Here is a 144,179-nt window from a genome sequence, read left to right on the forward strand (position 1 = left end):
ACACTGATCATAACATACTGATCCCAACATACTGATCCTACCACACAGAAGCCAACACACTGAACTCAACACACTGAACTCAACACACTGATCCCAACACACTGAACCCAACACACTGATCCCAACACACTGATCCCAACACACTGATCCCAATACACTGAACTCAACACACTGAACTCAACACATTGATCCCAACACACTGATCCCAACACACTGATCCCAACACACTTAACCCAACACACTGATCCCAACACACTGAACTCAACACATTGATCCCAACACACTGAATCCAACACACTGATCCCAACACACTGATCCCAACACACTGATCCTAATACACTGAACCCAACACACTGATCCCAACACAGTGATCCCAACACACTGATCCTAATACACTGAACCCAACACACTGATCCCAACACAGTGATCCCAACACACTGATCCTAATACACTGAACCCAACACACTGATCCCAACACAGTGATCCCAACACACTGATCCTAATACACTGAACCCAACACACTGATCCCAACACAGTGATCCCAACACACTGATCCTAATACACTGAACCCAACACACTGATCCCAATACACTTTCCAATTACAGGGATACCCCAGTTACAGTTTTACAGAAACATCATGCTAGTCTGCATCACCTGATGGCTATTGGGATGAGTCATGGAGAATTAGTCATCTTCTCTCTGGGAAATGAATGGGAATGCCACAGCCAAATGAAGCCACTTTTCACCTTTTTATACCTCTATGACTCACTTCTCTGAGTCTCTTTCTGTGAAAATTTTCTGAAATCCTTTATGTCCCTCATCTGAGGTGTTGAAGTTGCTACAGGAGGCATCTAACAGACTTCCTGGTCCACCTAGGCCAACCCTCAGGATAGGAGAGCTATGATTATGTACCATGATGAGCAATAAAGAAAAGTATGGGCTTCAGGAAGGGAGCAAGGTCAGGGTCTCTTGGGCTCAGTTTCCAGAGCTGTGATGTCAGACCATCCTTTGATGTTTGAAAGTTTTAGACACCAGCTTCCCTGCAAGCCTCTACGTGTAGGTTGAACTCACAGAGAAAAGTTCATGTCTACCTTGGGCCCCCACTTGGCTATAGCACTAGATGGACCTTCAGCAGAGGAAAGGAAGGCAGTTCGCTAGTCTGACAAACTAGGGGGCAGATGAGACTGGGCATCTAGCTAAAGTGTGAGTGGGCTTCCCTACGTAGAAGAGGAGGAATGATGTTTATGAATGGAAGAGGAACATCTCTAGTACAAAACAGTAGAATGCATATGTACAGGTGATTGCACCTTCAGCTGTGTAGAGGCTGCTCTGAAGCTTGTTGGAGGCAGAACCTGGAAGGAATTTTAAAAGAGGGAAGAGAGAGGTTGGAGTAGAACTTTTAAATTATCATTTTTTTTTCAGAATTTTTTATTTTTAAGGACTGGAAGGACAGTGTCTTCTGGTGGAGTACCTTCCTGGTTTATATAAAGCCCTGGGTCTGACCTCAACATAGTAAAACAAAACAAAAACCGTTTTGCTTCTAGGGAAATTGTTCAGAACACTGCAAAAAGGTGAAAGAAGAAGCTGGATGGCGGTGACGCATGTCTTTAGTCCCAGCACTCGGGAGATAAGGGCAGGCAGATTTCTAAGTTTGAGGCCAGCCTGGCCTTCATCTTCAGAATGAGTTCCGGGAGAGCCAGGGCTGTGTAAACAAACCCTGAATCAAAACCAACCAGCCAACAAGGAAGGGAGGGAGGGAAGGAGGGAGGGAGGGAGGGAGGAAGGAAGGAAGGAAAAAATGAAAGAAGATAAACAGGAAGCCAGTGTGAGATGCTGCTGCAGTTCCCTGGGCGTTTTGCCGGCTAGGACTTAGAGCTGAGGTGTTAGCGATGTTAGAAGCCCTTGTGGATTGTTGATTTATTAACTGGTGTGAACTTTAAAGGGAGAGAAATCTCAAATCACGTCAAACTGAAGAGGCTGGGAGATATTTAAAAGTACAGATTTTTTTTTTCCCCCAAGATGAGCTTGCTTTGGGACATGTTGACCTGCCATAATGTCAGGAAATTCAAATGGAAATGCCCAGCTGTTGGTGAGACACCTCGTGACTGCACTGTCACTTGCTCCAGGTTAGCCTGTCACAGGCTCGCCTAACAGGCTGTCCCTAGGGAAGACAGCTTCCTGTTACCTCCACTAAAGCTTTCCATGTCTTATCGTGAATGTGACCTTTCCCTTAGTTTATAATATGTACTCTGGACTCTTTCATTATGGTAGTATCCATTTTCTTCTCTCGTAGCAGGAAGAAAGTCGGGGCAGCACACATTTATTTGTTCACCAGATGTTTATCAAGCACCATTTTTGTGCCAGGCACTGAGTTAGGGCTGGATGCTCAAGAATGAATACAGCAAATGTGATCACTATACATGGTGGGGCAGACAAATGACAAAGAAGGGTGACAGGCGTGAAAGAGGGAGGGCAGGATTCTTAGCTGTACAACAAGAAGCCCGAGCTCTCAAAGGTATAATAATATGCTCTGTGGTCAGGTCTTGCAGGAATTTGTGAGTAGGGTCAGAATTGATTCTGCCCCCATTCAGACTGAGCTCATAAGGCATTAATAAATACATATCCACTTATCTGTTTGTTAATTTTCATGCAAAATCTGAGCATCTGTCGCGAGGATCAAGGATTGACAGGCTAGAGGTGCTGACTCATGCTAAGTAAACTCCCAAGGCATAAATATATGCAAGCCAGCATGCCGGTTTGCTAATTTTCTATGAGAAGCAGAGTCTGTCTGTCAAGCCGACCTGAGATTGACAGCCTGCCCTCTCTCTGTATAGAGCCTCCCTGGGAAGCTTAATTATCCTAGTGCTTCGTGGTGAGCCTGGAATCAGAGTCAAGAACAAATAGTTACATGACCTGCAGATTTATGGACCTCAGCCTCTGTGTCAGATGGGGACAGGCTCAGTGGGCTTGTCACAAAAAGAAACACTATGGGAGGACAGGGCAACACCCACTTCTATGCCACAGAGCTCATTAACCCTCCTGATTCTTCCGAGGCTTAATGTGCTTATGAGATAATTTTGTAAAATCGACAGTGTGTCGATTTAGGAGTTTGGTCCTATTATCCATGTTCTTCTGCGGCATTCCTGCTGACTTTATGCCTCCTCATACCTATAAGCTAATTTGAAACCTTAGTGTTGGGGTTCCGCAAAGCTCATATACTTTTAGTCTCCAACACAATAGTGTTGAGGAGTGTATCCACACGTAACCAGGAAAAAGCTCAGAGTCACCCTGGGATGTCATTTAAGGCACCTTCAGACTTCCTGCTCCTCTCTGCTAAGGCTGTTAGGGCCTGGCTACACCCCTGCCCCAGGCTCTCCCTTCTGTGCACTCAGTCCTGCTCAGTCTCATGTTGAGTGTGTGTGTGTAGGATGAAGACCTTTGCCTTAGTCCGTTTTGTGTTGCTATAGCAAAAAACCGCAGACTAGATCGGTCATAAACACTTCAAGTTTGTTCATTTTGTGGTCCTAGGGCAGTGGTTCTCAATCTTCCTAATGGGGTGACCCTTAAATACGGTTCTTCATGTTCTGGTGACCCCCAACCGCAAAATTATTTTCGTTGCTACTTCATAACTGCCATTTTGCTACTGTTGTGAATTATAATGTAGGTACATGATTTGCCGGACATCTGATATGCGACCCCTGTGAATAGTTTGTTCAACCCCCCAAAGGGGTGGCCACTCACAGGTTGAGAGCCACTGTTCTTGAGGTCAGGACATTTAGGAGCTAGAGGCCACATCCAGTCCTGTCGCCTTTCTTGCCACATCCTAATGTGGCAAAAGGCATCACACGGTGACAGAGTACATGTGCTGAAGAGCGCCCAATCCCTGCGATTATAATGAGTCCCAAATTGACAGCACCAAGAACCAACTAGGGGACAACCTTGGATTGTGTCTGGATTAGGTTAACTGAAGTAGAAAGACTCGTCCTAAGTGTGACTGCAACCATTCCACAGGTTGGAGCCACGCCCCGCTGCTCCCCTGTCCCCCCCCCCCCCGCTCCTCCCCCCCCCCCCCCCCCCGCGACCCTTCTGGTGAATAAAAAGATGAAGTGATCTGGACACCAGGGCCCATCATTCTCTGCTTCCTGACTGAGAACACGATGTGACTAGCTGCCACATGCTAGTCCCCATGCTTCTCTGCAATGGTCAACTCCAAGCTTAAACTGTGAGCCCAAACCAACTCCTCTCTCCTTTAGTGGCCTTTGTTGGGTTTCTTATCATAGCAGCAAGGAAAGTAATGCATCTCCTAAACTCTTTTATTCAAGAGTACCAACCTCCCCTTGAATCATCAACTAATTACCTCCAAAGATGACGCCATCACACTGGCCATTTACCTTACAGGATGATGAATTTTGGAGGAACCATTCAAGCCATCACACCACCCCCAAAACATGCACACTGTAACCTACAAATGTGATCTTACCTCATAAAAAAAAACCCTTGCAGATGTGATAGAGTTAAGACATCTTGAGTAGGGGAGAGAACTGTGCATTATCTGGACCCAGCATAATCACTATGGCCCATATAATAGGAAAGGAGCGATAATAGGAAAGCCAAGGGTATGAAAACACAAGTCAGAGGTTTAAAGATGCTATTCTGCTGGCTCTGATGATGCACAAAGGGGCCAGGAAGTGTGACAGAATTTAGAAGCCATAAAAGGCAAGAAAAGATTTCATCTGGGAGCCTATGGGAGAAACACAACCCTATTTATGTCTTGATTTTAGAGCATGTAACACAGACCTGTCAGGTGATACATTTGTATTGCCTTATAGCAATGATTGGGGTTGTTAGGACTGAACTGGAGGAAATAGGGACTGTTAGCCTCTCACAGTTAACTTCCAAGACCTACACGCCACTGTCCCCTCCTCCTTCCAGCATTCTGATCACCGTACACATTAGAGGTCCTGTTGGTGGGAGGTAAGTCCTCAGTGTTTGTTCAGGACAGTCTTAGGTCTCAGCGTTAAATCCCTGGTTCACTACCTGTGCGTAAATGGTGACTCCTGTGCCCTGGACCAAAAATACAGTGTAGCCACCTGTGTCTGATCCGAGCCTCCTGGAGTGCTGATGGCGATCTGGGCTTCCTTTGAAGTTGCTGTTCAGATCAGCTCGATGGGGGGCCTCAAGCAAGATGCGAAGTAGGTCCAAGATTCTCATCACGATGCAGGTTTCATATCAAAATGCACAGTCAACTGACTGGAACAGGAAATAATTAATCAGGACATTACAAAGTAGTTAAGTATAATTAATTCATACAAAGGAATCTGAGTGTGTGCAGTTTTAGCTGCCAGGGTGATTTTATTTCCATGCAAATTTAACTCACGATAAACAAACATCAGAATAATCTTATCAAAAAATTCATGACTCACAGACTATTACTTCCTTTTTAGCTACCTAAAATATTAGCAAACTCATACACAAACACCTTGAGGTTGGTCATATATTGCAAGAACAGCTGTCTATTCTTGGTATGAAAAGCTAACTATGTGAGAAAAAAACACTTTTTTCTTATATTAATGTCGTGTGTGTGTGTGTGTGTGTGTGTGTGTGTGTGTGTGTTGGAAGGAAACTAAGCTGTGGGCGTTGAAAAAAACCTGGAGGGAAGTTTTTATTTCTGCCCAAACAACTTAAAATCTGAGCACAATGCATAAAAAATTTATGCTGTGAAAACACCATCTGAGAAAGTGACTTGATCCCAAGGGTAAACTTACTGATATTGTGTGGATTTTCCCTCGCTCTTATCTTTGTTTTTTTTCCCCCTTCCCTAGAGCTGGGAGCTCTTTATAAGGGAAGAGGCAGAAAATACGTATGGTACCCTGAGTTGGCTGCAGCAGCAGTATTATTGGTCTTCCACCCGCTGCTCCTGTCACAATAGGGACCCAAGAAGCCAAAATGTCATGCCCCGTGCAGAGGGTTTTATGTAGAGGTGGAAAATTCATCATACAGGAGTACTGGAGGAGATATTTCCTCCCTGTTGTGGCTTCAGAGAGCACAGTGTGCTCTGCCGAGCTGGACAAATAGAAGCGGGTCAGTGTGATGCACGGTTACAGTTTGGAAATACAGAGCCGTCAAGACCACAATAGGAAAGTCAGGGTTCAGGTAGCTTGCAGTGCTCCAGTGGGTACCTCTCTCCCCGATGGTTGTCTGTAGGGTCTCAATTTACTTCCCAGATTCATGGGATCACAAAATGTATATAAAGGGCTTCTCTGATTGCCTGGGTCAGACAGGGGTGTCCTGTCATGTGGCAAATACAGTGGTGTTCCAGTTTCTGACCTCACCCACAGTGCCACCATGTTCATTTATTTCCAGGCTTATTCCTTGCAGCTGGGATCTGTGTGGTACCCAAGAACTTTGCTTTCATGTCTTCCGTCTCTACCTTCACTGTAGGATATGCCTTTCAAGATGAAAGCTACGACCCACCTGTGCGTTTTAAAATACATTTAGTGGGTCACAACCAGCATTTTTATTTTTTTATTTTTTGTACAAAGAAGTAGAACAGAAAAGAAAGTGCCAGAATATGTCACACCTAGCATAGAGTTTAAGACCTGCGTTGCAAAGAAAACATGTGTGTTTCTCTCTATCTAGGCTCCCTTATATACATTCCCTTACACGGATACTGGTTGCATTTACATAACTAGAACTAATTAGTGGTACGACAAACATCAGACATCAGAAAGCTTCTGCTGTGTGTGTCCATAGGCCTACATATCTCCTGCAGGACTATGTGGACCAAGTGTAGTGAAATTCATCTCTAACTAGGAGGAAATAATGGATACAGATGAAAAGACAGGGACATTCAGAGGCGCACTCATCGCAGCTACTCTGGGCTTGCGGAGGTTTCTCTCTCTGCCCCCAGACACGGTTCTCTCCCTGACTGCCTAGAACAAGCCTTTTATGCTTTTCACTATACATGTGTATTGCATGTGTGAGTGTTCATGTGCCAAATGGGATGTCACTGGTAAGCTAGGGGTATGTACAAAGTCTCTTAAAGTGAACGCGGAAGCAGATTGTGCGGGGAGAAGGAAGAGCCTGGTGCTTCAGTACCACAACTCCTTCATTGTGCTAAAAGTAACGTAAGCCTGGAAGATGTGCTACGTAAGCAACGGCCTCGAGAACGGCTGCTGAATGGGAGCCCCTTGCAGTCCTGAGCTGCCTGCTTGTTCTATTGGCTTAGGTGTTTGTCTTGTGCCCTCAGAACTACAAGCAAGGGTTTTGTTATAGCCCGTCTTGTGGTCTCCACCTCCCCTGTGTTTCTGGTTAGCTGAAACAATGCTTTGTGTAGTTTGGGTGTGGTTCTGTGGGGCCTTACGTCACTGCAGAACACACTGAGGTGTGAACAGAGAGCACTATTCTTCCTTGTAATTGAAGGCTGACTGGGAGGCACAGCTCCTGTTCTCAGCCTCGCCATTTTGTAAGGGTTGGAATGTGGGGCAGTGATATCAAAAGTGCTGGTTATGATGGAATCTAAGATATCATCAATAAACAGCCAATAAGAACTAGAGACAACCAGGCATTACATACCTCCTGACAGATGTACCTCCCCCCCCAAAAAAAAATTAGCCACACATATCTTTACAGTAGCCGATACCCATGTATAGGAACTGTGGGAGAAAAGGACCCATATTAAACAATGTTGTATAGACCCCATCCACAAAGTGAAGCCACAATGTGGGACTCTCCCCTCACCCCGAGACCTGTTTATTTAACAACAAGAAACAGGGAAAAGGACACGGGCTTCATTTGGATCTTGAGAAACATAACCTCAAAAGGGAAGAATGACAGAGGTTATTAATAGGAGACTAAGGGAAATGAAGTATTGTGATGATGCTATTGAGGGATTTGTTAATATTAATTTTAGGTAACTGCGATGACTTTAGGGTGGTGTGCTAATGCAGTCATTTTTTAAGTATTACTTGTCTTTTTACAGATACATATCCAAACATTTGCTGATAAGCCCTGACTTCTGGGATTTACTTCAGAATTCATCTGGAGCAGAGAAGGTGTGGGTAGGGGACAGAGGAGAGAAGACAGCCCATGCGCTGAAAAGACTGGAGCTGCACAAGGCATGCATTGCATTCGTCAGAACCTGCTTGACAGTTTTCCTAATGAAAACCTTCAGAGTCTATTTTCCTGAGGTGTTTGTTCTTCTAACAAGCATACTTTGGAATCATATGGCACACCAGGTATTGGTGTTCTGGTCAGACATTGCTTCAGTCTCTCTTTCTAAGATGTCATTGATCTTTAGGATATACAATTATTTTAATTGAAGCTTTTAAATTCTCCTGACTTGAAGATCAATAACTCTTCCTGGAGGAAAAGAGATAGGAAGAGAGAGAGAGAGATGGGGCAGGCGGAGGAAGAAACTCCTACCACATTAAAACTATGTACTGATTTTTTAATACATTTTTATTAATTTATACATATTACATCTCAGTTGTTAGCCCATCCCATGTATCCTCCCATCCCTCCCTTCCTCCCACTTCCCCCCCCCACTCCCCTCCCCTATGTCTGTGTCTGAGGGGGACCTCCTCCCCCTGAATATGCTCATACGGTATCAAGTCTCTCCTTGGTGACCTATTATCTTTCCTCTGAGTGCCACCAGGCATCTCCATCCAAGGGACATGATCAAATATGGGGCACCAGAGTTTGTGTGAGAGTTAGATCTCCTTCTCCACTCAACAGTGGAGAATGTCCATCGGCTAGTCCGGGTAGGGGTTCAAGGTTTTTACTGCCTATTTTTTCCTTGGCTGTTGCCACAGTTTGCGGAGGACCCCAGGGCCCAGACTCTCCTGTAGTTTTCCAGGACCCACTGGATCCTTCCATTTCCTCTTTCTCCCAGGCTTCTCACACCTAAAGTTTCAATAGGATGTCCTCCCCTCTTACCCATTATTCTGGTAGGTACAGTTTTTCATGGGGACGTACACCTTGGACTAGTGTCTCGATATAAGTGAGGGTGTGGAGAAAGAGGAACACTCCTGCATTGTTGGTGGGAATGCAAACTAGTACAACCACTTTGGAAAGCTATCTGGTGCTTTCTCAGAAAAATGGGAATAGGGCTTCCTCAAGACCCAGCTATTCCACTCCTTGGAATATACCCAGAGGATGTACTACCACACAACAGGGACATATGCTCAACCATGTTCATAGCTGCCTTATTCATAATAGCCAGAACTTGGAAACAACCTACGTGTCCCTCAACAGAAGAATGGATAAAGAAACTGTGGTACATTTACACTATGGAATACTACTCAGCTATTAAAAACAAGGAATTTCCAAAATTTGTGGACAAATGGATTGAACTAGAAATTGTCATAATGAGTGAGTTCACACAGAAGCAAAAAGAGCTAAATGGTATATACTCACTTATATGTACTGATTTTTAAGAGGCATCCTGGGTACAGATTATCCATACTATGTATCTTAGAATCAAAACAGAGTGGGGATTCCCCCCCCCCATTTTGGCTCTATAGTAAGTTTCACTGTTTATGCATTCATTTTTAAACGTGTCAGAATGTAGCCACCACGTTGAAATAGGTCAACGTGCTCTTACTGCCACCAGGCCTGTCAGTCATCTGGAGGCTGTGGCTGCAGGAAGTCACTCCAGTACATTCTTCAGGAAGACAGCTGTAGAAACCATGTTTGCAGCTGCTGTAAGCTGCTTCCTAGAAGTCAGCGGAGATTCAAATGTCTAAAACCCAAGGAGCCTTCCTTGGCACCGTGGAGAACAGAGTGGGGCTTGGAGTCAGACAAACTGACTTGAGACTTGCCAGTGTCTATTATCAACAGGGTGACCTTGGATATTATTTTTTTCCTCCAAATCCGTGTGGCTCCTTGATAAAAGGTGTCTGAAAGACCCTGTCACAGACTGTTACAGGATCGAAAGGAGTGAGAACAAATCCAAGGTAACTGAATAGAGTGCTGGGACTTAAGTTGTTATCACAAATTACTTCCTGGAACCTGGAGTGAGCTTCCGTCAGCCTATACTCTGGATAGAGGTTTTTATGCCAGATTTCTAAAGGACACTTTTGCTGACTGGTCATTCTACAGAGCTATCACTTGGTGAAATCACAGCCAGAGAATGCCTGTGGGTCATATCTTATCCCAGGATGCTGCATTGCTGTCCTGTAGACTAGGTAGAGACTGAAGGTAGCTTGAAGTACAAACATTTGTTTCTCAGCTCTGAATGTTGGGAAGACACAGGTCCGGCAGGTTTTGTGTCCAGTCAATCCCTCTTCCTGGCCACTGACAGAAAGGCCCCACCCTTATGAACGCAATCGAATTATGTATCCCAAAGACCTCATGCCCAGTATTGTCACTGCCCTTATGAATGCAATTGAATTATGCAGCCCAAAGTTCGCATGCCCAGTATCATCACAGTGGCCATTATGCTTTCAGCCTGAGTTTGGAGGAGGAACACAAATTTCAGTTGCTAGTAGGCCATTTCCATCCTGACTTGAAACTGTAGGTACGGAAACCTAGGGATTTTCTCCTGGTAGGATTCACACACAACAATGAGTCATCTGTGGCCTGCGTGGTCATAGACAGGGATGACAGGGACACTGCATTGGTCTCAGGACCTAACACACAGTAGGCACTTGTCAAATAGGCCCAGTCACTAGGACTGATGAGAAGATTCTCAGAGTTCAAAGCTTGGCCCAGACTTTATTCCTAAGAATAACAACTGTATGGGCTTTTCTTTTTTCCCCGAGGATGGTCTGTACACAATTAGCCTCTTATGCCCAGGAGATGCTCTAGATCACAGACAGTACAAAATCATATATGAGTTTCCTTTTTATTGAAACACACCTATGATAAAGTTTATAAACTAGGCACAGTAAGAGACTAATAGATAGTATTAGTCCGACTATGACAATTACTACAATAAAAGTTATATAATTATTCTCTCTCTTTGAATACTTTTGACAGTCGTCATGTCCTTTGTGATGCTGAGATACATTGCTTACATGAGATGGGGAAGAACGGAGAATATAATTCATAAGTGAGGCTACCCTCATAAAGATTAATTGAACACAGCACTGCTGTACCACAGCAGTTAATCTGACAACTCAGGTGGCTACTAAGTAACAAGGAGGTGATATATATAGCTTGGAAACACTGGACAAAGATAGTAATTCACATTGTGGGCAGGACCGCTGCATGATTTCATTATGCTACTCAGAATACTATGCAATTTTAATCCTTTGAATTTTTGGTATTTTTGGAGCTTCCCACAGAGCACTTTCAGACAAGGGTTGCCCACAGGTAATTGAAATCATGGAACGTGAGACCACAGATGGCAGCGGACAGGAGCTACTGTATACCCTCCGTGTGTCATGATTTAAGTCACACCGCAGCTCTAGAATGTGTATCCATTTCCTTTCCCAGACCTTTCTGCTGGGATCCAGGCAGCACTGTGGAGCCAGAAGCAGAAAAGGAAGGTGGCTTCTAATTGTCCTTGTTCCCAAGCAGCTGGGGTTCTCAGGACTCCAGGACTTGGTTTTCATGGCCAGGCTCTTTCGGCAGAGACCATCTTATCTGGCTGCAGGCACCTGGCTGCTCTCTCTGTGGTGCTCCATCTGCTTGATGGGGTGACGGGGAAGGGTCTGGGAAGATCTAGCAGGCTTAGAACTGGAGGGCTAGGATGCACACGTATTGCAGGCATCCTGAGAGACTAGGGAAGGGAGCCATGGGAAAATCTCCTTGTCCTTTCCAGGAAATGAAGCAAGGACAAGTTCATGTCTAGACCAGCTGATGTTCCATTTCCACCCTTTGGACAAGTTGTTTGCCTGTCTGAGCCTGTGTTTCCTTATGCCTATGAATGATGGCAGAGACAGAAATAGAAATTCATGCTCTTAACATTCCAAGCAAACAAGCTAAAGGTTAGCTTCCCAAATCCTACCCCTCTGAAGACTGAAGGATAAGATTTGCTAAGTTTGCTGCAGGCAATGAAACAAGCAAGGAGCGAAGACTATAGACCTCCTGCCACAGTGGTGCTACAGTAATCCCGCCAGGACTTGAGGAGGAGGAGGAGGAGGAAGGGCTTGGAAGAGCAGTTGCAGACTGTCTGCTCATTTCCACTTTCCAACTTTCCCAGAGAGACACAACGAAACCAGTAGAAGCGGACTAGGTATGTGAATGAGCCCGGGGTGCCAGGGGTTTGTGCGGTAAGCGTCAACATTATTCCTTGCTTCCAAAAAGATGCCTTTTCCACTTGCTGGGAAAGGCCCTGTGGGTATATGTTTTGCATTCTCAGATTTTGTAAATTCAGAGGCACAGAGAAATACTTCTGTACTCACAATAATCGTAACACTGAAGTACATGCTCAAATACCAACCGTGGAAGAAGCTGTGAGAATTGGAGAGCCTCACTCCCAGCAAAGGATCAAGGCTGTGCAACTCCAGCTGAGCACAGAGAAAGGGCCAGGTCCCATACAGCCACGTCATAATTACTATCATGAGCACCATCACCACCTTCTCCTCCTCCACTTCCTCCTCCTCTTCCACTTCCTCCTCCACTTCCTCCTCCTCTTCCACTTCCTCCTCCTCTTCCTCCTCTTTTTCTTCTTCCTCCTCCTTTTTGTTTTTTTTTTTTTTTTGCATAGAAGCTGGAAATTAGGGATTTTTAAATGCTTTTTTTTAAAACTTCACTTCTTTTAGTAAACTTTAAAAAATAAATAAATCGAACAAACCCTGGCTGCCTGTGGCCCATTTGCATGTCATCTCGTACACAACTCTCTGCACGATGAAGGGTCTTTGCTGAATTTTTATGAAGGTACCCTGAGCCTCCTTAAGCTGGTCCTAAGTGACCAGGAAGACATACCTTTGAGCTTGACTTAGGCCTGGTTTCCTCAGGAGATGTCATGGAGCTAAAGCCGGCTGGGTGGAGGGGATATTTGTTTTTCTTGCCAGGTTTTCCTTTCTGGTGTCTTTGTGTCAACTGAGGTAGGAGATGGGACTCTGGTTTCTTTTGTAAGTGACTCCTGACTTCTACCTAGGTTCAAGACAAGTGAAGACATGGAGTCCAAGAGTGCTGGGCACATGCCAGAGGTGACTGATGTGTAGAATTGGATAAGGCAGTGATGTAGCATCTGGGCCAGACCCTCATGTTACCCAGGCATAGGCTAGGATACAGGACAGCCTGGCAGCTCATCAACTACAGTGATGGAATGAGATTGACTGCGACATCATGTGGCCCCTGCCAGTACCATGTGTATTCAGGGGCTCCCAGCCTTCCCTGGGGTTTACTCAATAGTCAAGCAGAACAAAGAACTAAACTTTAGAGCTGAAGTTGGGAGAACTGCATTACAACCAGGGGAAGATCTGAGGTGAGTGGTGAGTGGTGGTGGAGTTCAACAGGGAGTTAACGAGAATTGTTTACTTTTCAATCTATCAAAAAAAAAATCCGTTCCTGGTTTTGTCTGTTGTGAACAACATGTGCCCACGCTGCCTATGGGACCTGAGGGCCTTGGTCTGGGCCTGGCCTGGGCATGACTTTGCGTGTCTACCAGCTTGCATAAAGTGACTATTAATTGTAGCAAGGAAAGAAAGCCATTTCTGGGAATCTGGGGGTGTAGATTCCACTTCCCAAGGCCTTACCCTCTGTTGGCTCTGTTTATTAACAATTAAACTTTATTATACAACCCAATTAGCACACACAAGAAGGAAAAAAAGGTTAAAGGGACAGAAGAGTGAACCTCCGGTATCCGTTCCACAGGACGGGTCCTTAGGTGTTTCTCCGTCCAGCTTGCTGGTCCTCTCCGCACGCTCTCCTCCTCTCAACCTGTTGTTTTGTCTTCTCACCACCTTCCCAGTCACATGCAAAGGGCGGTCTCCTTCTTTCTTCGAGGGTCAATTAGGAAAACAATAGCCACAGTGGGGTTCCCAGGTAGGCTTCCTGAATTCCAAGCCCAGGAAGGCTCCAAACAGTCTCTCACAAGGTATTCATGGTGTGCCCCAAGGGTAAAGCCCGCCAAGACTGCTTCCACCTGTGACAAAGCTTAATCTTTCCCCACAACCCTCCTTCTTAGAACCTAGAGACTTTTGGGTTCTAGGACTTGGGCAGCCATTGCTCACTGCTAATGCTGGGCTCACCCACGAAAGCTGCCGTTGAACTCATGGTAGTGAAAGGGAAAATTTTTAATTAGCATTAAAGCAACCAGAACAGCAGAGCTCTCTAACTCATAAGTGCAGGTCGACAGGTATGCTAGCCCAAGGTCCCAGATGATAAGTCACAAAGAATGCAGAGATAGGAGACAAAGGCCTATTGAATGTTCCAGGGACCGGCTGGCCGTAAAAGATAGGGAGGATACACAAAGACAAATTCCTGAGAGAAACAGGTACCGGACATGGTCGAGTGAGTAATGAGCCAAGACCCCTCATCCGATCTTATGGTGTCTGCTTAATCCCCCCCTTGAGGCCCACACACAATGTTCCAGGTTTGATTTTAACCAGATGTGTCGTTAGCTCAGATAAACATCTACCCTCGGGTTCCAAGAAAGACAGGAACCAAGGACTGTACCCATGTGATTAAGTCTAAGCTTACCCCAGATCTGCCTATGCAATTTGCTGATGTTCAAATGTTTAAAACAACCAATCGTGTGTGGCCGCGCCAAAACTTCCCACTCCCCCCCGACCCTTGCCCATATAAACCCCTAACCCCTGGGCTTCTGGGTCGACCCCTCTGTCTCCTGCGTGAGATACGTGTCGACCCGGAGCTCCACCAATAAACTGCCTCATGTGTTTACAGCAAGACGGTCGTTTGTGTGTCTTTGGGTATGCGCCATCCTGAGGCTTGAGTGAGGGTCTCCCTTCGGGGGTCTTTCAGTAGTTCTCTGATTTCTTGACTGTGAATAAAATAGCTCATCTGCTTGTTTTTAATATTAAAAAGTTCAACTTCTATCCGACACCACTATTAAAATAATTAAGAAATGGGAAGGGCTGCAGAGATGGTGGCTCAGCATTTAAGAGCTTCTGTTGTTGTTGCAGAGGACCTGGGTTTGCTTCCCAACACCCACACTGTGGGCTCACAGGCATCTGTAACTTTAGTTCCAGAAGAGCTAATGCCCTCCTTTAATTTTCTGAGGGCACCAGGCATGCACATGTTGCACATACATGCATGCATTTGAAAACACTCATACACATGAAATACAAGTAAGTACAAAAATTTTTTTAAAAATGGAAGAATGTACGGTTATAATTTTTTCCTTGTTATTTGTGAGTGGTAGGGGAAATAAGTAAAATTTGTCGAGTTTCTCATTATATCTCATTAGGTGCTCTTATGTGTACACAAATTACCTGAAGTGCAATAAAACCATACAGTTAGTTCATTTGAATAGGGAGCAGTTTATGAACTGGGGAGTCCTGGAGTGAAAGGGGTTTAGTGTTTTGATAAGTTATCAGAGGCAAGAATGTACCAGGAAAGTTAGAAGTGGAACAAAGAAATCATTGGATTGGCTGTATCCAAAATTCCCTTTTCCACTTTCCCGGCTGGAAACTCCCTAGCCACACCATCCTGTATCAGCTGCCATGACTGGGTGGGTGAGGCTGTATTTTGTATCCACCTGACATGTCTAAGTGATGACTAACAATTACCCAAGTGAAGTGTTGTTTCTTTTTGCAGTTTAACTAAGAGTAAAGATATTTTCAAGGCCTAATTGTGTTTGCTCAAGACTTTTCTAAGCCTTGTTTATGTTTCATTTTTGCCATAACCATGTCTTATAAAGCTCAAAGTACAACGACAAAAGGAAAAAGAATGCTATTCTTTTATTTATATTTTTTATATGTAAAAAAACAAGAGGTCAGTGTACACAGAAGGTATGAAAGCCACTGAATTTTTGTACTCTGTCTTAGAAGAACTCTGATTCTGCCTGTGTTTTCAGTGTCGTGTGTCGTATCTACAGGCATGATGGCTGAGAACGTCATTTCCAGGGTGAGTGAGTGAGCCACTGAACGGTACCTTCTCAGAAGTGGAGGAAGGGAGTGTGTGGGATAAAGCAGGCAGGAATGAAGCCGACACAATTAACAGTGACATAAGAAATGACATTGATTTATGTATCGTCCCATCTTTCTTCCTGGGATTTTACGGCGTTTGACACCCTGTCTCACCTGTCTATTCACCAATCCAGGAACTGTTCCTGAAACGTGAGAAGAAACGCACAGGGAATGGTTTGGCACGGGATGACCGTGAGGCTCTCTAAGGCGCGGTAGAGTCATCTCCAACTCCTGGTTTTGTCTCTTACCCCTGAGCTTTCTTAGGACTGAGGGAGCGGGGGGGGGGGGGGGGGTGGGGGGGTGGGGGGTGGGGGGTGGGGGGGGAGTGGGGGGGTGGGTTGGAGAGGTCTGTCTCCCTCCTCCCTCCTCCCTCCTCCCACCACCTACTCACCTTTCTGCTGTTACATTTAGCACAGATCAACTCAGGTATCAAGCCTGGGTGCTTAAGTTCACGAGAGAGATAGAAAGGAAACAAAGTAGAAAATGAATTACGCTAAGGCATTTAGACAAAGTGGTCGTGATCAAATCCCGATGCCTGGCCCACAATGCGTACTGCAGTGCTGAGAGTCTCACAAAACTGTAGACAGAAACAGAGGTATCAAGTGACTTCTCTGTCTGCTGGGCATTCCTGTGGTGTGTCTATTGCCAGAAAAATAACATACTCATGATTTTAGCAGTGGATTTGTTTTTCTGAGCTCAAAATGGTGTGAGGTTTTTTTTTTTTCCATCATAGCCTGAAAGTTACGGAGGAAGTAGCTTAATTTTTTGTTTCTCTTGGTGTGTTTATGTGCATATGTGTGTGTGTGTGTGTGTGTGTGTGTGTGTGTGTGTGTGTGTGTGTGTGTGTAGAGGTATATGTTGAGGCTGGAAAGCAAAGTCTATCTTCCTCTGTAGCATTCCAGTTTTACTGGTTTTGAGGGAGCCTCTCACCAACACAGACTCCACCAGTTGGCAAGACTGGCTTGTCAGTGAGCTCCTAGAACCCCGCTGTCCTCACATGCCTGTCTCTATGTCCCCTCCACCCCAAGAGTTAGGGCTGCCAATCATACCCCGCTTTTATGTGGTTGCTGGGGATAAGACTCAGGCCCTCATGGTTGCACGGTAAGCACTTTGCTAATGGAGCCACCTCCTCGTACCAGAAATAGCTTCAGAGTTCCAGCTCCACATAGTTGTGTCCTGAATGGAGACCTACCAACCTGAGCCGTGAAAGGCAGCGGAAGTTGGAAGCTGGCTCTAGCCGCACTACCATCCATCTCAAGAGAGCGAAATGCAGAATTCTTGATTAAATGCAGATGACAAGATGTCCTGAGTTGATTTTTTTTCCTCATTTAGCATTAGACTGTCCTGATTTAAACAGCTCAGTACGAAGTATTACATACTTCAGACTCACTTTAAATTATGCCTATGGATGCCGCTCATGTTCTAACTCCAGTGTGAGATAGTGCTTAATTTTCATTAATGCTGTTGACTTCTATGTTCCCATAGAACATTCTTGTTAATGTTGCTTGGCTGTAGTTGGTTGTTCTGTTTATCTAGATGGTTCTGTCGTTACTCCACTGTAGAACAAATGATTTTACAGTCTTCACTAATGGGCACATCCCTCTCCCTGTGAATTGACTGATAAAGCCATGACTCACAGTTGCACGTTTATTTCTGGGAGGAAAGGAATGAGAGATGGGTTCGGAGCAAAACCTGGGACAGAAATGTGTGTAACGCTCCCTTCATTTCATTGCAGTAGTAATGTACTGCAATGCTCCCAGTGGAAGGCAAACGTAGCTACCCTTTGATATGATTATGGGGCTGTAATTGGCTCTCTACAACACTTTCTGTTCCTCAGGGACAGATGACAGGATAAGGGAGGACCCTAGAAGAGTGACTCATTTGCAAACATCAACCAAACACAAACACCCAAAATACTCCCCCCCCTAAAGCATCTTTTAGTGAACCATGAGCTACTGAGTCTTCATAAGACCTTGTCCAAATGCGAAGTCAGGAGCTAAACACTAACACAGGACACTTCAGCCTCCTCTCAAAGGACATGTCAGTCACAGTATTGCAAGCCTTGAGAGTTTAACAGAAAACCACGCTGCACATGTAATTTGGGTCTATCTGTCTGGCATCTTCTAAAACAAGTTTCTGTGCTATCCTTGAAGGACTCTGCTACTTCGCCCACACGATGCTTTAGTCCTCCTTGAACCGAGCACCATCTCTAGCCATAGGAGTGGGCAGAGGAACAGTCACTAGATGCCACTTCAATTCACAGCACCTTGTCAGCTGCCTTTCTGGGCTTCCAGCAGCTTCCGAGAGGGCAGAGGAGCAAGGATGTCAGTCATTTTTGGAAAAGGGAGTGGGCTGATTACAGTATAACCCGAGACTCAGCAAAACGTCTAGCCATAAACGCTTCCATTTGTGACGCAGCATTAATGAGGCTGCAATTTCTCCAATACGTAGCTCCACTCCCATATACTTTGATTTGCTTTCTGCTCGTTATTAGGCTAAGACAGCTCCATGTTCTCAATCACATCCTGTCCAGCATGATTGGAGGGTCCGCTCTTAATGTATTTCTCAGAAGTCTTGAGGATCAGTCACTGGTGCGGAGGAATAAATTCGATTGACAACTGCTGGTGAAAGTGGAGCCCCAAGCACCCTCCATGTCCTGCAGAGACGGCTTCTCCTCAGTTCTTTCTTGCATTCAAGTAGAAGGAGAATTATCTGCTGCCGCGTGCCCCTTTCTGTCTTCCGGTTTCACTAACGGGAATGCTGTGGCCGAGGCTGGTGTTTCGGTTTAGTCACTCTGGTTGTTTATACTTCAGTCTTCATGGTCCTCTTTGGTCCTTTGGCAATCACAGCGCAGGACAATACAGACTTCAGTGTGCGCATGCTCTTTACTGGATTCTGCCATGCCGGATGAGCAAGAAGAGGAAAACGGGAGAACTTCCTGGGTGTTTTACACGGAGACTGGCACTGGGTCAGCCATACTGCTTCTCACTGAGCTGTATATTCAGTCTTCATTTGGAGAAGCTAACAGTGCAAGGTGACATGGGGGGGGGGCGGGGGCCAAGGACCAGGAACCATAACTGTGTGCATTGTCCCACTTACACTGCAAGGTCTCCCATTCGATGCTAAAACACTAGGAACAGAAGAACCTTCCCTCTTCCATAGATGAAAAAAAAACTGATTACTGGGAGACACTGAAACTGCCGTGTGGCCTGTTTCCAAGGGCAATAACACACGTGATGACCTGCTCTTCACGGCACTAACACTGCGCTCTGAGCATCACTGCAGCTATTACTGTTTTCAGTATGACACTTGGCCAGGTCTTTCTCTTCTTCACTTTCAGGCTAAAAATTAGACTTAAATCCCTGACAGGACTCCAAACATCACCACAGGGAGTTCTACATTTCCTCACTATTGCTTACAAAGATCTCATTTTTAAAAGACCCTTTGAAATTATAAGTTATGCTCAGCAATAGCTTTTTAAAAATCTGTTATCTTACTGAGTCTTTTGAAAAGCCCATGCAGCTCTCTCCCTCTTTGCCTAGAGAGACCATCCCTTCTTTTTAATCTCCAGCTGGAAGAATTAAAATGCCCAGGAGGATCAGGGTGGATTGATTCTAGACAGCATCTATGGCCCTAGAAAAATGTGAATTCAGGAATCTTGTCCTCATTTCATTACAAAACAAATTTGTTTCCTATATAGAGTGAAATTGTGGTGGCTTTGTTTCCCAGGGGAAACATGACAAACAACTGTTTGTTAGAACTTAATCTCTCAACCTCTGTCTCGGTTGCGTGGATCAGAGCTGGAGAAGCCTTTGCATAGAGGTGTTTGCCTGGCACTGCTCTGCTCTCTCCCTCCCTCCCCGTCCATCTCCAGTATAGCTATAATCAGAGGGAGCCACTTTTCTGTCCTTTGAGGAACAAGTGGGAATCACATGAAAAACTACAAGCAGCAACGTGGACCTCACGGAGATGCATGAAGGCAGGTGAGTGGCCTCCCTGAGGCTCCCTCTCCAGGAAGACTATGCTCTGAGGCCCGCGGGAGTGGCTGCTACTAGAAGGAGTTCTGTCAATATGCATACGATCAAAGACATGGGCACTACTGAATCCATGATTATCAAAGTAAAGATCACACACACACACACACACACACACACACACACACATACACACACACACACACACAAACACACACACACAAACACACACACACAAACACACACACACACAAACACACACACACACACAAACACACACACACACAAACACACACACAAACACACACACACACACACACACACACACACACACACACACCCTAGCCCATCCAACTGTGAGAGGAACCCTTGATAACACTGGAATGAAAAAAAAAGTCTCTTTAGGTAACCAAATATATGCATTGGCTAACTTGCAAATAAGCAGCTTAGGAACATCACCTTCTAAAAAAAATCCCAGTTGAGCTGGGGGTGGAGCTCCCTGGAGAGCAAGAGAATCCTTCCTAGAAAGAGTTGCCTGGGACGTGGGGTTAGAGGCCAGCCCACACAGGAACCCTTACCTAAGGTGATGGGTGTTGGAGATCGAAGGTTTGTGGACTGACCAGCTGCTCTAAGCCAAGCTGAGTTCCCTTACCCTTTATTTAAAAAGCCTAATAGCATCTAGGTTGTCACTTTAACCTGGAGGGATTTCTCAGGTCCCTATGCCAATCTGAAAGAAATCTATAGTAGTTAGCTGGGGGTGGGTACTCAGTTCTAGCACTTGGGAGGCTGAAAGAGGATGACCATAAGAGTTGAGGTCAGCTTGATGGTGAGATTCTGTATCAATGAACAAAGTGTTTGTGTGTATGTGTGTGTGTACGTGTGTGTGTGCGTGTGTGTGTGTGTGTGTGTTGTTTGGAAGTTGGGTCTATGAGTCAATAAGCTTGTTTTAAGCAGAGGCTCTCAGAAAGCCTATCACCATGCTATGGAGTTCATCATCTGTCCCCAGAGATCAAGTGCACATATCGTAAAAACCGCAAAGCTAGCATGCTGGCACCAAGACTGACACCACTCTGTCTTTCAGACTTACGGAATATTAATCTCCAAACCTGGGAAATGCTTACCAGCACCCAAATTGGGTAAAGATACCTGGTTCCCCCCAGTTGGCTACTCCAGAGCTGCAGGGTTGCTGCCTTCTCGTCAAATGACTAGATACATACACAACTGATAAGAGCTAGTGTTCTGGTCACATCTGTGTGGTCGATAGGGCTGTCTTCAACAATACATAAGCAGCCCAATCATCTGTACCTTAGGTTAAATACTTCATTTCCCTCCGGTGTGGTAGGTAGGTGAGTACTTGAACCTACAGCTCTCCAACAGCATACTGTGTGAGTTCCCACAAGGCAAACACTGCCAAGTGGGCAGCCTCAGATATTACCCTAATCCACTGTTTTGTAAAGTTGTCAAACCTGAGGCCTTGGGTGGAAAGGTGCCACACAAAAGTGAAACCCAGTTGCACTTGAAGCCTACACCTCAGTGGGAGTTCTAATCAGGTTGAGTACAGTCCTGTGCTCCAGCAAGCAGCTTTCAGTGCAGGAGGTAGGCCATTAAATGCTTTCTGAATTCCATTAGTTACTCCTGCTGAGAAGGAAAAAGTCCTCCTAAGCGCATAAAAATTAAATTGCCTATGATGGGGGGGGGAACAAGATGGTACTTTGCTGCCAAATATTATTTTCCATTTAAATGGTCGACAATCACACATGTAATATAGACTTGTAAGGACCTGAAGGGATGTGGCACTAACTGGGAGCCTGTTCCTCAAATCTAATGACTTCAATTGTCTGGTAACTACCCAGTTCTGCTTTGAGAGACTTTGCCCTCTGTTCTCCACATCCCAGCTATGTTAATACACTGTGAGTACAGCCTGGCACCTGTTTCAGGCTGGATGTGGAAGTGGGTCTGACCAAGTCAGAGCAAGCAAGAACTGCTTGGCCTAGTGACTCAGACATGGACACTGAGACAGCTCCTAACACCACTTTGACAGTGTCTAAGGCCACCCAGCAGACAATCCTCTGGGCATGCCTGTGAGGGACTATCTGGATTGGGGTAAGGTGTGGAGACCCGACCTAGCTGCTGGATAAAGACTGAGGAGAAAGGAAGCCGAGTGACAGCGTGCATCTCCTTCTCCCTGACTGCGGATGCAACGCCAGCTTCCTCAAGACCTTGATGTCATGGCTTCTCTGGGCAGTAAACTTATGACTGTGAGCCAAAATTAACCCTTTCTTCCTTAATTTGCTTCTGCCAAGGTATTTCGCCACAGTAATGGGACATGAAATGGACATGTACTCATGTTTTCAGCTCCCTGTTAAGTCCTTCAGTGTCAAGTGGCACCTGGAAGGCAGGGTCCATGAAGAGAAAAGCAGGACAAGACCCCAACTCCTTGGCTAGCTGAGGCCCAGACTCCAGCTGTAATGGCTGAATTTTCCGGTTACATTGGCCAAAAGCTCTGCATGGCCCCCACCTTAGAATTGAGTCTTCTTTCATTGTAATCGAACTAGCTTTATCAAGGACAAATTAAAATGGAGAACCATACACTTCTGTTTGGGCAGAGGCTAACTTCATCCTCCAGAGATGCCTGGTAAGTGCTTTGCCAGGGAGCACTGCTTCCAGGATTAGATCCCAGAACCCTTGTTTTCTCATGATGTTTACACTCTCTTGTGGGGGAAAAAATTATGAAAAGTTACCCAGAACACACATTGCACCTGTTTCAAACTTCTAATATAAACTCTAAGAGTCATATATTGAATATACTTAAACTATTAACTCAAAATTTTTTTCAAAAAACCATCCTATTCACTACATAGAAATTTGAAAACTAGAAAACATATTTTTAAAATCCACAAAATTTCTCAGAAATGTGCTTGTGGTCTGTCATTGCAGGAACAGAAACAGCCCAACAGAATAGCTTAAAATGTTTTATTAAGTATATATAATATTACAGGGTAATATTTACACAGTTATTTTTTTAAATAAAAAAGTATCTTGGCAAAGATTGCAGGTATTCAAAGCTTCAAACAGTGATAAATTGATTTAATACATATAAAAAAAAAACCTTTAAGGGTAACACAGCTGTAAAACAACTTTGGTCTTTAAATCACTGCAAAAAATGGCTACTGACAAATAGCATACCTTTAATTGCTATGCAAAAAGGCCCCCAGGAGAGTTCCTTGCACATAGCAACACCGGAGTTCTCTTACAATTTAGAATGGTTAATGGATATTTATGTGATGTGGGAACTAATTCTCAACAATGGCTTTCTGTAAATAACGCTCTGCTTAATAAAAATCTAAAATGTTTTCCTCTTTCATCCATCATGCTAACACTGAAGATCCCGCCGATGCCATCTTAGAGAAATGCTTACTAAAAATGTCTTTTCTTTTCCCCCAAACACTAGCTATATGGAAAGCTCAGAACTAAATAGCCTTAATTAAGGGTGATCAAAGTTAAAGGCAGGACAACTCCTGGCTAGTGCTCATCTCTTTAAAGTTAACTTGGATCATCCCTGTTAGCCACTGAAGATGATGTAACAAGACCCAAAATGGGTGTGGCAGTTAAGAGCTTTTTAAAAACTCTTTTTCTCTAAATAAACCTTCAATTAAATATAGTAAAAAGACAAAAGGTTTCCGGACATTTTTTTTTCTTCAGGTCCCAACAACAGGCAAACACAGGCACCTGTATTTACACACATCCTCTGGTGTCCATTTTTGAATACCCACTGTAAGACAAGACAAACCTAGGCGATGATATACAGCTGAGCTCTTATTGAGATAACAGCAGAGCGAATGCATCATCACTTTCTGAGCTTTATTAACTCAAATACAATTTGGTCACTCTATGGACTACACCACCCTGAAAGAAAGCCTGTTATGATACAGCTCCATGACTTCTAATCTGATATCCTCAATGACTTAAACAGAGCAGACTTGGAATTTTCAGGTGAATTGTCACCTTTTATAATTTTCAAAGCATGTGAAGCTTGTCAAAAAAAGAAAAAAAAAAAGAAAAAGAAAAAGAAAGAAAACAAAACCTTCTAGCTCACCCTATTAAAAAAGAAATCTAAATACAGGCAACGTTTGCCATCAAACTTTTGGATGGAGGGTCTGATGTATCCAGAACACTGCAGGCAGAAAGGGAAGCAGCACATGCACTGTGGAAGGAATTTTAAAGTCCAGTCAGAAGAATGAGAGAGAGAGAGAGAGAGAGAGAGAGAGAGAGAGAGAGAGAGAGAGAGAGAGAGAGAGAGAGAAACTCAAACAGAGCTAAGCAGGGATACATGAAGCAGCAGGAAGGGTACGTGAGAGATGAAAGAGGCCCCCAGACAGATGTGGACAGACTGCCAAGTACAGCCAGTGAGGGAAGCGGGCTGGAGCGCAAGGGTTTGAAAGAGAAGAAAAACGGGACTCAGCCATAAAGGCTAGAAAAACTGTTACAGAAAATGACAAATGGCATCACTCTGTACTACTGTATAAATGGAGAGCAGAAAATAAATAAAAACCGAATAGAGGATATGGCAGCAGAAATTGGGATCAGGGAGGGGGAAAAAAAAAGCACACTGTGGGACAAAACAGATGCACGATGCCCACAATATTGTTAGCAATTTAAATCTGATGGGACAAGAACTGGGAGCCTTTGTGGGCTTGATTTCAAGAGGGTGAACTGGCCCAATAATGCCCAGGCAAGAGGACTCTTGCTCCTATGTTCCTTTAGAGAGAGAAGTTGGTAACTAAGAGCAAGAGTTGGGTTCACCTTGTGTTTCCCTGGCTACCACCGGTGGCACTGTCTAGGGCACTCAATGCCTCAAATGGCAGGCAGCAAAGAGGACATGACAGCTGGTTAAGACCCAAGACTGAACCCCGAGCAGAGGGGCGTTGAGTATATTAAAAGTACAACTTTAGTTCATAAAAAAAAATCTGACTATAAAGATTTTCACACCTGACTTTCTTAATAGGGAATAGGAAAGTTTGAATCTGTTCCAAGTCCATCTGCTTTTTGCTCTCTTCATCAAAACTGATTTTGAGTAACCAACATATGAGCAAAGTGTAAATATTTTCTGGGGGAAAAAATAAATGTATCAGGAGCCACCAGATTTGTGTAAAGGCATTCGGCTCCCTCTTGTTATGCTAATGTTTTGAACAGCTACAAAATCAGGGAGGAAACCTACTTTTTGTTGAGAAGCACTATCTTGGTAGTGTGGTCAGTTTTCTGAGAGGCCTCAGCAGGTCATAAGTTTAGGTTTGCCACAGACAAACCACTTGGTCCCCACGTGAAAGATGACAGTAAATTTGGCATACAAGAGGCACATGGAAGCATCCAGCGGACTGAGAAGGAATAACCATTAGTAATGCAAACACAAATACGAGTGCCTTGGTTACAAAAACAGGAAACGTTACTGGTATTTTCTTAGAGGGCACTGGTGAGCAGTCAAGAAAGCTTGGCACATTATCTAGTTTTAAAGAGATCAAATATTTGCATCAAATATAATTGCACCCAATAAAGACTTCTGTGTTTAAATGTATTTACTAAAAGCACAAAGTTAGCATTTGCTCTTCTGTAGCTGCCTCGCTTTTGTTCATACAGAAGACGCATGTGCCTACCTTATACATGTGCACATACAAACACGCCCACAGACGAGGTAAAAAAAAAAACAAACGAGTGCTAGTAATCTAAAAGTACTCCATGCGGTCACAACTGTCAGGACATTGGTTTTCTTCTAATTGGGGAGGGGATGTGGTGGTTTTGTTTTGCTTTTCAAACTTAGGGGAGGAGGAAGAGGAGGCAGAAGGCAGGATACAGGAGGAAGGGGATGAGTGTTCATCATGCAACAGACTGACAACAGGCGTAAAACCTCCTCCCTGGGCCTTGTTCGGGCCTGACGGAGACACATGTTGCCATGCAGGAGACGCATAGTTCAGATTTCAGTCTTGCTTTGTCATGCCTCCAATCAGAAAACATGGGAAGAAACACTGTAGACTTTTTTTTTTTCCTTCAAACCAGAGGTCTGGAATACATATGTTACAACCATAGCTGTTTTTTATTTTTTATTATTTTTTATTTTTTTGCTGAAGAGTGTGAGCACAGTGCTTTGAGAATAAGTCTGGCTCCTTTCTGCAACTGATGCGCTAGTGTCACAGGACCATGTTTGAAGAGGACAAAAGGTACACAAGCAGCAGGACAGGACAGGGAGCAAAGGGTCATATGCAAAAAAAAAAAAAAAAAAGAAAAAAAAAAAAAAGAAAAAAAAAAAAGAAAAAAAACCACATCTGTAAAAAAGAAAAATGTATCCAAAATCTGGGTGTACTGTATGTCAAAGCGGGGGAATGTGTGAACGGCAGCAACCCCCAAGAATGAAGACACTAGTGCCATAATATCATAGCACACATAGGGGCCACATGGGATTTGCCCAACCACGTCCATCATTTCTACTTCAGTCTCTACTGTTCTGACCCAGAAGTGGCAGTCTAGTTATTCAGCTGGCAGCATAAGCGACAAAGCTGCCAGGAACCTGAGTTTACTAAGGCTTGCTGGGTACCACTGTTTTTCACAGGGATCTCTGGGTAACTGCCAGGTTAGTGCTAGGCAAGTCTCACGGAATCGATTTAAAACTCAAGTGTCCAGAGACTCAAGGACCGAATGAGCATCATTCTTGGAAGTTGCCCCTGAAACTTTTACCCCTAGTTGAATAGAAACAATAGAAAAAAAATGGATTTCAATTGGTTACACAACACATGTCGTATTTCTTTTATTAAGTAAGTTACAGCTGCTTTGAATATAAACTTAACTGTAATAATCATCTATGGGCCAATGACATGTTCTTTCATAGATGAAAAGTCAGTTTCTGTGGTTTGTGTTCATCTTTCCAGCTGTGAGTCATCAAGGCCATGGTGCTGAAACACAAGTGTATTCCTCCACTGCCGACTCTCAATACTGCCCGTCACTTCCCTTCACTTATTCTGGAAAAAAAAAAAAGAAAGAAAGAAAGAAACATCGACATTTGATCACTACTCGTGTCTGCTTCCCTAGGCATTAAGTCATGATCTGTTCCTAAAACCTGAAACTGTTTCAAATATATTATATCAAAAATCATGGAAATGTTATCTGTAAAGGTCACAGACAGAGAAACCAGGCAAATCATTAGCCTTTTCAGTTTGGTAAGTAAAATGCCAATGACTGACAAGAGAGAAGAAAATCAACACAGACTGATCATCTTGGTTTGCTGGGTAAGCTCAACAAAAAAGGCAAGAAATGGTGATTGTTTTTCAAAGCGGAAGTTATTGATCCAAGAATAATGTTCTATCGTGTTTACTTTAGATTTACACTGTTGGGTTGACATACGTGAAAGAGACTTGTGATCTGGCACAGGTAGAGAGGAAGTCCCTGGGACAGTACTGTGAACCTCATTCGGTGTGACAAGGCACACCGTGAGTCCAGAGTGGACGTTGGAAGACACAGCCCATCAACAGACATTGAAAAGCAAACTGTGACCGGCTAAATGTAAACACAGTTAGGGGGCATTTTCAAGCTCATCACAGACATCATGTGTTACTCAAACAAGTAAAAAAAAAAAAATCAAGTTCTTTATGGCATCGCCTGATACAGTGACTCAAAAAAAAAAAAAAAAAAGGTCACATTTTAAAGAAATTTAACAGAGAGGCACTGAAGGTTTTCACATTGGTTTTCTGCAAATGGAGAAAAAGTTTGTTGCTATTTTCCTTTTTTAATCCACTACAGAAAAATGACACCATGGTAGGTAAAAAAAAGAACGTAATAGTTGAAAAACAAGACACGGAGGGTAAACATGATAAAACCATGCCAGGAATCCCGGCATCTTTCACATCTATTCCCACTAAAAGCAATATTTTTAGGGAGCAGCAGCTTGAGTAGCAAAACACACATTTAAAAGCTCTGACAAAAACCCTGTAACCATGGGACCATTCTGGACTTCCCGTTAACCCGAAGCCTGAGTTAAATTTAGCTCATCCAACCCATGATCGGGAGTGTTTTTAATCTTAGGCAGACATTAATTGTGCTCTAGGGAAGAGGGGCCTCCTGTGGTCCTCCCAGCCAGTTCTTTGTTATGGAGGTGAGCACACAGGTCACAGGCTTTACCACAGTGAAACATAATGGGGACGTGAGCAAGTCCTAATGGCATGAGAACATTTTTTTTGGAAAATAAGATAAAAATGCAAATGTAGTTGCCAAGTGCCAATGGGGCTGGAGGATCATAGTATATTAAGGTTAAAAAAATGTATACATTAAGGTGAAAAAAAATCACAGACTTCTTTGATAGTAATTAACAAGTATGTTGGGCAGTGGTGGTGCTTTTAATCCCAGCACTAGGTAGGCAGAGGCAGGCAGATCTCTGTGAGTTCGAGGCCAGCCTGGTCTACAAATCGAGTCCAGGGTGGCCAATGCTATACAGAGAAACCTTGTCTCAAAAATCAAACAAACAAACAAACAAACAAAGAAAACAGAAACAAAAAAAGAAGGAAGCCCAAAAGAACAAAACAAAACCAAAAAGACTTAACAAGTACATGTGTTGGTCATATTTGGGAAACTTCAGGAAACATATGTTTCTGCTGCTCTGGAGTTCAGAAAAGTGGGGAAGGCTTGGGTGGGCAAAGAAGTCTCTTTCTTTTTCTTTAATACGCTCCCACAAGATTGGGAGTAAGTTCCTGCTTGGAAAAGTAGCTGTATCACACCCACATATTCCCTTCCCCGTCCCCCCACACCCCCCCACACCCTCCCGCTGCCATGCAACATGCAACCAAATCATCTCCCTGAGTATTAAAACAAACCCTGTCAAGGTGAAACAAACTTGTGCCGGAATACCTGCACAGCTTATAAAAGGCACTTAATTTAAAGGCTCAATCAACAGACGCGTGACCTGAAACACGCTTATTGAGAGCGGCAACCGCTCTGCTGGGGAACCAGGAGGTTCCGGTTTGTGAGACCCTTTATCAAGAGTGGCAACCGCTCTGCTGGGAAACCAGGAGGTTCTAGTTTGTGAGACCCTACAGATTTTGTTCTTTATCCACCTATGGAAAAATGACACAGCGGTCGGTAAAATGAAGAACACAACAATAGCAAATTAGACCTAAGGCTTAAGCATCAGGAAATGTGGACACCCGTGATTGACAGTGTCCCTCTTTAGTTGTTGTTGTTGTTGTTGTTGTTTTGAGTTGTAATTTCATGAATCTCTTTGCTTTCTTTTTAAATGTCCATGCATCAGTCACAGTGTACCATCACAGGGGAAATATGGACTTACCATCGTTCATCATTCCTTTTGATTCTTTAAATGCTAAGGATTAGTAACAAGCAGGCAATTAGTAAGAAGGCAAGTTAGTAAGATTTCAGTTAGAAATAATCTCAAAATAAACAAATATGCAACAGCACAACGCCAGCTATGCCTCAATGAAACAGCTAGACGCATTTGAGGCCATCAGTCACTGCGAAAGCTTGTCTACGGTTCACACCCACAGTATGCACAAAAGCAAGCCGACTTGCCGGGGGAATACAGAGCTAGATTTACATAGAAAGTAAATGACACATCTTGGTATCACTCCATGGTGGCAGCCTGTATTTTCTAAGTTTGAAAAATTAGAAATAATAAGCTACTGAGATATTTTTTCCCTCCACTGAGGGTGTGACACTCCATCTTGTCCGGTATAAAAAGGGTCAATGGTCCCCTTGCCCAAATGTCACTCAGGATAGCACAGACAATGAGAACATTACCAAAAAACAAACAAACAAACAAACAAACAAACTACCAACTTCTGATGAATAATCAAGAAAGAATCAAGAGATCAAGATAAAAGATTATACGGACAAAAAAAAAAAAAAAAAAAAAAAAAGCAAGCAAACAAACAAAACTCCCAAACTAGATTCTTCCCAAGGCATTGATGAGCATTCTAACATCTTTGAGGATCAGCTCAAATTATGATCTGCTAATGGGCCAAGACTACTAAGTTTTTAATAATAACATACCGTTAAGGGGTTCCTCTACAGCTTTCTGGAAAATATTTAAGATACATTTAAATACAATATATGTTATTTTATGTCTTTTATGCAAAAATTTACACTATCATTGAATCTGTATTATAAGCAGAGAACCCTAAGGTTTAAAAGCAAAATAAAGACAGCAGAAGCTAATGAAGCAGAGCTTCCCATGGCTAGTTAATAGTTTAATAATAACCATATTATTCTCTTAGTATATTTTCTGTGAAAAATTTCCCACACCACCCACCACTCAAGTAATCCTTATCAAAGTATTAATGTACAAACACGTAAATTGCAGCAAGAGATAGAAAATACAGTTAAATAAGAGGTGGTAGCGAAGCGGAATCATTTTTTGTATCATGCAAATTGAACTCAGTAACAGCAAGAAAATTGTGAGGATTTAATGGTCCATTGGTCAGGTTATCTCTAAGAGGCACTAGGAAAACTGGTAGCTGCTTGTGACTAACATAGCTATGACACCAGTCTCCTCAGAGTGAAAGGCTGAGGTGAATTAACAGTCTGCCCCAAGCCCGCCCTTTGGGCGTGTCCTTGGAGGCTTCCAGAATTTATCCGTCAGTCACTGTTTACAGGAAGCTGAGTACAGTATAGTCCCCTTTGGATCTTAATTCCATGTAAGAAATCTCAGCCTTGCCACTGTGGTGAGTCTATATGGTAATTTTTTCTCTCATACATCTCCTCCCAAATTTGCTCTTTTTCTTAGAATTTTCCCCAAGAGTTTATGAAGGAACTCAAATACAACGAGACCTGTAGTGCACCCTTGGGAAAGGGATGCTGATAAAATGGGGGAGTCATTATTCGGAACAGATTTTTTTTTCTTCAACACCGTGTACCTTACAGACTATATTTTTTGGTGAAGTGGGTTTAACACAAACTTCTCTTCCTTAATGTCATTCTTGAAACTGCCCTTCTGTGAAATCACATCAAACAGATCCAACAGGTGGGGAGACACTTCGGATGGAAGAGGTAACTACATTCCTCCTCCTTGCATATCCAGCTCCGTGCCGTAGAGGATCATTTCTCCCATCGCATTGGTACTTAATGCCCCAAAACAAGTTTTACAACACAGACAGACCCATTCATGCGCAGGCACTGAAATGACTTCAGCATTGTCTTTAACTTGATGACACATTAAGCAGAGGGGAAAAAACCAGTTCAACATTCCAATTACCTGCCCCTCATTTTAATCCATCAAACAATTGGTCTTAATTCATTTAATAAACTGGAACTTACCCTAGGAGGTTGTATAGTCCTCTGGTTGGAAGCTGGTGAAAATAAAAACATAAAGGCAACAGATGAAGCAAACGAAGCGACACAATGCTTAAGTTTAAGATAACACGCTCATGACTAAAACCAGAAGGTGCTAGATACTCCAGAAAAGGGTTTCTAGCCTTGACGGTCTAGTCGAAAACTAGACGACTCTTGATTTATGTGCTTTGATAGCAGAGAAGGAAGCAAATAATATTTGCCCACAGCAAATAAAAGCAGAGACTTGCTCATGTTCCTGCGCCTCTCTCACGTTAGCTGCAAATTATACCTTGTGTTGAAAAGACGTCAACTACTCTTTCCTACCAGGGTTCCATCTCTTCCTACTTCTCAGCTGGGACGGCCAGATACGGCAATGAGTACAAGACCAGCTCCCTTCACACACTCTGTGGGTTCCTCGTTGAGCAAGCTTGCAAAGGACGAGAAAACGTGACCACCCTGAGCCATGCACCTCCCGAGCCTAGAGCTGTCCTAGCCTGCTAGTTTCGGCCCAAAGCAGGCCCTTCTCTGTGTGTTCCTTCTTGCCACGCTGGGTTGCTCCCTTCGCTGCTTCTGAACAGATTAGCTAACAAAGATGCAAGACTAGAGGGCAGAAACTAAATCACGAGGGAGAAAAGAACAACTCTGGATTGGTAAGAAAGAAAACTTCCTGTAAAACCAGGCGAGGAAGCGACAGAGCAACCAAAGCCAGCCTCAACACACAGCCAGTACCCCAAAGACAGGAAAACATGACCGGAAACATTCTCTCTGACAGTCAATGTTCTTTTTCTAGACACAATTTCCTACCCCACCCATCCATCCCAGTTGAGGAAATCCAAACTTCTCAATTTTTTTTTTTTTTGACAGCACAAGCATTCAGAGAGCTCCAACAGATTGCACAATGGGGTTTTAAGAAGGGAGCAAAGGAGAATCATTTCCAAGTCCTTTGGACTGCTGAGGAACGCTGTCAGGGATTATATACTTCCACAGAAACCCAACTGGCTAGCACAAAGGCACATCCAGGACAGCCAAGTTTCCCTACCCTGCCCCTACACACTCAGCAAGCCTCCTCAAACTGGAAAACTGCAGCCACCAGGCCACTAAATATCATGTTACCAAGAGAATTAGGAGAGGTCAGACAAAAACAACTAGAAACTTAGTGATAGGGCAGGTAAAAAAGAAACAGAAAGGAAGCAAGGAAGAATTTGGAGTACAGAGCTACAGGTAGGAAAAGTGCCTATAAGAGGAAGCAACTATGGAACACACCACATGGCTAAGCAGAAGATGAGAGCAAAATATAACCATTTTTTTCTTTTGTTTTTATTTGTTCATTTGGTTTGTTTGTTTGTTTGTTTGTTTTGGTTTTTTGAGACAGGGTTTCTCTGTGTAGCCTTGGCTGTCCTGGACTCACTCTGTAGACCAGGCTGGCCTCGAACTCACAGTGATCCACCTGTCTCTGCCTCCCAAGTGCCGGGATCAAAGGCATGCACTACCACCGCCTGGCTGTTCATTTGTTTCTTGAGACAGGGTTTCTCTGTGTAGCCTTGGCTAACAGGATCATTCTTAAGTTCTGTAAATTGAACTCAGTAACAAGGGTAGTAAGTGCTCAAGCTACAAATAAGCGCTCCCACTGAGACCCAGGGAACGCTGGGGAAGAGAGAGCTGACACCACACAAGAGCTGGAAGACAGAACGCAGGGCTACAGAATTGCTCTCTTCAGGGCAGGATGTATTCTAACGATGAGCTCCAAGCAACTACACCTGTCTGCACAGCACCTAAACAAGAATGGGCTGCCAGAAGCCAGGCATTAACTGAGGGAGGACCCAAGGGGTCTGGGTCCTCACCATCCAACAAATGGCCAATGGCAGATTCTGAGTGCAATAGAGTCACTCCCTCAGCTGAATAAATACTCATACGCTCATCTGGCTCCAGTAGAGAGCTCCAAACTCACAGGATTATATACTTCCACAGAAACCCAACTGGCTAGCACAAAGGCACATCCAGGACAGCCAAGTTTCCCTACCCTGCCCCTACACACTCAGCAAGCCTCCTCAAACTGGAAAACTGCAGCCACCAGGCCACGAAATATCATGTTACCAAGAGAATTAGGAGAGGTCAGACAAAAACAACTAGAAACTTAGTGATAGGGCAGGTTACGCCAGCTCGGTGTGAAAACAGTAGAGCAACACAAGAATACAGCAGAGACTTGCAGGGAGGAGAGTGGGTTGCACGCACATATGCAAAAACAATAGAAAAAGGATGTTTAACTGAGAGCACGTGTGGGGAAGCCAGACTTGTGCCACACTCAACCTTGGTCGGAGAAGTTTCCTTCTGCCGTTGTTAGTGGTGACTACAGACTCAGAAATAGTCAAAGTGCTGAGAACCAATGTCTGAACGCTCAGCCATAGGTGGGCCCTCTATAGCAGCCTCTCTCCATCCAAGGCTCAGTGAGCATCTTGGAAGAGTGAACAGAAAGAGTTTAGGAGCCGGAGGATGGAAAGGCAGCTGTGAAACGCTGCCTTCTGGACATGACGTCACAGACAGACACACCCAACTTACAGCAGATGCAGTTGCTTACACAGGGGCTGGGAGATCAGGCCAAGTGAAACTCCAGCATGGCTGAGGGAGGGGGTCAGAGGACCTCCACACTAAAGGGCTATTGGCAGGTGATGGATGCTGAGGGAGGAGGAAATCAGTGTTCTCTGGGGATGTGGCTCCAGTAATTGGACTCAGGAGACTATCATTATCATCATCATTATTATTGGCAAAAATATTGCCCATGCACACGTGATCAGCATTAACTGGACTCAGGAGACGATCAGTAATAATACTAATACTAATACTAATGTTTTAAAGTAATAAAAAAAGAAGACATGGAGTCAGACCAAAAATAGATTAATGAGTCACAGGGAGAATTCAAGGATAATAGTTGGAGTCTATATGATCAACACACATTGTACACATATATGAAATTTTCAAAGGATAAATAGGGATCGATAGCCGTAAAGATTTTGGAAAAGGGAGTCATTATTTTATGTTTATTACAATTCTGTGTGTGTATATATATATACACACATACAGCTTAAATAAAGTCCTGACACTTGGGGTGACAATACTCCCCTCAAAAGCCATTGGCCATGTACCAAAAACCCCACTAAAAGACACAAGAAACTTCCTTTCACGCTGTTGATCAGGGGAGTTCAAGGACTCCCCAAACAATTTAAGCTGTTGCTGTTGCCCTTGGTTACCTCCCCAAAATTGAAGATAAGACCCAACTGCTGAGGACAACACACACTTTGGACAGAGGACTTGGAGGGATCAAGCTAGACCAACCTGGAACCCTCTTTCTTAAAGACTAGCTCTCGGGGAACAGCAAGGAGCTATGAAAGCCGCCAAAGGAGAAAAGCAACCAACAGTCCTGCCCAGCTGTAACATATACGAGTCACAATGGCCATAACAGCAACATACACCCAAAGGTGCAATAGTGTCACTACATACAACAACAGTTGCCTCATTGAACTTCAGGCCGGCTCAGCAGGAGGGAATTCAGACTTGACAAGGGCACTCCCAGCCAACTACCTGTGGCTGGTGAGGTCGAGGACCCAGAAGAGAACCTACTATTGGGTCTTCCCCTAAAGCAGAGCTGCGTTCTAAATACTTACACTCACAGATAAGTGCAGCTCCCATCCCTCTTCAAAAAGAACTTTCTTTCTAATAGGGATGGTGACAGAAATAAACAACTGGTCAATATGCAGAAAACAACTGACCACGGGGGTGCCCAACTCCAACTGATTCAGCTACAACATAATCCCTATACCTACAGTTTAGCATACAAACACTGCAGAAGAGGGGGTGGAAAGCCTGTTAAGAACAGATAAGCACATGTCTGATGTAACATGTTGGGTAACATATAACACTTGCCTACAGCATCTTTAAATGACAGGGCAACTGCAATCATGATGTCACAACAACATGGCTGCCTAAACAAGACCTATACAGTCACAGCACCAGCTGACATGACAGTATGGATTGGGGACATCTCACAAGGTCCTGCCCTTAAAGGAAAAGCTACAGGCAACTCGTGACTCCTGAGAGGAGGAGGATCTGTCTTCTCTGAGGATGAGCCGCCTGGTAGATGACTGAATCCCAAGGACTCAGCCATAAACACATGTACATATGAGCAACACTAAAGGAACTCAGCAGGTCGTGCTTAAAATTTTACATGATATATATATATATATATATATATATATATATATATATATATATATACACATACATGTATGTATCAATAATAATTAAAGAATATAAGGACATGAATTTGAGGGGGAACACCAGAGAAGTTATGGGGAGAAGGAGAAAGGACAGACATGATGTAAATACAGTACTCAAATAAAATAAGAGAATTAATTAAAGAGCGAGGGGAATGCATCCTAAAAATGACTCTGTGGCTTTGGCTGGTGCATACTGCTAAAGTGATACCACTAACGTATTCTGATCTGAGGACGACTAAACAGCAAGTAATCTCTCCTACTAGTAAGAGAGCATCTTTGAGAATTAAGTCAATTAAAGCTTCTTTTTCTTAAAAAAAAAAAAAAGAAAAAAAGAAAAAGAAAAAGAAAAAACATTCACTGCCAACTGTAAGACTTTGGAGTAAACGTCCATTCTCCTCATGAAATTTGTGTGTTGATGGACCATGGAATTGAAGCTCACTATTTAGAAAAATAATGAAGAAGTAACCCCCCCCCCACACTATTGTTTCGTAAATATATAAATATTTCAGGAGAGACTCTTGGCAAGCTCCTCTAACTCCATTCACTCACTAGGAACAATGGCTGTATCCTCGGGCAAACAGACCGCAAACTACTGCCCAGCCCTAAGTGTTGTGTAATGTACATGCCTGACTATGAAAAGTGAAATATAAATCAATTTTCCAAAAAATAAAATAAGGACCTAACGTTGAGGATAAGATAGTTGTCAACAATGAAGACTGCAGGGCAGGATGCCAGTGGGCCTACGGGACAAAAGAGCAGCAGCCAGTGCTGGTTGCTGAGAGCCATGGGATGGTTCTCCTGTGCTGTGTCCTGTAACATGGAAGTCACATTCTTCCCCACTCTGTGAGACCAGTTATGGGCCTGCCCTCGTGCGCCCTGTGTCTCTCTGAGGGCCCTGGGCTGCTTTAAATGAATGGCCCTCCCTGTGGGGGTACGTGGGGGAGGGCATGTTCCTCGCATCCAAGCAAAGAGACTGTTCTTTTCCAAGTGGCAGGGAGTGAAGTGAGTGGAGACATACCACACCCAGCAGCCTCCCCAGAGGGCTACGCTGAGTTAGAACGTGCTGACCATGCCCTATCTGGGAGTTTTATGAAGCAAAGGAGCTATCTAAATTCCTGAACTAAGAAGTGTTGTGTAGCAGTGTCCTCTGAGATGAAGACCTCTTCCATCCTGTAGAGAAACTCCATTGGCTCAAGGAGGAAAAAAAAAAAAGAAAAAAAAAAAAAAAGAAAGAAAAAAAGAAAGAAAGAAAGAAAGAAAGAAAAAGAAAAATCAAAACAGCTCCCGGAAGTCCTTCAAACTGTCCAGATTCACTAGGCTGGCTCCTCCTCCTCTCAGCTTATATGAGCAACAAAGGATGTCTGATGCAACATGTGGGGTAATGTATATGACTTGCCGACAGCATCTTTAGATGACACGGGGCAGCTGCACCCGTGATGTCTGTTGCTAGTCACTCTCAGATACTCAGACCAGACTAACTACCTGGAAAAAAAATGTATCACGTGAGGCACCTGGAAGGCAGTCAGAACAACTGAGGCATCTGCACAGGACACTCCAGCCTACGGAGCTGCCTGAAGGCTGTGCAGGGTTCCGGTTTTCATGGGCTCTTTGCCTCCTATGCTGGAGTGGGCTTTTGGTGATGCGGGGTTGGGTTTTTTGTTTGTTTGTTTGTTTGTTTGTTTTGTTTTGTTTTGTTTTTGAGACATTCCTGCTCCTGTGTGTAATCCCAATCAAACTCCCTGGCTCCCCAAATTGGATTTTGGGGTTATTCATGCTTTGATCTGCCACTGTTTACCTACATGGGAAGAGGAGGCTTTTCATCTCCCCTGGCACACTGCAATACAGCCAGGGTACAGGTAATAGTTTAGAGTTGTAGTCGAGCTCATAAATGTGCTCATCGGATGAAATACCAAGAAGTGCTCGGCTGTGCCCCCATCTTCTGTTCACTAGCACACGGTGGCTGCTAAGTTCTCACTTCCAAATCTAACTCGGCTAGCTCATTCTGAAACAGAACTGTAGTTACAGTGGCTGGGAGGGACACTGGTCAGTCACAATCCGCGGAGAGTGTGGAAGTAACTGTGCAGGAGTTGGTTGGTTTCACCTGGGCTAAATCTCTCTAACGGCGGTGTAAGCCATGAGGTAAGGAATGGGGATGATTGGTCTGTTGCTATCACGTGTCATGAGCCATCTTTCCCCCCACCCACCCTTTTCTTTTTAAACAAAAGCTTTAAGCATTCTACACATGCTTACTCTGCAGTCTTGCAATGAATCTTGGTATGTTGCTCTCACTATGAAATACCTGACACCATGCCATAAATATATTTTCAGGGATTCCAATTCCTCAGGAACAATTTTCCTAGTGATTTATATACAGCTTGTAAACAGCATCCAAGAAATTATATCTGAATAAGCACACTCAATATATGTGTGTTTCTGTGTCGTTTCAGAGTACCTGAGATGCTGTGGCAGACACGGCTCTGACTACTACCAAGTTGATGTGAATAAGAACAGGTGCACCCGCCCTTATCCATGAACTGAATCATAAAGGCTTTAAAAACAACTTGTGCCACAGTAATGACTACAGGTGCCCTATACAAAATCAAACTCTGCTACAGTGAGTACAGTTAGCTACCTTCAATCTCTCTTGTGTGCTCGTATTAAGTTATTATAGTTTTCTGACTTCATAAATTAAAATCTCCTCATAAGAAAATTATAATATAAATTTAAAATTATATTTTGCCATATAAAGCAAAAGGTAAAATCATATCCCTTAAAGTTGCAATTAAGGCTACAAATTTAAACTCAGAAATAATAAAAAATATGAAAGTTATGATCATCACAGGGATATTAACTCGCTTTAGAAATAGAACTTTTAAAAAATGAATCTGAAGATTTTATTGCATTTAAATCAAAAGTCATCCACCTCTACAAAGGTGTATGCAATGAACAGAAATTGAAACATGACTTTTACTTCCTGAAGAAAATGCTCAAATTTGCAACCTTAATGCTACATATGTTCAGGTTTAAGCAGTCAGAACACATAAGCAAAACACATTCACTGCCCTAGTCTACCACGGTATCTAAAAAAGCAGCCATCCTGTACCTTTTCTTCTTGCCTTTCAACTGACCGAAGGTGTCTCTCTCCACTCTGGCGTCAGACAAGTTGATTTAAAAAGTTAATTCAGGATAGTCTCAAAGTGTCAGTAAAACTGGACTAAATTCTTAATTTACATATAGTATGTCTACCTAGCAAATCACCATAAAGAAGAAACAACTTTGGTTAGTTTGATTTCACTTTCATTGAACACAGTAATATGTGCAATTACTGTGGCGTAATTGCACAGTATGAGCTTCAAGGGGACATAAGGCATGAAGAAAGTGCCAGAGCAGAGGCATGGGGGCAGTCATTAGTTGATGGCAGTTCTCATGGCAACTATACTGAACATCACTCTTGATCAGATACAGAAGCCTGGCAACAAAAGGATGCATTCCAGATAGAGAGGGAGAAATCAGAGCCGATGGCTGACCATAAGTCACAGACACCTAATCCCACTGTATCGGAGTCATGTGAGCCCAGCATCGCATACTGAACAGGAGCTGTGTGAATACTGCAGGTCACATACTGTTCTTAGCATTCATGGGAGCAACAAAATCAGCGGTGTCAGCTCTCAAGTCCAGACACAGGCTGATTGGAAGTCTAACAAAAATAGAATATGCATCAGAATTCACAGCATCAGAGGCAGCTCCGGAGTGCCAGCCTGCTACAGATGTCTTAGCTGCGGTTTATGGGTTTATGTGGCATAAAGTCAGGAAAATTCAGAAAGGAACAACTAATACTATGAACACACAGGCTAAATGCAGATGGGCTTTGGAGTATTTTAGTTCTTTACATAAAAACATTAAAGAGAAAAAGAATATATATATATATGTATATATATATATATATATATATATATAGAGAGAGAGAGAGAGAGAGAGAGAGAGCGCATTTCATGATGAGAGATTAAGAAACGAAGTTCAGAAATAAGAGTGAAATTTCTTTGAAAGTCATTTTGTATTAATCTTTAGAAAAAGTTCATCTAAGAGCGCTTAAAAATATTGATTTGTTTCAGTGACTTTTAAGTTTTGAGTTTTCTGCCCCTCAATGAAGTGTTTGCTATAATTCATAAACACAACAAACTATTTCTTTTAAGGGGTCTACCATAAACCATATGCCTGGGGAGTAGGTGTGGGTGGCTTGGGCAAGGCACACTGTAGTTCAGGTACCATTCAAAGCGTTTCTCTCCGTCTATAATAACTGTTCATAATAAGAATGCAGAAACCCCATACTTGAGATTGGCAGGTTAAACAACAAATGCCGAGCCCAAATCCACACTTATTAAAAAACTGTTTTAAAGGCAGTAAAATCTTGAATTTAAATATCTCTTTGAATATACTGGCTTTTCACTACAAGTGTCTTAAAGCAGTGCACTGGTAGTCCTTGCATATTAAATTACAGATGTGACAGGTTATAGTTTTCAGTTCCTGCCTCCTCAGGGGTATGTATACAAAGACTACAGCGAGTGACAAAGAATTCCATAAGAGAAACCTGGAACGTGAATGAACCTTTCATACTAATTAAAGCGGAGCCTTCAAAGGCGCTTTCTTTTGCTTATAAAGATAAACTCTATAACTTCTAATACACAAAGCCATCTTCTTTCTTAGTTTGTAACTCAGACTGCACGGATGCACATGCCTTCCCCCTGATAAACTGCCATCTTTCCAGTTATATTTTCTCATTTTTGGAGACATCAATAGATTTCCACCTTTAGCTAGAGGAGCACACTAAACTTATTTTCTAAGTTATATATCTGAAATTCTTTGCAGGGGCTTTAAAAAATAAGATTAACTTACCAACAAATTTCATATAAACTAGTCCAAGTAATTCTGCTAGAGCTATGATACCCAAACCTGAAATCAAAAGGGGGCCGTGCACAGGCTCACAAGCTGCAGGAACAAAAGAAATTCTGTTAGGAATGCATATAAAGTTAAAAAATATTAATTTAAGGAATCAACAATAACTAATAATATTGAGGTTAAATTTTCTTTTGTTGTATTTGGTGGCTGTAAGTTCCCAACTCTTTAGATTTATATACTAGGAAAATAATACTATACCTCAGCATATACCAGCTTTAAGAATATTATTTTTTATTCTAATGACCAGTAAAAACATTAGCTACATGAACACAGTATGAGAATTACTAACTCAATAAAATAGCTTAATTTAAAAAAAAAAGGATGGTTAATAGAGTATGCTTACTGTACCAAGATTAATGAAAAATAGTGTGTAAAGGTACCAATCAACTAGAGCCTGGTTATTTGACAAGTTCTCTCACGAATATGGCCACCATAGTTTGGCTATTAGACCAGCCATGCGACAAGGCACATATAGGTAACATTATAGCAATGGAAAAGATGTTATTTACACGGATGTGCGAGTGTGTGCATGGAGGGCGAGGGTTGAAAAAGATACGCTGACAATTCCAAATGCTGAAAAAAATATGTGGACAAGCAAAAACCTCCCTCGCTGATGGTGTTACCAAACAGAGTTTGCCAGTTTACTACAAAAATTAACTGTACCTTACCACACAATGCAAAAATTATAGCCCTTGGTATTTAGCCAAGTGGAGCTGAAAATTTATATCCACACAAACACATGCTCATCGATGTTTACGGTAGCTTTATTTATCTGTCACAAAAAGAGGAAAGCAACCAGGATGGCCCCTCAGTAGGTGAACGCAAAATACTAAACACATTATGGCAACAATATTTTCCAGCACTAATGAGCTATCAAGCTATAAAAAGACATGGATTAAAACTTAAGATTTATATTTAAAAATGAAAAAAAAAGAAGCCTGCATGAAAAAGTGCAAGCATGACCTCTATATTGTATGTGGACAAAATCTGTGCTTTTCATACAATATAAATCCAGCTCTAAGGAAAATGGACAACTACATAGAAAGGTAAAAAGTTAGTGGTGTCAGGGGTTAGGGGGAGGGACATGGGAGATAATCCCATGAGACCCCACAATGGGCATACATGTCATGCATGGCACATCTGTCACAGCCACGGAAGGCACTGTATGTACAACCCCATTAATCAACTGTGATATAAGCTATTAATTTGGGGTGGTAATGATGTCTCTATGTTGGTTCACCCACTGCAATGGTGTGAAAGGCTGAGGGAAGCCGTGGGCGTCTGGACAGTAGGGAAAGGGCAGGCAATATGGAAGCTCTCTGTACTTTCCACTAGGTTTTTCTATGAATCCACCACAGCTATTCTTTAAATTAAAAAAAAAAAAACCCACATAGTTAAAAAGAAGAAGAAGAAGAAGAAAGAGAAAGCGAGAATGCTAACCTAACTGAAACTAAGATCAGAAGCGTAGAAGCATATGACTCACCCATGATGCAGAGACACAGTCCAACCAAAGCAAGGACATAGCCCAGCACTTGAGTGATCAATATGGCAATGGTGAAAGAGGTCATTCCAAAAGCTGGGGGAAGAGAAGGACAAAATAGAAACGTGTTGAGAACTCTGATGCGGCAATCACTCCTGCTGGCAGTTGACACGCTCAAAGACGGACTGCAAGCTTGTTGATGACATGTTTGCCAGCTAACCTTTCCATACGAGTGCCAGCTCCACACTCCCACATGCTGCAAGCTCTCACTGTCAGTCATCTGAGAGGGGCAGGCAGTTTTTACTAAGATCTTGAAACAATGTCATCGATACATTTCTAAGTTGTGCAATACGAATGGCTTGTTATGCACGGCTTCTCCACGTGCACACACCTGTTCAGCGGGGGAAAACCTACCACACAAATATAACCTCTGAACTGTGTGGGTGGACAAGACCTGGGCTTTTCTAATGAGCCTTTAGGTACAGCCAAAGGACCTAAGGCTCAGTGCTAAATGAGACTCTTTCACAGTAATAAAATATGACCTTGACTTATTTTTAAAATGCACAAAAATAATAATGATTATAGTCAGGGTACCCACACTCTGCAGTGACACCAGTAATAAGAAACTGTTCCCAAAATTTTGTGACATATAATCTCATAGAACCAGTGTTTTTACTGCAAAGGTTTACTAAAAGAAGAAAAAGAGTGCTTTTAGTACTGACTTATAGATACAAAAAAAACTAAAATTAAAATATGCAAATAACCATTAAAAGTATACAGCCCACTTTAAAATTATACCAATGCCATCAAATATTCAAGAAAACTGCCTCCTACAAAATAATTTTTGAGAAGACCTAGCAACCTCAAAATCAATCTGTATGGGAACTGTCAGTAAGAATACAGTGGACAATCTAATATTGAGCCGTTAAAACCATATAAGAATATTTTCACTGAAGTATCTTTTTTTAAGGAAAAAGGCAAAAGCCAGAGTGTAGGAACAAACACTCACCTGTCATAAACACATTGTATTGAAGTGGTATTAATATTCCTATAGAGATTACAATGAGGCCAAGCCCAGAAGCATTCTTCATAGGTTTTTCTCCTGTAAATAAATAAATAAATAAATAAATAAATAAATAAATATTAAAGTAGTTTCTTGTGTACTTCTTTATCAAGTTGTATACTTAGTCTACTACATGTTTTAATCCCAATGCTTAAATTGAGATTAGGCTTAAAATGTTTTCCTCAAGTTCATACAAAACAAGTTATTCTTATTTTAACACTTGAGGCCAAACTGAAGGCTCTGTGTCTCAACATGCTGAATCCTTTATTTGGCTCTAACGGTTTACCTGTCTTACATAATTCCAGATGATAAACTTGCCCTTAACTTCTACCACCCATTCATTGTCAGTATTCAGCCTGTCCCCAAGCCAAATCCACTGCTCTTTCATCACCTTCCCAGGCCCTCAGCAGCCCTGGAAGCAAACACAGCTACCAAATCTGTGTTCTAAAGATCCGCCTATGCCTGCGGTCTCCCTAGGAGAATGCTGTGGCATTCTGTGGCCCGCCATGATGAGTCCCAGCCTTTGCCTCTCTCCCCATCTGCTCCTGGCCTCTACAGCCCACTCATACTTTTACTTCTCAGCTGCGATGACCACTTCAGACAGACATAGCTCTGTGCCCATGGCCATTTCCACAGCTTAGACAGTGAGCTTTGCCTCCACAGTGGAGTGTTTGTATGGAGGCTCAGGTTCTATTCCCACCTTCCTGTCTCTAGAAACCATGAGTACACCTCATATGGCAGAATAGATATTGACTGGGAAAAGATATGCTATTCTGTTAAAGATATAGAAAGAAGCTCTTATCTGAATTGAATGAGTGCCTGGATACCTAGTAAGCGTCCTTACAGGAGAAGGGAGGCAGGACTCACACAGACACAGAACAGAAGGCAGGAGCAGGCAGTGGTGGGAGCTACTCTACTAGCTAAGGAATGCTAAGCACCATCTGCAAACACGAGAAGCTAAAGACTCAGGACAAAGTCTTTCCCAGAGTCTTCACGGGGGAATACAGCCCTTGAGAGAGACTCCAGGTTCTTCAGAGAATTTCAACTGAGACCATATCACTTGCCAACAATCTGTCATAGCAGCCCTGGAAACCAACACACACCCCTTTATGTCACTTTACGTCAGCCCCGTAGCCCTGATCCCACTACCCACTCATCTTACCGGGGATGAGAAGGATAGCTCCAACAATGATGATGACATTGACCACCAGCCCAGCGATGAGGAGCAGGATGATTCTCTTATTCGTACGACTGGATTTATATTTAAGTGCTTAAAAGAAAAACAGAAAATTATATAACTCAGTTACAAGTGATGCCAATTCTGCAGTACATAATGTGTATGTGTGTGTGTGTGTGTGTGTGTGAGAGAGAGAGAGAGAGAGAGAGAGAGAGAGAGAGAGAGAGAGAGAGAGAGAGGAAGAGAGGGAGAGAGGGGAGAGAAGAGAACAGAGAGAAGAAAAAGCAGAGAGGGGAGAGAGAGAGAGCAGAGAAGAGAGCAGAGAAAAGAAAGAGCAGAGAGGGGAGAGGGGGGGGAGGAGAGAGAGCAGAGAGAGAGAGAGAGAGAGAGAGAGAGAGAGCAGAGAGAGCAGAGAGAAGAAAGAGCAGAGAGGAGAGAGAGAGAGAGAGAGAGAGAGAGAGAGAGAGAGAGAGAGAGAGAGAGAGAGAGAAGAAAGAGCAGAGAGGGGGAGGGGGGAGAGAGAGGAGAGACCGACAACTTCCCATATGTGAGGAGTAACCTCTGAAACATCACTCCTTACCACCGGGCCACTCCCTACCCCCTGCATTTTTTTATGTCACAGCCGTACAAATGTAGAAGCTGAAGGTTTAGGTGACATTTTATTCCCTGCACTTTATACACTCAAACTACATATAATAGGCTTTCTAAATTGAAGCATTATTAAGCCCTTTTCACATTTTTTTTAACCAAGCAGTAGATTTGTGCATATAATATGGCAAAATCCCCAGACCCCACATCCTAGATGCCAGTAAGAGTCCCTCCTTTCCCTATCAACCAAAATGTTTTCTGACATTTCCAGTGTCCCCTGAGGAGCAAAATCACCACAGACTCCTAGCACAGCAGAGCCACACACAATGCCGGTAAGACTTAAGTACTTAAAGACCAACTCCGAGGAAACAAATGTTCCCTTTAAAAATCCTAGCAAGACACTGAGAAATCTGGGTAATCTAATTTGAAAATGAGGATAGGATAAGCAATAAACAAATCATATCCTTGTAAAATCCCTATGGAGAAAAATGCCCAAAACTTTCAACCAAGACCCAGAAATAAAAACACTGCCAGGGTTCATGAGGAGCCATGGCAGGGTTCATGGGCAGTCGTGGCAGGGTTCATGGGCAGCCATGGCAGGGTTCATGGGCAGTCATGGCAGGGTTGGTTTATGGGCAATCATGGCAGGGTTCATGGGCAGTCATGGCAGGCATCACCAGCTCCAATGCAGGTTCATACTCATGTGCCGCTGCCCTCCCTGAGACAAAAGGTAGTGACAGGTCTCATGATGGTTTCCTTTGCTATCTACTGACTTTTTTGTTTGGTTATTACTGAAATAATTTTTTTCAGCAAAACAAAAGGAAAAAAGAAAGAAAACAGACCGTTACAGAGCGGTCTGCAGATTGAGATTGGCATGCTGCTGGTGCCACCTACAAACTGATACTCAGCTTGCTGGCACCAAAGGGTGTGGCAGTTTGAATCAGAAATGCCCCCCTCCCCACCCATAGGTTTGTGTATTTGAACACTTGCTGGTGCTGTTTGGGTAAGGTCATGGAGTCGTCCTGGAGGAAACACTTCTTTAAAAGCAGGCTCTAAGAGTTTATGTATTCTCCCCATTTCCAGCTCTCTCCCTCCCTCCCCTCTCTTCCCCTCTCTCCCTCTCTCCCTCTGCTCCCCTTCCTCCCTCTACCTGTCTCTCTGCTTTGTGTTTGAAGCTGAAGATATGGTCTATCTGCTTCATGGCTGCCATGTATTTCTGCCATTATGTAACTTCCCTTTAGACCCATAAGCCAAGATAAATGTCTCTTCCTCATTTAAATTGCTTTTGGTCTTGATATTTTACCCAAAGCAACAAAAAGTAACTAATACAGTGGCGGGGGGCGGGCAAATTATTTTAAATGTTGTATTTGCTTTTAATTTTCTTCTACTGAAATGATGAACAGATTAAACATAACAAAATCGGAAAAGTACTTAATGACCATAATAAAAATCTATCATGAGGATACCTGATGACTTTTATTACTCTCTACTTCTAGTGTCTTTCCTGTTGCTGTGATAAAACACCCTTCCTAAAAACAACTTGGGAGAGGAAGGCGCTTCTCTTAGCTCACTGGCTACACTCTGTCATTGAAGGCCATCAGGGAAGGAGCTCAAACAGGAAGTTCAAGGAGAAACCACAGAAGAACACCATTTGCCAGCTCATGCTTACGCTAAATAATTTCTTCTATAGCCCAGGACCACTTATCTGTACAGGAAATAGTGCTGCCCTATACAGGAAATGTGCTGGGCTGGGCCCTCCTACATGATCTCATTTGAACAGTCCCTCAACTGTCCGTTCTCAGATGGTTTTAGACTATGTCAAGCTAACTAGGGCAGCCTCCAGACCACTCTCTTGATCACAACCTCAGTCCTAGTCACTTTAGGAGACAGTGGTCTACAAAGCTAAGTAAGAGACCCTCTTAGGAACCAGAGCGCGCCATGTGACAAGATCCCTGGGCTTTGGTTTGGTAGGTTACTTCCATCCAGCCGTGAAGAGTCCCAACCCCTGCCTCTTCAGAAGGAAGCATTTTCACAGCTTCCCTCCTTTCAAAGCTCATGTACCAGCTAGAAAGAAACTTGAGTGTTTGGGTCACAAAAGACAAAGACCTATTTCAGAAAGGCAGAAACGCATTTTCTCTAGGCACATGTTTCACTTTCCGTCCAATACCATATACGCTGCTATCTAAATACAGCACGAAAACGCTGTAGAGGGTGCAACATAAAAGCTGTTTCAAATGTACCGCACAACCAATCAAGCATCCATTAGAGACTCTTCCCAGGGTTAACATTTAAAAACGCGCCATTAAGATAAAGCAATAAGAATTTAGAATACAGCATCATTTCAGGCAGAAACATTGGCTAGTGTGACTCTTAGTCAAAATAAAAGTTTCAGCACTACATCAGCTTCATCCCCATCAGGCTTAACAGGCAGGCCACTGTAGTAAGGAAAATAATGCCAACAACAGCAACAAAATAAAATGCTGCAGACTATTACATCCAAAGGTCTTTCGGGTAATCCATGTGCTGGTGGCAGCGTTGGTTCTTGGTGATGGGTTTAAGTACTATTTTCCAGGTTACCTATTTCTTCTTAAGCAGCTATTGTAGCACATACGTCACTGGGTCTTAAGTAATCCGAGGCAAATGGAAGAGCCTCTGCTCTTTCTTGAGCTCACATTCAGAGGGAGGTCTCTTCTGGCTCATATTCTTTGCTCACAATGGCCACTTTCAGCCAGGCCCCCCACGGCAGGGAGAGAAGGTATCCAGTGAGCCTAGTTATCGGTGTTCTCGGCTGCAGTGAGATTCCACAGAAGCCAACAACCTCAAGGGTTTCTGCTGGTGATCTCTTCTTGTTCTGTAACCAGTGGATTTGTCCTTATTTATACAATTTATCAAGCCACTAAACACAACAGGGACATCATGGATTCAAGTAATTTCCCAAACACTTGAGACAAAAATAATTGTAGTTTGGTCTCTGTCTATCTGTCTTTTCAAGACAGGATTTCTCTATGTAGCTCTGGCTGTCTAGGAACTCACCATGTAGACCAAGCTGGCCTCCTGCTCACAGAGATCTGCCAGTCTCTGCCTCCCAAGTGCTGGAATTAAAGGTGTGCACCAAAACACCCAGCTTAATTTAATGTATTCTAACAACAGGTTCTTACCAAACTTCCTAGTATAATTCTGTGGTGCAGCAGAATAATGCATGTGATTTCAATAATGTGTGTGCTTTTAAAGATTCCCCTCAGCCAAAACTACTGAAATCAATACTTGTAATACATAAGAAATAATCACATTTACAGCTTTGGTTTGGTTTGGTTTTGGAGATAGGGTCTCTCAATGTGTAACCTTGGGTGGCCTGGAACTCACTTTACAGACCAGGCTGGGGTGAACGTGGGTGCCACCATGGCCCCACCCCAGCTCATCAAGTCACAGCAGGACTGAGTTCATCCTCCTCCCCTGTGGCCTGTCAAGACAGTCCCACAAGAAGGAAGTGATCAAAAAGCAGGTAATAGAGTCCATGTCAGAGACAGCCCCTGCTCCCCTTACTAGAGGACCCACATGAAGCCTGAGCTGCCCATCGGCCACATCTGTGTAGGGGACCTAGGTCCAGTCCATGCAAGGTCCTTGGTTGGTGCTTCAGTCTCAGCAAGACCCTTTGGGCTCTTGTTAGTAGGCTATGTTGGTCTTCTTGTGGAGCTCCTGTCATCTCCAGGACCTTTTCTCTTTCCCCCCACTTTTCGTGAGCATCACCCAAAGTTTGGCTGTAAGTCTTAGCATCTGTTCCAATCCACTGCTGGATGGAGCCTCTCAGAGGACAGCTCTGCTAGGCTCCTGTCTACAGGCATAGCAGAGTGTTGTTAATAGTGTCAGGAGCTGGCTCCCTCCCATAGGGAGGGTCCTTAATAGTTCAATTGATAAAGCTTCAGACCCTGAATCTGAAGATTTAGGGTTCAATTCCAAATTTTGTATTTTTAACAAAAAGTTTCTGACCTTACTGCTACCAGATACAGGAAAATCAAGTGTCAGGGAAAAAGATATGATATGATTTTTGTTTTGTTTTGTGATACAGTTTCACTATGTAGCCCATGGTGGTCTTGAACCTGCATTCCTACTGCCTCTGCCTCTCAAGTGCTGGGATCCCAGGAGTATATCATCTTGCCCGGCACAATGTGACAGTCTTTATCATAACATTAGGTATTCCTCTAATTCAAATATATGCTGTAAAATTTCATATCACATGCAATATGAAACAAATCTTTCAGGATACATCTCAAAAAATGTGCTAGGTGGGTTGAGAACAAATTTTTACTCTGGGTATATGCTGTAGCATGATTTGGTCTTATTACTCCAAATCAAGAGACAAGCAGTAGATTGCTTTATTCAACAAGAATTGAGTATTATCAACCCACAGAAGGCAGAGGTCTAGTCTAGTCTTAGCTCCGTGTGCACTAAACCTTTCAAGTCCCAGTGGACAGAGAGGCCGTGTGCTCTTCCAGAGACCTGAATGAGGGGCTGATGTTATGAGCAAACACGGTTTTCCTGGTCTCTGCCACTGACACAGAATACACAGTAAGACGGCACATAAGCTGTGGCTGAAGAAATCTAGTAAAGTTAACCAAGCCAATTTGGGGTTAAAAAAAATCAAATCTATCATGTTAGATTTTTATGATCCTCTAAAAGTGAGATAGAGAAAAGCCACAAAGGCCCACACAGATTGCAGGCTACCGAGAAAAACCCAGCACGTGCTCAAAAGATGTTCAGGTAGTCCCTAGCCACATGCCTATGGAGAAGAGACAGAAGGTATACTATTGAGATAAAATATATATCAGATTAAGAGCAAATCACAAAGGTGACAAAGCATCAATTTAATTATTATACTGTTCTTTTCTAATAACTGGCAAAGTAGTTTAGCATCCTTTAGCGTCCGCTGGGCAGTAAACCAATATTATTTTCAGTATAACTTGATAAAGTACATATGATAACTTTGAAAACAAAGCACAATTTCATTATTTAAACACACACTCATGGATGAAGGCCTTGCGGAAACGGCACTGGAGAAAAATGAACTGCCATGTGTAAAGTGTTTACTTGCCACAAGTGAGTCAGACAGTTGTAATACATTCCTAGCCAACTTCTCTGATGAAATAAGTTTATCAGGATGAATACTGCTAAAGATCACATTCCCTGTCCACAGGGCCCAGAAAACCACTGCTAATATTTTTTTTAATGGCAAATATTTGAACACAACAGAGGGAACGTCCAGGAGACATCTCCCGATGACAAATTATTCTGGCTCAATGGAAGGCTCCAAGATTTCAGGAGCGGTGATACCCAGATTTTGAAAGTGTAAAGGAACTGGTGACTACATTACTGTAAGATTAAAATGCTCTGCTACAGTTTGACCCAGTTCCTCCTATAGTAAAGTCAGAGAACATCTATATGACTTAGTGATCCTATGTGCACTATAGGGAGAGGACCAAGCTTAACACTAGTGAATAAAATTCACATTAAACTTAGCATTTATGATTAGGTGCCACCAACCAGGCCACAGATTGACTTTCTGTAATAATCTTTTTTTTTTAAATACATTTTTATTAATTTATACATATTACATCTCAGTTGTTAGCCCATCCCATGTATCCTCCCATTCCTCCCTTCCTCCCACTTCCCCCCTACTCCCCTCCCCTCCCCTAAGTCTGTGTCTGAGGGGGACCTCCTCCCCCTGAATATGCTCATACGGTATCAAGTCTCTCCTTGGTGACCTCTTATCTTTCCTCTGAGTGCCACCAGGCATCTCCGTCCAAGGGACATGTTCAAATATGGGGCACCAGAGTTTGTGTGAAAGTTAGATCTCCTTTTCCACTCAACAGTGGAGAATGTCCATCGGCTAGTCCGGGTAGGGGTTCAAGGTTTTTACTGCCTATTTTTTCCTTGGCTGTTGCCACAGTTTGCGGAGGGCCCCAGGGCCCAGACTCGCCTGTAGTTTGGAGAAAGAGGAAATGGAAGGACCCAGTGGGTTCTGTAATAATCTTTATCAGAATGTTTTTGTCTTCTCCTTTGAATAGTCTTGAACTCTCCATTGCAACTTAGTGTTTGTCCTCATTTCTTCAGAATTATTTTTCCTGTTCCACGAGAAAAATTTCTGTTCTATCACTTCTTTTACATGTGCTTTCAAAGGCCTTGTTACTCCTTTCATTAATCTGGGCTTTGAGGCCTTAAGAGAGGGACCTCAAGGTTCTTGTGATGGAGGACTATTTGAATTTTTCCAATAATGATAACAATGTTTTCCCAAATACCACCAAGTGATAAACAAGATTCTCATGGGACAATTTTAACGAGAGACGAGAAAGAAAAGGAAATAAAGGGTGTCTAGAATACGCAGAAATAAAACCCAGAAGCCCTCACTCTACACAGGACTGGCATGCGTGCACTCCACAATTTACTTGCAACTCAAGTCCTCCAAATACAGTTTGAAGCTTCATTGCCAAAGCGCAACAAGTGCGTAGTTAAGTGAAGTATGCTCCACGCTACGGCTTTGATCTGCAGCTCACAGTATAACGTAAGTGGCAGAAGTGTCATCAATGTCACAGCTACTGAAGACTGCTGGTCACTGCAGGCTTTCTCTTCAACCCATGCAGAGTCAGCCAAGTGCCTCGTTATGATATCTCCTCATTTTCCAGTGATTAAGCCCACAGGACACTCCTAATGCATTGTCAGAAACGGAAGCTGGGCGAAAGAGGGGCGGGAGAGGCAGGAAACGACAAGAACGAACACTGGGCGCTGAGTTCAAATGGACCGTAAGCAGAGGTACAGAACAGCTACTGTGGGGATGCTACCAGCACGGAGAGCTGCTCAAGAGGCAGCACAGCATCCGGGGAAGTGACCGCATTGTCGTGAATGAAGAAGTAAGGACCATGTGACAATGGGAATGTCCTGGAGGATTGGACTCTGGGAAACAAACAAACAAACAAACAACAAAAGCAAACTGCAACAGCAAAAACATCACATTAAAAAACTACACCATAAAACTCTTGAGACGTTTCATGAAATTCAAAGTACAGAAATGAAACGTTGCAGGCTGTTACGAACTAAGAAGGGAGCCTGACAGTTGCCTGGGGATGTTTGCTCTAGTCCCAAAGTTAGAGGGCAAAACCAAAGCGCCCGTCAAACTGTGCTTGATGCAACATTTTAAACACTGCCTGTTTGGTAGTCTGATTCGCCGTGCATTCGTTATCAACAGCACTACTGTTTTCATTTTTCCAATATGGTTGTAGTAGGGAAGTTTTTATATTTTCAAAGGTTTGCTTTTTTTTTTTTAAATTGCTTTATTTTTTATTTTTATAAGACAGGTTCTTGCTACTTAGCTCTGGTGTTTGTTTGGTAATGCTAGGATCACAGACCGCACCACCAACCCAGCTTGTTTTGACAACATATTTTGAAGGCCCCTGCATGATAGTAATTTTCCTGTCTGTTATCAAGTCTGCTTTGCAGAGCTCGGCTCCCACGGTCAGGTTCATGGTCATGCAGCTGAGTGCAAAGTAAAGATTGTCTGTGTAGGACCAGGGTTAAAGAAGAGGAAAACAAAGAACAGCTGGCCAGCTCTGTACGTATAGCTGGCCTTAAGCCTGGAAAACTACAATACTATACAGCACTTGAAAGCACCTATTAGCCATCTAAATGTAGGAAGGACCTTGCATTCTCACAGCGTACAAGGAGAACCCCAAAATTCAGCCAGGAGCCTGTCGACAGCAATGACTAACCCTGATGTGACACAAGACAATGGGTCTGTGTTAAGGTTTCTAAACATGGTGACCAAAAGCAACTTGTGAGGGAAAGGGTCTATGTCAGCTGGGAGCTCTCAGGTCACACGCCACCCCCGAGGAAAGGCTTAGGTGGCACGGCTATCTGTAAATGAACTTCCTGAAAGGTTCAGGTTTCTTCTTGCAGCACAACAGAGCCACATGGCGAGCCAGAGAAATCACTGAGAGAAATGTCCTGTAGTCAAGTATAGACCAGGATGGAAAGTTAAAAAGGACCAGCAAATGCAGTAAGGAGAAGTCTTGGGTCTGCGTTACCATTAATGTATGGCCTGACAGATGGGATAGCATGTCAGCACCAAAGAGCCTTTCACAGGATGGAGGGGAATGGTGACTGACTGACTGACTGGCTGACTGACTGACTGACTGATGTGTGGTGGCCTCCTAGCCAACAGGCATGGGCACTCACGTCCACACCTCACACCGTTAGCTCAGTGCCCAGCAGCCCTGCCAGAGGGCACTGGTGGAGTAAATGAACACATGAAGTCAGCATTCTGCTCTCTACTACGAACAGTTTCATAGACTCAAAGTGGTACACCGGATCCCCATTCATCTTGCCTACAGATAAATTCAAGACAGGCAGACAATCTAGTGCCTAACAGCACTGTCCAAATCCAGAATTACCAGGAAACAGCTGGGTGACTGTGGACAAACTGCCTGCCTCTTATCTTCAAAATAGGAACAACAACAGCCACAACACTGGCAGAGTCCCTGTGGGAAAGAAATGGTTTCGCTGGAGAGCACTTGGCACAGCGAGTGACCACTCCTTAGAGCAAGAGCCCCTCAAATATTCAGCTGCTCTTATAACTCCTCAACTGTAAATGGAGGCCAGGCTGGGTGAGTCAACTACAGAGGCCTGTCTTCCACGTACTGCTCTTCCTCTCCCTCAGCCTCCCCCTTGTTTAAGATGAACCAAAAATAAACACTTCCCTTAAATATTTCCTTAGGTTCAAATGTAACTGGTAGAATACAAACATTAAAAACAATGTCCAAACTCACTAATAGAACACTGCACTGGCAATTCCCCTCCCCCCACCTCCACCCTCACCCCACCCCACTACCCCGCCACAGCACATCAGCAGAAGATTTTTAGAACTCTAACAGTGTCAGGACCCTGAGATGAATGACGGGCATTCTCGTCGGTGGTAGCAGCAACCGACAGGATGGGTCCGGAACACATGTTGGCAAACCGTTATCTGCAGGCTTAAAATACTGTTACTGTCTTTAAAAGCCCACACGCTTCCATCAGAGTTTCACATCATCGAGATTAAGGAAACTTCCTTAATATTCATTGAGATGAAAGTTCGAGAAAACATTACACAGCCATAGCAGGAGAGGACACGCAGCCATGGCAACACTGAAGACACTGGGACACAGAGATGTATAAATACATGAGCTCTGTGAGCCAATTGACAATTTCCTCTTAGAGAAGAAAAACAGCAAAAACCAAACAGTGAAAGACAGGAAGGGAAGCTGGAAGGTCACCAGAATCCGAAGGAGCTTTATTTCTAGATATGGGGGCCAACAGCTGACTTGTTTTCTTGATAACTTTTTACACAATGTAATACATAGTCGGGGGGCGGGGGAAATCATTACTCTTATTCTGTATAAATACAGCTGATCATAAACAAACTCATTTCTGATCCATTCCACTGACAATGGTCTTGCTAATGATAATGTCATAACCGGAAAACCTCTGTCAACCCAAATTCAACATCACTGCTGAGAAATCACTGTATGATACTTAAAACGTTGTTTCCTGCCTGAATCACATGGCTCAGCCTTGAAAGCCTGGGTCTGCCAATGTGGCTGAAAGCTTCCCCTAACACCGGCGATTATGGAGCAGGGCCTGAGGCCATATCAGTCCTTTCCTTAAAATAAGAGGCTTACTGAAATGCTAAGATAACTTCCAATGGCGTCTGCAGTCTTGGAAATAAGGGCTGTGGTGTGCTGACAGTTGCGGCTGTCAGCCCTTGTTCCCTCTTTTTCCACTTAGAGACAACCTGAAGAGTTTCTTTAGTCTCTGGACACTTCCAGCGCCTTGTGCGCTGGGCAAAGCTCTTCAAATAAACCGCCAGTCATCTCAGGTCTGTTTTTATGTCTCACTGAGGCCCCTCGCAGCCTCGCATTCTGAGGGAACCACTTCACTGACTATCCAGGAGGCACTCTCTGAAGGCTACTGGGCAAATTTAATTAGCACCATTTTCTCCTTCTCTGAAGAGGTGTTTACTGCTTCTCAGTGACCACCTCAGGGGGCTTACAGGGTGAGCATGGCTTACATTTTAAAAGTTCACCTCAGAACTTCACAAATGTAGTCAATTTCTCTTACTGCGTCCTATGGAAATGCTGAGGAGATCAGGCATGTTCCCGGTGGGATGGCTAAAGGTAGGCACGTGGTCACTGTTGAGTAGAAGCCGGAGCTCAAGTGGACAAAACTCATTACCCTGTCAGCTCTACATGGCTGATGTCAAGTCAGCATCAGGTTGGTCCTTCAGCGATTTGGTTATGTAGCTGTCAGGGCAGGTCCACAGTGCATAGCTCCTTCTATCAGGGCACAGACAGGGTTCTGTCTACAGATAGGCTCCAAGTGGATAGGAAGAAGAGAATCCTAGGGCCCCAGAGCACAGAATTCTGTCTTTACACACATGTATCCTATGACCATCTGTCTACAAATAAGACAGCGTTTGTAAATAATCATGCCACAGGATCGAAGTGCTGTTATCAACATTTCTACTCACCACCCCCCTTCAGAGATCTCAAAACACCATCCAGAGCAAAGCACCTTAAACGTAATAAGAGTTGTAGTAACATACGGGGGACAATATATGCTTTAAAGAAACTGTAAGTACACTGGTTATGCTTATTTACTATAATAACACTTTTCCTATAGGACAGAGTAGTCCACTGATAATGTCTTAGAGCAGTGGTGCCCAACCTTCCTAATTCTGCGAGACTTTAACACAGTTCCTCATATGTGGTAACCCACCCCCTCCCAACTAGAAAGTGATTTCACTGATACTCCATGACCATAATTTTGCCGCTGTTACAAATCCTAACGTAAATATCTGATAGACAACTCCCAAAGAGGCCACAACACATAGGTTGAGCACCACTGTGCTAGAAATACCCACTGTATAACTAAGGCATAAATGGGAAAAAATAACATTGAAATACTTACTTAAAATACCAAACTTTCCCCAGAACAGGAGTATAGCCAAAATTGGGAAAATAACAATGAGGATCTTTTCATTTGGAGAAAACCAGGAAACTGTGGAGAAAGAAAACAAAAATCATAATTAGTGTTTATTATACTTACTGCTAATGGTCTCAAATATATCTATTACTCTAGTAGAAGATATAAATAATTAGAGCTGAGGGGCATGGTACACACACACACACACATATACACATGCACACACCCACCTCATGTATTACTTACTCAGCAACAGATTCTTTGACTGTATACAGGATGTGTGCACCTGTGTGGAGTCTAAAGGTTAATGTCTGGTGTCATTCTCAATAGTGTCCCACCTTGCTTTTTGAGTCAGGGTCTCTCCTAAACCTGGAGATCACTGCTTAGACTAGATTGTGGCCACTGAGCTCCAGGGCACAGCTGTTTCTGCATCTCCAGTGATGTGCCTCGGCCTTTGGTGTGGGTGCTGGGGATCTGGACTCAGACCCTCAAACCTGTACCGCAAGCACTTTATCCACTGACCCAGCACACACACACGCCCAACCCTGATCCATGGAACAACACATTCTATTTAGAAGTTCCACGTCCTATGTTCTGAGGAAGGGCAGACAGTAGTCGAGACCAGGCTCTGGCCACCCTGCTAGGTGTGAACATCAACTCTGACTCAAAATCTGCGTGACTATAGACAATGTCTGAACACCTCCGTTCTTCAGTGCCCTTGAATGACACAGACCCTCTTTGTTGAAGAGTTTGTACTACCACTGGGGAGTAATTATGTAAAGGGCATAAGGCTGCCGCTTACCACATGCTCAGTAGCTGTGAACTGCAGTTATTGTGTGGTTTTATTGTTGAATACCCATGTGTGCAAAGTGTCTGACTGGCCATCAAATGTTCCTATAAAGCCTGACTATGGGGACCAGGAACAGGAGCTCTCAGGACCACTAGGTCCTTCCGCTTACTGTGACTATGGCCAAAACAGGTGTCTCTGGCCTTTCCCCAACTGGCTCTCAAAAAGAAGATGTAACTCACAAGCCATGGCCTTGGAGAGACTAGTTTTATGTAAACATGAGGGACTTCAGGCTATTAAGGAAGCTGTTTAAGTGTGTCACAGGTCACATGGTGAAAATCTACCCTACCCCTGCACACTATGTTCATGGAGCTTAGATGCTAAGATTCCAATAAGACTTGATAGGAACTTTTACAATGTTAGGTTTTACTTCTACTGATAATCCCACTGGATGGAAATGCCATTAATGAGATCTGTTGCTCTCTAACAACAAAACCAAGTAAACACAGTGAAAGAAGTTCAAAGTTTGCCTGTACAGAGAGGTGTGTGCTAGCTGAAGGGCTCTTTAGCCCTTGGCTCTTGTCCTAAGCAAGCACTGGAATTCCTCTGAGATCAATTCCATACATCCCTTCTGCCATTGGTGTCAAAGTGGAAGTTCATGAGTTTTCACCCACAACAACATCCATGTGTTTCTCATATTAAACTTATATACTAAATACATGTGAAAGGCGTATACTAATCCCTATAACACAACTGTCAATTCTAGCTTAAAAATAGTGCCTTAGAATCTAGTGTTCTGCACAGCAGACATAACATACTGGCTGTTGAAAACAACAGATATTCCAAATTAGCGAATAAACAGTGTGCTGGCTGGTTTCATGTCACTTTGACACAAGCTAGAGTCATTTTGGAAGAGGCAACCTCAATTAAGAAAATGTTTCCACTATGCTGGCCTACAGGTGGGCCTGGGGAGCATTTTCTTGGTTGATGATGGATGTGGCAGGGCCCAGATAACTGTAGGCAGTGCCACACTGAGGCAGGTGGTCCTGGGTGCTATCAGAAAGCAGGTTGATAAAGGTATGAGGAGCAAGCCAGTAAGCAGCACCCAGCCATAGCTTCTGCTCGATTCTTGCCCACAAGCTCCTGACCTGAACTCTTGCTCTGGCTTCCCTCAAGGATGACAATGAACCTCACATTGCTTTTGGTGACAGGGTTCTACCACAGCAACAGAAACCCTAACTAGAACAAATGGAATGTAAGTATTTGATGCTCACTGGCTGCAGATCTCTGAGAGAAATGTTCCTAGCTATCCTGATATCCTGAATCAAGGCCTTAGTGTCCAACTGTGTAGCTGAGTATCACCTTATACTACTCTATACAGCATAAAATCCTAATAGCAAAGAAATCGGGCACCGCTCTTCTGCAAAGATTTGAGCAAAACCTTATGGCTTAATAAGTATGCTCAATCAATTCATTTTTTCCTAATCAAGACTTTCTATTATGCTACATTGAGTTGTATACGTTAACTATTCATATCCGTATGATGCGTGGAATTATTACCTCGAGGAAAATGAGGCACAGTGAATTAAGGATCTAAGTACCTTCTGTGTTCAAATTCCTAATTCACTCTGATTCTCCCACCACCCTAAACTTCCTCGCTCAGGCATCTTCATATTCCAGCAGAGGCCACCCATGTTTTTTAATTTTCCTTGACTCTTGTTTCTCTCACATCCCACATCTGTTTAGACAGGAGTCCTGCTAGCTCTTACATTAAACTATAGCCACTATGTGATCTCAGGTTTAACGCTAGCTGACAAAGCTGTCCCTTCATTGACCTTTCCCCCCTAACCACCGATCTCAGGACACAATAGCAGGAAGCCATTAGCAAAAATAAGAGACATTTTTTTTCAGCAGCAGTTGTCTACTCATTTTCCGTATTCAAGGAAAGCCCACCATGAATGGCAGTCCTCCTTTACACAGCAGCAGATTAGCAGCTAACACTGTAGGGGATGCTGACCCTAAGAAGGAGCAAAAGTAGAGAACGGATGCCTGGGGGACGTGGTTTGCAAAGGCCTCTGGGGAAAGGAGCCGATCGGAGTCTTGTGTGGCAAGGAGCCTGCCACGTCAAGACTGAGCAGACACCAAAGCAACTGCAGTTCAAGGAGTCAAGTGGATGGCCTCTGTGGATGAAATCTAGTGGCACAGACTACATCGGAAGGCCGTGTGGAAGCTTAAGGGCATAGAGATTTAATTCCAAGAGTGGTGGATGTCAAGTGATTGAAGGGCTATTATGATAGAAAGAAGATAACTTGATTTTCTTAACTAATTAGTTCCGTGTGTGTGTGTGTGTGTGTGTGTGTGTGTAGGTCAAATAACATCTTACAGAAGTTGGTTCCTGGGGATTGAGCTCATGTAGTCAAATCTGGCAGTGGGTGTCTTTCCCTGCTGAGCCATCCTACGATTGCACACAAAATTAAAATGTCTGTCTGTCCTGCAGGATGGATCACAGGACCACAGAGAAGCCAACCTGTAGGAAGTCAAGGCCTCAATGATGTAAAAGAGAGAGAGAGAGCGGGGGCGGGGGGGGGGGGTTGGCTAACAAGCACTACCTCACCCTGGGTTCAGTTTTACTTGTCACATTTTAAGTTGAAAGAGAGAACTGACCCAAAGGAAGGTGGTAGGAATGAGGGTCGGATGGCATCAGTAATGGCTGAGTGAACTGGGAGAACAGCTACAGCCCTCCCAGCAAGGAAGACAGCATACCACAGCAAATCCCACTGAAGGAAGACCTGACCTGTGACATCAGGCAGGTCCCCGGGAGGTAACGGTGTCTCTGCACACCAAGCAGTTAGGTAGCAAGCTGGAATGGTCACAAGCAAGCTGCCTGGCACAAGAGAAATCCGGAATGAGTTTCTGTGACAGAGTCCATGACTACTCAAGGCCTGGAAGATTCCATGAAGAAGTAATGAGAAATGGAAGAGGACGGTTCAAGGACTGAAAGAAAATGACGCACAGCAAGAAAATACTACCGTCTAAGATTCTTAATAGGAACATTTTTTCACATTCTCCGCCCTCATTACCACAGCAGGATGCCGTCTGCATGGTCCCTGGTGGTGAGGATGTGGGGAGGCTGGCAGGAGGATGTCTACCTTTGTTTAAAATGACCGCTGCAGGTCTTCTGGAGTCCAGCTCCTGTCACTGACACCAATGTGTTACCTTCCTCTGATCTGCTCTACTGAGAAAATTGCCGACCCACTGTACTGGTCCTTTGAAAATCAGTTGAGCTGACTCAGGAATCAACTGAACTCGGTACGGTGGTACACTTCTATAATGCCAACACTCAGAAAGCTGAGGCAGGAGTATCATGAGTTCAAGGCCAGTCTGGACTATATAGCTAGACCCTGTCAAAAAAAAAAATGCTAGGGGAAAATCCCCAATGTCTTATATAAACCCATTTAGATGTCCATTAAGCCTCTGATTTACAGAAGTGTTGTCAGGTGCCATTAACTCCTCCTCCCCAAGGGGAGTGCGAGACAAGGCACTTCTCTAAGATCTATTTCAGCTCTGACTTTCTATGGCATTAGAGAAATTAATTAAGCATAAAATGATCTAAGAAGAGTATGTCAGAACTGGGAAAGGTACACCAAGGACAGCCACTCTGATTCTCCCTGAGCGATGGCCCACAACTCTCCCTACATGCTCCCCAAGCTCCCACTCCTCATCAGGAAGATGACACCCTGGGAAATGAGCTTCTTATTACTAAAAAGACAGAAGTGATACTAAGGAGGGTGTGGTCTGTAGACAAGTGTTTAACCCTCGCTTCCAATCTGTCTGTTAGTGGCATGCAGGATGCCACTTCTGCAAAGCGGACCTGCCTAAAGAGGCGAAGTGACCATTCCTCTTCTTTAAGTACACTGTAACACATCATCACATATAGTTTAAATATTCTCTCTTCTGGCCTGACAGTGCTCCCCACAAAAGCCATAGACTATCAAAAACACCAACAGACATGAGGAAGCCTGCCTCCCCCTCCATTTTGAGTTGTTGGTAAGGTTGTCCAAGGGACTCCAAAAACATCATAGGCTATCGCTGTTGCACACAGTTACCTCCCCGAGGTGGATGGTAAGATGCCACTGTTGAAGACAGCATGAACTTCAGACACAGCACTTAGAGGATCTGAGCTGGATCTGGCCTGAATGCTTCCTCCCTGAGGACTAATGCCTATGGAATCAAAAGCTGCCATGCACGCTTCCAAAGGAGGGAGGCAGCCAACAGTTGATGTCTATGAACCAACACAACCAACTTGGCACAATCATCTTAGGGGCGAAATAGAGGCATGTATGTCTGGGTAGTAACCAAAATTTCTTTGATTGTACCTACGGCCTGCCCAACAAGAGGAAAATTCTGACTGGCACTGTAAACCTAGCCAACTACACAGGGCTAGTGACATCATAGACCTCAGAGGTGAACCCACAACAGTCAGGTTACTAAACTGGTAATAATTCCTGAGAACATTCTAAATATTTATCCTTATGCCCACAAGTAAGAGTGTTTCTCACAAACTCTCATCAAAGAAAGTGTTCTTTGCAACACAGACCATTACAGAAAATCACAGCTGATCAAAATGCAGAAAACAAGAAAGTTGCGATGCCCAGCCCCAACAGATATAACTATGACACAATTCCTGCATGTAAGCCTTGGGGGTTATTGCTGAACAGGCGGTGGGATGGGTGAAAAGACTGTTAAGAGCTAGAGCAGCAGGAAGATTTCTGTGAGAATATGTCTCTTAGAATCTGTAGAGGATGCACCCATGAAGGCTCATCAACATGGCTACCGAAACAATGAGAGCACCCATGGACACGCCAACCTCAGAGTGGGAAAGCTCATGGAGCCTCAACAGCAGACAAAGAACTACTGGCAACTTGGGAATGTTCAGAGTGGAAGAAATAGCTGTTTTCCACAGGGACGAGTCCTTAAGTTGGTTATCCAACACCAAGTAGTCAACCCTGAGATCACATACATACAAGTAACATTACATGGACTGAGTAGTTTGTATATTTATAAGTGTGTGTGTATGTTTGTGTCTCTGTCTCTCTCTGTTTCTCTCTGTCTGTCTGTCTGTCTGTCTGTCTGTCTCTCTCTCTCTCTCTCTCTCTCTGTGTGTGTGTGTGTGTGTGTATGTGTGTGTGTGTGTGTGTGTGTGTGTGTGTGTGTGTGTGTGTGTGCACATGCACACAATAGCAATTAAATAAAAAGAGGCCTAGAATCTGAGAAATTGGGAGATGTGTACATGGTAGGGTCAGAAGGAAGTAAAGGGAAAGGGAAAGGGAAAGGATATAATTTCAAGAAATAAAAATATTATAAAATATACATATGCAGACCCCCAAAACATAGCAAAATGACCATTGGCAAAAGATCACAATAAAATTTATAACATTAAAATTCTAGGTAAGTCGTGACCTAATGTTTCAGGATTATGACAGCGTTTCTGGAGTGTCAATATGACTAGTCTGCATTTGCCAGTCATTTGACGAAACTCAGAATCCTAAGGAGATCTCCCAAATCCCTGACATAATTGTCTGTGCAATTCTTTCTCTCTTTCTCTCTCCCTCCCTCCCTCTCTGCATGTAAGAATGAATAGGTTAGATTTCCTATAACTATTACAACCAGAAAAGGAAGTTTGCTAATGCAATTAAGATGGCAATCAGTTGCCATTAACAATGGGAGGTTATCCTTGAAGGACAGAAATTGGTCCAATCAAATGATTCTTAAAGGTTCCAGTATTCTTCCTGGAAAAGACATTTTATACATTGGAAGGGTTCGATGAGATAAAGAGCCCCTTTCCCTTGCTTTGCACATGAGCAGGACCACATGGCAAAGAATAGGATGAACCTACAGGAGTGGAGAGAAGACCCCGGCAGACATCCAGCTAAGTAGGAATCTTATTCTTGCTGTGTCAAGGGACTAAATTCTACAGCAATTATGTGAACTTTTAACAGGATCACAAAATCCCAATGAAAACAGACTATGGTCAATATCTGGACTTTTGTCATAGAACTGAGCATAGAGCACAGTCACATCATGATCAGAACTATAAAACCGTTAATTAATAAGCGTGTATTGCTTGAAGCCGCAGTGCCTATAGCACTTTGTTATCCAGCACTACAAAACTAACAAAAGAACTCTACGGTACCTTCACGTCATTATTATGAACGTGGTCTACAGCGTGCTGATGACAACAGAAATGACAACAGTGTTGAGCTGATCGTTTGGCACAAAATCTGAACAGCTTTAGGTCTTTACAGTAATTATTCTAAGCTTTCTGCACTACTCATAATGGAAGTACTAATAACTAACTTCTAAGTTTTACTATTTACATATTTATAAAATGTTTTCATAGTAATTATATATCATGAAATTTTCCAGCCAGGGGAATCTGCGTTGAAGTCTGGGGTGTGGAGTGACCTGGGACACATTACTTGAGTGCCATTTGCTTTCTGCACTGAGAAGAGGCAACACCTACGTCTATGTCGCTGAGTTCTCAGAAAAGCACGGCATATGATATAAATAATGCATCTGGATGTACTCAGATAAATGGGAGGTCATCCCACTCCTGCCATCTGCACTGTAATCACTACCCAGAACACAGAAGCAGCATCCTTCTCACCACTGAATCCACACTGCCAGCCTCAGCACCTGACCAGCCTCGGTACCCAAGCAGTCTTTCCTCAGGAGATACCTTCTCTCTAATCCAGACAATGCTGTGAAGGAGAAGGTAGCCTCAGTTTGCTGATTGAAAAAGCAAACAAACAACTTAAGGACAAAAGCCTATGAGAGTGTGTGACTACTGAATGTTCAGCCATAAATGGGACACTGTACCACCGCCATCTGCAAAGCTCAGAAGAGGGAATAAAAATAGTGGAAGAGCCTGAGGACAGGGCCTGGCATTGTGGAATGCTGTCTTGTAAGCATGATGCGGCCATTGTTCCGATGAGCTCACAGCAGCTATGATTACATACACACACAAGATCTGCACAAGATTGGAGCTGTCAGTGTCCTGTTGTGAAGGGGGGAGGGACTCCAAAGCTCTCACCCTTCTCTGGGAATCTACAGCCAGACTATCAGCTATTGGAGTTGAAGGAGAGACATCTTTTTTTAAGTGGTATTATGCCACATCCTTGCATGGCCTCAGGAACTTGACCTGACCTGAGTGACAAGAGAGAGAAGAAAAGACAAGCATAGTCAGACAGACAGGCAGACAGACAGACAGACAGTCAGAAAAGCTAGAACTGGGCAGAATGGGCTCTCTGATGAAGAAATCTCAGCACTCTAGAAGCTCAGCATGCTCGCTTTATTCAGTTGAATAAGGAGGCAAGGATATTACCTAAAACTAAACAGGGATGTGGAGCTATTAAAGATAAGCAAGGATGAGGTATGTTTAACTAATCTGGGTAGGAACACATTCTACTAGGGGAGCATTTTTCAGGCTATAAAAAACCGAGGGGAGGGGGAAAGCCATGGCGAGCATTTTCTGCACACACTATCAGCATCTTCACATGGACCAGACAAAAAGGCTCTGCCATAACTCTGAGCCTCCTCACCCCTACCCCCAGGGATCATGGTAGGATTTGCCATTTTCCTATGGGTTTGAGGCTATGGACCTTGATGTGGCCATAGCCGCGTCAACAGCATATATTCATTCAGGACTTTATCACTCATTGCCCACCACTCCTCACAGTGTAGCCGCTGGTAGGTCGCCCCTGCTCTTGTAAATAACCCCTCACTAATGTTTCTATAAGCAATCCTAATAAAAGTCACTCGATCACACACACATACTAAGAAAAAAAAAGGCAAGAAAGTAGATGGGGGACCATTTGGGAAGAAGAATGGAGATCAGTGGGGGTGGGAAGGGAGAGATGGGGGTGAAAATAATCAAAACGCATTATACGCATTATAAAAACATCATTATGAAAACCATTATTATAGTTAATAAATACTAGTAAAACCCGCTTTAAAAAGCCCTGAAGACAAGGTAAGTTGAGCCTCCTAAGTTTTCCTATGCTAGGAAATAATGAAGTATAAAACAAAAGGAAAACAAAACGCCCTCTGTAAACTCACGTCCTGGAGCACTGGCCTGGAAACACATGAATGTCATACAGTGTTTGCACATTGTCAGCCCCGCGCTCCAATGCAACAAATGGTCACCATTACCTGTGTTCTACTGAGTGGAATTCAATTACATCCTGGACAATTTCTCTTTCTTGTTTATGCTTACATTTGCAAAAAAAAAAAAAAAAAAAAAAGCACAACAACAGGAAAAATGATTTCTAATACTAAATCCCCAAGTCCACAAAATAAGCATCATTATAGTAACAAATACATATTCTCCCCCAAAATAATGTTGTATGCCAAGGTTTATTTCTTTGGACCTTTTTCCCATTCAAAAACAGCTCTAAGAACAGAGAGACAACATACCTGACAGGAGAATATATTTTCAACAACATATTGGGCAGTGATCATCACCTAAAACCTTAAAAGAATCTCCAAAAATTTAACACCAGAATGTTCCCCAATTTATCTGGTCAACGAATCAGCTGGAGAACTGAACAGAATTCTCAGACTGAGAAATCACCCAGTGAACAAAGCCTCCCAAATCAAGCACTTAACAAACGAGCTTCAGACCTGAACAGTTTTCAGAGGGAGAAGAAGTCAAAGGAATCGAAGAACACTTGAAGAAATGTTAAACATCCTCAGCTTTGAGACCCCGTCTCATCCTAGTTAGGATGGCTATCCTTAAGAAACAAACAGTAAGCAGTGGTAAGGATGCAGGCCTTTGTATGTGGCCATGGGAATCCGACACTGGAAGTCAGTGAAGATGGTCCTCCAAAAACTAAAAGCAGAACTACTGTAAGCACTGAACATACCAGTCCTGCATAAACCTGAAGGATTCGTATATTGTTGCACTGCTCACAAGAACAGAGGCAAAGAACTAGCCCACGTGCCCATCGATGGACAGAGGAGCAAGAAGTGGTACACATACAAATGGAGTCTTATTTAGCTGTAGGGAAGAATGTAATTGTGGCATCCGTGGGAAATTAGAACTAGGCATCATCATAAGTAAATTAAGCCAAACTCACTCATCACTCTTGTGTTACATAGATTCATACACACTTATAGATAATTAAATATGTATATGTAAAACATAAAAATAGAGGACTTATGAGAAGGAAGAAATAGATCTAAAGGAGAGCATGAGGGACTATGTGTGACATGAAAGCAGAAGTAGAGACAAGTTATGGGGAAGAAAGAGACCAGGAAGAGGTTAAGATCAGTGGAGGGCAGTAAGGGGACGGGGGCAGGGGGGACAAATAAAAACAAAGTATAATGGTATAAACTTATGAAAATGCTACAGTAAAAAATGTAATGTTCTGTATGTTGATTATAAAAGTTGCTAGGCTTGCTAGGACCTGGTATTCTGTGCCAACAGCTCCAATGTTCACTGCACAGCTGAGGTTTTGACTCTGCCATCTCCACAGTTCAGCACAGGACTGGACCTCTGGCTCCAGGGTTTACCAGGGGACCAAACCTTTGGCTCCAGTAGTGTGCAACTGGGATTCTGACTCCAGACCCCAACCGTTTACAGAGTTCAGAGTGAGGTAAGCAAGTTTAACACACATGGTTGCCCTGATGGTCAGTGTGTGGTCCTATCAGGTGCCCTGATATCATCTAGACAAACTCAGACTATAGCAACAGTCATCTGAGAATCAACAGCAAACCCGACCAGTCTCTATGGTTGATCTCTAAGCAGCCCTCCACAAAACAAGCAAACAAACATCCAATTAGAACTGGAAAAGAAGAGAATTAAAATTGCAAAACTAATCCATTCTAGCAACGAACATTAAAAGAAACAGGAAGAATATTATACAACTACCCAACTCAACCCATCCCAACTTACCAATGACTCCAAACTGATTACACACCAGGTCACAGATCAAATCTTAACAACAAAAAAAAAGCTGAGATAATTTCTTGTCTTTGATCAGAATACCAGGAAATAAAAGGAGCAATCAACAGGAAGAGAAACTATAAAAATAGTGAGAGACAAGACAATGCATTTTGAAACCAGAGAGAAAATTCAGAAATTCCTTGAGTCAAATGAAAATCAGAATGCAACCTACCAGATCTTCCGAGATGCAGCGAAGGTAGTCCTAAGATGACCTTATACACAGTGATAAGCACTTAAATAAACAAGCTGGAAAACATCTCAAATATACATCAGGACGATGCATATCAAGGCTCTAGAAAAGCAAGAGGACAGCCCCAAATCCAAAGATGGCAGAAAATAATAAAGATTGTGGGAGAAAGTAATGATGTGGGGATTAAAAAAGGGAATACTCAAAATGAATCAAAGACTTGGTTCTTTGAAAAAGTTAATGAGACTGACAAACCGCTAGCTAATCTGACAAACACGAAGAGGGAGATGACCCAGTCTGATCAAATTAGATAGGAGAAAGATGTTAAAACTGACTCCAGTGAAATCCCAAACACCATTAAAGAATGCTTTGTGAACATATACACCAAAGAGCTAGAAAAGTCTACAAAGAAATGGATGACTTTCTGAAATGCCTATCACCCATCAAAATTAAAGACAGAATGCATGAGTAACTTAAACAGAGCCATTGCAAGCAAGGAGGCTGAAGTTGACTTCAAGTCTCTGCACAAAGAACAAGGCAGGATAACATGGAGTTACTGCAGAATTATACCAACATTTCAAGGAAGATCTATTTCCAACAGTCCTCAATTTGTTCCACAGAATAGAAATGGAAGGCACGCCACCAAATTCCTTCTACAAAGCTACTATTATGCTGGTATCAAAGGCATATAAAAAGATAAAACTACACAGCAACGTCCCTAAGGAACATAGGTGCAAAACTTTTCAAATTTCTTAAATTCAAGAACACATTAAAAAGAGCCTACATCATGAGCAAGTAGGCTTTATCTATTGGATGCAAATTTGGTTCAACATGCAGAAATCAGCATGTAAACATCATATAAGTAAGCTTAAGGACAGCAATTAGGTAATCATCTCAATAGATGCCCGACAAGACATCTGACAAACGTCAGCATGCCTTCATGATAAAAGTCCTGGAGACATTAGTATTAATATGTAATATCTTGTTGCCATATTGCCTGTATATATATATATATTCATATGTATATGGCAAAAAGTAAAGGCAAATACACTAGAGTAAACAGGGATCAATGAGAGCATTTTCTCCAAAATCAGGAATAAGATGATGATCCTCCACTATTCTTATTCAGTGTGGTACTTGAAGTTTTAGCAACAAAACAGGAGAAAGACATGAAAGAAATAAAAACAGAAAAGGAAGAGGTCTAACTATCCATATTTGCAGATGGCATAGATACACATCTGAAAGACCCTATAGAATATAACATAAAATGCTTACATTTAATAAGCACTTTCATCAAAGTTGCAAGATACAAGATAAATATATAAATTTAGTAGCCTTCGTAAATACTAAAATGAAGTCATGGAGAGAGAAGTTAGGAAAACAATGTCACTTGGTCATCCACAATACAGTTAGGAATAAAACTAAGCAAGGGAGTGAAAAACATCAACAATTAAAAGCTTCAAAACACTGACAAAGGACATCAAAGAAAATACTAGATCATGGAAAGACAATGCCATACTCTTGTTATGATGAAATTAATGTCATGAAACTGTCTATATTATCAAAAGTAATTAACAGATTCAATGCAGTTCACATCAGAATCCCAATACTATTACTTAAAGAAATAGAAACAGAAAACAAACAAACAAACAAAAAACAACCCAAGAGTCTACATGGAACTAAAGGAGATCACAAATAGCCAAAGCTACCCTAAGGAGGAAAGTTTAGCTGGAGGTACTGTAGTTATACTTCAAATAGTACAGAGCCACAGTGATAAATACAGAAAACAAGTTAGAGAGATCAATGGAACAGAGTAGAGAAACCAACAAAAGTTTCAAAAATATGCAGTTGAAAAAAAGACAGTACATCCAAGAGAATGGTGATGGCCAAACTGGACTAAACTGGATATCTTCAGATCCATTCTGTTCACCCTGTATCACAAACTCAGCTAGAAGTGGATCAAACACCTTAACTTAAAACCCAAGTCACTGAAATTTCTAGAGGAAAATATAGGGAGTACATCTCCAGATACATGTTTAGGTAAGAACTTTCTGAGCGGATCTCTAACAGTGCAAGAACCAGCTCCAAGAATCAACAGACGGAATAACGTAAAACTAGTTTCTGCACAGAAAAAGAAAGCATCAGCCAAGGCAAAAGACAGGATACAGAATGAGAGAAGACCTTTAACAGCTATACCTCAAATTGGAGGCTGATATCAGAATTTACAAAGAGGGAAATCTAAAGGGAAAAAAAGAACTTGTCAATCAATAAATAGGCACAGAGTACCTGAAAGAGGCAAAGGGACTGAGCGAGAGGTTACATTAAAAGGAGGGGATCAGAACTAATGGGCATAGTGAGATGAAGGGGCAAGAGAATCTACTAAAATACACCTTGAAAACACCACAATCATATTTAGCACCTTGTATGCTAAATTAAAAACTAAAAAAAAGCCACAATTTTTTAAAAGAGAAAATGCTGCAGCACAGTGGCTCCAGATCCCAACAAGGTGCAGAGAAATTAGGTCACTCGTGTTGCTGACAATAACGTAAGAGAGAATCTGTTAGTGGTTTCCTTAAAAAGTACGCATACACTTAATGGATAAAAGTGGTTTCCTTAAAAAGTACGCATACACTTAATGGATAACTCGGAGACTGAAAAGCGATCAAAATGTCTTGCAGAGGTGAGTGATCAAGCTGTGGGACAGCGATGGCGTACACCTGAGTGGAAAACCCACTGGGTTTGTATGTGTTATGAACATGTGTTACACTGTGAAACAAGCAAGAATAAACACGGTCAAATACAAGAACTCCACTGTGTTGAGGGCATCATGCCGAGTGGGCATAGCTTAGAAGGTCATCTGTTATTCACTGATTATAATTCATGTATGTTCCTTATAATCCAATGACCCAATGACTCACCGATGGATCATTATTGAATTGACCAAGTCACAGACAAAGATGACACCTTAGTGCCTGCCAGGCAGGAATGCCTCCGTGGGAGTGACTGAAAGACTAGTGCAGAGAAGGCCGTGCCAGCTAAGTGTGATGGAAAAACAGAGCGCCCCCTGGCTCAGGAGAACTGCGAACTACTTGGTTGTGATATCATGGCACAGCTACGTAAGACGCAACCACTTGGCGAGGCTGAATTAAGGGTTCACAGAACTTCTCTGTCTCTGCTGCTTCTCATGCAGCATTAGTTAGTTAAATAAAATATCTAAAAATGGGTAAAAAAAAAAAAAAGGCAGAAACGTCAAGCCTCTGGTAGAAGTTTTCCTGTATACAACAAAATTTTCTCATCTTAAGTAAGGCACAAAACAAAGTCTGTCTCTTAGTTGTGTGTGTGTGTGTGGGGGGGGGGGTATTTTGAAAACAAGGACAAAACAGCTATACACAAAATAAATAAACTCTATCTTCATCTCAAACACCCCCTACTCATCTCCACTCCACTTCTGGCTTTTTCAGTCTCAAGCTTATGTTTTTGTTTTGTTATTTTTAAGTTTTATTCTCAGTGACCCTCATCGCTGTTTCTGATGGCTGTAGCCCTTTCCCTCACATGAACCTATCCACTCTCTCAGAAGACTTCCAACCAGATATGGAATGACCTCTTCCTGTGCAGGCTGCTGACTGATTAAACTGTCCTGAAAGGCAGACATTGAGGAAGAAAGGAAGGGAAGAAGGAAGGAAGGAAGGGGAACGGAGGGAGGGAGGGAGGGAGGGAGGGAGGGAGGGAGGGAGGGAGGGAGGGAGGAACTTAGAAAATCTCTTTAACGCAAATTAATATCAATCATAAATTTACAGTATATGTGGGACTCTGCAGAAAGGCCTTCCAAATTCTTCTTGCCTCCTAAGCCTTTCCTTAGCCTCTCAGCAGCAGCAAGCAGATACCACACAGAATAAACACCCCAAGAAAACAAGATTTTCATCCTAGAGGTAGGCATCTTGGACTCAGTATCTCCCACTCAGATCTTCCACGATGACATGGTCCTGAATCGGGCATGTAACTCAGACTGCCTGGTCTCTAATCCTATGTCAGAATGTTGAGTCAAGGCACCCTCCCCCTCTCAATCTGCTAATTGACATTTTGTAATTTTAAAAAGCGAGAACAGATGGAAAGTAGCTGACCTAATTCAGCCCACCCAGAGCTGGTTCTCAAAGTGTCATCAACCCTGAGAAAGGTAATACACCTGGTGGCTTAAATAGAGCTTAAGATGCCCTCTTTAAAACTGTTTAAAAAGAAAAAAAAAGAAAAAAAAATCAGCCAGCACAGCAAAAAATAGAAAAGATAAAAAAAAAAAAAAGAAAAGAAAAAAGAAAAAAGAAAAAGAAAAAAGAAGAAGTAGAAGAAGACTGTTTACTTTAGATAACAGCATTGGTGTGCACAACTCACAAACCCACTCATGAAAAGTCTGGGCACTAGCACCAAGACTGAATTCAATTTGGTTAAGTTGAACCTCTCCTTCCCCAGTATGCTGGCAAGGGTAGCTAGTCACAGAAGCCCCAGGAATCAGCATAGTTACCTAATTTGCAATCTCCATTCTCCTTCTCATCCTCTGGGTGGTAAGAACAGTTTGATCCTTGGTCAAAGTTGAAGAGTACAAACAGATGAAATAACCATGAGGAACTTTACAAATTAATAGAATAATTAAAAAGTACATTTTGTTTGCAAAAGTTTGGTTTGGTTTGGTGAGGTGAGGTCTTGCCCTGGAGCCCTGGGTAGTCTGGAACTCGCTGTGTGGTGCAGGCTTGCCTCAAATTTGCAGCGATCCTCCTGCTTCAGCATCTGCAGTGCTGAGATCAGTCCTGGGCCATCACTCAGGTTTGGTACACTTGATGACAGCAAACGGGAACCCCTACTACCTCAATAGGAGTGTCCTGAGACCAAGAGGGAGCCACAGAACATGCAAGCAAGTGAAGGCAAAGCGAGTGGATTTTACTGGGAGGTTGTGTGGGATAGAACTCCTGGAAGCCACCAAACACTCAGCTTTTATTAATGGTCATCATTTTGGTTCAAAGGAATTCCTATTTCACTTTTCTCCTTTCCTCTCTCCACTTGCTGTTGTTTTTGAAATGGGGTTTCCTCTTACTCGGGCTAGCCTCAGACTTGTTATATAGCCAAGGCCGGGCCTTGCTCCTGAGTGCCTGGGCTGTAGATGTGAGGCAAGTCATCTGGCTACTTAGTGTGCTCTTTCTCTAACAGGGTTAGTTCATCAGGACACAGGAGGCCTTTACACAAGTCTTGGGTTTTACTTTGACTTGCAGGTCTGTTGTCTCTTGCTCTAACAGAGTACTCAGTGAGGCGATTTATAAGCAGCTTAGCTGGGTTCCTGGTCCTGGGGCTAAATCCCACCGCATGCTGCTGGCATCTGCTCAGCTTCTGGTTAAGGGTGTTTGTGCTACCTCAAGACATTGTAAAAGGGCTGGATGAAGCCGTGTGCGTGGGCAAGAGACTTGCTCTCTCTCCAAATGACTAACCCACCTGGCCTGAGGAATGCCTTAGTCCATCCTAGCGGCTTCTTCACGGTCTCGCCTCACAGTACCACCACAGTGGCAACCACATTTCAACACAAGTTTCAGAACAGGCAAACTGCACCACTTACCCATACGGTATTTCAGCTCTATAACTGTTTGGCCTTGTCTGGACAATTCTGTGACTTCACATGTATAGTTTCCCACGACAGCATCGGGCTTATCCATTTTCAAAGAGGCATCGCCTTTCAGTAAGTCCGAGACTGAGATTTTGGCGCTGGTAAAGTTAGCTACTGCCATGGAACTGTTCTTGCTTCCATCGTAGAAGAAAATGTATGTTTTGTTGAACTTCCATTTCACGTACATATCTTCAGTACTTTGTGCCTCCACATTAAGGACCTTGCAAGGGATGACGACAGTTTCATTGCATGAAGTGTACTCTACAGAGTTGACTTTACTAAACAGTAGTTGAGCTGAGCCTGGAATACAGACACAAAAATATTTCATTATGATCTACATATGCAACGTATTATCTTAGGTGTTTTACAAACCCTTAAGATACAGAAAAACACTTCAATTGTTCATTTAAGCACGCAGTACAGGAACGAAGTAAAAAACAGCAGCAAATTATATGCACACCAGCTAGTAACTTTTCTCTATACAGTCTTACTAATACAAGGTATACATTTACCATGCATCTTGACGATAAGTTTACCAATTGGTTGGAACATGCAAGGGATAGTATCTAGCTTTGGAGGCTTACTGATATATGTAGGAAAAGACTGTCTTTACTATGAGAAGGTTCTGAATAGAAAGCCAACTATTCTATCTGGGCTCAACTCCTTTACACATCTTCTAGATGGAACTTGCTAAAGTGATATGAAATTTATCTCTGCATTCAGGCTGCATAAGCAAAAAAAGAAAAAAAAGTGGCCAGTTCTATTATACTTTAATATACAAAGCAACTGGAATGAATCAAATCTTATCTTTCCAAGAGGATGGAAAGCCTTGGAATACTAACGAAGAAAAAAAAAGTTCTCTGTGGCTGTTTCCCACTTCAAAAGAGACAGCAATAGATATTCTGTATGCAAGTCTCACAAAGGATTACACACAATTGAATGGCATTTTCCTACCCCCGACATTTCATTGAATCCACAGAACAATTCTGAAATGTGGATTACAGGTATTGCTTCCTCCAGTAAGCCATATACTACTCCAAAAAGCCAAGAAACAAGTTGAAACCAAGAGCAGATGCCACTACCTAGTAGAGAATATCCCTTGGTTCTCTGGGATAAGCCACCCCTGACTGCTGTACTATAGACATGGCTCACACTAGACTCAAACGGCGAAGATGTAGCGAAACTCCAGTTGTAGTATATGATGTGGCCATTTATCAATGCTCTTCCCTAAGTAGTTTGTTGACTTTTCCTTCAAAACACAAAATACCAATGAATATAAAACATTAACCCTGTTAATTTTTAATATTTCCTCCTTCTATGTAAACTTGAAATAAAATCAAGGGCATAAGATGGTACTATAATTATTAATTAATACCCATCAGTTTGAATATAAGGATCTCTCCTGGACTACAATCTGGACTGTGTTCAAGAAGACTCAAGCACAAGTCCTCTGCAAGGCATGCTGGATGCAGCACTCAACAATTCATTTGTCTATAGCACGGTTTAATAAGGAGGATGAGTGCAAACAGTGGGCGAGTTCCTAGAACACTGGGGAGCAGCAGAGGAGAAAACATCTAAGAAATGCTCCCTAGGCAACACCATGCTGCACAAACACAGGGCACTGGCGTAAAACTCAACATCGTGGCATCTGCTGTAACGAGCTGGGGCCTTCCGGACGCTCCTGGCAATGAGCCACCTGAAGCAGCGTCGGGGGCATCCACGGCTCACCTTTCCCAGTTCTCTAGATGTTGAGCCACCCGAATATTAGGAAGCCCCAGGCAAAACCTGAGCATCCAATTACATTCCCTACACCCTCGGAGTTTAGTGTTATTTCTCTGGAGAAAGAGCCACTGAGGGCAAGACACCATAGTGCACAAAGACAGATAGGTGGGGGAGGGGTGACATCACAACCAAGGCGAGTGTCAGAAAATACCTGTGAAGATTCTGAAATGGACAGAAAGTTCCCATTGTGTCTTGTCAGCAGCGGGTGCTGGGCACTCCCTAAAAGACCTGCAGTCATGAGACCCTAGGCAGGCTCTACTGCCACTGACTTCAACTTGGGTATCTGCAACTGTGCAGGTTGTTGGAGTTAAGAGTCATGCACAAGATTTTTCTACAGAGCTAGAGATTTTGCTTTGTAATGGATTCATACCTCATGGAAGAGTGTTCCGAGCAATATCAACTTTAAAAACAACTAGAGACACTGCCCAATTTCACAACCCACTAACACATTCTTGCAGTGTTCTAGCTTGCCTACAATGTGCCTGCTCTATCAATTTGTCTCCTTTGTCTATTTGCTCAATTTTTCTTTAAGGAGTGAAATTAAAATTTTGATGTATGTCCATTTTATAGCAGCATGAGTCATTTCAAAGTTTAAAAATGATATTCGTATGAGTCATTTCAAAATTATTCTTTGCCAGAAGACACAAGTGAAGGGCTCAGTCCCCCTGTGAGATTCCTCACATGCCCCCCCTCCAAATGTTCCCAGGTAAGAATGAGGTGGCTGGCAAACACCCCATACTTGTCTAGCTTGCTTGGGATATACCTCTTTCAAGGAACACATGAGGTATTAATCTCACTGTATTACTTCTTGTGGTAAAAACGCTTCATAGCTGATGGGATTTAAGTAAATTTGACCTTGCTAACTCTAGCCAACCTTTGTAATAATAACTAGTAAATAAAAGTAGCCTCCATATATTAAATACTACTTCTTTAGGTACAAACATGTTATTAAAAACAGTAAGCAACACCGTCTGATATGGCTCTTTATCTCCTGAGGAATACTGACTAACATGAGGAAGTAACTGACTATAAATAACGAACATCAGAAAATTCATACAGATACAACATGCTATAGCAGTCTTACTCCCCAGAGCAGGGGAACTTAGCCAAGGATGATGCCAGAGTTACAGGCAAACTACCAAATGAACTGGGGAAGGCTAACATATCAAATGGCAAAAATTATTGGATGTCACAACTTCCATGAACACAGCACCAGCACAAACCTCCCCCCAAAGCCAGTCTTGTGCATAGCTGTGCAGTGGCAGAGGTCTCGTCCGTTTGTTACAGCACACGTGTGCAGCTCAGAGAGTTAGCGACACATTGGGCAGTTGTTGGGAAAGCCTGGATGGAACACTGACTGGATGGAGGGATGTGATAATGAAAAAAAAAAGCGGAACTTATCTTTCAGGTGCTTGGAATCCTCATATGGGAAATGTAATCGGGTTATACAACACAAGGTCCCAAGTGTGGCTCTTTCTGAAGCCACAGGCCGAAGGTCACTCTGTCTAGCAGGTTTCTAAGAAAATTGACATTGCTACTGGACAACAAGACCTTGCCATTCAGTCACTGCTCATCTGGGCCCAGAAAGTTTTTAAACATCCCATGTAAAATTTCCCCCTTTTCATGACTCTTAGACAATTCACCTTCTACTTCTCAGGCTGTTCTCCCTGGCAGCCATCTCTCCCTACTTAACTGAAATGGAGTCCCTGCGGGAAGCCGGAGGCTTATAACACCTCCCACACAGACTCACCCACAGCCTCAACCACCCATAGGTCTCCCCGCTCCCTTCCAGAAGTGAATTCTTTCACTTGGAGCTTCTTTCCATTGCTGAGCCTAGCCCATCATCTAGAGAACCCAGGAACGGCCCAGCCTCCACACTTCCATTTCTGAAATATTTTTAAGTCATCTTTTAATAACTGCATATGAAACAAAATTTAAAAGGCCCACACACTCATCTCTCTTTCCCAGCATCCTAAGATCTATGTGCATCTCTTGACCTCAGTGTACTCCCAAACTCTGTGTCAACAGGACTCCACTCTGCACACTGTTACCCTACTGTTCCTCCAGCTCTTCCTCAAATCATCAATGACCTCTTATGAATAATCCAATTCACATGGTTCATTTTGTCTTGACTTCTCTATAACTATTGAGCCAGGGAGCAATTCCTCATTTATTTTTTCCCCCTTACTTTGTCCCTCTGCCTTTAATATACCTTTTTATTTCTTGCACCTTGTCCTAGCTTTTAAAAGTTAGTCCTTGGTTCTTACTAAATATCAATGTTCCTAAAGTGTGGTGATTTTAATGAGAATGGATTCTTAGGCATCTCTGTTTGAATGCTGGATCCCTAGTGGGTAGAACTGTTTGGGAAGGATTAGAAGGTGTGGCCTCATTGGGCGTATGTCGTTAGGATGGGCTTTGAGGCTTCAACAACTGGAACCACCCCAGTTGACTCTCTCTGTGTCTCCTGATGCCGCTCCAGCAACCATGCCTGAGTTCTGCTACTATGCTCCCCACCATGATGTGCATGGACCGCCCCCCCCCCCGTAACTGTACACAAGCTCCCAACTAAATACTTAAATAATAATAATAATTTTCTTTGGTCATGCTGTCCCATCACAGCAAAAGGACTAAGTAACTGAGTTTTTGTCTTTTGTTTGTTTGGTTTATCCACCACCACCACCACCACCGCCCCTAGGGCAGGGTTTCTCTGTGGAGCCCTGGTTGTCCTGAATTCTCTCTGTAGACCACACTGGCCTCAAACTCACACAGATCTGCCTGCCTCTGCCTCCTGAGTGCTGGAATTAAAGGCATGCAGCACCACGCCCAGCTAAGTGAGTTCTTAAGGAATAGTAATTAAGACAAAGTTTTCATGGTCAGCAAGCTCTTGCCAAGCAGTCCCCTTTACTCCCATAGTTTCAACAATCAACACCAGGCCCCACCTCTCTTCTTAACCAATGGTCTGTAATGCATTCTACAGAAAGTTACTAGAATCGTTTATAAATTAACAGTGTCCCAAAAGTTATATAATACTTTATTTCCCAATCTTCACCATATTTACAATTATCTACCAGTTAATCAGACTTGGACCCAGAAATCATTCTAGATTTCTATCTCTTTCTGTAGGCACAGGAAAATCTTGTTGAGCTAACCTATTCAATAGTCTCTAAATTGAAAGCCTGTTGAATGAATGAATTACACCCTTACCCTTGTCCCTTGAACCACTGCCAGACTTCCAAACTGGCTCCCTGCCTCTGTCTTCCATACTGTTCCATGACAATGCCAATGCGTTTTCCACAGTCCTCAAAATAGCTGTTCTAAATGCAAATGTGTACTCCTTTGCCCAGCGACACCCCATCACCCTTGTTCTCAAGCCAAATTCTAAGCACATTAGCACAGGAAACAAACAAGGTCCTTCGAGACCTTTTCCAGCCTCACATCTTTCTTGTTGTTATTCTCCATTAATTAATTAATTTATTTATTCACTTTACATCCTGATAAAAGGCCCCCTTCTCTCTTCCCAGTCCCCCTCCCCCGACACCCCTTCCTCCATTCTCTCCTTTCCTTCTCCTCAGAGAAAGGGAGGTCCTCAAAGGGTACCAACCCACCCTAGCACATTACATGTTTGCAGGGCTAAGCGTTTCCTCTTCCACTGAGGCCAGACAAGGCAGCCCGGTTAAGGGAACAGGATCCAAAGATAAGCAACAGAGTGAGAGAAGGCCCCTGTTCCAGCTGTTGGAGAATCTACATGAAGAACAAGCTGTCCATCTGCTAAATATGTGCAGGGGGCCTAGGACCAGTCCATGTATGCTCTTTGGTTGGTGGTGGTTCAGTCTCTGTGAGCCCCCCCATGGGCCAGGTCAGTTGATTCTGTAGGTTTCCTTGTGGAGTCCTCGACCCCTCTGGCTCCCTCAATCATTACTCCAACTCTTCCATAGGAATCCCCTGAGTCCCATCTGATGTTGGGCTGTGGATCTCTGTATCTGTTTCCATCAGCTGCTGGGTGAAGCCTTTCAGAGGAGTTATGCTAGGCTCCTGTCTATGAGCACAGCAGAGTAACGTTAATAGTGTCAGGGATGGGTTCACTCCCATGGAATACATGGTTGGCCATTCCCTCAATCTTTGCTCCATCTTTATCCCTGCACATCTTATGGGCAGGACAAATTTTGGATCAAATGTATTGAGCAGGTTGGTGTCCTTATCCTCCACTGGAAGTCCTGCCTGGTTACAGGAGGTGGCTACTTCAGGCTTCATATACTCTGCTGCTAGAGACTCAGCTCGGGTAACTCCCATGGACGTTATGGGGCCTCCCCTGGGTCTCTGGCAAGGTCCAGAAATAGCCCTCACCTCCAATTTCCATCCTCTCACCCTAGCTCTCCCTACTCCTCATCCCCACTCCTGCTCCCCATGGCCATCCCCTCTCGTACACAGTTCCCTCCATCTATCCACCTCCAGTGCCTATTTTACTTCCCCTTCTGAGTGAGATTCAAACATCCTCCCTCGGGTTTTCTTTGTTACTTGGCTTCTTTGGATCTGTGGATTATGGTGTGGCTATCCTGTACTTTAACCAACCTCACATCTTGTACTCTCATTTCTAATCCAATCTCCCATCACAATGGCCTTCCTTCAACCCCATGAGTGAGTAAATGTGCCCTTATAAACATGGCTGAGCAATATGGATCCCCAGCACTAGGAGGACCACATCCTCTGAGCATAGAGTATATATGCTGTGGTTAAGAGCACACACACTTTGGAGTCACACCTCACATCGTAGGTGTAGAACCGTAGGCAAGTTGCCTAACCTGTGTACTTCAGTGTTCTTGTTTACAATGTGTCCATAGCAATATCTACTTCATGGAGATTTTGTGAAGATTTTATGAGATGAGCATGAATTATCTTTCACATACTTTGCAACTGTATAATAAAGCCATAGTAACTGTAGCCTCCTTACTTTCACTTTTCTTGTCATAGCATCATTGGGATGACAATTCCTCTCCCCCTGCCCACTCTCAACTATCGCTCAGCTGTTGTCCTTTCTTACTGATCTTTGCTCCCTATTCAGATGTGCTCACTGTGCTGTTTTACACATCTTTTCATTACTCTGAGAAGGTTTCACTGGCTTCCCAAGACTCTTTACAAGCATCCAGAAAGGACTCAATATATTTTTTTGAATACAAACTTTAAAGTAGACATTTTTTTTAAAATCCGAAAAACAAAAAGAAACAAGAAAGAAAGAAGGAAAGAGAGAGAGAGAGAGAGAGAGAGAGAGAGAGAGAGAGAGAGAGAGAAAACTTTACAAGACAGAAGGGAGAGGAATATCTTCAGATACCCAATGTTTCTATCAAGGTGTTTGTGAACTTGCAAAGCTGCATGTTATAATTTTTTTTTAAATCAAGTGTTTATATGGATAGAACGATTCCCCCAAAAACCCACATGAATGTACTTACGAACGTCCTTAGGAGGAATTATCACACGTGTGTTCGAAGCATGAGCAGAAGTGTATTTGGAAAGAAGGGACACAATACTTACACTACCTAGACAATATGTAGAGAAAGAAAGAAAATAACTGAAAGCAGAAAATTATTCAGGTAAGCTCTAGGAAAGGAGATTGGAAAGATGGCTGAAACAATCTGCAAAGTCTTCCTTGGATGTCATGCTGAGCAGTTTAGCCTTGACAAGGGAAAGTTCAACTCAGGTTTACTTTTTAACTCTAAAAAAGGCCGCATTTTATAGCAGCATGAAAAGGGGATTGAGGGCAGGAAGGGGAGAAGGGAGACCCATTAAGAACCAACTGCAACAGTCCAGGTAAATGACAAGGAGAAAGAAGGCCTAAAAATGGCATTAAAAAAAATCAAAGCGGCAAAATCAACAGAAGTCAGATGTGGGAGGTGAGGGATATAAAAAAGGAAAAATGAAAATTGGAAACTAAAATAGTCTGTGAAACTAGTTGGTTGTAGATAGATTAATTATATGGAAAAGAGACCGGAGATTTAGGGAAGTTATCCTTTCAGCGTTTCAGCCTCAGCCTCAGCATTAAACGTGTCAGTGGTACAATGAAGTAACTGTGTCCAGTAGATCCCAGGATATATGGCTTTGGATTTCAAAGAAAAGGTCAGAGCTATAAAGACTTGGGAATCAGCAGGACATCCTTGGTAGCTGAAACCATCGGCATAAGGAAGACTGACCAGAGTCCTTGTAAAGCAAACAGCAGAGAACAAAAGTTTGGGGACATCAATAGTCATGAAAATAATACTGAAAAGGAATAAGTCAAAGGAGAGACAGAAGTGAGAGAAGCAAGAGAGGCAAACAAACGAAGCCACCATGCTAACATGGCAGACTCCAAGGCAGGGTTAGGGTTCACATGGACAAAGGAGATACTCTATCTACCACATGTTAAATAGTGAATTACCAACTGGGGACTAAAAGGTAGCTTCTCTCTACGTTAACGATGCCAACAACAGACAAGTGGGGATCACGTGGAACTTGCGCTTGGGAGGTGATGAGAAGGCAGCAGTAGTGGTTCTTTAAATAAACCTCACACAGTTGGAAAGCAGAGAGAAAAGGTCCAACCAGTAAGCCTTGAGATGAGGACAAGGACAAGGATGTTTTGGATATTCTTGGGCTTCTGTTTTCTCTTTTATTATGATGTAAAACTTGATAATGGCTGCAAGCTCCAGGGAAGGAGTCAATGGCGGGGGCAGGCTGTAGGATCCAGGGCTGAGGAACAGGCGCCTGGAGCAGGTCTCTGAGGTGAAGGCTAAGAAAGACGGGTAGCCAGGCGGGAGTGGTGGCGCACGTCTTTAATCCCAGCACTCAGGAGGCAGAGGCGGACCACTGTGAGTTCAAGGCCAGCCTGGTCTACAAAGTGAGTCCAGGACGGTCAAGGCTACACAGAGAGACCCTGTCTCAGAAAAAACAAAACAAAATAAAACAAAAAACAAAGAGGGGTAGACAGACGAACGAATGAGGTTCTTCTGGAGTGAGCTGAAGGACGGGGTGAAGAGGCAGTCTATGAAGTAAGGGTTAATAGTGGTGTTGGGAGGGCAGTGGGAGGCCAAACGCCACCCCACCATTTTCCACAGAGGAGTAAGAAGTGAATTATGAGCTTGGGGTGGCGTTCATGAACGGACTGAGAAGCCCCAAGCGCTGCTGAGGTAACTGATGCAGATACCAGCTGGCAGAAAGTACCTTACAGCTCTGCCCGTAGAATGGCCTATAGCAGGAAAAACTTGGGTCTGAGACTAAAATTAAGTGAGGACCAGAGGAGGATAGAGTCAAAGCTCTCCTTGGTAGATGCTAAAATAATGATCCAAGGTACAGTGGGGAGCCCCCAGGTGAATTCAGTCAGACTCAAAGCAATCCTGCCACATTCACTGGCTGGAAAGCGTCCTTATAAGTGGCGCACGCCTTTACTCCCAGCACTTGGGAGGCAGAGGCAGGCGGATTGCTGTGAGTTCGAGGCCAGCCTGGTCTACAAAGTGAGTCCAGCACAGTCAAGGGTACTACACAAAGAGACCCTGTCTTGAAAAACAAAACAAAACAAAAGAAAAACAAAAACAAAAAACAAAAAACTAGAACTAGTCAATGTAAAATTACAAGGGTTGTTGGGGCAGTTTACTGTCATTTATAGCCAGAAGTATGACCTTATCATGAACTGAAGTACACCACGTACCACTGCAAGATAAACACTTTTTTTTCCTTCTATAAACCACACAGTAAGTTACTAAGAGACATACAAGTCTAAAATGTGTTTCTATGCCTTTAAGAGTATTGTAGGGAGTTTAGGCCAGGCACTTGTTGAAAAATGACCACAAAGTAATTTTTCCTTCTTGCATCTGAATTCTCTTGACCTAAACCTCAAAGATGGGGGCTGAACAGATCCCAAAGTTTGTGCAACGCACCATGGGTGTGGAGTGAAATATTAAAAAAGGGGGCGGAGCTTCTCATTTCAGATTCAGTGCCAAGGGACCAACCACAAAGAAAGAAACTCCACGTCTGCAGGCTTTGTCTAGGGCAGCCCTTCTCAACCTGTGGGGTGGGGTGTGGGGGTTGGATGAACCTTTCACAGGGGCTGCATATCAGATATCCTGCAAAGATATTTACATTACGATTCATAATAGTAGCAAAATTAAAGTTATGTAGTAGCAACAAACAATTTTATGGTGGGGGGGGGGATGCGGGGGCGGGGGGCGGGCGGGTGACCGCAACATGAGGAGCTGTATTTAAAGGGTCACAGCGTCAGGAAGGTTGAGAACCTCTGGTCTAGGGAAAGAAGAACTACATTTGCTGAGTGCTGTTTCCTTCTTCTGTATATTACACTGAGTTTAGCAAAATCGAATCGACAATATTATTCTTGTTCTTTTTCCAGCAAGTAGCTGCCCTGATATGCAAAGAGAAAGTAACTTTATAACTGGGTACACATATGAGACGGAGCCACAAGCTGTAAAAATTATAATTTTGTGTCTTATATAAAAGGCTATGACAGAAAAAAAAAAAACCCTCAAAGACAGGTAAAATGATTCTCCATCAATGCTAGCACCAAGAGAACACTGCTGAAATAAAAACATGAAGTGTGATGACTTTGTATTTAGGGCATATTTCAACGGAGGGGGTGGGTGTCTCCTCTTCCGCCTTTAGAACATGGCCTTCCAAACTTCCATGAGCACTTCAGTGATGGATATTAGCCATCTGCCAAAACCCAGATGACAGCAGAAATGTCCCAGTGTAGACATGTAATGCAGTGCATGAGCACGTTGCTCCAGACTGCTGATGCAGCCCCACAAATAAGGACACACACAGAGGCATTTGTTTCTTTAAAATGGCAACTTGTGCTTTAAAATAAGTCTTCAAGAGAAAAGAAAACCTTTTTATGTCAGCAGCTAAATTACTGCTATATTTAGATAACAAAAACATTTTAATTTAATCATGTGCATGCCTGCCTTTTTAAAAGTCACTTTGAACAAAGGAAAAATCGTTCAACCATCAAAAAAAATATATTGGTTCATATACACAATTGACATTATTCATTTAAGGCTCTATTTACTAGTTAGTGACTACCCGGAAACTGCGATGCTTTTAAAGGAAGTGTAATCAGACACACCGAGGAGGAATACAGACATTCACTCCGTATCTTTTAAACCATTACAGAGGGCTGCACTGGGTTTTAATTGGCTGAAGGGGGTGGTAGAACCCCACCCACTCTCCTTTTACCACAGAGGTCACTGAAACTGTTAAGATTAGAGTGATGTGGTCCCCTGGCTGCCGGCTCATTATAAATGAAACTGAAAACAAAATCAAACTTCAGCACAAATAAACGTTAAACATCCATGACTCTCCTACTCATTCGAGATTGTCAATCAGTCTCCCAGCTCCCTTAACAGTGCGAGCGTTCTGAGACTGCTAGCTTGTTTTCATACATGTTCTTTTGAGCCTACATATGATATACACACAAAAGTCCACTTTATCTTTGACAAACGTTATCACTTCCTAATGTACATTGGCCTAACAACTCAACAGCATAATGCCTGAATTCTGGGGTTGTTTTTCCTTCCTAGTTAATAGCAAGCACAATAAAAAATAGTGTAAGTTCTGAAATTTGCAGCTCCTTGTACACTCAAATGTGTTAACATTGTACAAAGTGAGTGTTAATTACTGTTATCGTAACTATGGCTAACAAAGGCCTATCACGAATTCCTATCACCGAAACTACCATCCCAACAATTTTGTTTTTTAGTCTCCTTGAGTCAGGCTCTTTTCTTTTTAACATAGTATATGGTCTATACTTTTTACTCTTCAGACAAACAAGCTTTGCCATCCATCGTCTGAAATAGCAGCATCTTATTACAGATTTGTATCTGGCTCAATATGAAAGCTCTCTGATTATACAACAGGTATTTGAAAACAGTGTTATAAGGATAGCGATGGCAACAAGCATAGTAAAGATGACTGGAACTGGAAAACATCTAATACCACCAATTTAGATAACACAGACCTTTATTATTATCTACAACATCCAGGATACTTGGGGAGGGGAAATTGGTGAGCAAGAAATTAAAGGCATCTTGGAAATGGACCCAACACTGGCCTTTATGAGTGGTACACTGAGGTTAACCATCAGTTTAACGTTGAATTAATTTACCATCCAAAGACAAATTTAACATTTACTGGTATCCTGCTTCAAGTCTGTTCCTAATCTTTAAAAAAAAAAAAAAAAGTTCGCAGAGGAATCGGCGGGATATGAAGCCTGACTTGACGGGCAGAATATGGTCACAAAAATCCTACTCTTTCCTCGGCTTTTTACAAAGGAGATACACGTTTATAAATAGCAAAATACTTTACAAAAGAGAGGGGGTACATTCTTGGCATCTAAGGACAACAGTCTGCTGCATACGTATTTTGATTCGTTATTACTGTCTTTAGACCACTGGCTAAATTAAAAAAAAAAACAAAACTTTAATCTACATTCGGAATATATTAAAGTGCTGGCGGGGGTGGTGGGGTGGTGGCGCGGGTGTCACGAGAAAGTGTTTCCAGGAAGCTTGTTTTTAGGATTCAAAACAACCACCAGAAGACGCGGCCAGGAAAATCTTTGATAAATGCTGGGTGGAAAATGAAACTTAAGTCCACCGTGTCCCCTCTGCTCCAGTGCTTACACCGTAGAGCAAAAGCCTTTCCAGTCGACTTCACCAAAATGCGCACTTCATTACAAGAGGCCCGGTCCTCCCACTCTAGTCCTTCCACCCCAAATGCTGCGGGAAAGCACTAAGTAGGGAGAGGGGTGCAAGAGGAGGGGTTCCCTGGCAGCTGCCCCCTCGCTTTCTTTGCAGTTCGGCTCTGCACAGTTGCGGTTGTTCCCAGTCTTTACGTGTGCGCACTGGAGAGTGAGGAGCTCCAGCCCGATCTCCCCAGGGGAAAAAGGGACTCTGGAACGAGAGCAGAGGGAGGTGGCAGGGGTGCCGAGGCCCCGCGGGGCCCTCCCACAGTGGCGCTCGGGGTGCGCAGGGCCCGCGCATCCCGCCACCCTCTCTCCTCTCTTCTCGGCTCTTTTCCGGGCGCCGCCTGGCCGGCGGGGGTGCAAGCCCACACTCCTGCGGGGGCGCCCGGGTGCTGCGCACCAGCCCGAGAGCCGGGATCCCCAGCCACTCACCGCAGCAGCAGGAGCCCAGCAACAGCGCCGCCACCAAGGGCCACATCTCCGCGCCGCCGGGGGGTCGCCGCCGCAGGTGTCTGGAGCAGCCGCCGCCTCCGCTGCCTTCAAGGGAACCGACCAGCAGCGCCGCCGCAGCAGTGACAGGCAGGAGCGGCCGCCCAGGCTTCCCGGGTGCGCGCGCGCGCGTGCCCGCCGTCCCGCGCCCGCTCCCACGCCCCGCGAGCCGCGCACGCGCACTCCGCCCCGCCTGGCCGCCCCCTGCTCGTTGACGTGACGCCAGCCTCACACCCCAGCTCTAGGCAAGGCTCCGGCGGGGAGCGCCAAGCAAGACCCAGCCTGCTCCCGGAGCTGCTCGAGCTGGACTCCCCGCTCAACAGCCCGACTCGACAGCCCTCTTCCGGCTTCGTGTCCTGGGCCCGCCTGAAAGACGGTGCGTGGGCCACACACGCTCGCCGGAACTCACGGCACGCGCCCCTGCGCAGCCAGGCTGCTGGCCGCTCTCCCTGGCCAGGCTCACTCTGACCTCGGAGCCGCCCAGCCCCAGTCCTCCTCCCCTCCGGGTGTGGGCGCTGCTTCTGCGCTCCCTAGGCACCGCCTCCCCTTCTGCGGCCCCCGGGGCGGGGGTGGGGGAGGGAACCAGGTGGGGGACGAGGGAGGGGGCTGTGACCTGGCCCTGGCCCTCAAGGAGCTCCTTCCCTCTGGCTCCCTTTATCCCTGCGCTTCCCCTGGCCTGACTTGTTTCCGAAGCTGTCCTCATCCGTGCTTCTTACTTTGTTAGCTTATGTTTCCATCCTAGCACAGGGTTAGGCATACAAGTTCGGTGCACGATGAGTACTTTTAAAACGTGAAGAGCAAAACCTCGGAGGTTTGGGAAAGAGGGACGGACACAAGGATTGTGACAGACAGGCCCTAGCGTGAGTAGACAGATCCATGGCACTACCAGCAGTATTGAGAAGGTGGCTTAAGTTACATCTTTGTGTAGACCTCTGTCTGCCCTGTTTGGGTTCAGTTCTTGAACAGTGGGTTAAAAATGCAGCTCCAAGCTTCATCCTGAACTGAAAGACCTTGATCTAAAGAATAAAGGGTGCACATCCTGCCCATTCCCTGGGTCTTAGTCTCTGACCTGAGCCAAAAGGCAGTAATAACTATCACATTATTTCTACTTCTTCAAATCTAATGCCGGGGCCATCTCCTTCTAAATATCCAGTGTGACAGTAATACAATTCAGGATAAAAATTGCCACTGTCAATGATGCTGTGACAGTGTGTCCTTATGTCATGATTATTTTTCCTGAGGAGCTGATGGCTCCCTCCAGATAGGCTACCAAGAGCAAACTAAAGTAGGATTCCACCAAAGTCGGTCTTGAACCGGAAGCTTGCTGCAAGGTCTTGAACCGGAAGCTTTGGGCTTGCTGTAAGGGGTTTCTTCCTGTCCTGCAGCACATGGAAGATCTCAAAGCAACCACACCTGCAGATTTCATCGCAGCATGGCTGACTTCCTCATTCTTCTGTTACCCTTCCTTAGGCTGTACTCTAGCACCTACTTAGGGCTGTCTGAGAGGCGCAGGAGGGAGTAGCTGGAATCTCAAGTGAGTGTTCAACGACCCTCCTCCTCACCCCTGCCTTCCAGGAGGGAGCCTCCTCAGTCACCAGACTCTGTCTCAAGAGTCCCAAGTAGTCCCAGCTTTTCTGAAGAACATGATGGCTGTTATGCTCAAAGAATAGCATTCAACAAACATCCTTTAGTATAGAAGGTTTCCGTGTGTGTGTGTGTGTGTGTGTGTGTGTGTGTGTGTGTGTGTGTGTGAGAGAGAGAGAGAGAGAGAGAGAGAGAGAGAGAGAGAGAGAGAGGAGAGAGAGAGATTTTCTCCACAACATTATCACTTCCTCAAAACCAAAAAGTGTCCCCGTCTTCCCATTGATCTAGGTGACAGAAATTATACAGTAAGTGCATAATATATGTGTTGACGTGACTTGACAGTTAAAGCTCTGATGGTAATGGTTTGATTGGCAGCCTAGACACCCCAAGGCTAGCAAAAGGACTGGTTGCTTCTAGTCCACCCACTGCCGATCTCGATACAAAACAATCATCGCCCACCAGACTTCGAGCATTAGGGACGCTGTGTATCAAAGAGCAGCTGCTTGGCTAAAAAAAAGGCTGTCAGCTGTCCCTGAAAGCAACTAACCCTGTAAGGCTAAAGTGGAACGGACTGCGCTCAACCTGCAGAGGTAGAGACCCAGTGGTCCTCAGCGCTGTGCTAGGAGCTCAACTTCATGTACAAAAAAAAAGTGGAATGGGCTTGAGTCAAGTGAAAGAGAAGCCATGCAGGTGGCCACTGTCTCTCAGGCACTCCAGATGGGGGCTGGGGTTGGGATGGGGCCTATCCCAGAGCCCCACCCCACCCCAAAAAAGATCCATAGCAACTTTTTCAGATTTGATAGCTTCTTCTCTCTGGGATAACCTTAAACTCCACATCCAGAATCTAAAGTCCTTGGCAGTTCTCTTTCATTCAATCCAAGCATTTTTTATCCATACTTTGAGCTCAGCATGGGAGAGGAGGCATTTTGAACACAGGTGGCACGAGTTAACTGAGTTTCCACACAGGCCCTGGAGAAGGTGTTATCATGCTCAGCTCAGTTTAGATAAGGAAACAGGAAGGGAGGCACGGGGGCAGGTTTCCGGTGGTTACATATCCTCCTGCTCTCTAGAGCTCTCTTTCATGCCCTTGTCTTACCTTTTCATCCAACATGTGGTTCCCATTTTGTGTGCACAAGTAATCCCTTCTGACCTTATAGATGAGGAATGTGGAGCTCGGTGACAAGCTCAGAAAAGAGGCATTCCAGGGATTTTAGTTGATTCCAGATGTAATCAAATTGACAACCAAGATTAGACATCACAGGACGATTCTGGATTGAATTTGGGTCTTTGTGTTTCTAAGCACTTGAGTAACTAAACTTTTTCCACAACCCATCTGATTTTTTTTTTCAAAATATAGTCACATTTTTAAACCTCTGGCCAGTGTCATCCCAGCTGACTTTTATTTTGTGGTCGGCGCTTTACTTTAGCAGCACTGGATCACTCCACACCTAGAAGATTCCATTTCTCCACATCTGTGCTCCACTCAGGTTGCTCCCTCTACACGTGTTCTCTTCTCTCATCACCCAATGAGTTCCAAACCATCCTGCAAAGCTCAGACTGAACATTACCTTCAAGAAGTCTTTCTAAACCCTGTTTCTCCTCAGTCCCATAACTCACTGTTACTGTAGAGATCTAATTACCTGTCCTGTACTCTTTGTCCACCTTGTCAATACATATTTATTTCTATACACACGTCTCTTCTTCCATCACATGAGCTCAGAGGAGTTTTCCCTAGGTATGTTTGCATCTCTGTATAAGTCAAGGCTATACAGAAAGGCAGTCCTGACAGGCTTTGTCATATTCTCATCTCTTGGTATTTATGGAAGATTGGTCACAGGACTTCAAAACCTATGAATTCCCAAGTCCTTTGTATAAAATGGTGTATTAGTCAAGGTTCTCTAAAAGAACAGAACCAACAGTGTAAATATATTCCAAAAGGAGATTTATTAGAACGGCTAACATGGTAGGGACAGGGTAGCAAAAACTGGAGAGTGTGTATAGATAATATAAAAATACACCATTTATAATGATTCACCTTAACTGGATCTGAAATCAATTAAAAGAGATGCCTCTTTGTCAGAACATTGCTAGGCAGGTTTAAGTATGAAGGGAAAACCCCTCCTGCAGAGTGGGTAGCACCTTAGGGCTACAGCCCAGTTATAGACTGGTCACAGGAAGAAACAGGGATGCTTTGCCTGCCTGCTTTTGCTCTTTGCTGGAAAATTCATCTACTGTGTTACTACTGTTGCTACTGCCATCCGTCACTGCATCAGAAAGCTACTTCTTTGGCTTTTCAACATGGACTACAGACCAGAAGCTTTCCAGTAACACTCCATGATTTCAGTGCCAGATTGAGGCTGCTGAGACATTCCGTCTTGTAGATTGGCCAGGGACAGGTTTCTCAACACAAATAATGTATTTGCATTTAACTTATTCCATCATCTCTAGATCGGTTATAATAGTAAAAAAAAAAAAAAAACACGGACACACACGCATGCACACACACACCATATAAATCTATATTATCCTGTATTCTTTAGAAAAGTAGTAAGAGGGAAAAAATTGTACTTCTTTGTAAAATCACAGTATCTTTTCTGAATGGGTTCTATACAATGTTGATTGAATGTGTGAATGCAGAACCATGAATACATAGAGCCTACTCTGGGTAGTCTATATGCAGGCAGGTGCATCATAGATAAGTAGGTAGAAAAAATACACATCTGGCATGATGGATGGATGGATAAATGGTGGAATTTATTAGAGGGATTGGACTGTCTGATTGTAGGTGCTAGGAAGCCCCATGATAAGCCTCCTGCATGGTAGGGAGCCAGGGACCTGGTAGCAAAGCTCATCCCAAGTCTAAACTTGCCAGAATTAGGGAAACCAATGATATAACTCAGTGTAGGGCTGAAGAGTTCTCAGGCTACTGCAGAAGGAAGGGCAGTGGACCTGGTGTTCTGATATTCAAGTGCAGGAGAAGTGAAGTGCTCCAGTTCCATAGAAACCCCTTCTCTTCTTTTTCGTTGGAACTTGGTCCATGGCTAATGCCCAGTCTATCTACCTGCTCACATGCCAGTCTCTTCTCAGAATGTCTTGATAAATATTCCCTGGGGATCTTTTAAGCAGTGGCATAGATGCCTAAGTCCAGGGGGAATATTGGGAGCAGAAGCTCCCTCCTGCCATAGAGATGCTGATCTGATCTTCTGTGCACCCGCCCTCTGCACAACAGGCACTAGCAGACGCTTGCTTTTTCTTTGGCCGTGGCAGTGTAATGAGTGATTCTTGTTCCTGCCTCTGCCCTTCCTGCTGCTGGTACAACTCATGTGGGGAGCCAATAGTTGTGTGGCTATGAAAAGTATGAAAGCACTGGGTGTGGGGGGGAGGGGAAGAGAGAGAGAGAGAGAGAGAGAGAGAGAGAGAGAGAGAGAGAGAGAGAGAGAGAGAGAGAGAGAGCGCTTCCAGGTAGATTTTCAAATCAAAGTGCATACAGGTCTTTGAGAGCTACTACTAACTACCATGTTTCGGGTCTAGAAGCTGTTTGGTATCTTAACTCTACAGTTTGAGGGTAATAACCTCAAATTTAGTCGGTACATTTTGCTATTACTGTTGTAATAGACAGACTCCAGGCAAGAGTGTATCTCCAGCTGCGTCATCCAGGTGATGGCCAGGCATCAGCATGCGTAGGATCAGGGTCCCTGCCTCCTTGTTGACTGCAGCCTCGAGTTCTTCCATCTCTAAACACCTTAGAACTGGCATTAGCCCACTGATTTTTTTTGGCTCTCCTATCACCTCTGTCTCTCCTCCCCACAGCTTTAATTGCTCAGCCTACTTTCTGCCTTTCCCTTTTAAGTCCTCAAGTGATTGGCTGGGTCCCCTTTGGTAACGTAGGGGAATCCCCTTTCTGTAAGATCTGCAACCATTGTCTCATCCATACGGTCTCTTTCGCTTTACAAGCTAAACTATTCCTATACAACTGGGGACTTGGGCTTAGAAGTCTTTGGGGGGGGGACATTATTCTGCTAATTGTAGAGACGTGCTTTTTAAATATATGTTCCATATTAATTCTTACAACATTCCCCCAAAGAAGAGCAGAGTGATACCTACTATTCATGAGCAGAAAGTGAGGTTCTGAGAATTTTGTATCACAGCTAGTAAGTGGGGCAGCTGGCCTCTGAATCCTGCCTCAAAGCTCACGTCCTTTCTCGGTCAGAGTGAGGAGGGAGCAAACTCCTGGGCATCTTCAGGGCTCTGACTGTTTTTCCCTCTTCTGTTTCACTGTTGCTGCTTCTAGAAAGGTTGTCATTGTCCACTCAAGATGTGCAGCTCACCTCTGAGGTATGTTGCTTGAGTGTTTTCTGGGTCCCAGCAGGAAACAGATGGCATGCTCCAATGAAGTTACTGAGGAGAGATTAATAGCAGGATGGTTGACAAGGCTGTGGGTGGAGTTATGGAACACCAAGAAGACAGACAAGTCACCTTTGTAGGCACCAGCTGTTGCACCATAGCTGTGGAGGAACACGGGGGAAAATAGTTAGCAGCCACCTGAGAAAAGGTAGCAATGCAGGCAGGGCTATATGGCAGGGACCATAACCTTCACAGCAAACAGAGCTAGCCTGGCCTTGCAGAAGAAATGTTGTAAAAAGACTGATTTTTTTCTCTATCTCCAACTCCCATGACTGGCAAGTCTCAAACAGAAACCAGAGGGAGTGGGGCTGTGGGTGCAGGGGAAATTCAAGTTTATCTTTGTGGGCCCAAGGCATAGGAGAGAGGAATAGAAAAAGGGCTTGAAGAAGGCCATTAGCCCTGCAGGACCATCCCTGAAACTCTTTAGGCACTAGCCCTGACACAGGCTCCCTTTGCCAAGGCTGTTTGTTTCTATGGCTAGCAAAACAAGTTAGTACAAATGAGAGGCTTAAAGCCAAAGATAGAACTGTGTATAATTCTGGAAGCCAGAGGTCCAAAGTCAAGGTGTTTTCTGGGTCCTGTTCTACTTGAGGGCTGGAAAGAAGCCACCACCATCACCACCACCACTACCATCACCACCACCACCACCACCACCACCACTACCATCACCACCACCACCACCACCACCACCACCACCATCACCACCCACCACCATCACCACCACCACCACCAACAACAACACCAACACCACCACCAACACCACCACCATCACCACCACCCACCACCACCACCATCACCACCACCATCACCACCACCACCACCACCATCACCACCACCATCACCACCACCACCACCACCATCACCACCACCACCACCACCACCACCACCACTACCACCATCACCACCACCACCATCACCACCACCACCACCACCACCACCACCACCATCACCACTACCACCACCACCACCACCATCACCACCATCACCACCACCACCATCACCACCACCACCACCACCATCACCACCACCACCACCACCACCACCACCACCACCACCACCACCCCCCCTATCACCATCACCACCACCACCACCACCACCCCTATCACCATCACTACCACTCATCCTGCTCCTTTCAGCTCCTACTAGGTCCTGGCAACCTTGCCTTCTTCTGACATGAGCAGCAGGCGTCCAGTCTCTCTCTTCCCCTGTCCACACACACCCTTTGTCTCTGTCCTCTCTTTCTCTCATCAAGACACTGGTCACTGTTTTTGTGATCACTCAGAAATCTTATATCATTTCAAAATCCTTAACCATATCCGATGGCGAAGGACCTGTTCCCAAATTGAAACCATACTCTAAGGTTCTAAGTGGCCATGAGTTTGCACACTAGCTAGTGATAGCTAGTGAAATGTGTTGTTTCTGAACAAAAAGCGTCAGTCCCTAGCATACAATGTACCACTCTCTCTGTGTTTCCCTCTGCCATGGCAATCAAACAAGACTGCGAGGATCGCTGCTCCCTCGGGTGGGGTCCTGGTGTGAGGATGAAACAGAAGATGGAGCCCCAGCTGACCTGCCAAGAAAGCACAGGAATACAAATGAACATGTCATCTTTCCTGACAGATGTCATGTGCAGTGTTCAACCACAGCCCTATTCTTCAGTGAATCCCCTGTTGAATAAAACTCCCAGCTTCACTCCTACATGTGAACATCCTCAAATGGTTTCAAACCACTCTGCATGGTCAAGGTTCCTCTCTGTCTGTCCCAAACCAAGGCACCTTTTCAGTTCACTTGAACTCCTCCTTCTAAGGCTAAGACATAGAAAGAATCTGACTTTAGAGACTGCTGAGGGTTAAGGTCTCCAGGGTAAGCATTGTGGATGCTCTTAGTTACTTTTTTCTATTCCTGTGAAGAGACACCAGGTCTAAGGCAACTTGTAATAAAAAGATCTTGTTGGGAACTTACATTTTCAGGAGGCTAGTGCATGGCCATCATGGTCAGGAGCATGGCAGCCGGCAGGCAGGCATGGCACTGGAAGAGTAACTGGGTCCTTAAAACAAATCTGAGAGCTCGAAGAGCGGGGGGTCAGAGTGGCCAACTGAAAATGGCATGGATTTTGAAACCTCAAAGCCCACCCCCAATGGCACACCTCCTCCGACAAAGTCCACACCTTCTATTCCTTCCCAAATAACTCCACCAGTTTGGGACCAAGTATTTAAACATATGAGTCCATGGTGGCTGTGCACACTCAAACCATCACAATGGTCTTTGTAGTTGACTATGAGTTGTCTACATTCTGGACTGATAGTCCCGTCTCCAGTTCCCATTAAATCTCACCATCAGCAGCAGCCAGGAAGGTCAATGGAGAACTCAGTTTCTTGTCTATATCAAGGCTCTCTGAGAGTGCGCTTCCTGCTCTGTTGTGTTCCCTTGTGCAAAACACTACTGAAAACCATGCCTCAGGGTACATATACTGATGGCTTGATCCCTTCTCTAACTCTGGGCCAGTGGCTGTGGCTGTGGGCCAGGGCACACAGATTCACCAGACAGTCACTGGGAAAGTGGCATGGATGGACTAGGCCCACACTTCCAGATGAGCACCATAGCTGCGTGGAGCTATGAGAAAGGTTGGTGGCTCCATGTCTCTTCAACCATTCTTACCTGCATCCAATGGCATCATGGGCTTGATGGCCCCATATGCCAACCGCAGCTGCGGAGGCTGAAGCGTTCCCCTCTCTCCACCCACCACAGCTTCCTATACCACTGCAGTTAGACAGAGTGTGGCCTGAAAGTATGGTTCTCCAGGAGGGCGCCCAGAGCAGTGGCAGCCACAGCCCCTGAGGGGTTGCTAGAAACTGCCAATCTTGTGCTCTGTACCCAAACCTCCTAAGTCGCACACTCTGGGAGGGTCCAGCAGTGTTGGTTTGGGTGAGTCTTCTAAGGGGTTTTAGATACAGACATGTGACAACTGCTGGCCTGGAACAGAACCTAAGAAGGCAGGCGGGACGCCTTCTGGAGTATTCAAATGTCCTCAGCTTCTCTCTACTTTTTGTTTCGGTGGCAGAATCCTGCAGTGGGGCACAGAACCTCAGCTCTCCTTGTCCTCTGAGCATTTGACAATATCTGCAGGTGTCTCATGGCTGTCACAAAACCCAGTAATGAAGTGAGGGAGGCCTCTCCATGGACAGCAGCATCTCTAATGCCTCACGCTGAAGGAGTAGATTGCACTTCTGTTCTGACAGAAACCAACACGTGCTTCCAGGTGGCACGAGGAAGCCTGGTGCTCTCTCTGTAGTCAGTTTAGACTCCATTTGGGGAGGCAGGGATCTTTGTAGTTACAAAGTGCTCTGTGTGTGTGTTTGTGTGTGTGTGTGTGTGTTTGTGCGTGTGTGTGTGTGTGTGTGTGTCCCCATCAAGAAACTGAGTATCTGAAATCTGCACTAATGTCTCCTGAGTTTCCACTTAGAAGATGACATTTTGATAAAACCTGGAAAGCTTCTGTAGGCGACACCTCTATCCGGAGAATGAAATAAACAAGACCCGAGGATCCCCCGGAGAAATGGCAGATCAATACCCATTCCACCCAGTGGCAGACTCAGAAGCCTGTGTGGATGAGAACAGAAAGATGCTATACTCTATTATAATTGGAAAGAAAACTTGTTCATTTTTAACAATCATGGGAGCCAGACCACCTGGAGCTGGCTCTGGGAAACTAGACAAAATGCTTGGCCTGATCTGCTATGTTTGGGAAAGTTTGGAAGTGTTCTAGACAGGCCAGGTGTGGGTGGCTATTGGTCCACTAGAGATAGCATAAGGCACTCTACTTGCGAGTGGGTAAAATCCTTTGTCATTTGTTCAGGCGACTCCCTTGTTTGACAATGCTGGAGAAATAGGCTTATCATTTGTTCCTGACCCCCTACCCAACTAGTCTTTTTTCTTTGTTCTTTTTGACTGAGCCTATACATATACAGTTTTCTTTTTCTCTCCCAAGAAGTGTTTTGTGGCAGCAGGATTGAAAGCTAGCTAAAAAGCTATCAAAACCCTAACAGGAGGAATCGATAGTACCACATGCATGCGTGCGCATTCATCACAAAGTACAGGCTTACTTCTTTGCAAGTTAAGATGTTCTCAGCACCTCTAATTGGCCCCCTGCCTCGCTGTAGCATGCATGCTCTGAGGAGTATACATGGCTATGCTCACCTTACAGACACAGAGTGGACAGCTATGTATGGGTTGGGATTTGATTTTTCTTCAGGGACTTCTGTGTGGCTGCCCTAGCTAGTCCAAGCCTGAGGCCTACTGAGAATTCCCTCGCCATTTACCCTTTTGCATTCAGGCACCAAAAGTTGTTTAAATGCAAATTATTTTCCAGGCAGTAGAGACATTATTATTCATTAATATTTGGGCTCTAATGAGTTTATTGGCTTAGGAGAGAAGTGCTAGGGTCTTTAGGTAATAGAAACTAGGGAGATATGCTTTAATAATGGCAGGTGGAAGAGAACAGAGCAAGTTCTAAAGCACTGTGGGAACATAGCCAGAGACTCAAGACATGGCATGAAACATAGCTTACAAGGCAAGAAGTAGGATAAAGGAAACCAGTGTGAAGGTGGACACCAAAACGCCTTCACACACCTGTAGGTTACTTACGCCTGGAGTTCCTAGCATTCAGAACAAGACCATGTACAGAGCCTTTGCTGGGATGTGGTTAGTATCCACCTGGAACTTGTCACCCAGGACTCCCAGGACTTGATCATCTGTCATGCCCAGGGCCTCTGGGTGCAGTGGGGGAAACAAACTATCTAAAACTCTGACTTAGTGGTGCTTCCCAAGATCCTTTCAGGTAAAGAAGGCAGAAAATGCAAGGCTTTGCCTCAGGGGTATGCCCGGGTTATTTGAGGAACTAAGATTTGAGGGAAATGGTGGTCAGCGTGACAGACCATCACTAGATCAGAGTGAGGGAAAGTGGGCAGAGTAGGTCAGAGGGATAATGGGAGCTCGAGTTCACACAGGATCTTCCTAGACTTTAGACTTTAACCTTTACCCGGATGAGAGCCTTTGAGGCCAACAGGGGTATCTCCCAACTTACAATAGTTAGAGCCTTGAATGGTGGGTCATGCCTGTAATCCCAGCACTCACAAGGTAGATACAAGAGGATCAGGGCCAGTTTCAGCTACGTACTAAGGAGGCTATCCTGGGCTATATGAAACACTGTTTTGTTGCTGTTGTTTTTTAAAAAGCCTATAACACATGTTGGAAAACTCAGTAAAAAGCCAGAGTTTTCAGTTAGCAGGTCTCTTCGGCACACTGAATCTTCTACTGTTGTACTGGCTAATGAGTGTGGCCGTGGACCAATAAATCATCAGTCTCCAGAACAGGTAGCTATTATATTTGACACATACTGACATTTGTGCCATTGCAAGGATCCAAAGGAGATATCTATTATTTTAGAACCTTACTTAAAATACATATAAAATATATAGATACAGACACTATATATGTATATAAGTTAATTGGACTCACCTACATAAAGAGATAATGTGCCCCCAGAACCATAGATTATTTAAGATAAAGTCCAGTGCCAGGAAAGTGGTATGTTCCTTCAAGTTGTTAGTCAGGGGGCTTAGAGACTCACGCAAACACCATGATGGTAGGATTCTGTTTCTGAAGATATCACAGTCATAGACTTGGAGAATTTAAACTAGTACTGACCTGGAAGACTCCTCCCTAAGGGCTAGCTCTCATGTTGTAGGCCGTTATGACAGCTGTCAAAGGAGAAAAGTTATCAACAGTCCTATGCAGCTGTAAATCCAATGAGCCACAACAAGCCCTGCACCATATCACCAGCAGTGCAGTAGTGGCTCTTACATATTGGAGCTAACCAACTGCTCTGTCATTGAACTTAAGGCTTACTCAGTAAGGGAACTCACGCTTGGTACTGTAAGCCTAGCCACGAACCTGTGGAGAGGAGAACCCACAACTACCATTTTGCTAAGTTAATATCTTTTCCACCTGCCTTCCAAGTATTTATCCTTCTGTATATACATTAGTGCAGCTCTTATTCCTCATCACAAAACCTTTGACAGCAAATGGGGACTATTACAGAGATCTGCAACTCTCTGTAGCATGACTACGGGGTGCTCAGGGAAAATAAAGAAGAAATGGTGGGAACATTGTAGAAGACAAAGGACCAGGACAAATGCTGTGAGACTGCGTCTTCTGGCTACGACAGGAATGTTGCACCCATGAACTCTCAACAATATAGTTGCCATGGAACACCTAAAGAAGACTATGTCAGTTGATATACCAACATGGATTGGGGGGAAATTCTCAAGTCTCCACTCCTACGTCGTGTGTGTGTGTGTGTGTGTGTGTGTGTGTGTGTGTGTGTGTGTGTGTGTGTGTGTGTGTTCTCTGAAAGCTTCATGGGCAGTGAAGTGATGAGCTGTAGGAGGAAAGAAGGCAGTCCAGTGCATCACGACTCAGTAACCAGTGTTGGTTCAAACTTCAGGAGTCTGACCCCTGGGTGGTTTATTCTGGGCATATGTAAGCACAACACAATCTTGTGAAAACTAATCTTGTGATAATTAACTCAATCCTCAGTGCACAACAAAGCATTCATAAATCTCCTTGAGGAACAGAATAATCTACATACAGATAAGTCATGACTACACTGAAAACTTTTTGCAAAGTACTGGGGACACCTCCCATAAAAATGGTTTCTAACTGGGCGTGGTGGCACATGCCTTTAATCCCGACACTCCGGAGGCAGAGGCAGGCGATCACTGTGTGTTTGAGGCCAGCCTGGTCAAGGATAGTCAAGGCTACACAGAGAAACCCTGTCTTGAAAAAAAGGGGGGGGTTCTAGAGACTGGATGAGGAAAAAACAAGTTTATAAGTTTATAAGAAGGGTCCAGACTTGATACCCTATGATCATATAGAGGGGGAGGTAATCCCCCTCAGGAACAGTCATAGGGGAGGGGAATAAGGGGAAATTGGGAGGGAGGGAAGAATGGGAGGATACAAGGGATGGGATAACCATTGAGATGTAACAAGAATAAATTAATAAAGGAGGAAAAAAAAAAAAAAAAGAAGGGTCCGGAGGAGGATCTGGTTCTGTGAAGTCTCCAGCCACCAGCCACACAGGTTGCACAAACGTCAGGTCATCTGGGTAGAAAGCACATCGGTTTCATCTTTATAGACAGAGAACAGATTTTGCATTCCTCCCCTGGAAGGAACTCCATGTACTTAACATCCCAGGCTCCCCAGTGCATGTGCAAAGACCTCTGTGCCCCATACACAGGCAGTCAGTGGCCTCTGAGGGAGGATCAGTTCTCTTCAGGGATGAATCTTCTGATAGGCTGTCCATGCCTAAGGTCAGCCCTAAACCTGTGTATACGTAGGAAGCACTAAATGGGCTCAGTATATTTGTGCGTGCGTGTGCACATTTGCAAGCCTGCGCGTTTGTGTGTGTGTGTGTGTGTGTGTGTGTGTGTGTGTGTGTATCATATGTGTATTTGTGTACTTGTGTATGAATTTTTAAAAAGCTAAAATATGACTTCAGCTGTAGAAAAGGAGATAATAACCAGGGGCCAAATCCTGTATGTTGGAAGAACTGATAACATTTGCTGTCAGACCAACTGTGGGGTAGAAGAGAAATGCAGGAGGCAAATGTAATTCTCTGGTGTTTGGCTCCAAGCAGAGGTGGAGTCAGCTCTGCTGGGTGGGGTGGGGGTGGGGTGGGGGAACAAGGCAGGGAGCTGAGTGGGAGAAGGGCTACCAGGAATGAACTTGAGTCATTAGGATTTAAGATGCATCCAGGATAAAGGAATTGGACAGGGTGTTCCCTGCCTCTCATTCTAGCTCTAATAGTCTCTGGTCACAGGGCGATGAGGCAATAACACTTCAATTACTGGCAGCTTCTGCTATGATGCTGCTCTTTTTTAAAAAATGATTTATTTATTTTATATTCTTATTCTATGTGAACTGGTGTTTCACCTGCATGTATGAGGGTGTCAGATCTGCTAGAATTGAAGTTATAGACAGTTGTGAGCTGCCATTTAGGTGCTAGGAATCGAACTCGGGTCCTCTGGAAAGAGCAGCCAGTGCTGTTAACCACTGTGCCATCGCCCCAGCCCCATCCTGCTCTTTAGAGAGCCATTGTACAGGTCTTATTTTGTCTTTCCCATAAGCAGTTGACGATTACGCTGAAGAGAGAAAGGGGAAGCAACATAAATTTCACTTCCTTCCATCATGTGGTCAAAGATGAACATACTTGAGATGTGTTCTCAGTCTTCGGAGCTCTCCCAAGCCTTGTTTGGATTCTGATAGCCTCTTTGCATCATTAAGACACAGCGGGAATTTTGCTAGAAGCTCTTCCAGGCAATCTTCATTCTCACCACTTCACCCTCTCTCTCTCATCTCTCCTCCCCAGACCCTGTGCCTTGATTCTTTGCACCCAAGCAGCAGCTTAGGCTGCACGGTTGTCTGTGGCACAGGGCCCCTACCCGCCTCTGTGGAGCTGTTTGCAGCACAAACCCCACAAAACCACACTAGGCTGGGCGTATGCTGATTGTAACATATTTAAAATATGAGCATTTATCGGAGGCAGCAGATGGAGGCAGCAGAGTGGAGCTCCCAGAACCGAGGGCAGGGAGTGTTTCAGTCAAGTGTAAAGCTCACACCATCTAGACTCAGCTGGCACCAGCTCATAAAACCAGTAGGAGAAAGAAGGGTGGGGGGAAAAAAGCCACCTTTGTGCTAGGTTCCGAAGGTCACAGTATTCCCTGACCTTGAGTCTACTGTGCCTGAAAGACAGTATTCACTGAGGGAGGGAAATAGCCAACCTTCCCCAGTGATGTCCGTAAAGTATTTTACTTTCTTAAAATCGAATCAATCTAAGGAAGATTCAGAAACTCTGAGTAAATAGAAATAGAAACCATTTGACTCTTTGAGCAGCAGTTTGTTATGTGCCTTACCCAGGAGCACTCTGAGATGAGGAATTAGGTGGGTCTCTAAATGGAAGTTCTTAAATATTAGATATGCCTGGTGTATTTCAGTTTTGATTTTTTTCTTACTATCCTTCCTCCTCACTGCTTTCTCTAAAAGCGTAAATATACTCAAAGCCTACTTTAGTGACTATTTGAACTAAGAAGTATGTTTTGATGGTAAACTTACTTCCTCCAGGCTCAAGTACCAAACGCAATATATTAATGGTAAAAGGAAAGAAAGAAAAGAGCTAATTGCAATATGCCTGTTTGAGAAAAGAGCTAGGAGTGTTGCCATTCCATTAAGCAAAGTCAATTTTAACAGTTGATCTCAGGTTTACCGAAGTTCTCGGAGTCACTCAAAAAAGGGCCACTAGATTAGACCAGAACAGTAAATCTTTCTTTGATACTTGCCTCCCATTATGTTTTGAGAGGCACTGAAAAGTAAAGTGAGTAAATCGTGTATTTCCTCCCAGTGCCCTTTTATGAGATTCTCAAGGAACCTTTGCATCATTATATATGGAAGGTAAGGATCCCATCCTTTGCAGAGCCCCTCCCTACCTTGGCCTAGTCAGAATTAATCACTGCCCCCCAATGGTACCACCAGGAAGGCATAATGTCACATTTAAATATACCACATTTGTACTTAGCTGGTACTCATGATGCATTGTGAATCTGTCAGAGAAAGTAGAGCTTAGTGCCTGGCACACAATTGGTACTGAATTCATTGAATAAAAGACTAATGACTGTAGAGAAATATGTAAGGTTATATGAATAGGGAAAAAGATCATCAAATGTCCCCTTTTATCATAGTGTCCCCGTATAGAATAGATCTATTAGAGAGGCTCCCATTTGGGTGGATGACAATATCGTCAATGTGCTTTCAGGGTTGTTCTTATTTCTGGTGTTTTGTTTGTTTGTTTTCTTTTAGCATTTGTTTGACAATCTTATTGAGTATTTATTCAATTCAGATGAGATGATTACTGGGGATGATAAGGATGTTTAGGAGACTTTCCTGCTCGGAAGTCACCTGGGCTTTCCAATGGGCTGGATTAGAGCGCTGGGTAAGAAGGGGAAAGAGCAAGAGGGAGAAGATCTAAGGCAGCACAGGATGCAGAAGACTGTGTAAGTTGACGCTTCAAAGGAGAGGCAGAGTTTGGACAGTCGAAGGGGCCTTACTGTGGCCACTCACAGGAGGATGTGTCTATCATCCAGTGGGCGGGGCCGGAGATGATATATGTTCTTGTGATTGATTTAAACCACGTGTCTCATATGCAGCACAATGTGTACATATACCTCAGGTGTTCCTGTTGGTGAATATCTGGTTATAATTTTCACAGTCTAACACCTAACCCATGTCCAGTGTGAACACAGGGCATGCACCACACACCTCTAGAAAACACTGCATTTTCCAGGAAAAGAGTTTCTTTGTGAATAAAAAGAAACTGTCTTTGGGTCCTTGGCAGGAGTTGGTTGCCATCTTGACAATTCATCTAACCGCCACATTGTTCTTAAAATCTATATCCTCAACGTAAAACATCTGAATCAGTCTGTGATTGTAGCCAACAATCCTCAGTGCTTCTAAGGAAACTTTTCTTAAACTTTGTTTTGTTATATCCTGTTTTGTTTTTCTGAAACAGGGCCTCCCTGTGCAGCCCTAGCTGGCCCAGAACTCACTCTGTAGCCTTGATTAGTCTAGAATATGGAATCTTCCTGCTTCCGGCTTCAGAACGCCTGGATTACAGGACTGTGTCATTGTGCCCAGCTTGTGTTTTGTCTTAGTGTAATGGTGCCCAAGGATGTACATGCAGAAGTTTTTTTTTTTCAGTATGTTGCTGTCCCTTTTTCTTTTGTGTGTGTGTGTGTGTGTGTGTGTGTGTGTGTGTGTGTGTGTGTATGTGTGTGTGTGCATGTAGAGGCCAAAGGGAGACGTATGCTGTTCTTCAGCCAGCTCACCTTATTCTTTGAAACTGGGTCATTCACTGAACCTGAAGCTCATGAATTCAGGGGAACTGATTGGCCAGCAAACCCCAGGTTTCCTCCTGTCTCTGCCTTCTCAGAACTAGGACTACACATCTGGCTTTTACATGTGTGCTGGGGGATGAAATGTAGGTCCTCAAGTTTGTGCAACAATCCCTGTACCAACTGAGCTGTCTTCTCAGGCTGTGCATTTGCTCATCTACTCAGTGTAGCTCGAATCGCCCTATAAACATTTTAAGTATAACTATAGATAGAATCCCCTTGTTATCTATACCATTACAAGATAGTAAAGACAGGTTGCATTAATTTTAGTTAACTATCAAATTAATTATAGAGATTTTAAATAGTGCACATACACAAGAATTGTCTAGTGATCTGGATAAACTTGGTTCTGGCGTGAAGTCCAAGCTTCTACTTTTTCATCAAGAGCCCTGGTCATGCTGCTAGACTATAATCTGAAGTGGGAAAAAAAAATCATGTGCAAAAGTGTAGAGGCTCCGAAGAGGTTTCCTGGGAGATGATCTGTAACTTAGTATACTTATGTAACTAAGTGTCCGGAGCCATGTGGAAGGAGGTGAGGTTTGAGGAGATAGAGTTGAAACACACTGGGATTTGCCCTGCTTGTTTGCCTTCATTTCACAGCCAGTGATGCATCTAGAAGGCTCTACGCAGCACTGTGCCTGGTTAGACCTCTGCACTATAGGATGCAGCTCTGCTGAATGTAAGATGTTCAGGGAAGATGCTTGAACAATTGTGGTGTCAAGACACGACGAGACCCGGAACTGAGGAGGAGAAGAAATCAGAAGAGCATGCTCTTTTAGAGTTAGATTTTTTCCTAACACTGTGGTTGCCTGAGTGTGAGTAGTGAGGATTAAAGAATACTTGTAAGTTTCTGGTTTATGCCCCGCTTGTGGAAGGATAGAGAACATCAATTTGTAGACATGTGAAGTCAAGGTACCTGTTCCGTAGAAGCCAGAAGCCAACCCACTGAACTAACATGGGAGCTTTAGTAGGAGTGTGTTATAGCCACCGATATGGACATTCTGATTTACCAAGCGCGTGTAGAGGAGGAACACATACAATCCCAAAGGCAGACTCACCAGCCCAGCAGCTAGGATGAGAAGAAAAAGAATAGCAGCTATCAGAGAAGGTGTGTTGCACACTATGATCACCTGGGTGTCAAAGAATAGCGAACAGATGGAATGAATTTCCTGCTTCCTAGGCTCAATCCCTTTCTGCCTCTAACACTCAAACAACGCACGTGTGCGCGCACACACACACACACACACACTCACGCATACACATACACTCACACAGAAATACAGACACACATATACAGAGAGACACACAGACATACATACTAACACACATACACAAAAACACACACACACATACAGATGCAGATACGCATGTGCACACATACACACGGGGGAGGGGGAGAGGGAGGGAAGGAAGAGAGAGAGAGAGAGAGAGAGAGAGAGAGAGAGAGAGAGAGAGAGAGAGCCTGCTGTTTTATACCTCTGCAGGCACTAATTGCCTCAGACTAGAGTCCTCCTACACAGAAGTCCCAAGCACAGTCTTACCTGGCGTTCTTTAAAAACACTACCACAGAGTCCCCTGTCTTGAAGACTCTTCTAAACACCTCCGCACCCCCACCCCCAACCTCACGCCCTTCTCACAGCTCCCTCTTGCCTGTATCCTAGAGCACTGTAGTCTGTGTTTGTAGTTCCCCTCTTCTCTGTGAGCTTCTAAAGGGCAGGAGTGTGTACTACTGTTCAATCATCGCTAGCTCAGAAAGCCCTAACAATTACACATACAACTTTTTACCAAAAGCAGCTTTCACACTGGGTTCTCTCACCATTAATATTATACTTAATTATTTAGATTTGATTTATTGAGAGTCAATACCTAATTTAAAAAACTAATTTCTATTTCGTATTTTAATAAATAGTAACATTAAATAACTATCAGGAACACATCAGAATGTAAAAACATTTAATTCTTCACATAATTAAATTTTAAATAAAATCTAGTGGAAATAAGTCCTTTACACAAAATCTACTCCTTACTTAAGTTTTAATTCTATTTCTCACTCTTGTTTGTCTTTGTCCTGCTTGTATCTTCCGTTTTCTGGTTCTCGCTTCCTGTTCGTTCTTCAGTGAGGTTTATGTGGAGGAACGTGAACTTCCCTCAGGCCTGCAATTAAAGAAGGTGAATGCTACTGGCTTAAGAAAAACATAGTTCCTTTTAATGTAACAGAAAATTTAAAATGTCTTTAAATTAACATATTTGGGTTTGGATACTACATTCTATCTTTTTGCAGCAAATGTTTAATTTGATCACAAAGGAACAAAAACATATTAATGGTTAAAATATGAAGACTGCCTGCCTTCTGACTTTGCCGTCAGAGGATGTACTGTAACGTAGCAAACACATTCATGTGCAAACAGCACTCACACCCACGCATGCTCTCTCACACACACACATTTCCAGAAAGCTACTGCGTTTGCCTGGCTCACAAGGAAAAGCTCAAGGAGAAGAAAATTCATCAAACAGAGGTAGCCCTTATCTCAGACCGAGGATTATGGGAAGCAACTGGAGTAAACAATGTAGCTGATCCCCTAAATTGTTTATTTTAGCCAATGAATTAAACATCATTTTTGTATAAAAACCAGTACAGATACTCGAAGGAGAAGAATGCAAATTTCTCATGAAAATTTAAAGATCATAGCAACATGAGACTGCAAAGAACCATTGAGCCTGTGACGAGCTGCCTGAGCTCTGTCCCAGACTGCCAGTCACACAGGGTCTGTTTGTTTCTCTGTTTAACTGGGAAAGGCAGGCATTCTTGTACAGGATTCACACAGAAAGAAACACAGCAGCTACCGCCAGCCTCGCAGAAGCCAAGTGGAGACCGAAATGCTGCCCAGAGAGCTAAGTTAGCTCAAACACTGAGTGGTTCTGGTAACAGAGTTAGCAGGACACCCCACCAGCCCCAAAGAGCCCCGTGCCCTTGCCCTCGGGGACTCTGATAAAGGCCTCTACATGAACATCAACAGTATTTACTCCCACTGCTATCTGTCTTCCCATTTCTTTCTGTTCCTGCCTTCTTACAACTTTATTCTCTAAGTTTAGTATATATAAATTCTTCATGTTGGTGTAATTTCATTGTACAAAATGGGTCTCGGTACATTTTCACACATGCACACACTATAATTTCATCATAGTCACCATCCCACTCGTGCACTTTCTCCTCCTTCCTTCTCCAGCTGGTCACCCTCCTCTTCCGTATAGTCACCTTTCTATTAACTAATGTCATCCCATAACTTCGGGGGCCAATTATCTCCCTGCTCCTATTTTATACCCCAAACGACTGAATACATGTGTAGTTTAAACATCTCACTACACAAAAGTGAGAAAACAATCCCTTGATTTAAACACAATTTTCATATAGATCTGGTGCCCCTGTGGCACAGAGAGCACTTGCTAGCCTGCATGCTGTTTGCCCTTGAGCCCACTGTCTGCTTTTGGAAAGGGTTAGTGTGTAGTTGGGGGGGGTGCCATGACTTAAGGACTAAGGTCATGACACTCTTGTATGCACCGTGGTCATGTTTCCTCTGCACAACACCGGAAATATGCTGTGGGAATCCTGACTCACTCTGAAAGATGTCAGATGCTGGTGAGTCAGTGTCAGAGTAAGATAAAGAGCCAAAGGCTTAGCACTGAAACCAAAATTATGTAGGAATTTTAAAAATGGGAATTCTAGTTAAATGAAGATTTCTGTATGTGTGCTGTGGGTTTTTTTTTTTTTAATATGTCTTTTTTTTTCAAGTCTTCTTTTAAAATTCTGTTACAGTGCTAGGTTAAGTGTAACCGTTAGCGCCTAGCCCACTATCACTGTCCACTCATTGAACATTAGTATTAGTGCCGGTAGGACAAAATACCTGCTAGTAAAATATTCATTTTAAAGTGGAAAAAAAATATGTACTGTGGGGCCAGGAAAACTGTGCAACCAGGGAGCCCGTCTAGAGCAAGAGTGAGCTTGAGATGTGTCCAAACCCCAAAAATCTCATCCTGCGATTGGCAGGAGTAGGGCTGCTTCCTCCCTGCTCTGGGCCTGCATGTCCCAACCCGTGTAGCCTTGCAGTCCCCTATTCTGCCACCTTTGAGGTGATCACATAGCCTGGTGGCCAAGGTACAGGTTAAACTTCCTCTCTCCTTATAAGGACATGTCCAGCAAGCACCTAGAATTCCTCTTTATGCAAATGAAGCATTCCCAGCACCTCCGCCCCAGCCAATGATATACACTCATGCCAAAAAACTCCCGCTACTCACTCTCCAAGGATGATGTAACCTTTGGTTCCTCGCCCTGCCCCCACCCCAATAAAGAAGAGCTGTTTCACTTAAGACTGTCTCTGGAGAAGGCCATTTCTTCCTCACTCACACTTACCATTGTGTTGCCTTGTTCCTGCATTCTCTGGAAAGAAAGGCATTGCTACTTCATGTTTATGAAGGGCGAAGAGATATTCCTTCAAGTTTGAGCCCTATCATAAGAAAACTAATTCTAGTCACCAGGTTAGAGCTCTCAAGTGACCTCCTACAGACTGCATTTCTTAGTACACTGTGTTGGAGAGTGTGATATAATAGATGTTTTAGTTTGGGCCATGTGTTGTGTGACTTTTCTCTGAGGAATGTGAACAAATATTTCTTCATCTCAGGTATAGATCTGATCACATACAAAGAAAAGGATCACCTCCACCCCCAACGATGGCTTAGTAGAGCAGTGAGTTTATTGGAGTGCATTATGGGAGGAATGTAGGTGAAGGGCTGCTTATCGAACAACTCAAAGGCAGGTATGTCACCAAAACTCCCACCCCAGCCTGAGTGACAATTTAGGAACACTAGATCCCTGGAGCTCCCTGCCTCACTTGCAGACAGGTCTGTGTGTCAGTGAGTTTCTTCTCCCCAGAAATAGCTTTACTGCTTTTATAATCTTGAGTTGTGATGGCTTACCTTGATTGTCAACTTGACACACTGAGGAGGAGGGAATCCTAATGGAAGAATTTCTTCATGTTAGATACGTCTCTGAGTACGTCTCTTGGGGCATTTTCTTGATTGATGATTGATGGGACAAGGCCCAGCCAGCGAGGTACTATCCCTGGGCAAGTGGGCCTAAGTTATACAAGAAAGGTAGTTGACCATGAGCCTGGGAGCAAGCTAGTAAGCAACATTCCTCTGTGATTTCTGCTCAGTCTCCTGCCTTGAGCTTCTACAGTGGTTTTCTTCAATGATGGACTATGACTTGTAACCTAAAAGAAACCCTTTCCTTCCCAAGTTCCTTTTTGTTATACTGATTATCACAGTAACAGAAACAAACTAAAACTGAAATTGGTACCAGAAAAAGCGGAGTTGTTGCTGTGATGGGCTGGATCATGTTGGTTTTTGGCAGATTTGTGGAAATGGTTGAAATTTTAAGCTGGAAAAGCCCTTGAGGTCTCAGAATATAGTGCCACTCTCTGTGGGAGGTTAGATGAGACTAACAGGATGGATGCAAAAACAGGATCCATCCTTCTGCTGCATCCAACATCAAGGATAGACATCACCTCGGGGTAAAAAGGATGGAAAAGATATTCCAAGCAAATGGACTTAAGAGGCAAACTGGTGTAACGATTTCAATATCTGATAAAATAGGCTTCAAACCAAAGCTAATCAAAAGAGATATGGAAGGAGTCTACGTATTCATCATCAGAGGAAAAACTCATCAAGAGGACATTGCAGTTCTGAACATCTGTGCATCAAACACAAGGTCACCCACCTTTGTAAAAGAAACACTACTATAGCTTAAATCACATATTGACCCGAACACACTCTTAGTGGGAGACTTTAATATCCCACTTTCATTAATAGAAAGAACATCCAGACAAAAACTAAACAGAGAAAAATGGAAGCTACCTGACATTATAAACCAAATGGACCTAATGGATATTTACAGAACATTTGACCCAACCACAAAAGAATATACCTTCTCAGCACCTCATAGAACTTCCTCCAAAGTTGGCCTCATACTCAAACACAAAGCAAATCTCAACAGATAGAAAAAAAAAACAACTTGAAATAACTCTCTGCATCCTATCTGACCACCTCAGATGAAAGCTGGGTACGGACAACAACAACAGAAACAACGGAGTGTTTACAAACTCATGGAAACTGAACAACTCACTACTGAATGAAAAATGGGTCAAAACAGATATTAAGAAAAAAATTAAAGACTTTCTAAAATCAAGTGATGATGGGTATAATACACCCAAACTTATGGAAACAAAATAAGGCAGTTCTGAGAGACAAGTTCATAGAACTAAGAACCTACATTTTAAAAAAGAAAGAAAAGAGAAAAGAAACGGAGATATCTCATACTAATTAACAGTGCATTTGAAAGCTCTAAAACAAAAATGAAAAAAAAAATCACACTCAAAAGGAGTAGACAGCAAGAAATAGTCAAACTCAGGACGGAAATCAATAAAATCAAAACAAACAAACAAAAGAACAAACAAAAATACAAATCAATGAAACAAAAAGTTTTTAAAAAAGAAAATCAATAAAATTGGCAAGTCTTTATTCGAATTAACTAAAAGTTAGGGAGAGTATATCCAAATTAATAAAATCAGAAACAAAAAGGGGGACATAACAACAGACACCAAAGAAATCCAGAGAATTGGAAGGACATATTTTTTAAAACCTGTGTTCCACCAAACTGAAAATCTAAAAGAAATGGGTAATTTCCTCCATAGGTACCACTTTCCAAAGTTAAATCAAGATCAGATAAACAACTGAAATAGATCTATAACCTCAGGGAAATACAAACAGTCATTAAAAGTCTCCTAAGCAAAAGAAAGCCCAGGACCAGATGGTTTTAGTGCAGAATTCTATGAGACTTTCAAAGAAGAGTTAATGACAATGCTCATTAAATTATTTCACAAAATAGAAACAGAAGGAACATTGCCCAATTTGTTTTGAGGCTACAGTTGTCCTGATACCCAAACCACATAAAGATCTAACAAAGAAAGAGAATTACAGAGCAGGTTCCCTTATGAAAATAGATGCAAAAATACTCAAGAAATACTTGCCAACCAAATTCAAGAGCACACAGAAAAAAAAAATCATCTACCATGATCACGCAGGCTTCATTCCAAAGATGTGGGGATGGTTCAACATACATAAATGTGTAAATGTAATCCATCATATACACAAACTTAAAGAAAAAAAGCACATGATCATCTCATTATATGCAGAAAAGGCCTTTGACAAAATCCAACATTCCTTCATGATTAAAGTCCTGGAAAGATTAGAGGAACAAGGGACATACCTCAATATGATAAAGCAAGCCCACAGCCAACATCAACCTAAGTGGAGAAAAGCTCAAAGCATTTCCACTAAAATCAGGAAGAAAAAAAGGCTGCCCACTCTCTCCATACCAGTTAAATAAAGTATCTGAAGTCGTAGCTAGAGTAGTAAGACAACTGAAGGACATCAAAAGGATACAAATTGGGAAGAAATAAGTAAAATTACCTGTATTTGCAGATGATATGATTATATATCTATGACCTTTAACATACCACTGGAGAATTTCTACAGCTGATAAAAACTTTCAGCAAAATAGCTAAATATAAAATTAACCAGAAAAATCAGTTCCCTTCCTATATGCAAATGACAAATAACTGGGAAAGAAATCAAGAAACAATACCTTTCACAGCATCTCAAATAATAAAAAATATTCTGGGGTAGCTCTAACTAAGCAAGAAAAAGACTTGTATGATAAAGTCTTTAAGACATTGAAGAATGAAATTGACAAAAGATATCAGCTCTCCCATGCTCATGAATTACAAGTATTAATATAGTTAAATGTCATCCTACGAAAAGTATCAATCTACAGATTCAATGTAATCCCCATCAAAATTCCAACACAATTCTTGACAGATCTTAAAAAGACAAATTTCAGCTTTGTATGGGAACACACACACACACACACACACACACACACACAGAGAGAGAGAGAGAGAGAGAGAGAGAGAGATCCACCCAACGTAGAATAGCTAAAATAATCCTAAATAATAAAATAACTGCAGAAGTTATTGCTGTTCCTGTTCAAGTTGTACTACAGAGCTTAATTAATAAAAACATCATGGTATTGGCACAAAACCAGACATTCAATCAATGGAATCGAATTGAAGACCCAGACATAAAGTCACGTACCTATGAACACCTCATTTTTAAAAAGGAATCCAGAAATACATACTGGAGGAAAAAAACCCTTCAACAAATGGTGTTGGTCAAACTTGGTGGCTGCATACTGAAGAATCCAAATAGATTCATACTGATCACCCTGAACAAAATTCAACTACAAATGGACCAAAGATTTCAAAATAAAACCAGATACACAGAACCTGATAGAAAAGGAAGTGGAGAGTCATGAGCTCCTTAGCAGAGGAGAAGACTTTCTGAGCAGAACACCACTAGCATAGGTACTAAGATCAACAGTTGATGAATGAGATCTCATGAAATTGAGAAGGCTCTGCACAGCAATGGACAGCATCATTTCAACAAAGCAGCAGCATACAGGATGGGGAAAAGATTTTTTCCTACTACATATCTGATAAAGAGCTAATATCCAAAATACATAAAGAACTAAAAAAAAAAAGACATCAAGAAAACAAATAACTTGATTTTAAAATGGAGTAGTGATCTAATCAGAGAATTCTCAAAAGAGAAATCTTAAATAGCCAAGAAACACTTAAAGAAATCCTCAACATCCTTAGCCGTCAAGGAAATACAAATCAAGACTACTTTGAGATTTCATCTTACACATGTCAGAATGGTTATGGCCAATAACACAAGCAGCAGTTCATGATGGCTAGTATGCGAAGTCAGGGGAACACTCATTCACTGTTGGTGGGAATGCAAGCTTGTATAGCCATTATGGAAATTGGTGTGGTGATTCCTTAGGAAGATAAGAATCAATGTACCATGAGATCCAGCTATACCTCTCTTGGGTATACACCCAAAGGATGCTTCATCTTTCCTCAGAGACACTGCACAATAATGCTCATTGCTGCTCTATTCATAGTTCCAGACACCTGGAAACAACTTACCTTTCATTCAACAGAAGAATGGCTAAAGAAAATGTGGTACATTTACACAATGGAGTATTACTTAGCCATTTTTTAAAAGGCATTATGAAAATTTCGAGTAAATGGGTGGACCTAGAAAAAAAATTATTCTGAGGTAACCCAGGCAGAAAGACAAATATGCTTTATATTCACTTACATATGGGTATTAGCGGTAAAGTCAATGATTACCAATCCACAGAACCACAGTGGTTAGGTAAAGAGTAAAGGACTAGGAAATAGATAGCTCTTGTTAAGAAAGGGAAATAGAAAAAGTAACTATGGACAATGATGGGGCCTCTGGAATCAAGTGGGAGGGAGAGAATATAGGGAGGGAGAGCTAAAATTAAGGGCCATTTGAGGGGCAGTGTAAAAATCTAATACAGTAGAAGCCTCTAAAATATATACATATATAAAGTCAATCTAAATGAAATCTCCAAATAATGGGTGATATAGCCTCCCAACTGGCCTATTGTAACCCAATGAAACTTCCAGTACCACTAATGGGTTACATGTAATTGAGTTGTTGGCCAACTGAGTTCCATGTGCACCCACAAACAACCCAGGCTGTTGCAAAGGCTGTAGGTTTTTCTCCATAAACTGATGGCAAGGCCTTATTGATGAAGACAACGCATAACTCATTGAATACGGAGAAGTCAAATTGGGGCCTACATAGAGCCTTGACCTTGTTGTGCTATCATCAGGAAGGTACTCTTCATGCTACCAAAAAGTAATCATAAACACCCACTTAGCTACAAACCCTTTGTCTACAATGATGTCCTGCCTGAAACATATGCTATCTCAGTAGTAGCACAAAGTTTGTGGGAGTAACTAACCAATGTCTGATTTGATTTAAGGCCCAATCTATGAGATGAAACCCATATCCAACGCGGCTTGGGTGATCAAGAACCAAAAGCTTTATAGCCAGGGGACCTAAGATAAAACCAAATACTGTTCTATTAAAATAACGTAGCAATAAGATGACATTCTGCTGTACTCATAGATCAGTGCCTTTCTCATTATCAAAGAAGCTTCCTCCTGCAGTAGATGGAGACAAATACAGAGATCCACAGCCAGACATATGCAGAGAGTGAGAGACCTTGGAACACTGAGCCCTAAATGGGATGTCTCCAGCAAATCCCTTTCCTCCCCCCCCACCCCCGGGGTCAGGGAACCATGCAGAAGAGGAGACAGAAGGTGTGTAAGAGATAGAGGGGAAGGAGGTCCTCTTGCACCAGGAAAGCAAGGTCCTTTAAATAGACAGGATCAACACACATATGAACTCGCAAAAACTGAGGCAGCATGCACAGGCCCTTCATATGTCTGCACCAAATGAAGTCCTAGAGCTGAAAGAAGGTAACATATCACTCCATCCTTTGCCTGGAAGCGATTTCCAATTTATGACCACTTGCAAGTAAAAAGTTTGGTTTCTTCAAGGGAGTCTCTCTGGGGGGAAACAAACTACTCTTAATGGTAGGCTGCACGCCCAGCAGTAGATGGCCAACAGAAATATGACTCAATGGCTGCCTTTGGAAGTTCCTTGTCTTATAATGTCATTGCAGGTTTTTTTGTTTTGTAAATTTGATTTTTAATTTATTTTTCATTTTATTTTATTTTTCTTAATTTTTTCTTTTTCTACTCTAAAGATCTTTTGCATTTATATTTTGGCTTCTAGTTTAATGTTTTTAATGGGATTCCTGAATATGCAAATGAGTAGGTCTCTGTGTCTGTATCTGTTTCTTGTGCCTTTTCTTGAGTTCTTTTTCCTATTTTTTTGTTGCTGTTGTTGTTTTGTCCTATTCCCATGTATTGGTTTTTGTTTTGTCTTATTGTTCTACATTTTATTTTGTTTTGCTTTTATCCCTTGGAAGCCTGTTTATTTTCTGATGAGAAACAGAAAGGGGGTAGATCTGTGTGGAAGAGAAGGGAGGGAGGGAACTAGGAGTAGAGGGAGGGTAAAATGTAATCAAGATATATTATAAGAAAAAAATATATTTTTTATACAAGGAAAACACGTGGGGGGGGGGGTGAAGGGAGAAGAAGAAGAAATTAGAAAAATAGCACCAAGCAAAATGCAGACAATGGAGGTAGGATTGTGACATTTCTGTGGAAGCGAAACCTCCATCAAGGCTGTTTGTGTGATGTTTTCTCATAAGGGTGTGAAAGTGAGACCTGTGCTTCCCTGGGATAATGGATGCTGGTCACCTGGGGCTGAAGCATCAGTTATGATTAATAAGAGGCCAGCACCACTGAAGCAGAGTCTTCTGGGAAGTATTTTCACAGAATCAGCACACAGGAGCTGCGGTGCGGTGGGAACGAGGATGCATCTTAAATTGGTAGCCTAATTTGACAATGCATGAGAGTCTCTCCTGTGACAGTGGTTTTGGCAACAGAGAAGCTACAGGACTGAGGGGGTCATGAAAAGACTCTGAGGTTTGGAACCATAGACGAGGTTGGATTCCTTAAAGAGCAGCAAGTTGACATTGGTGAAGGTGAAGTCGCACGCAATGGAGACCCCCAAGAGACTCTAGATGCCAGGACTGTGAGATAACCACCAAGAGAGTGATGTGTGGCTGTTACTTTAATGGTATGGCCTAATAAATATCATTAGGCTTATTATTATTATGGCAGTATTATTTATGGTTTTCTGCTCTTTGTATGAGCAGAAGAAGGGAATCTGAAGGGCATAAGGCCGTCTGGATTGCATACCAAACTTTAACACCAATTTTACCTATGCCGTTAAAAGAATAGCATGACAAGTTTTGAGGATATTGTAGCCAGGGATTTATTGGCCATAGTTGAAGCCTCTGTCAGTCTTAGAGCTGTTTCCATGTGGAGGGATCAGTGGTTATGTTACCTGTCCTGTTTGGTTTTCTTGATTTCTTTCTTCTTGTGTCTGTAGCCGAAATACTCAGGAGGTCTCCCCTTGTCATATGTGAGCCTTATTATTCTGGGTGAAGTCCAAAGCCCTTTTCTGTTTCCCGTTGTTTTGCTGTTAGTTTAATGGTATGGCCTAATAAGTGTTTAGTATTAGGCTTATAATTATTATAGTCATATTATTTAACCCACTTTCACAATCAATAAAGACACAAACACCTCATATATCTTAGAATAGCCTTATCACCTAGAGCACAGCAGATATTAACTCCTAAGCTACCTCTCATTATACCTCAGCCTCCATCTCATGCCGTCTGCTTCTAATAATTTCTATTTGGGACACCTACCATCCATAATTGCAAAATACATGCTAAGGTTGTGTGTCTGGGCCATTTCTTTCCATGTGGAACTTCACAGTTCTTCCTGTTGGCCCACAGGGCTCTTTCCTTTCCCATGGTGAGCCTCTTCCTTCTTCCTCCTCAGGTACCTGTCTGCTTCTTCCTCACAAGATTCTTCTCTCCTCAAAGCCTTCAGACCTTTTATTCAGCCAATCAGGAAGGCAAGGTTACACAGCAATACTTGGGGGCACGTGAGAAGTTGCTTGTCAGAGCAGCAATTAGATCTTGGGAGCCAATAATTAACATCAAAATACATAGCACCAGACCAACCTCTAACAGTGATGGATACAAAATGGAGCCATCCTGAGCCTAGCTGCGTGTGCTTCAGGAGGCAGAGCCAACAAAATAGATCTGCTTAGGCCTTTTGGAGCCTATGTGAAGATTATGTGAAAGTCCCAGATGCCTGATATTGAGCTAGCACTACTATTGGAACTTAGTTTTACTTAAGTTTGGTTAAAACTCTCCCTGGTTCTTTCCCTTTGGAATTAGAACATATGCAACTTAGTTTTTGATTCTATAGGATCCCACAAGTAAGTTGCTTTGGGTTTTTAAAGAGGCATTGAACTTTTAAGTGTTGATTTGTACGGACCATGGGACTTTTGAAGTTGTGCTGTGTTTTATACTGTTAGGTCAGCATGCCATCTTGGTAAAAAAAAAAAAAAAAAAAAGTAAAGGTTATAGTTTAACAGTGATGTGATTGTATGTCTAATTGACAAGGAGTAGATTTCTGATAGCCAGTCTTGGTTGTCAATTTGGCATACTTAAGAAGAGGGAACCTTGCTTGAAGAGTGGCCTCCATCGGACTGACCTGTGAGCATGTCTGCGGGGCATTTTCTTGTTTGCTAACTGATGTGGCAGGGCCCAGCCCACTGTGGGTGGTACTCCCCCTGTGCAGGTGGTCCTGGATTCCATAAGAAAGCAGTCTGAACATGAGCTAGGAAAAAAAATCAGTAAGCATTGTTCCTCTGTGGCTCCTGTTTCAGTTCCAGCTTCTAGGTTCCCACTTTGACCCCTTGCTTTTATAGACTATAATCTGTAGGCTGAAATAAAGTTTTCTTCCTAGTTCCTGGTGTTTATCAGGACAACAGGAAAGCAAACAACAACACTGGAAGCTTCCTGGGTCCTGTACAGTTTTTTTTTTTTTAATTTCATGAGTCTTAGGACCCTCCCTCCTCTCTCAAGGAGGAATGTTTATTGTAAGGGGAAATGGCTTTCTTAGATTATATTTCCTAGGCAAACGTTCCCTAGATTATAAATTCCTAGCAATGGTGAATCATTAAAGTTCTGATCTTCCTCTGCCTTCAGTTAGCCATAAAGAAAATTTCCAGATTGCCTGAAACTGAAAATATCCTCCTTATTCTAGAAGAGTTTTTCCTTAATTTTCTAAGGAAAAGAATTCTGCACAGAGGGATTCAGATAGATCTCAATACCTGGGCCTTGCTGGGTTTCCTCTCCCAGCCTATGAGGCACCATGCTTATGTACCGTAACTTCATAAATTCCCCCAAAGACAAAGCTGAGAGAGCTCCCAGTTAGCTGAACACATGGACATTCATAGAGAGTGGCTGGAGAGGCCTTGGAAGCTAGGGTCCCTGTCTCCCAAACTCACCCTCTGCCTTTATTCATTTGTATCCTCTATAATAACACGCCTGCAAATATCAGGCAGAGCTTCCCCAAGGTCTGTGATTGACTCAAGCAAATTAATCAAATTCAAGAAAGAGGGGTGGGAACCCTCTCCCCACTGCTCAAAGCACAGGTAGAATAATCTTGGCTTTGTGACTGGAATCCAAAGCAGTTTTGGGAACTGAGCCCCAACCTGTAAGCCCGGCTCTTATTTCAAGGAAGATGGTGTCAGACTTAAATTGGATTAGAGGACAAGATCTGGATTAGAGCAGAGCGGCTGGTGTCCACCGCTGCAGAACTGCTTGCTGGTTGGGAAAAATCCATGTGTTACGGTCACAGCAGTTGTGTATGGACTGTGATGTGAGAGTAGACGGAAAACATGCAGTTTCCTTTTTCTTGACACAGGGGTTGAACTTCAACATGAGTTTTGGACAGGGACAAAAACATTCCAACTGCAGCATCTTCTTTGGTTGACTGTCGGATTGATTATTGATTGACAGAAATGCTCACCATGAGATACATCACAGGTATTTTAACTGACTGCTAGAACTCACTGTCTGATAAGGGCATCATCATCTGATTTGACATAGAGAACTCTCTAGCTTTTAGATAGTCATTTATAATATCAAGGAAAAAAACATTTTTCCTGAAACTTTGTTTTAGTTTGTCTTGGGTCTTTCTTGTGGAACTCTATGGAAAAAAGTCTGTTTCTTCTCTCCTCAAAACAGAATCTCAACTCGATCACTTCGGCTATCATGATGCCCCAGTTTTCACTTTTTCACGTGAGGCAGTCTGTTTCCTCACTAGTTCTTAGTATGATGTGGGATCACTATACTTCACTACCAAGTTGCCTTCTTTTAAGCACACTCTGTTTAATATGATTTTTAAATTGTAGATGGTATTAACCAATCAATACAAAGGGAGAAGGAGAGATGGAGGGCAAATAACACCAGGGTTGTTTGAAATCATATTCAAGTTTATCTAAAACATAGTATGTTTATATGTATCTTGCAGAAAGTAATGCCACTTGGGTTGATAATGCTCTCCACCAAAACCAAAACAACAACAAAAACAAAACAAAAACAACACAACGATAGCAAAAACATAGACTAACAAAAAACTCAGCACAAGTCAGGAGAAACCTCCTTTTGGATGGTTCGTCAAGTGTGCTGATTACACTGCTGCACACTTAAGACACAGGATTTGGATTATTTGAGCTGAATCTAAGCTGAAAGGCCCCTTCCTGGAATTTAGCTTCCACAGTATAATCCTATTGACTGGTGGTAACCAAAAGCTATCACATTCAAATTCAGAGCGCTCAACAGGAGGGAAATCACGCCTGATACTAGAAAGCTAGCCAACATCCTGGGGCTAGTGAGGGCATGCACTTCAGAAAAGAATCTGCTGCCACACTTTGCTAGAACAGCAAAATTCCTGACTACATTCTACATCTTATACTTATATCCACATATAAGTATAGCTGCCACTCCTCATCAACGAGGCTTGTCTTTACAGCAAATGGAGACCATCACAGAAAACCACCACTGGACACACAATGCAGAGATCAACAGACTGTGGAAAGCTCAGCCCCAAGGGGTGCATCTATATGTGTATCACAGCTCCTGCTTTTATGACTCGGGGAACCTGACAGAAAAGGAGACAGAAGCATTGCAAGGGCCAGAATATCAGGAAGTCAGCTGTGAGATGGTGGCCTAAACAAGACCAGAACAATGGCAGCATCAATAGACCTGCTAATGTGCAAGGGGGAAAGTTTCACAGGCTCTCACCCCTAGACAAAGAATTACAGGTAGCTCATGGCTTCCAGGAGAGAGAATTAGCCCCTCTCAAGGATGAGTCCCCTTGCTGGTTAGCAGTAAAAAAATGGTCAGCCCTGAAACCTTATATACACAGACAACTAAAACACACTCAAGAGGTTTTGTTTTTTATAGATCTATTTATTTATTTATTTATTTTATTAATTTATTCTTGTTACATCTCAATGGTTATCCCATCCCTTGTATCCTCCCATTCCTCCCTCCCTCCCTTTTTCCCCTTACTCCCCTCCCCTATGACTGTGCCTGAGGGGGACTTCCTCCCCCTTTATATGCTCATAGGGTATCAAGTCTCTTCTTGGTATTTATTTATTTTTATGTATATGGGTGCTCTGTTTTCATGCACACCAGAAGAGGGAATCAGACACCATTACAGATGGTTGTGAGCCACCATGAGGTTGCTGGGAATTGAACTCAGGATCTCTGGAAGAGGAGCCCTGAGCCATCTCTTCAGCCTACTCAACACGTTTTTGTTTTTTGTTTTAATGTCTTATTTTATTTACGTCCGTGTCTTGCCTCTATGTATGTCTACATGAGGGTGTCAGAGTCCTTGGAACTGGAGTTACAGACAGTTGCAAACTGCCATGTGGGTGACGGGATTTGAACCCTAGTCCTTTCAAAGAGCAGCCAGTGCTCTTAACCACTGAGCCACCTCTCCAAAACCCCACTCAAGAGCTTTTATATATAGATATATATTTTGGAGCACTATATATGTATGTAATAATAAATGGATTGTATGTTGTCATCATAATAATACTTGAGGCAACCAATTTATAAAAAGAAAAAAAAAACATTTTGGCTCATGGTTATGGAGATTCCAGTACAAAACTGAGTGTCCTCACCCTGGCTTGGGGGTCTGTAGCAAGGGTAACACCTCATGTGGGGAATACATGGTGAACTAAAGCTTTCACCCCATGCTCCAGAAAGCAGGAAGAAGCAGACAGAGACTATGGGCCTACCATCTCCATCAAGGGTTCATGCCCCATGGCTCACTAACCTCTCTGAGCTCCACCTCTTAATAGTTTTACTATTTGTGCTCAGTACCACCCTGAGGCACAAACTTTCACTAAGTAGCCCATGAAGACATCCAACATCCAACCTGTAACAAGGTTATTGAATCTATTTACACTTTTAAGTATCTAAAAGTCATTGTGCTTCAGCAGTCTGTGAAGTGATGGGCACAGCTCGGCCCCTCCCCTGCTTAAGTTCAATTTTTCTAATGCCTTCTAAAAGTTGTGGTAGTTTCTGTTAAAAATAATATCCTGTATTTGACTCTCATTGAACTTTAAATCTTCACCAAGTGAACTGCTGTCAATCTGAAACCTTCCTACCTTGTATTTAAGTGGTTGATTCTTTGAACTTAGATGCAAAACTTAACATTTAACCCTATTAAGTGTATATTGTTAATTTCATTCCATTCTTCTCCTTTTCAAGGTCTTTTGACTTAAGTTTGATTCTTTTATCTGGTTTTCCAGCTTCAACTTTCAGTCATGTATAAATTTGACAGGACGAGTTTTTTGGTTTTGCTTTTGTTTCTTGTTTTTGTGAGAAGGGCTCTCACTGCATAGCACTGGCTGGTCCAGAACTCACTGTGTAGACCAGGCAACCCTTGAACTTACAGGAATCTGTCTGTTTCTGATTCCTGGATGCTGGGACTAAAAGTGTGTCTCACGACAGCTGGCCAGCCCAGGTGTACATCAGAAGTCAAACGACTAACTGCTTAAAAATGTCGGCCACTGTAGGAGGGTGGAGAATGACTTCCCAGCGGTTCTCGGACTTGAGGTGTTAAGGAATCACTCAAGATGTGCATTCACTGTACTTGATCCTTGAGTCTCATTTCCTGAAATCTGGATTCAGCGAGTCTGAGACGTGACTCCAGGAATGTGCATTTTTAACAAGCTCCATATGCTCTTCCGATGCTTTTGGTCTTCGGCCACATTTTAGAAGCATCTTCAGAAAGTTTCTTTAGGTTAAGGTTGACAGCGTGCCCCTTCATTTTCACAGGGTGCGCTGGCTTTCTGGCACAGCGTAGAATATAGAATAGATGCTGACTGAAGGAAGGTGTGAGCAAAGGAAGGGACGAAAGGTGGAATGGTACTCAGCTAATAATTCAGCTGTGTTTCCAGCTTAATTACAAAGCCAATATGATCAGCCTTTTCAAATACTCTGTGTAATTAAACGAATTGATACCTTTGATGCTCCCCACTGGGAGAAAAATAAAAAGGGATGTTTTGTATGACCCATGCTTAATGAACATATGTTGTTCCTTAGTGATCAGTACATTCCTCTCCAAGTGTTCAAGAATCTGGTACTTACTGCATCTGTCTGGACTCTGAGAATTAAGCAATGCCTTGTCCTACATCGCCCCCCCACCCCATGGTGTAAGCTTAGGTGACATTCTCCCCCCCCCCCCTCTCTCTCTCTCTCTCTCTCTCTCTCTCTCTCTCTCTCTGTGTGTGTGTGTGTGTGTGTGTGTGTGTGTGTGAGTGTGTGTGTGTGGGCGCGCATGCACCCACTTCTAGAGACTAGAGCAGTGGTTCTCAACCTTCCTAATGCTTCAACCCTTTAAAACAGCTCCTCATATTGTGGTGACCCCCGCCTCCCAAACCATAAAATTACTTTGTTGCTATGTCATAACTGTAATTTTGCTACTGTTATGAATTGTATATCAGATATGCAGGCTATTTGAAACCCAATCCCCAAAGGGGTCCTAACCCAGAGATTGAGAACTGTTGGGGTAAAGGATAATCTTGGCTTGTGTTCCTCAGGCATCTCACCTTGCCATTAAGACTGGGTTTCCAACATGCCTGAACTTGTCAAATAAACCGGCAAGCCTCAGAGATGTGCCAACTGCCACCTCCTCCATGCTAGGTCACACGTGTGCACCACCGTGCCTGGCTTTTACATGGATTCTGGTGAACAAACTCAGATCTCCATGCTAGGAAGGCAAGAAATGTATCAACGAAGCCATCTCCCCATCTCTTCGTCTTTATTTCTTACTATTTCCCCCAAATAATAAGAATCCAAGAACCAAGTACTTTGACCAGTAGGTTTTTTTTTTTTTTTAGTTTCCCCCTAAATATATCTTGAAAGAAAATTTAAGGATCACCAGGGGAAAAAAAACCCTCAGAAATAAGGCAGTATTATTAATCCACATTAATGCTTGTTTGCTTCTTTCTGTTTGCTCAGATTTTTTCCTGGCCTAAGGGGTGTTGTACTTCTTCAGTCTCCTTTCACAGAACAGTTCCTCCACCCTGCTCTCTGCTTTTCCAGTTGGGCACTCGAGTTCTCAGAGTGTACTTCTTAATGTTGTTTGTTTGCTTACTTTTTTCAGGTTTTTTTTGATCATGTATATTTAAAAAGTAAAACAAAAAAGATAATTTACGAAAGCCAATGCTAAACATTGTTCCCAAAGGAAGGTGAGGGTTGTACTTAACTCCTCCACAGTGTGAAGGAGGCTGGCGAGGAGGGCTGATTCTAAGTAAAAGAAGGAATGGATCTAGGCCACTGGCAACTCGAAGGACATAGTAAAACACCAAAAGATTTTTCCAGAAAAGGTCACCTAACAGATCTGTCCCCATCTTCCTGGAAGGGGCCTGCCTGACTATGCCACTAGCCAGAAGCAGTAGTGGCAGGAGTGGCCTGGATACAAACTCAGATCTCCATGCTAGGATGGATTGTAGATCCCAGTCCCTCTCTCTACAGGAGGAGACTCAGGTGGTGACACCTTCAGGTACGACACCAAGTCCCCATTCATTTTCTGAGTGACTCTCTTCTCATTGCTTGCAGCGGTGTGAAAGTCCCCCCTCTCACCCTAGCTTGGGACAGATCTTGGGAGTTTCCCAGTGAGGTGCCGTGGAGACTTCATGCCAGCTCAGTGGCTCACTCTTCTCAGTTTGCTGCCTCATCTTCTGGTGCTCCGGAACTTCAGAGCACCTCTCTGCGGACTCAACTATAGCCACCGCCCTCTGAGCTTTTGCTCTATACAATCTTTACAACCCTGTGGTGTACATCCCCCATCCATTTTATTCCTGACAAAACTGAGGATCAAGACAGGGGTTAAGTGGATGTTCTGAGGTACTCCCACCTCTGGGAAGTGGAAGAGGCTTTCGGCAGAGGCAGTCATTCTGATTCCTTGCCACACTCTCTCACCTGCCTTTCACTGTGCCTCTCAGTGATGTAGAGATTCCCATTGGTTCTATGGCACAGTGCTACAGAAGAGCTTCCTGAAGACCTACTGTCTGTGAAGGCTTGTTGCAGTTGTGTAAAATGGACTACGGGAAAGGCAGTCTGAGCCTTTACTCTTCCACAGAGCTTTGTGGGGCATGTGGGACTTGCTTCACCCGTCTATCTGCATTTCCCTGGGCTCAGTTTTTCCCTGACAACTGGATACAAGAGCCACTCACCTTCTACAAAAGGAAAGCCTATACATAGTGCCAAGCATGGGACAGCCTCCTCTTCCTCAATGGAAGAGTGACTTTTTTGAGTGCACATTGAGACTGAGTGATGTCCCTAAGCCAGGAGGGTGGTGTCAATGCACTCAGCTCATTATCAACAAGTGCTTTCTTTCAGATGTAACTTAGGCAGAAATCTACAACTCATGACCTGGAAGGAATTATCAAGGTGAAAGTTGAAATTTAGAGGGGAGGTGTTTTCATTAGAATGAGGCTCCCAATGCAAAGGTAAGATGATGGCTAACTGTCCTCACTTTCTGGAGGATTTTGCTGAAACAGAGAGAAACCTTAACAAGCAGGATAGTTGCTCACCCTACAATGAACATGTTAACTATTAAATGTTCCTCTATATTGAAGATACTTTCTGGTCATTTAAATGTTATTCATATGGTGTTGTTCATCTAGGAAACTGCCTATTGAAACTGTGACAGGGAACAAAATAGAAACTGAGACCTGTATCAGAGCTTGGAATACAGCAGTCACCACTTACACCTTTCACATCCTCCGTGTGTGTGTGTGTGTGTGTGTGTGTGTGTGTGTGTGTGTGTATAAAATTGAGCAGTACAAATAAATTGTGGGCTGCTTTCTCATCAACAAACATATTTTTAAAATCTCATTATAATAGTTGTGTGGCCTCCATTGAGGGTGCTCAATACTTTATTTATCCACTTTCCAATAGTTCAGTATTTAGACTAATTTTTGCTATTAAAGGTAACATTGCTGTGAATATTTTTAGGAGTCTAATGCTTTATTTTGGAGAAGTTTCCAGGACCTTCTTGAACAAAGCCTTGGAGGCATAATTAAAAGCCATTGTATTTTTTATCTCTAAAGTGCCTCTTGGAAGGCTGTACCTCACAGTTCAAAGGCCCACTTGATTACTGCTGGTACCCACCTTTTCAATCTTCAGCAGCTGAGGAGTTAAGAAGAGAGCATTTCTCCACACTTTCTTTATTTCTTTGTTTACTAGCACAGTTCAAACATCTTTCATCTCTTCCTCAATTGGAATTTCCTAAAATTGTTTGTTCATACACACTCCCAGAACTTTGATTGAGTTTTAAGATCTCGCTCCTCATTTATGTAAACTAGTTACTAACTTACTATAATAAATCTTTCTGTGACAGCCTTATTTTGAATACTTTTATGATTTAAGTTTGGCAGACAGTAAAAAAAAAAGCTATCACTCAAAAAATGTTAACTGTTTATATAGTCTTTAAATAATGAGTTAAATCCTGCACACATACCTTCCTTGAACACTCTTTTGCTCCACTGTTAAGTCCATTAGCAGGGACTTAAACCAGTTTATAATGCTTAAACGTAATGTCACATACTTGTGGTGAGGAAGCAGAACCTGTCGCCCAGAGCTTGAAGACATCAACTGCACTGTGCTGCTCTCCACTCTGAGAGCCTTGATTTGTCCAAGATGGGACAACCACAGCAGCTGTATAGTTGTTGCTTCCTCTGCTTCTAGCCACCACCCCTAGCTTTATGATCCGTAGGCTTGTTTCTCTAGCTATACATGTGCTCTTCTTACTCTTAAGCTTCGAAAGAAAGCTCCATAAATCCATCTTTTATTTCATATTCTGACTTACTCCCCTCCTCCACTCTACGGATATACAGCTTACTCATAATTTTATGAGAGGATGTGGCTCATTCCTTTTCCACCAGTGGATGTGAATATCTGTGTGCATATTCTTGGGGCCTATGGGTGAGGGTTTCTTTCGAGGCTACATGTAGAAGTAATATTACGGCATAAAAGTGTAAGTGCACGATCTGTCTTACAAGCCAAGGCTAAGTTGGTTTTTTCCACTGGTTGTACTCATTACATCCTCAACTGCAGACTTCAGGATCGTGTTGCTGAGCTTCCTTGCCAATACTTTGATATTTTCAAGTACTGAAATCCCGTAGCCATTTTCACCCAGTGGAGCCTCACCAATGTTTTAGGCTTGTTTGTCCAAGTTTCTAACGCTTGAAAAGGCGAATCTCAAAAACAAATCAAACCTCACTCATTTGGGCTTTTCAGTTGCTCTGTAGGGTCAGACACTTAGCAAATTGTTTATAATGTGTTGTGGTGAGCCTCGTGTTCAGCCCTGGGAAGAGGAGGTCACATGATCTGGGAGGAGGGAACAGCAGCCCCAGTACAATTAGGAACCTGCTTCTCGGCCCCCACACTTCGCTTCGAAGTCACGTCACCTCTCTGCAGTCCTACCTGCTCACCAGGCGCAACAGAGCTGACCTCTCCCAGTTCCGCTGTGAAATCCTGCTGCAGAGCACTTTGAAATCTTTGGATGACAGGCACGACAGGAGCGCCAAGTATGATTGCTACCCGTGCCAGCAATGCTAGAAGACAGCATAAAAATAGGAAGCAAAGAAAATTTCATTTTGTAAAAGCCTTACTGAGAAAATTGGCTGGTCAGAGTGCCATTCCCTGTTTCTGGTTCACATAGACACTGGCTTTCATAAAATTAAAAGGGGGGTAAAAAAAAAGAGTACACTTTTTTTTCCTTTAAGAGACAGAAGTCTTTTGCATACCTGGTTCTTGTGACACCCCGATAAGTCGCTGCTTCAGAAGGAAAGATAATGCCTGAAGGGCTCTGCTCAAAACTGTTCTTGTAGATGCCCTTCACACTCTGCTTCTCATCCCAAGGCGTCTAAGCCATCAAGTCTGCGAGGATGTTACAGGCTGAGGACTGGGGAGGGTCTAAGCCTTAGCAGTGTCAGAGCATAGCTGTTAATCTAACTGCCATGGAAACAGGCGATCCTTTGGCTCTGGCCTCCTATTTTCCACTTTCTTTTCTCAGACCTCCTCCCTGACCTGTGGATGGGAGAGCATGAGAGATGCAGAGAGGGGACATTTCAACAACCTTTGATATATTAAGACCCACAGAGTGAGATGAGTCATGCGCGCTAATGCGAAGGCTCGTTCTGAAATTGCCTTAGCCGTGATTTTAGTAGCTCTTATCCATCTCGATCTGCTACTTTAAGTGAGTTGTGATGAGCCATATGCACCTTTCCTTATAAATTCGATGCGCTGTGGAGACAGTTCCAAGCCACAGAAAAGACATTTCCCAGTCTGAGCTTGGTGCCTGACGTGACACCCAGAGGATCTGAAATAGGAGGTTTTCATTCAATTTTTCTTCTTCTTCTTCTTCTTCTTCTTCTTCTTCTTCTTCTTCTTCTTCTTCTTCTTCTTCTTCTTCTTCTTCTTCTTCTTTAGATCTTTACACCGGGGATTTTAAAAGTCAAAATTGCACAGAGTGGTTTGGTTGTTGCTGCACCCCAAGGAGAAGTTCGGAAAGTAAAAGGTAAGGGGGTGTAGCCTTAGGCTTGTAAGGGGGATGTGAGTGACGTGTGTCCACCCACAGAACTGTTCTGTGAAGCTATGATTCATAATGTACTCACCTCCTAATTTTCACCCAGGAAGGAAAAGCTACTGAGAACTGTTGAAGTGTTTTGTTCAAATGTTTCTTCCAGAGAGGGTCCTCATGCTGCCTTCCAGGGGGATGTGCTCTCTAATTGGTGTAATTCAATTATTGCCGTAGAGTTGGCATGGTGTGGCTCCAGTAGGAATCCTTTCCATCAGGAAACACTTCTTAAGAAAAGCACTGTCCAGTCTAGTATCCATGCACATGGCAATCTGTTTTGCCTCCTGAGGAGAGGCACGCTCAACAGATTTTGAATCACCTTACTGAAGAAATCAGTTGAGAAGTGGAATGCCAGCCTGCTGATAGTTTCTTTTGCAGTTCACATCTAATGAATGGTTGATTTTTTTTCCTTCTTAAATCGACAGGTTATTTACTTCTGTGTGAGTTACAATGTTGCTAAGGTCTTTCCTTTAAAAAAAATTTTTTTAAGTTTAAAAATGTTCACAGTAACCTAAAATTCAGTTCCCCTTTTTCAAGTTCATCTTTACCTGATTTTTAAACATTGGATATGGGATAATCACGCAGCCTTGGACCATCACAGTGAAGAAGAGCATAAGAAACATAGAAAAACGATACCATGCTAAGTGAAAAACACCCTGAAAGACACCAGTGGTGTGTTGTAGTTACAAGGCTCCTCTCAAATGGATGTTGATATTTGATGCTGTTGCAATCGGTGTTAAGGGTGGCAGAGTTAAGGAGTGGTTAGGTCACAAAGGCTTTCATGAATGGATTAATACTGTTATTGTGGGAGTGAGCTTTTGGTGAAAGACAAACTCCTCCTTCTCATTCCATTGTGTTCTCTTGCCTGCTTGCCATGTTAGGACATAGCACAGAGAGCAGCCAGGCAACAAAACCTGTTCTTGGACCTTCTAGAGTCATAATTCCTACTGTTCATAAATTACCCAGCACCCAGTATTATGTTACAGAAGCACAAAAACGCATGAGAGCATCATGGTTTCAGGCTTATAAGTTGTGCATGTGAGTGAAAATTTAAAAGGGACATAAAATATAAAAGATTAAAAAAAAAAAAAGAAAGAAAGAAGCAGATGGCAGAAATGTAAGAATCCCCTCCCATCTTTTGTTTTCCATCAACACACATACAATATTGCTTGTATAATAAACATGGCTATAAAAGTACTCAGTTAAGTGCAAGAGAAGATATGTAACGGCACTAATAAGGTGTAGGCTACAGGTCCCTTGCCATTCGGGGTGTGAGTGCCTGGCTTGCTAAGGTTCCAGGTGGAGAGAGAAAACAGGGTTGTAATCAGCAAACATTTCTGTGTCAGCATCTCCAGCAAATCACTTGTAGGGGTTTTTTTTAGAAGAAAGGGGCCTGATTCTCCAGCACTCCTGTAATTTGTCATGATGTAATTTCTCATTCTAAGTAAATATTCAGTTTTCATGTCTAATTTTGTATTGGTAATTCTGCATCTTTTTCTCTTAACGAGGGTTCCTATGATTGGTTCAGCATCTTGCCTCACAAACGCTGAAGGTGCCTTTGGTTACGTGGGTCATGGGAACACCCACCAGCTATGCTCAGTGAATGGGAAAGCTAGCACTGGCTCCCACCCGCTACTGACTTTTCCTGAGGATCATTGTCAGTGCGCTGGACATAATGCTGCTGTGGCCAGTGTTTCCTGCCACGTCTCCTGATCTCCCTGGCCTTCTAAGTGGCTTGGAATTCTCAGTCACAAGAGGGGCAGCTGGAAACACTGGGTGGGAGAGGACAGTGAGATCACATCCTGACACTCTTCTTGACTCTTGTCCTCATTTGAAAGATCTTTATCCTCACCGAGAACCCTTAGCTCAGGCAATTTACAGAAAGATTTTCCTTTTTGAAAAGCCAGGCAGCCACCACTGGTTTAATCAAATTAAACGATAATGTCAGAGGCAAGAAGAAAGAAAGGAACATTGGGGTTCGCCCCCCCTCAGCCCCAGTTCCTTGTTTATTGTGCTGGGTGGGGTTTGATTTAACCTCAATAACATTCTTGAAGGTTATTATTATTATTATTATTTTTAACATCTAAAATTGCCAGATTTTAGCAATGGAAAACAGAAGATGGCTAGATAAATTTGAATTTCAGATACACATAAATAATTCTTAATATTTGCATTTTCCAAATTGGAATGGACAAGACGTATTGAAGTGCCATGCGGTTTTCCAGGTGATTCTGTCAGTAATCCATTTGGGAGCTGATGGAACCAAAGGCCAGAGCTTTGCAAGAAGCACAGCTGGTATCCAAGCCCAGGACTTCTAAACACGGTGTTAGTGCCCCCTCACTATATCAGGAAATTATGTAATATCATCTGTCCCCCACCCCCATGCTTAGATATGGGAGAAATCAATTGCCCCTTGGAGGAGACCTCCCCATGCTTTGAAAACAACAAATGAACCCTTTCTCAGAGAGTCTAGAGGAAACTGCATCTAAGAATTTCAACATTGCAGATAGGATTCCTGGGGAGAAAGCAACAGGGCCTCCGCTGGAGCAAACACTGAGAATGTGTGGCATTCAGAGGAAGAAATTAGAACGGAGGGCTCAAAGCCCTGAGCAGTTGTGTTGCTCCAGGAAAGCAATCTCCACAGCGGCCCTGGCTGTAGGAGGGGAAGTGGGCGGGGAGTCGCTAACTGGCCTCCTCACCTGGGTGTCACTAGAGCCGGAGGCCAGCTCACAGTTCCTATCACCTCTGATGCAGCTGATTTACCTTCCCCACCCATTCTACGCGCTGCAGAACTAATTGCCTGCTTAATTGCCAAAACTAATTGCTCTGACGTTCGCTGTTCATCTGCTCCTTCTCCCGCCTGAGCTTCGGCAGACCGGCTCCCCTGAGGGAAAGACTGGAATAATACTTGCTTTGGTGATAGGGTGCTTCAGAGCACTGGCGCAGGAATTGTTTTTCTTGTGGATGTAGACCTAGAAAGCATCACGTCAGGCTCACTTCAGGAAGGACAATAGCTCTCAGTGGGGCGGGGCTGCTTCCGGAGTTGATTATGTTTCCCAGGGTATTTTTTATTTATTTATTTATTTTCCTTTCCCCATCTCATTGAGAGTTTAGCTTTAGGACTGGTGAAAACCAGAAAGGTTAACAGTTTTCCCAAGTCTCAAACTCCTTTACGACAGGCATGTATCTGTGGCTTAGCTTTCTCAATTCAGAGTCCAAGATTTCTACTCTTTCATTCTGTTAGTGAGAGTTATAATAACTCTTACATTTCCATGCAAACATTTACCAAAATGCTATTGGGTACCATCTTCTCACTTGTAGTTGGAATAAGACTCATCCGTGTCTACTGACTTGTTATGGCTTTTTAGCCCTTTCTATGTGTTATATTGTATAATCTCAAAGGGGTATAAATGAATACTTTAAGTAAGGAGAAACTGAGGCAAAGGAAGGTTTTAATAACTTGCCATATGTGTGTCACGCTTACAGCTTCTGCATTCTAACTTATGGATGAACTTGTGAAATTGTTTAAGTGCTGAAACTGGAGCGACTCAAAATTAGTCAAACTGATTATGTAATGTTATATAGAGGCAGGACTCATGTGTCCCTGTGCCTCCAATTTGCTGAGATAAATATAAACAGTTACAAGACCAACTTGAAATGAACTTGTGTCACTATGTTCTGCAACTTCCTGCTTGGTGGAAAACCCAATGGCCTGAAGGCATTAGTGGGTACATGGCCCTGGTGGAGGGGTGGGTAGGTGAGTGGGAGGGTGGGGGTGGGGTGCCTAAGTGCCTAGTTTTCACCAACTCTGAAATGGAGACAGTGAGGCTCATGGGCGGAAGACACTGCAGTTCTGCTCTTCTCAGATGGCCTGGCCAAGGTAGAAGCACACACTATCAAAGGCTCACGGGAACCCTCAGGATAGCTCCCCAGTGGCCAGAAATACGAGTTTCAGTGTTTGATAAATGGTCTTTTCCTGCTTTGTAATAGGAAGGATAATAAAAGCAATGACACTGTTGGGTGGAATAAGAGTTTTGTTTTTGTTTTTTGTTTTTGTTTTTGTTTGTTTGTTTGTTTCATCCAGAAGACAACTATGGCCTACACAAACAGTAGGTGTTTGGAAGCTCCAAAAATAACTTAGATAGCTCATCACATTTTGAAGGAAAAGACAGAAAACAGTTATGATATGGGAGAAAGACAGAGGTTTAATACAGGTTTAAAAGTGAAGAAAAAGGGTTTATAATTTCACCGGCTAGAAAAGGCTCTATTAAATGGCAATTATGTACACTAAGAAAGCACTATCTCCAAGTGGATTTAAAAGGGAGTATCTGGGCACATTTAGAGGAGCATGGAGTAGGGGGAGGTTTTTGGTTTTGGTTTTTCTTTTCTTTTCCTGAGGGGAGGGTTGTCTTATGAAAACCAGAGGCTTTACAATAAATGTCTTTGTCACTGATGGTCTTGTTAGTTCTTTCAGGTGACTTTATGAAGTGTCCGTGACCTTTTACCTTCCAAATCATTGCATTAAGGAAGAAGAAAAGTAAAGACACAGGACGCCAAAGGTACAAAGAGAGCAGATAACCAAAATGGTGGATTATATAGGGAAAAGCGGACTAGCCCCCTGGACTGGAGAGTTCAGGGGAGGTGGGAGGGTATTCCAGGGAAGAGGACCCTGTATCAGGTAGGGACTGGGAGAAACTGGTAGCCAGGTCATCTTTGATATGTTAAATTTACCCTGGGTTTGAAACCTAACATGAGGTGTAGTACAGATGTTTGTGTTTATGCTTATGTTTGCATGCTGAGTATTGTGGTCATAGAGTTCTGTCCTAAAGCAACTCAATTCTAGAGCAGTCCAGGTGGCTTTCACCAGGAAGAGGAAGTGATGCAACTCTTCTGCCACCTGTTTCCTGCTTTCACTATAGTAGTAGTAAACTATTTTCTTTTTTCCAGCATAGAATGCTGACCACACAAAACCTGACCCTCTTAGATCAGTAGGACACAGGCATGACTGCCACTTGAAACTCTAGGCTGCTTTGTGTGCAGGTAGAGGGGACAATCATTTGCTCCCCACTCCCACCTCAGAGTCAGATGACAAGGACTGAGCAGCTGCTCACAGTCAGGAGCTTAGAAAATCAAGGTGTGAGAGGGCAGGTTCTTCTAAGGCCTCCTTCCTTGGATCTCAGAGGCTTTCTCTGTCTTCTCTCTGTCCCTTCATGGTGAGTGCACTCTTTATGGGTCTGCCTCTCTGCCTAAATCTCTCTCTCTCTCTCTCTCTCTCTCTCTCTCTCTCTCTCTCTCTCTCTCTCTCTCTGTGTTTACTTCTCTCTCAAATAACAAAGCAGTCTTTGTAGAATAAACATTCTTGCCACCTCCTTTAAAAATTGCATCCCACGTTATTTGTTTTGTGTGAGTGTGATGTGTGTGGGGGTAGGGATGGGTCTGCACATCATGCCTTATGGGTGGTACAAGACTCAGAGCTGTCTGGTCTGTATCTCTACCATGTAGGTCCCAGCAATCAAACTCAGGTCATGAAGCTCAGTGGCAGGGTGCCTTTACCTGCAGCATCACTCACACAGTACGTGAGTAACATGTAACATTTTTAAAGGATCTTGCTAGACCTTCTAGTCCACTAAGGCTGCTGCTACCTAATTCCTACGAAGGCCATTTCACTAGCCCTAACGACCTTCTTGTAATTTGATTACTCTGTAAACTCCCTTTATATAAATTTCGTTGTATTCCGAAACACTGGAGGTCAAGGCTCTAACACCTCATTGGAAAGGCACCCAATTTAGTCTGTCCCTCATAATATGACTCACAAGAAAGAGAATTCCTACCAGTGTGTGTTACGCAGAATCTGTTCAGAGAGCCCTCCTCTTCCTACACACAAAGGGGAAAACAATTCACCGCAGGCACTTTGCTCCGTCAGCAGGAAATTGCTATAGCAAATCGTTGGGGGAAGCACCTGCATAATTCAGTTGTGACAGTAACTATATTTTCTCCCGAGACCCCTGGCTAAGCTGCTTCATCTTGGGCATACAGCATGTTCAGCATTAGCCATTGTGATGAGCCGAGCCAGAGCTTCTGTCATAGGCTGGGCATGACACATGGAGTAACTGTCGTCTGGTGGGAGGTAGAAACCGCCTATCAAGGGGAAACACCTGCCACAGAAAGTTCACTGAAGCCTGAGAAAATAAAGGTCAAAGTCTCTGGGCTGAGCTACCACCATTTGTCCACTATTGTTCCAGGACAGAAGGCAGCTATCAGTTCATAATGTGTTCTGAGGCTTTTTTCACTCTCAGCTTCTCCAAACACCGCCTTATGGCACGGTAGATAGCTGTGAAATTAATTCAGTCACACAGGGGTTCTTAACCTGGGGACTATTGATACTGACCCTTTCCTCAAGGTGCAGGAAAAGGACTGAGTTTTTTTGGGGGGGCGGGGGAGGGTTGCTGTGTTGTGTTTTGGTTTTTGTTTTTCAAGACACGGTTTCTCTGTGTAACAGCTCTGTAGACGAGAGTGGCCTTGAACTCATAGAGATCTGCCTCCCTCTGCCTCCCAAGTGCTGGCACTAAAGGCATGTGCCACCACTGCCTGGCATGACTGAGTTTTAATATAATCATCTTCTTTTTTGATCCTATGAGCTTTATTGTAAAATGAGCTATATTGTAAAACATTCAAGATAGGGATGCGCAGTCTTAATCATATTAGAAATGACATATACATGCACAAAAAGGTTAAACATCTCTAGATCAAAACTAGCATTCAATAAGATTAAGTAGAATATGTTAAAAATGAATTATAAAAATCAAGCTGCATATAGCAAGGGAAAAGTTCTCTACAACTTTTGTTTTAGGTGTGCAAACATTTAAATGCATGTAAATATCCATATTATATATATTTAAATAAATATAAGTATACATGTTGTATATGTTCATATGAACATATTTCTTTCTAATTGTAGAACATGATTAAAAAAAAAAGCCTGATAGCCAGTGACCTACAGGCTACTAGACATTAGGGCAATTACAAATCAGTCTGTGCTTTAAATGACAAATAAGGCAATGACAAGTTAATCTGTGTTTTAAATGATGAATGGGGACTATGGTGAGTCTTTTGTGGATGAGAACGGAGTAGTCTGCTCAGTTTAGGCACACGCTGGCCATCTTCCTAGTGAATGGGGCCCACGGCCAGTAAAAGATAGCACTATCTCTCTCTCTGCCTTGCTAAGACCTGGGTTTATCTCAGTGTTTCTGAGACCCAAGTCGGTTCCCGAGGCTACCAGTCTGCAGAAAGTGTTAGAATCAGAGGCCCTGTTTCCTGGGTAGAGTGTCTTCCTGTTATTGCTGCCAGGAAGTATTGTGTCTTGGCTGCCTAGGCATCCATGCCACCAGAAGGTACAGAGAGAATGTCTTTCCAGAAAGGTGACAGCAAAGGAGAAGATCCCACGTGAAGCCAAGAGAAGGAGAGGGTAGGGAGGGGAGACGGAGGAAGCGTTCTGGCTAGGCGGAGGAGGAGGGCCTGAGAACTGGAGGAAACTAGCAAGTGTGTAAAACAAGTGACTGGGCCACTGCGCTGAGGGTGTAGGGAGAATCCATCACACTGGTCTCTTAACCCCCTGCAGGATTCACAGCATCAGGTAGAGGGGAACAAAAGGGAAGACAAGGCAGTGCAGCTGGAAAGCTCAGCAGATACAAATCTTCAGATGCAGCCATGCTGCTCTAATTAGGGTTGAGCAATGGTTATCAGACTACGGTTAACCTACTAGTAAATCTTAGCCGACTCATGTTTACTTGGCTAATTTAAAAGGATGTAAGCTCCATCAAAGCAGGACCCTTTTCTTTCTCATTTTCTCAGTTATCCCAGTGCCTTGGCAAAGCCTAAGCACACATTTGTAGAGGAATTTAAATGATCTGCTGGGATTTGCTATCGGAAATTACTAGAAAGATCTGGGGAGACAGTATAGCTGTCAAAGTACTTGCCACATGAGAACCCAATTTCCGTCCCTCAAACTCATGTTATAAAGCCAGGCATGGTGATGCACACTTTTAATCCCAACACTGGGAAGGCAGAGGCAGGCGGATTCCCAGTGTTCACTGAGCAGCCAACCTAGTCAAATAAGCAAGCCTAGAGTCCACGAGAGGCTCCGCCTCACAAAACAAGATGGATGGCTCCTGAGGAATGACACTCAAGGTTGACCTCTGATCCTTATGCAGAGGCTCACATATGCCCAGGTGCACATACACTGTGATACTGTCATACACAAGCACACACACACACACACACACACACACACACACACACACACACACACTCAGAGGAATTTATTCGAAATAATAGTAACACTATTGACTAAATTTAATATATCACACTTAATAGTTAGAAATCAATTTCATGCCTACGATCTCACTTAATCCTTACAGAGTTCTATCATATACTGCTGGTTCTATACCACTCTATGACACATGTCTGGTATTTAATCACTATTCTCTAATATCAAAGGTGACTTAGCCTTCGGCCTGTTTCTGCATGTTATACATTTGATGTAAAAGCTTTGTAGCTCTAAGGAGGTGTTTCCACAGTAAGCTTTCTGCTACTATAACAAAATGCCTGAGATAAGAAGACACTGTCTCCTTATAAAGAGGAAGAGTTTATTTTTGCCTCACAGCTGGAAAGGCCATTGCCCACAGTTGGCTGGTCCTGATGCCTCTGGGCCTGCAGGGAGGCAGCATTCGCAGTGGGGGGGAGGGGTCTGTGGAGAGCAAAGCTGTTCACATCATGGTGGCCAGGAACTGAGCAGAAGGAGAGGATAGCCACTGGTGCACAATCTCCCTCCAGATCCTGCCCCAGTGATGTAAAATTACCCACTTCTTGAAGTTTCACTATCCATGATTGAGGACCAGACTTTTAAAACAAGAGGGGACATCAGGGCACATTTCAGATTCAAACTAAAGCAAAAGGTGAGTGTACCAGTCTGGACTCTATGGACAACAGAAACCCCGATGGAGTTAGGAGTGTCTGCGGCTGAGAGGTTTGCATGGGTGAGCCACGATGGGGCGTGAGTCAGATGGGCAGAGACGCCCATCAGTCAACTACCTGTCGGGTACAGAAGGAAGTAGAGGCAAGCTGGGGTTGCCTCAAGTAGAGAATACGTGGGGTTATGATGCAGATCTAATGAGACATTAGTCAATACGGAGCGAGGCCCAGAGAAAAGTTGTCTGCAGCTGAGTCCTGCACTGGATAGAAAGACCTGGGCATGAGCACCTACCACTATCAGTCAGTGTTGAGTCTTTCCAACACCCACAGCCTTGGTGTGAAAGCTTGGTGATTCTCCAGTACTGTGGCCAGAAGCCACAGCTAGCTGGGTGTTTGTTTGTTTGTTTGTTTTTTCCCTCTTATTCTCTTTTTTCCTTCCTTCCTCACTCCCTTCCTTCCTCCCTCTCTACCTCCTTCCTTCCTCCCTTTCTCCCTCCTTTCCTTCCTTCCTTCTTTCCTTCCTAAATTTTGCCCCCTCTCTGTGTGTGTGTATCACCCCTCCGTGTCTGTGTGTGTGTGTGTGTGTGTGTGTGTGTGTGTGTGTGTGTGCGCTAACATGAATGCTAGTGTTCAAGGGAGCCAAAGGTGTTGGATTCCCCTGGGGCTGGCGTTACAGGAAGTTGTAAGCTGTCTGACTTGGGTTCTGGGAACTGAGCTTGGGTCCTTTGCTTGCAGTACACATGCTCAACTTCTGGACCATCACTCCAGCCCACCTAACTGTATTTACTACAACTAAATGGCAAATTTCCTTGAAAGGAACTTCAGTATAGAATAGTTACCTTAAGTCATGACATTTTCTGTACAATTTCAACTTAAATAGGTCAGTAGGGTATTGTTTTAGATAGCATATCCTCACTTCCTAGTTTGTAAACTGGAGACCACATAGGGACTAGATATTCCAGTTTGCATATCCTAGACTCCTACCTGCAGGGTTAACAGAGGAGAAAGGATTACATCAGGTTGGACAATTAACCTTGAATAGGCTGGACCGGGCCAACTGTTACAGAACACAAATGGGTCACTCCATTTTTCATCTCCATGGCAAGAGCTGGCCGATTGATCACAGCACTCCTCCTTATAAGTTGTGTAGTCTGCCTCAAAATCATTCTCAACACAGTGGTCCAGACAGCCACTACCCATCTATCAATGCTGACACCTGAGATGAAACCAATTTATCATCCAAACACCAGGGAAGAGGGGCAAGTATAGGTCTTTGAGTAGGGTGTGTGTGTGTGTGTGTGTGTGTGTGTGTGTGTGTGTGTGTGTGTGTGCGCGCGTGCGCGCACGCGTGCATATGTGAGAGTGCTAGCTTGGGGGAGATGTAATAAAAATGAACACTTGAGTTTTTTTTTTTTAACAATTAGACATTCTCTTCCTTTTAAAATAATTATCCATCTGTTTGGAGCCAGAACAACTTTCCCTAGAAACAATGCTAAAATGAGGATTATACATAAAATCAACAGTTACATTACCTGCTCACCCATACAGCATTGAGATGCCTTTGTACCCTGAAGATCTGAACATTCATTGACCATAATAGACAAGAGCTTTATAGGTTCAGGATTCTCATTGCTAATCCTTTCGCCTCAGTTGGTCCTTCCGCCATAGTTGCAGAATGTTATTCCAGACTTGCTTCCAGTGCCGGAGAAATTCTGCCCCCCTCACCCCAAGGGGCTTCCATTTAAGTTTCATGAACCATAACAGAATCATGTGACTGTTCAGACTTTGAAAATTAATACAATTCTTATTTCTTTTCCTGTCCCTGTGGTAAGAGGCAGGCATATAGAGAATGTTAGGAGTGGCTTTTGTATAGTTCACTGGTACATGAAGGCATTTAGAACTAAAAGACAGATGTAATTGTGTTCTTGAGTGAAAATGACCCTCAGATGCTTTTGAGAATGGGTAGAAATTTTCTCTGTTCATTTTTCTACTAATCTCTACTTTGTGATGAAAAATGAACTAGATATAAATACATGTCTGTGTGCATTTATTAAACACTATTGGACAAAGATTCTATGAAAGTCTTTTACCAAAGCAAATATCTTTTATTTTCATTTATTTTTATTTTACTTTTATGCTTTAACATCTAATCATTGGATAGATTAGATTTTACTCTAATCATTTTAAGCCCAAAGGCTGTTAGTATATTACTTATTCTGTATGCTATTTACCAAAACAATGTATCACAAACTAAATAAGAATTTAAAAAATTAAAATAATAATGTGATGTTCTTAGAACAGCAGCAACCGAAATCTTCATCCCACGCATGACAGCACTCTAAATACACAGACTATTTACGATGACTTACAGACATTCGGAAACATTTCCAGGTCTTTAAACAATTCAGGTACCAAATCAGCAGTCTTTGATGCCCTGGGACTGGCGGTGACTCTACTAACACGATCGGTTTAGCCACCATAATCTTTAGGAATATACAGTAAACTACTAGAGAGAGGTGCTTACTCTCTATACAAAAATTCAAGATACTGTCCCCTGACATTGGCTTCATAGAACTGAAGAAAGGACAGTGTGTGTGTGTGTGTGTGTGTGTGTGTGTGTGTGTGTGTGTGTGTGTGTTAAGTTTTGGGTCCATACAAATTATAAATAATCAGGATGTATTTGGAAAAAAAAAAAAGCACTGGTTTGAATTGAATTCTCCTTCTACCTCTGACTACTGAGAAAAGTCCTTGAAGCCTTTTGTAGGCAAATGTTCTTATCAGGCCAGCATACTACAACCAGAGTCTATTTAAAACCAGGTTTTAAGTGGAGTCATTTGTTGAAAATTTCAAAATGGCCACATTGGTTCCCCTAAATGGGCTTCCAGAAGCAGGAGCCGGCATCGGTTTTCAAAGCCTTTACTCACGGCCAGTGTTCTTGCTCATACAAACTCTATACCATGTTTGTCTAGAAGTTATGGAATAATACTTAGCATGTTGAAGGTACTAAGAGTCTATTTTTTAAATATGTATAACGAACCCCAAGCCCCCAAATCATTCTCATTTGCCTCTAATGGAAATTTATGGAGGCAGACGATTGCCTTCGTTGGGGATTAAGCCCTCCTGGAATTAATCTGAAGACGTACCCACTAATTGTGTAGATACACAGCTCTCAGAAAGCTTTCCAATGCATCCCTCTATCGTCCTCTGGCTGTTGGTAGCTCAGGAGTGGCGTGCTGGTGTGTTGGGTGATTTGTTTTTTTTTTGTCTCTAGGAATCATTTCACTCTTAGTTAATTGGTTCTATGTTCACTGGAAACATTTCTTTTTTTCTCACCACTTTCAACCGTGTGTGTGTGGAGGGGCACAGCATACTGGGAGAGGTCAGCGAACAACCTGTCTGTAGCCTCTCTTTCTCCTGCGTTTGAGACGAGGTCTCTCTTTTTTATTGTTCCTCAATGCAAATGCCATGTAGCTGGCCTGCAAGCTTCCAGGGCTTCTCCAGTCTCCGTCCCTTTTGTCACTGGTGTCCTAGGATTACAGATGTCTGCTGTCACTTCTGGCCTTATGTGGTTCTGTGAATTCATGTCCTCACACTGGCATCACAAACGCTTTAATGCACTAACCCATCTCCCCAGCTTATCACTTCCAATTGTAAAAGCTTTCTTTGTTTTCCATGGTGACCGTGCATTCAACACGGACTTGTAACATCTCACTGCTCTTGGACTTAACTGTACCTGATGTAGTTAATGATGCTTGGAAAACTTTTCTCAAACACAGTCTTCAAATGCAAGCGATGCACCGATGGTGAACAATACAAAAAGCAGCAATGCATATTCCAGCATCATTGCTGGTCCATGCAGTGTTTTCTCACAGATAGACTCAGTTTTATTCAAGGACATCCATCCATCCATAGGTTATAAGTTGGTAAACAGAACAACACATGTAACCAGTCTTCTTACTTCACCGGTTCACTGCTGGGTTAAAGTGAATGCTGTCCAAACTGTAAAGTGACATTGGAATCTTTCCAGGTCCACATGGAGGCACAATAAACAGATCTTTGTTGGGCGACGGAATTGTCAACTCTAAGTTGGATTTCCTCGAAGGTGGGTGAGAGAGGGTCCTGATTCAAAGAAGTAAGTGCAGCCTCGCTCACAGCAGGAGGCAAAGTAAAAGCAAGCTTGCTATTAGGGACAGCTTGTGACCACCTTTCATTCTGCATGAAAACACCGCCAAGAACTTGCTTAATAGAGGGCACCTCTGTAGTCAGTCACTCCACACGGGTTCCGAATTGGATCAAGAAAGGACACGGGTTAGGATTAGGGTTAGAGGTTTTGTATTACATCGCTGAGTGGCTATGTAATTACACCATGGTGATTTTAGTTGCAAGCTTGTAGATAATAAATAGAGGACTCATTTACTGGTTCTTTTGAAGCGTTGTGGGAAGGAGGACACATAGGTGTTGGCACAGGCTCCTGTCAAGCAGAAAGTAACAAATTCTTGTGCTGAGTTTCCAGTTACACAGACAAATGATACAATAAGGAGGGGCCAGGGAGACAGTCTGAGGGACGATAGAATGGGAAAATTTCCAGGCAAACTTGTCTTGGCACACAAGTGTAGACACGTCATCAGATTTTTAAAAGCCATTCCCCATCCCCCAAACCCCCCCACCCCTACATAGCGACACGTCACTTGCCCTACGGAAGCAAAGCTGGGTATTTTCCCTGCTGAGTGGGAGAGCAAGGAAGAGCTCATGAGTAGAGCAGGCTGTGGGCAGGACAAAACTCTAATGCTGGTGAGACTGTTGCTGAAGCTCAAGTGCTATTTCAGTGTTTCCACCTGTTTGTACCCCCAGGCACCCCACCCCTCCCCCACAGAAGGAGTTCTTTGCTCTTTAAACAGAGCCCTTGATGGCTTCTCTCTCTTGGCGCTATCTAAAATGTAATGAGTCTAATATTTACCTACCCAGGGCCTTCCTTGGCTTATGGACATTAACCCGAGCTAATATTCCTATACTCTAATAGCATTTCTGGCAAACAGCATTTTTTTAAAAAAGATAAATAAATCCATGATAGGATTGATGGAAAATATCTGTTCCTCTGGGAAGCTTCTCCAGCCCCACCCCCTTACCTCTTGGGTTAGTAGATGTCACTAAGGGCTACTCCTTCTCCCCACCACCCACTGTGTGTGTTTCCTGTCAGGCACCCACCAATGGGATCACTCATATAACTGCCCCCCCCTCCCAGTTGAGCTGTGAGCCCTGTGTGCAGCCTCATGTGTATTTGTCGCGAGCAGAGAGTTTATACTCAGAATCCGGAACAAAAGAGTCAGGCCAAGAGCAAGTGGTACGATTTAGTAAGAGAGGTTTATTAGCAATACAAAGGCAACTACAGCAAAGGGCGGCAGCTAAGGCTCCAAGGCCAAGCCACCAATACCATTTCATTACACTCTTAAAACTATCCTAAAACTATCTTAATTCTAATAGGAGTAGCATTTAGCATCTTATAACATCAATGTTCTGGGAGCTTATGCCATTAGGGTATACGACCTGATATCGCGAAGTTCTGCCGAACAGGTTCGCTGCTGCGACTTGAATCAGTTCTCGGGTTGTTTTCTGACAGCATGTCTGTCTGCTCCATCCTGGGAGAGCACCCATCGGCTGGTAGCATTTTAGGTAATCATGGTGACAGCGAGAGAGAGAGCTAGAGAGCTAGCGAGCGAAGAGAAGAGAGAGCGAAGAGAGCTGGCTGCTTCTTCTCAGGGTTTTTATACTTACTTTAGCCTTACCCTCTCTAATTCACACATCTAGCTTTCTGCGGCACTCTTATCACCAACTTGCAGTCCTGGCTGCTCCTAGGTCAGAACTTACTACTAAGGTTTTATCTATCACTCACACATCTGGTCAGACGTCAGCTTTTTGGGCTGTCAGCTATTTTCTACGCTGGGCTTTGAAACAAGCCCTGACATGTCCTACACTGGGCTTTGAAACAAGCCCTGACATGTTTATTACATTCCACCCCCTGACACCTGAAATGATGTCAACATGAAAGGTGTCATCCTGGTTAAGCCATCAATTGTTGGCTATTGATGGTTAAACAGTTGCCTCACAGGGCTGGGGTTTACAAAGTCATAATGGCGCAAACTTCTAGTAATTAAAGTAAATTGTTTCCTTAACTTAGCTTCCATATGCAAACGTTTTAAAATTCTATATCTTCTATTCATTTCATACCATGTTTTAAAGGCTGCAAATTCTAATAACATTTCATCCATCATTGGTGCTATCAGGTGCTCTAATTGCCCATGATTGTAAGCTATTTTGGGGTATAAACATGTTCCACTGCACAACTGCAATAATAATCTCCATATAATAACATTCTAGCTTTATAAGGGTCATGTCTTATCATTGCCTTACATAAACTATAATGAGTATGAGATCCTTTCATAATATAACAAGATAATAGGCTTGCTAACATATGTACTATTTTTTCTACTGGGTGACTTCGCATATTATCCAAAGGGTGATGTACAAAATGATTCATTAAAAATAACAATTTATCATCATCCGGGGGGCCTGAAAGGAACATGGATGAGAATCTGTGTCGACAGAAATGACAGGATTCTTCTCCAATGTGTCCAAATGCCAATCCCATTCTATGTAGAAGATCATTGATTTCGTCAAAATGCCTGTGGTAGAAGTATGAGATGAAAATGCGGGGTCCGTTGCGCTGTAATGGGTCACACCGTCTTCCACTGGGTCCTTTTCCGAAGTTTGGCATATTTTCTTCTATTTCTGCATGATAAAGCAAATTTTGCAAGAATAATGACAACAATAGCAATGCCTGCTACCATTACCATTTCTTTAAACCATTCCCACCATCCATATAGTGGGGAACATATCCTATTTTCCTGCTTTGTTTGTCTAGCTGCTAATTACTTCTGCATGTTGCACTGACTTTCCAGTTCCTTGGTCAGTTATGACCTTACCATCTTCTGGCCTATAGGCTGCAGCTTTCCACTTCACTATATTATTAGTAGTTGTTGATGACCCATCCATAAACCATGCATTTGGTATATTCTTGCTGAACTCCTTAGTGCCCCACAGACCAATGGTCTGATCTGGGCCAGGTTCAGCGCCCTTAGGTATAAGACTAGGTGGTATCAACCAGGTTGGGTTTTCTGTATTTCCTGATCTCAGAACTTCTTCTGAGGCTTGGGATATACAACCCTGGGTTGATACTTTATTGTGTCTGAAAAAGTCTGACAGGTACCACTTCCAGTGAAGTACTTTGCCTTCCATGGGTTGTCCTGCCCAGGCTTCTCCTGGTGCTTTAATCCAGTCTATAATGGGCATTTCTGTTCGGATCACAGTTGGGTTATTCTTTATTAGTGAGTGGGCAGTTCTGCATGCCTCATATGTAGCCCAGATGGTCCTCTCAAATAGAGAGTATTTATTTTCTGACCATGGGAACTTTTTGCAGTAAAAGCCAATTGGTGTTAATCTACTTCCTTTTGCAAAGATATTCCAATTACCATATCCCTTTGTATACAATACTTCTATTATTACTGTATCTTCCTTATTAATATAGCCAAGGGATTGGTACTGTCTGATTAGTTCAATCATGGTTCTGACCGCCTGTTCCTGTGCTTCTGACCATTCAAAGTCTTGAGCTTTTTTGATAATTTTGTAAAGAGGCTGCAGTAGGAGTTGCTGATAAGGAATGTGTTGGCGCCAGTAGCCAAACAGTCCTATCAGGTGGTGCACCTGCTGCTTATCTTTAGGCTGTTCCAGTGTATCTAGTTTACTAATAACTTCTTCTGGTATTTTAGGTCCTTCTGTGGACCAATGTACTCCTAGAAATTTTACTTGTTTGCTAGGTCCTTGAACCTTGGTTTGATTAATAGTCCATCCTTTATCTCTTAAATGTTGTATTAAATCTTTTACTGTATCTTGAATTTTGTCTTTGTCCTATCCATAAATCATCAAATCATCAATATAAGATACTAACTCCACCCCCTGACTATCAAAGTCCTCCAGGGTTTTCATTAGGGTGGTGTGGGCTATAATTGGACTGTTTAAATAGCCTTGAGGCAGTCTTAAAAATTTATATTGCTTTGACTGCCAGGTAAAAGTTGTTATTTCCTGTGATGCTGGATGCAATGGTATTCCAAAGAACATATCTGAGAGATCTATAGTTGCCATCCATTTTGTCTTATTCTTAAAAATATATCCTCAATGTCAGGTAAGGTTCCTGGCATTTTTGGACTTAATTCATTAATTTTCCTATAATCTACTGTAAATCTCCATTTGCCATTTGGCTTTAATACTGGCCAAACGGGTGAATTATAATTAAAGCTTTGGGTAGGTGTCACTATACCTTCTTTAAGCAGTTCCCTTAAGGTGTTTGTAATGTCCTCTATTCCCCCTTTAATAGGATATTGTGGGGTGAAGGAGGGCTTAATTTCTGGTAACCTTACGGGTTCTATTTTTACTTCTGCTAAATTAGTGAAGAATTTTTTAATATTTTTGATTTGCAAAAATTTTGGAAAAAGCATCTTAATATGATCTATTCCTAAAACACTTGAGGGTGCAGTAAAGCTTGCCATGTCTAACTCATATTTTTTACCAAATAAGTCTACTGTTACCTTAATAACTGGTACTGTTTTAGTTGAATTTACTCCTTGTACCTGTATATTTTTAAATCCTTTGTTTTGGTTTGGGTGGCAGTTTATAATACTAATTTGACTTCCTGTATCTAGTAGCCACCTTACTGGTTGTAATTTTCCATTTATATCTATTGGGAAGTTAACAAATGGTCTGGAGTCTAGGTCCTGCCATTCTGGTTCCGTTGCCATTGTCTGACTTGTGCTTGTGGGTGAGGAGCCCTGTGGCCCCCGTTGCCTAAAAAAAGATCTTGTCCTCAGGAAAGGTCTTATCACTGCTCTCTAGGTTTGACTTTCGCTTGGAAAGATATCACTCGTTCTTGTTCTAATTCTCTGAAGCCTTTAAAGAAATTAATAGCTTCTGCCACTGTTTGGCAGCCCTGAATGCTTCCTGTCAAGCTCATTTTTAGATGT

At 43.2% G+C, this 144,179-nt stretch overlaps 1 protein-coding gene and 1 long non-coding RNA gene across 5 annotated transcripts; one reads left to right on the forward strand and one right to left on the reverse strand.

Annotated features, from left to right (window-relative positions):
• Nucleotides 1-22,976: 22,976 nt before the first annotated feature.
• Nucleotides 22,977-85,613, reverse strand: LOC311609424 (leukocyte surface antigen CD47). 4 transcript variants are annotated; one of them, XM_084802518.1, is made up of 12 exons: nucleotides 85,428-85,613; nucleotides 72,455-72,802; nucleotides 71,375-71,431; nucleotides 55,864-55,953; nucleotides 44,269-44,376; nucleotides 43,053-43,145; nucleotides 42,047-42,139; nucleotides 40,501-40,593; nucleotides 31,322-31,353; nucleotides 30,059-30,083; nucleotides 29,340-29,372; nucleotides 22,977-27,024 (listed from the first exon to the last, which is right to left on the reverse strand). In XM_084802518.1, exons 1-12 carry the CDS (start codon nucleotides 85,471-85,473, stop codon nucleotides 27,020-27,022), a joined length of 1,023 nt encoding a protein of 340 aa, XP_084658644.1. In that variant the 5' UTR covers nucleotides 85,474-85,613; the 3' UTR covers nucleotides 22,977-27,019. The 4 variants fall into 4 exon arrangements, with proteins under 4 accessions (XP_084658644.1, XP_084658647.1, XP_084658645.1 ...); XM_084802521.1 differs by lacking the exon at nucleotides 71,375-71,431; XM_084802519.1 differs by lacking the exon at nucleotides 29,340-29,372.
• Nucleotides 85,614-85,723: 110 nt separating this feature from the next.
• On the forward strand, nucleotides 85,724-93,167 carry LOC311609426. Its single transcript, XR_014783383.1, has 3 exons — nucleotides 85,724-85,860; nucleotides 91,360-91,403; nucleotides 92,970-93,167. It is a non-coding gene; the product is annotated as an uncharacterized lncRNA (long non-coding RNA).
• Nucleotides 93,168-144,179: the final 51,012 nt, after the last annotated feature.

Source organism: Acomys minous, assembly GCF_964271855.1.
Source record: "Acomys minous genome assembly, chromosome: 11".
Classification (NCBI taxonomy): Eukaryota; Metazoa; Chordata; class Mammalia; order Rodentia; family Muridae; genus Acomys; species Acomys minous.

Bases quoted from the DNA above. Each gene is read 5' to 3' on its own strand.
- LOC311609424 (XM_084802518.1), bottom strand. From the start codon at position 85,473: ATGTGGCCCTTGGTGGCGGCGCTGTTGCTGGGCTCCTGCTGCTGCG. The intron at 44,377-55,863 runs GTAAGTATTTCA...TTTTCTTTTAAG, and splicing joins GGGAAAGTTTGGTATTTTAA to CACTTAAATATAAATCCAGT. The intron at 31,354-40,500 runs GTAAGTTAATCT...TATTTTCACCAG, and splicing joins AGTTTATATGAAATTTGTTG to CTTCCAACCAGAGGACTATA.